The sequence below is a fragment of the Gasterosteus aculeatus genome, chromosome 1 (assembly GCF_964276395.1).
Source record: "Gasterosteus aculeatus chromosome 1, fGasAcu3.hap1.1, whole genome shotgun sequence".
In the NCBI taxonomy this organism is placed as follows: domain Eukaryota; kingdom Metazoa; phylum Chordata; class Actinopteri; order Perciformes; family Gasterosteidae; genus Gasterosteus; species Gasterosteus aculeatus.
Genome location: NC_135688.1, coordinates 7,227,587 through 7,371,765, shown reverse-complemented (window position 1 = coordinate 7,371,765; position 144,179 = coordinate 7,227,587). Strand labels below are relative to the sequence as shown.

The 144,179-nt window shown below is 43.9% G+C and overlaps 6 protein-coding genes, 2 long non-coding RNA genes and 1 pseudogene across 16 annotated transcripts in view; 3 read left to right on the top strand and 6 right to left on the bottom strand.

The window, feature by feature from the left end:
• Positions 1–648, bottom strand: part of LOC120827773 (uncharacterized) — a 2,899-nt gene extending 2,251 nt beyond the window's left edge. Inside the window, exon 1 of the long non-coding RNA XR_005713446.2 lies at positions 374–648. This is a non-coding gene — a long non-coding RNA (uncharacterized LOC120827773). The remainder of the gene's footprint in view (positions 1–373) is intronic.
• A 25,753-nt stretch (positions 649–26,401) lies between these two features.
• Positions 26,402–34,136, top strand: fzd4 (frizzled class receptor 4). The gene is made up of 6 exons (XM_040183805.2): positions 26,402–27,137; positions 29,476–29,613; positions 29,730–30,116; positions 30,334–30,479; positions 31,035–31,282; positions 31,400–34,136. Exons 1-6 carry the CDS (start codon positions 26,874–26,876, stop codon positions 31,816–31,818), a joined length of 1,602 nt encoding a protein of 533 aa, XP_040039739.1. The 5' UTR covers positions 26,402–26,873; the 3' UTR covers positions 31,819–34,136.
• Positions 34,137–50,578: 16,442 nt separating this feature from the next.
• On the bottom strand, positions 50,579–56,355 carry rab38a (RAB38a, member RAS oncogene family). The gene is made up of 3 exons (XM_040170628.2): positions 55,958–56,355; positions 53,516–53,796; positions 50,579–51,770 (listed from the first exon to the last, which is right to left on the bottom strand). The coding sequence occupies exons 1-3, from the start codon at positions 56,157–56,159 to the stop codon at positions 51,615–51,617; spliced, it is 639 nt and encodes a 212-aa protein (XP_040026562.1). The 5' UTR covers positions 56,160–56,355; the 3' UTR covers positions 50,579–51,614.
• Positions 56,356–56,791: 436 nt separating this feature from the next.
• Positions 56,792–67,848, bottom strand: ctsc (cathepsin C). The gene is made up of 8 exons (XM_040170607.2): positions 63,029–67,848; positions 62,646–62,791; positions 61,816–61,970; positions 60,649–60,804; positions 60,346–60,464; positions 59,160–59,291; positions 58,675–58,907; positions 56,792–57,390 (listed from the first exon to the last, which is right to left on the bottom strand). Exons 1-8 carry the CDS (start codon positions 63,189–63,191, stop codon positions 57,124–57,126), a joined length of 1,371 nt encoding a protein of 456 aa, XP_040026541.2. The 5' UTR covers positions 63,192–67,848; the 3' UTR covers positions 56,792–57,123.
• Positions 67,849–71,565: 3,717 nt separating this feature from the next.
• On the bottom strand, positions 71,566–119,835 carry grm5b (glutamate receptor, metabotropic 5b). Its single transcript, XM_040170566.2, has 18 exons — positions 119,558–119,835; positions 115,629–116,015; positions 114,686–115,123; positions 114,383–114,497; positions 109,042–109,116; positions 108,481–108,655; positions 85,009–85,244; positions 84,251–84,372; positions 83,635–83,759; positions 83,345–83,513; positions 83,016–83,142; positions 79,873–79,990; positions 79,470–79,656; positions 79,064–79,222; positions 78,646–78,771; positions 77,918–78,100; positions 76,783–76,949; positions 71,566–74,744 (listed from the first exon to the last, which is right to left on the bottom strand). The coding sequence occupies exons 2-18, from the start codon at positions 115,863–115,865 to the stop codon at positions 73,643–73,645; spliced, it is 3,861 nt and encodes a 1,286-aa protein (XP_040026500.1). The 5' UTR covers positions 115,866–116,015; positions 119,558–119,835; the 3' UTR covers positions 71,566–73,642.
• Positions 119,836–127,036: 7,201 nt separating this feature from the next.
• On the top strand, positions 127,037–131,370 carry tyr (tyrosinase). The gene is made up of 5 exons (XM_040192163.2): positions 127,037–128,436; positions 128,847–129,063; positions 129,381–129,528; positions 129,744–129,925; positions 130,353–131,370. Exons 1-5 carry the CDS (start codon positions 127,609–127,611, stop codon positions 130,598–130,600), a joined length of 1,623 nt encoding a protein of 540 aa, XP_040048097.2. The 5' UTR covers positions 127,037–127,608; the 3' UTR covers positions 130,601–131,370.
• A 701-nt stretch (positions 131,371–132,071) lies between these two features.
• LOC144402785 (uncharacterized) lies at positions 132,072–133,710 on the bottom strand. Its single transcript, XR_013464726.1, has 2 exons — positions 133,434–133,710; positions 132,072–133,314 (listed from the first exon to the last, which is right to left on the bottom strand). It is a non-coding gene; the product is annotated as an uncharacterized LOC144402785 (long non-coding RNA).
• Positions 133,711–138,844: 5,134 nt separating this feature from the next.
• LOC144402769 (tyrosinase-like) lies at positions 138,845–141,337 on the top strand (annotated as a pseudogene). Its single transcript, XR_013464710.1, has 4 exons — positions 138,845–139,656; positions 139,957–140,133; positions 140,410–140,591; positions 141,150–141,337. The product of XR_013464710.1 is annotated as a tyrosinase-like (transcript).
• Positions 141,338–141,810: 473 nt separating this feature from the next.
• nox4 (NADPH oxidase 4) overlaps positions 141,811–144,179 on the bottom strand; it is a 15,881-nt gene continuing 13,512 nt past the window's right edge. For 4 of the 8 annotated variants that reach the window (XM_078098444.1, XM_078098437.1, XM_078098439.1 and 1 more), the window contains exons 16-18: positions 144,152–144,179; positions 143,063–143,163; positions 141,811–142,981 (exon numbers count right to left, since the gene is read on the bottom strand). The exon at positions 144,152–144,179 is cut by the window's right edge and continues 41 nt beyond it. In XM_078098444.1, coding sequence (XP_077954570.1) covers positions 142,741–142,981; positions 143,063–143,163; positions 144,152–144,179 — 370 coding nt within the window. In that variant the 3' untranslated portion in view covers positions 141,811–142,740. The remainder of the gene's footprint in view (positions 142,982–143,062; positions 143,164–144,151) is intronic. The other 4 variants (XM_078098440.1, XM_078098442.1, XM_078098441.1 and 1 more) reach the window with 1 other exon arrangement.

Here is a 144,179-nt window from a genome sequence, read left to right as displayed (position 1 = left end):
TTCCTTTTTTGCAGAATCCAAAACATATTCACCAGAAAGACAACATTGTGCTAAACTTCCCCGTGACACATGCATTTGTGGTGTGCCACAATGTAGGCGGCTAGTACCATGCTCCCCAACTATTAGAAAAAGACACACAAACCCTTCCGCATCTCATTAAATGTCAGGGGACAAGTGCTCTTCTCTGCAATCTACCCCCCTTCTGTTTTCAGCTCGTCCCTCATTCCGCCGATGGCCAGTTCCCCAGGGGACAGGTGTGTCGCCACCCCCCCATACGCACACATCCCCTACCCCCCCATTCCTCTCAATCCACCCCCTCCCAGGCGCCAAGAGACAGGTGCGTTGTGTTGTGGCCTCACAGTGACCTCCTTACCTGAGGGGTAGTCAGGGGGTCTCCTCCTCCCCGCCATTCTTTTCTCCCTGCACCTATCGGGCGGCCCTCCACCACCTGCTCGAACCCCAGCTGCTGGTGCCGAGCGAGTTTGGTTCTGGATCTGGATCTGGAGGCGGTGAACAGTAGGGGGAGTAGGTGAGGGGACAGGGGAGACCAATTCTAGGGACTCGCACATCCCGTAGAGTGAATGTACTGAGTGGACGGCGGAGCAAAGAGTCACAGAGAGTGAGACGGACATGTGATACGACACGGCCCACCAGCTCTCTTTGTTCTCCCCCTTTCAGCAAATGACAGACAGGACAATAGCACCTGGCACTGCTCCTTCTCTCTCTATCACTCCTCCCCTCCTTTTCCTCTCTGCATTCTCCTCATCTCTCGCTCTGCGGCCCTCTTCAACTGCGTTTTCGCTCTATACACACAGCGGAAGTTTTACACTCTGGCCCGAAAAAACCTCATAATCATATGTTTTGGTAATTGGTAATCCCAGTTTTGGTAAACTGGGATGAGTCTCGGCCCAAGTTTCCACTCTTATCTCGGTGCCTGGAGCAAACACGGGGCGAAGCTAAACCATGAGGACAGAAGCAGAGCATGTGGAGCATTGTGACTGCAGAGTGGAGACGGTAGCTAAACATTTCCCAAAAAGCTAACAAGCTAGCCAGGTGCACCATGTAGTCTATACAAATAGGAAAGCTGTGCTGATTCTATCTTGCTAATTGGTGCTCTTCCTTTGTACGGAACTTTGTCTGCTGTGCACCTTCTGAATGAGGTAGAGACTTTTTATATGATGTGTTGTGCTGTTATGTTACTGTTATTGCATTTTTGCAGTTCTAGTTATGGCACCGCCTAATATTATTTAGACAAAGAAAAAACAGGAATCCTCACAATTGCAGATCTGTAAATTGTTGGCTTTAAGTCTTGAAAAAGGAAAATGAATAAAATGCTCTTCATTTTATATATGAGTCTTTACTGTCGCTGTTCCCATAATGATGTTCCTTTTGGTAAAGATGATTTGGCAGAATGTCTGACATGGTTGGACAAAATATTGTCACATTTATTTGCAATATTCCAAAGCTTTTACAAAGTACAGCATTTATTTTATTTTTTCGCTTTCCAATCCCACTTAGCTTTTCTCCTCCTTCTCTTTGTGAACTCTTCACCCCGTGGTTGCACTTCTGACTGTCTCTGCTTCCCCACACAGAGAACACAAAGACTCATTCACACACTCTACACCTGCACTGTATTCCAACACACACCCGCATTTACTAGTGTGTAGTGTGCCTGCTGTTCTGCTGCATTAATTGAAACCAGACTGACCCTAAAATATGTTGTGCATTTGGTGTTATCAAAAAATTAAGTGTGTTAGAAAACTAGATATACAGTGTGGAAGCCTGGAGAGACCCGCTTTAAATAGAATAGTGTAATAGGGAGTGGAAAGCAATGTATGGAAGGGCCCCTCGGGAGACCTGTCCATTGTCCAACCAACATCCTCTTTGTGTGTCAGTTTGTGTGCGTGTGACAGGATGTTCCTGACACCTCTGAAAAGCCACTTCACCTCCCTCCACACCCTGCACACCCATTCCTGTGCATTGTTTCCTCAAGAGAAACAAGACGCAGCGAGAAGGACTTCATGTGTGAGTGTGTGCGGTTGTGTGTTTGAGTGTGTGTGTGTGTAAGCGAGAGACAGAAACAAAGTGAGGTAGTAAAGAAGTGTAGAGTACATGTAAAGGAGACAGAAGGAGTGGACGTGGGGGATGTTATTGTGCAGCCAAATGTGAGAATTTTTCTTAGACAGAGAGTCTGGTGGGCAAGACTCGAAGGGGGAGTCGGCTCGAGATGACAAAGGGACTGAAAGGAGGAGAGGAGAGATGGAGGGATAATGGATGATAATGTGAGAAACAGGAGAGGAGCCAGTGAATGAGATTATCTGATCTGACTGCTCTCCATGCGGCAAAGACACAGTGGACACACGGATACACGCACGGGCCAACAAGAGAACAAACACACAGGCTTTGTGCCCTTTTCTCTCCCTTTGTCCAGCAACACCTCTCTGTACTTTACGTTGTTGCTTAATTACTGCCAAGAAGACGGGGTCAATTCCTTGTCAGCCAATTTCTTAAATATAGGGCTGCTTATGTTTTTTTGAGCCTGCTTTTGGACATCCACAATTTCATGAATTCCACCAGAAACCTTTTTTTTTTAAAACAAAGTGAGGTGAGGAAATAATATAACACAATGAGAGCAACTATAAAATATTCTAAAACAATCCAAATTTGTCCCAATGGTGCCATACTTCAAGAATTCGCTTATCAGCGACAAGGCAGCGCATCTCCTTAAATGAATAGTTATAAATGAAATTATGCCGATTTTCTTTCTTCCCAAGAATTAGATGATCAAGTCCACTACAGTAAATATAAAACTACAGCCAGTCGCCGGTTAGTATATAGCTTCACAAGACAACTAGCATGTCCCGGTCCAAGAGGAAGAAAACACACCTACCAGCTTATAATTGAACATCTCATATGTGGTTTGTTTAAACAACGTACAAACACTGAAGTGTGAAAACTGCATAAGGGGTAATGGTGGATTACATGTCTCTAGTAATTATTTAATGACATTTCCAAACATTCTCAACTACTACAAGGTGCTGTTAAGTCCTAAAAAGTCAAATAAAAAAAATAATTATCCAAAATACACATGATAAAAACATGTTACTTAATAGATTGCTGGATTAATTTCCATAACAAAAAAAACAGTTCCTAAAATGTCAAACTATTCTTTTACAGATCTCAATTGAGATCCGCCAGCAACCTGAACTGACAACCCAACTTCAGATCAAGGTTGGACTCAAAGAAATTGCACTGCAGAAAAACTGATCGACAACAGTGTGGAGGGTGACACGGCGTCTGGTGTGAATGGGGCCTGCTGCAGGAGATCAAGGATCATAGCTTTTGGTGTCTCCTGGGTTGAGAACACCGTTCCTCTCAGGAAACAACCCATTTTAAAGTGTCAAACTCAGAACGATAGAAAATATTCACACAGTGTGCAAGCAGCAACCTTTTCACTGTAGCTTTAGTCTGTCTGCTGCTCTGTGGGATTCTGGCTGCTCACCCAACCGGCCGCACTGTGTTTTGACTGCCTGTATGCATTCTTCAGTTCAGTGTTTTGGGCCAATCACGACTTGGTGAAGGGCATCTCATCGCTTGAGTTGAGATGGTTAACATCTGACACGTAGGCCTGTCCAATTAAAGAGTCGCAAAGAATACTGGCTGTTTGAGAACATTACAAGATTTCAGAAAAAAAAAATGTCTTGTTTGCTTAAATTCTGTGGGCTGTGTGAGTTGACCTGAAAGCTTTTTAGGAAAACATGCCTCTAAGGCACAGGGGGTTAGAGGTTGGCTAAAATAGGGACATTGTAATTTGACCATGAGAAAATGGTCTACTTGACTTTTCAGTTGTTCACAATTTTCTTTGTGTACAAATATGGATGTAGACAAAGTATGTGAGCTGTGAGTGTGTGTGTGTGTGTGTTCGCCTGCATGAGTGAGTGAGTGTCTGTGCCTAATCCACTGACAAAGAGAGACGTGTAGGATAATTATTGAGCTTCAGCCTTGATGACAGAAGCGCTTTTCTATTAAACTACGTAGCCTCTTTCTCTCTCTTTTTTTCTTCCCTTATTTCTCTCTTTCCATCTCCCTTTATCACTTTTCTTTTCCTCTTCCATCTCCCTTCGTCATCCTCCGCTGTCTCTCAGTCATCAATCTCACTTCTCCATCTTTCTTAATTCTCTAGCAACCTTGATCCCTTCACATTACCTCCCTTCAGACTGTACCCATCTAATTTCCCCTCTTTTCCGGCATCTCCCTCTCTGTGTACGTTTTTTAGGCCTTGTACATGTATGTGCTGACAGCCCCAATGAGGTGGTCCTCTGGAAGACATCTGAAAAATGTCCCTGTGCAATTACCCCCATGTAGACGCTGACACACAAAGCAATGGACAGGGAGAAACGAAAAGAAAATTCCACGATGGAGAAACATGTATTTAGAGTTTCAACACTTCACACTTAGATGCTTTCAAATTCAGACCCTGCACAGACAATGTGACGTACACCTTAACCTCTGGAAGGATAGCGCACACATACTTCCAGAAGCAAAGGCCACACATGCACTTGCAGTGGGATGATGATCGACTGATGTGGTAATCGCTCAGGATGATTTGCGTGTTTTAGTCACTGCATATGATCAGTTGTCAACTGGCACATAACAAAGGAAAAAACTGCACCCCAGCGGAAACGTGTGTGCTTTTGTGCATGTTGTGTCACTGTGTGAGAGTGCATGGGAGTGAAACGGAGACTGAGGATATCATAAACAGCCTTTCAGGAAGAGCCATTGTCTGCCAGGAAGGTTTATATTGTCAACCGTGCCAAAATAACAGAATTGGGGACATCCCAACGGATGTGTGTGTGTGTGTGTGTGTGTGTGTGTGTCTGTAGGCAGCTTATTGGGAGAGTAACATCACATGCTTGTGTCTGTGGCATTAGATGGGACGGGTGTGAAGACCCACTGGGCTACATTATCGATGTTGCCATTGTCTGAGTTATTTTATTAGTCGTGGCAGGTGATTTTGTCGACACTGTTCAACTTTAAGGCCAACCAGGACCTCAGACTCTGAAGTTGTCCCCTCGTACGTTTCAGTCTATCATATCATTCAATCTCAGACATGTTACGACTTCAAGAGATCCCTAAACAGTTTGCTGTGAGCTTTAGAGAGAAACTCTTGTTTTCAGCCACAGTGCAAATGAGCCCGATGGAGACACACAGGAGAAAATCGTTGGAGCTTTGAGGTATACAAAAGCCCCCCACCCATGACAATAGGACCAGCAGAGCAGCGAGCCGTTTTAATTGCCTGGAGCACTCCTTCCATGCTCTAAACCTTTAGACAGCCATATCCACCATTTCAAACAGCGCTCTCTCGCAGCCCCCACGTCCACTCGGTGCCTCTCCCTTTCTTAACCCCCCCTCCACCTCCCCTCTTCTTTCTGTCCTTCTGCCTCTCTCTTAACTAGCTCTCCACTTCTTTGCCTTTTAGGCCTTTATTCCATTCAGCCTCTCCTGTGAAACCAGCAAACTAATTCATCTCTAGACAAATTGCCAATCAGCTGAGGACAAAGAGACGGGGAGAAAAGAAACCGGTCCTCAATGGAGCCAATCGCTGTTTTACTAAACGTTCCTTCAGAGGAGGGGAGGGGAGCGAGGGGGGGGAGAGAGCCTTTAAATGTGTGTGTTTGTCTGTCTGTGTGACCGTGGGGTGTGTATAATTTTGGTCTGTGGGGGATTTGTGAGTGTCAGTGGGGGTGTGTGTTCATCAAGACGGTGTGTGTCCTCGTCACCCCTCCTGCCAGGGTTCACCACTTTCTGTATGCGGAGGTTAACGACCTCGCCGTCCAATCACATTCTCCTGTCAGGGCACCGTCGCCAACAGCAACAGGTGGTCCGGCCAATTGGTATCCGACAGAGCGGAAAAATAAAGGGAGAAAGAGACGAGAGGATGAATGTGGGGGAGGAAGTGAATGGAACAGACTGGATCATGGGAGCGTAGTTTCCCCAAAATAATTTACTCTTTCATGTAATGGCTCGTCGTCCAGCTTCTTAAACTGTGACAGTAGACACAGATGGCATTCTTTGTTTGGTGTATTAAGCAGACAGCACTGTCTACCAACCTGCAGCCAACACAGCACTTCACAAGTCACGTCGTGTGTTAAAAAAAAACGGAGTGACGCCAGTTTATTCATTTATTATTCAGTGCCGCAGCAATCCATTGCCCAGCCAGCTGGTGATAAATGACGTGGCCCAATTAGCATGGAGCCCCCTTCGACCAAAGCGACCCGATTTGAAATGCGAATTACTGCGCCCAGAGCAAGAAAAAAAGGCTGCTAACGAGCAATTCGCAACCCAGATTTCTCCAATTCCACATCCTCAAACCCAGATCTGGCAGGCACATACATACGAGCCGAAGCTGGCTCACATTTCATCCTCCACTGCCAGAATCAAGTCAAGTGCCCCAACTCCCAGCCATAATCAGCCTGACTCCGATGGTAACCTGTGGAGCAACTTTAGCCCAATTATAATCACGTTGAGCTGTCAGACTCAGTGACTCCATGGACGGGACCAATTAACTGCTGTACACTGGAAATGGGCCATTAGTATCTCCGGGATTTACAGCATTCTTAAATGACTTGAGCTATAATCAAGTTAGGTGTTATTTAAAAAGATCATTAAATAACACCGATTTTTGAATGAATACGAGTCACTGGGATAATAAAGCTAAAGAGGAGACAAACAGCGCCCTTAAGTAAATATATTTTAGTTGACTGCTTCTCAAACCTTTTTCATAATCCGGCTGGCACGCCTACATTTCTGCAGGAGAAAGCCAATGCGTTGCCTACGTATGTAAACGGCTTATTCAGGTGTCGAACCAGGTTTACACAAGAGTGTGTTTGCTTGACCGACTCTTTAGACAGAGAAAGGTCTTTGAAGAGTGAAAGCCTTCAGTTGGGATCTACGAAAGATCCCTACTTATAGCAGCTGTACTACTGTCGAACATGTTCGACCAAACCCAAGTTTAATCCACAGCTGAAAAGGGAAAAGCCTGCAGTGTCACATATCGCTTGTGTCAGTACACTGCAAACATGCAACGGCTGAGATCAGATTGCCGAGCAGCTGCACGTCAAAAGGAGTTTTTTCAGAAAACCAGATTATGTCTTAACGTGAATTTCCCAATACCCCAATTCTACATGTGTATAGAAGCCCGGCTTAAGTCACAAAGACGCACAGGAAGAGCATGTGAGAAACGACGAACGGCCGGATGGAGAGGGACAGCAAAGGGAAAAGGGGGAGCCGCGACACGTTTAATCGCTCTCGTCTGTCAGTTAATGATCCCTGTGATCTCTCGCTCTCTTTCTCTTTTTCTTGTTCCTCCCTCTCTCAAACTCTGGTTCCCTTTAGCCACTGATTAAGCACCTAACAGGCTCATAAAAAAAAGCAGGGGAAACAAAAGAGGAAGGAGAAAGGCGGCATTAGTCTGGGCCGAGTGCCCCTGTCTCGTTAGATGGAGGGTGAGCGAGACGCTGCTCCAGAGTCCGTTTGATCATTAACTCGGTTAAGCAGTCGTGGCCATAAAACCTGTCAAACCTCCTCCTTTTTTTTTGTGTACACATTCACAATTATTGAGCTTCTTCATGTCCACCGGTGCTTGCCTTCTATTTGTTTTGCGTATGAAGTTGTCTCTGTTCTTATACAGTGACCATAAGGTGTACGATTCGTATCAGCTCTCCAGTATCTGTTCACACACGTAAAACACAAAGGCGCACACATACCATTTACTACCTCTTACTACCTATACAAACACAGGAGGACTATGGGAGTAACCAGGGTGAGGTATCACTGCCAAAAGTACATTGTATTTAGTACAACAGCCTGTCCAAAAGGGAGGAGGTGCATTCACGTGATCGTGTAGTACACACAAATGTGCACGCTTTCTTTTCACAAAATGACACAGAGCAGTTTGTGGAGGGAGACAAGAGGGAAAGTAAAAACTGGACTTACCAGAAAAGCAATTTTCCTGGTAAAGGTGAGGGAAGCCAGTGGTGTAAACTGGCGGGGGGAAAAACACAAAGACAAGAGAACATTTTACATATCCCAAAATATAAAGCGGTGAAAGAGGAAAGTGGGGCACAGAGAGTGAGATAGATTAAGATATCGTGGAAGGAAAAAGAGATTTGGGCCTGTTTCCTAAATGTGATTAAATGTAGGAAACCAGGCAGACTGGATGTAGCCCCCAGAGCTCCTGCTCCACCATTAACCCCCCACCAACATGTTGCGCATGTGTGTGCATGTGTGTGTGTGTGTGTGTGTGTCTGTGGGTCCACAGGAGGCAGAGTACTCACAGGAGCGATGTAGAGAGATTTTTCCTCTTCCCAACACAATCCAAATGAGATAAATACCAACATGCTTTTCCTATATTGTCCTCATTTAGTTGATTCTACAAAGCTGATACAGCTTGAGTGGGAATTGTTTTTTACAGTTAATAAAGCAGCAAAGGACTGATGTCAATAACAATGACAAAGTCACAAGTTGATTTAAAGAATGAACAAAAAAAGTACTTCTAGTTGGTTGTTTTGGCTTAAGGAACTATCCTTCATTTCCCATTGTGCAACTAATAGCATCCGTTTTTGGGACATTCCATACTGTGTCCAACATGAGCATATAGACCTACTAAGCAACAGCGTGTCATGTTGATGTAGCATTCAACTATATTTCACTACAAAGCAAAGTCACGAGTCATAGAATGAGGTGAGTTCAATAGTTTATTGACACGATAATGGAAGCAGACGGAGATATGAGGAATAGGAAGGCAGATGATCAGGATGGAACATTAACAGGAGGGTATTCCGAGTTCCAGGTTACAGAGTGATTGAAGCTGGTGGGATCCTGACAGACCCAAGCGTCGCGCACAAAGATGATATTGGACCTTTTTGCGCGACGGCCTCAACGAATCTACCAAAATATTAACATGTTACTGGGCAAACAACACAACGCTACAATACCACCAATGTTTAACAAGTGCCACTCAGATTATAGTCTCTACACACAGTTATTAAAAGTTATACATTTCAACATTTAAATCATTCTCTTTCTCTCCTTCACACACATATAGAGAAAAAGCGCACAGAAATTCAAGTAGGCTACTGTACTCTTTGTCCCCAAAAGTACAAATCATGTGACCGTCGGTAGTCGGTTTATGAAAAAGTGTGACAACAGTAAATGAGGCTGAGACTTGAGGGGGTTTTCCTGAGACTTTGTCCAATCAGGATGCCGGAAGCCAAACCCTTCCGCTTGAACACACACACACACACACACACACTGTGTACACGCCCAGCAGGGATATAAGCAGTGCTGAGGCAGTGTGATTCTCCTAATCTGTCTTACACCATGTCTTCTGTGCCTTGCTCTGCATGACCCCGTGCCATACACACAGGCTCACAGGCACCAACGCACACAAGCATACACAAACGACATAATACGCAGCGCATTCCTTCACATTCGGTCACACATCTCTGCCGTACGGGGTCACAAACTCCAAGTAAGACAGCTAAAATGGTCATTTGTCATTTTTTCAGTGTATTAAACAGTGTGCTCGTAAAGCTTTGCCTTACCCAACATGTGTTTTGGTGTTCGTGCATGAAAGAGTGTGTGTTTAAGTGTGCACGTGCGTGTTGGGGGAAATGGGCTAATTTGTCTGTGTATCCTGACCATGTTCTTACGTGCTGCTGCCACCGCTTTAATGAGGAACACGTTTGGGCTGATATTACTTCCACATGCCGCTGGGACGGGAGAGGGGCTTTCGGAATACGAACAGGGAATATTAAACATGCGTTTGGACACATAGTAACAGTAACACTGGCCTTTTGGTATCGCACTCAATCTCTAGAATTGTTGTGACAGTTATGGGGTTCATTTGTGACATTCATATAATGAAAGGATGAAATTAAACCCCAATCCGGCCTCTAGAGGCCTTGGTACCAACTGATTTATTACATTGAAATGCATCCCATGCAATAGATACACAGTTGGGAACACTGAAAACATTCTTTTGAATGAGAATGACCCCTTTTAATCAACATGTATCATAAAGCACGTTCACTGCAATCTTCAAACCAGTTTACTTTGCCATACCAGACAAGAAACTTGACGCTCCCCTGCTTAAATTATTGTGCTTAACTAAACTGAATTATGTGGCAAGAAATGTGGTTTCCATGCAGGTATTTTTATTGGCTTCTATGTACATTTTCTTCAGCGGTGGTTTTAAACCTAATTGTACTAGAAGATCACACCAGGGAAAAATAGCCTGTTTATTACAATTCAAGACCCGAAGATTATCAGCCGACCTCATTGACATACAGGAATGTTGATATTCTGCATAACGGCAACTTTTCATATAGCGAGGCCTGGCAACTGTATAGTTCAGGATATGGAAAGACTGCGTCTATGGAAAATAAGCTGCGGTTAAATACTGTTGGGAACCGGCAACTAAAACAAAAGGTTAGGATCACTCTGAGATCAACGCATCACCATCAATCACCCAAACCCTCACGTCAAGAGCCATCACCACCTACGATAGTTAAGCTGTTGCTTAAATACATAACATTTGATGTCTGAACTTTAATCAACCGAAACATTTAGTGGGCCGCCGTTGGACGTCATTTGTGAACTATATTAGAAACAACATCTGATTATAGTGTGAGCCCATAAGAAATTGGAGTAAAATTGAACATTCCAGTTGTTTCCAGTTTTTTGGAGATCATTTGGTCACAAAAAGATTAAGACGTTGCAGTTCGACACATACGTAATGGATGGATCAGATCTGCAGACAAATCATTATTTCGTCAAAGAGGAATGACTCATTAGGCATGGAGAAAGAGAACGAGGGAGAATGGAAAGACAGAGGAAGAGAATGAGAGACAGAGGAAGTCCGAAGGACAGAAGAAAAAAAATCTGTTTTTTCATGTTATCTGAGGGAATGCAGAGAATCGAAGGCCTGGACACGTGAAATAGTGCAGACCGACAACCTGAGCCAGATCACTACTCCTGGAGGAGATGTGGGAACAGGGGGAGGAGAGAAAAACAAGTAGGGAGGAGAAGAGAGTTATGGGTTATGTGGGAGCAAAGATATGTGGATCAACTCCTAGAGGAAGGACTGAGAGTATAATGAGAGATTAATCAAATGGAGAATTTGCGACGAGGAGGATGAGGCTTGGTGGATGTCATGCAGAGAGGGGAGACCACGATGGGGAGGAGGGTGGAAGGGAATCAAGGAGAAGAGGGGAAGGAGGAGGACCGGGTCATTAAAGAGCTCTAATGACCCGCTGATGGACGAGGGGCCCAAACTCTGACCCCAAATTACTGCAGAGCCTGAGAACCCGTCCTCTGTTCTACAAGTGTGTGTGTGTGTGTGTGTGTGTGTGTGTGTGTGTGTGTGTGTGTGTGTGTGTGTGTGTGTGTGTGTGTGTGTGTGTGTGTGTGTGTGTGTGTGTGTGTGGGAGTAAAACAGAAATGAGCACACTGACACTACCTACAAACCGCATGAAATATTTTGACACACACACACACACACACACGCACACCCACAAACAAATTTCAAATGATCTATTTAAATGAAAATGAATTGCATCTAAGCAAACAGGTTTAAATATGTGTCCTCCAATGCTTACTGTGGCACATAGCTCTTTTTTCTTTGGTCAGCCTGCAAATCACAACAGTCAGTTGTGATTTGCAGCCGTTACTGTGAGTTTAAGGCTTGTCCAAAACGCTGATTGCTGTGAGGTGGACATACCAATGGTGTTCCAAGCTTATTCAACCTCCACTAGAACATGGGCCGATAAATCAGACCGGAGGTTTGGAGCGGGCGTTTTAGCTACCGGGCTGGCCATGTGCCACACGTAAATCGACATAATTAACACCCGTTCGTAGCTCAGACACAGTGATATTCGTCTTTTCACGGCTTCGCGGGGCAGAATGGTGCAGGATCAGGGGAGTTAAGCGTGATAAAAGAGAGAGGAGCACCTTCATCCAGTCCACAGTGACCCAGAGGGCAGGATAACCACGAGGAGATGGAGAAAAGAAAGCGTGTATGCACATGTGTATATACTGTATATACAGAAGCACCCAAACATTTATAGCCAAATGAAGACCAGATGAAGAAGCAATGAGATACTGAACCATGTTCATTCACTCTCTCTCATACTTACACAAGCACACACAAACAAGTCACACAGCAGGATAAGCAGCACTACTCGTTCATTACTGGGCAGTAAAATGCATAAATCTGTTTGGGCTTGGTGAACATGCAATAAAACGGGGGTTTCCAGACCACTCGCCTCTCTTTATGAGTAAACAAACCAAGTTTCTCCTGTTGACGGGTACAAGTTTTTCACACTCCTTAATAAATGCCACACACAATACCAGAATGAGGATGAAAGGTAAACAGGCTCAATGGTTTTGGCTAGAAAAATGTGGTGATTTATCATTGTTTCGTTTGAAGTACAATTATTTTACAACAATTTGTGTTTTACTTTGCGGAGTTTCGGTGCAGTTATAGAAGCTCTGCTCTGTCTTCACTATCCATCTATCTATTAACATTCAGTAGACTGGAGCCGGAATGCATGCAATAAAATCAAAAATGCTTAAAAACTTAAACATTTTCTGTCAAAATCCCAAAACAATAAACTTTGGAGATGAAACAGATAGCCAGTGGGGTGAGAGCGAGGGTGCGGGAGAAAAGACAGACTGTGAGTGTGTGTATGTGTGTAATTGATCGGAGGTTTTGGCCCGAAGCATAGGATGACCTCATTGCTTGCCTGATTTCTCAGCGTTCACAGTTATACACAAGCTTAGGATCAAGTTAACATGGAAGGCTAGCAGGCAAAGACACACACACACACACACACACACACACACACACACACCCTTCATCAGTCCACGATGTCTTTCAGCTGCTTAGGAAGGTTCTTTTCCAAAGTAAAAAAGAAAAACACAGACTAATTGGGGATCTGCAGTCCTGCAGCTGGTGACACAAACACACACACACACACACACACATCCACAGCAGTAAAAACAGACTATACTACAGAAACGGACGGGCCTCAGTGCACCCAGATAGCATCGTTCGACAAATATTAGTTGAGGTCTAGTGTGTATTTGCCTATCATGGCAAAATATATAGATGTAGGTAATCCATTCAAGAAGGCCTCCAAAAGACACAAACTTCATAATACCACCAAATAAACTCAATGAAATTCACCATCCTGAGGCTTGATAAGAAGAAAACTAGTGAGAAAGAAAGTGAAAAGTAAGAAACAGAAAAAAGAAAGAAAAAAGCCAGTCACACACACACACACACACATCAACATCCAAATAAGTCTGGAGCCAATCAGAGTGATAAGTAGAGCTGTAGGCACGTAGCCAAAGACCTGCAGGGTTTGATAGGCTCCGTAATGCTCCCTTTGGCTCCTAAGGTGAGAACAAGAAACCCACATGAACTTGACACAACTACACACATACGCACAGTCCGTAGGAGCAGATGGCGGGGAGGCGGTTGGGCTGGCAGTCACGCTTACTCGCTGTTTGTTTAGAGCCTTTTCCACTTAAGACAACGTTGGACATAACTGCTCTCTTTGGGTAAGCAGGTGTAGCGTCGGAGTCAGAAGGGTTTTCATGCAAATTTTGTTTACACCTTGTATTACTAAAAAACATTTAGATATGTGTTCATCCGTTCGTCTGGGTGGGAAAAAAGACAAAGATAAAGAGAGACAGAGAAGCAGGTCTCTTCGGCTCATTATGGAACAAATAACCCATTTCATCGAGAGAAGAAGGGCGAGCCAGCTGGACCGCTTCCCAGCACGTAGACTTATGGCAACGTACTGAGGTGAGACCGAGAAGGGAAAGTCAGTACAACTCAGCGGGAGCAAAACAAACATAAACTAACACGTTGTTGAAACATGATTGAAGCTGTGTCTTCCTCTTTCACTTGTTGGACAGATTTTACAACCTGGTCACCATGTACGCCAATTATGTCCTTTATTACATTTATTAGGGGAAAATGCATAAACATGGACCTGCTCTGAGTCTCTTGAACAAGATACATTTTAGATCCTAAGCAGAAAACAACACAAATGTAAAGATTAAAAGAAACAAGACACTGAAAGCCCAAAATAGAGAGAGAAAGAGTCTTTTCTAGTTTTTGGCCACAGCACAGCTGGTAGTACAGCACATTTTCTCTCTGTGGGCAAAGAAAAGGTAGGAGGCCTCCTTCCCTCTCCACTAATCACACTTAATGATTCAAATTGGCCAAAGAAATACCGTTGAAATCAAATCCACTTATGATAACACGTATGCGAACACATGTGCACACACACGCGCACACACAGACACACAAACCTTCCTTTCAGAGAAGCATTAAACTTTTATCCAAGCTTACACGTTCACACACATTCTGGCAGCACAGCGAGTGACTGGGATAGAAAGGAAAATGTATCTGAAGACGTGTGCTTGTTTGGATGTTTCCAATCCATCAGCAGGCCCCTAACAAGCTTTGCTAAGCCCCAGCTAATTGCTTGTAATTACGTCATAGGTACACTCTCTCGCGCGCGCACACACACACACACACACACACACACTTACAAGTGGCATATGTAAAGGAAAAAGAACTTGAGCCGACTGGTGCCCATAAATACTGTGTGTAAAGTGTGTGTATGTGTGTGCATACTATAATAAGTAAACCCCTACAGCTACATCAGACCCCTGTAGCGGCATTTCCTGAAACCTCTATGCAGCATTAGATATCCTCTTTCACCCCCAAACCCAAACACACACACACACACAGCAACTGTGGGCTTATCCCTTGCACACTTCAAAGTAATTTGCCGTAGGATAAAATAAAGCTTTACTTTCCATTCTTCTAAGAAATACCTAGTGAAGGAAGTGTATTGTTGTGCTCTAAAAGGGTTTCAATACACAGACAAAGGCAGTGTTTGTTTCTCAAAGTATTTTGCAGCAAAGTGAAGTAAAACAAATGAATAGAAAGAGGTCCAAATATAAGAGCACACCCATTATACTGCTACCATTTTAACACATAAGGAACCGTCTGGACAATTTGAGAACCGCTCTGTCTCCTCTGAGTCCGAAACGCAATCAGGGAGAAACATAAATACACAAAGACATACGGCTTGAAAATGTGCACATTGAAACCAACATATATTGAGTGAAGTAAATTCATTTTTTTGCACACATGCTGCACAGAAGCTCACGCACCAGCCAGAGAGCTGTGATGGGATTCCCATGAGCCACAACGACATAAAGTTACTAATCAGTTACACAAAAGACCAAATGCTATTGATTAAAAGTAAGTGCATGTGCCTTTTTATACGCCAAGAAAGAAACATTTTACTCCTCCTTAAGCACCTCCTGGCCACCCAAACGCACACCGGAGCCTGCATGTGCACTCATTGAGAACAGCACTGCTGCTTCTGGGTGGCTTTCCCGCTGTGCACTGGCACCTACGGCCTTCTTCCTCCCTCCCACTAATCACTCCATCCTGGATTTTTCATGGTTACCGATAGTAGTAGACACGCAGAGCGTTGTTTGTTCAGAACAGGCCTTGAAGTATTTTCACTCTTGGTGCAACTGGCATTCACATTTTACCATTTCGGATAAATTGATTCTTTTAATCACACAACAATAACCTATGAGTGTATCATATTTTATATATAGGCCTACTGTGTATTATAATTGAAAAAATAAAAGTGACCTTGTAAAACATCTGCTTGATACTAACCAGAACTTCTGCTTTAAAGACTCTCATGGCGGCAACAATAATGCCATGTTGGGGGATTTCCTTGTTTCTGTCACTGAATGATTTGCACCCTCCTAAACCCCTCCACACCGTGTGATTGTGTTGGATACTGTCGCCATGGCGACAAAGGTCCCGCAGCTTTCCCAAAGTTTGTTTCCCTGACCTTAACCACGAGGCTTTCTCTAACCCAAACACTGAGCTGTCTCTAACTTTAACTAAGTCAACTAAACAAATGGTATGAAATAACTGATAGAAACCAAGTATTGTATTTGAAAAGCAGGCAGATTTGGAATTTGAAGTACAGTAGCAGTTTTGAAGAGAGACATGGGACTCAACCGACACACACACAGTATAAATTAACACATGGCAAATTTGATACTATTAACAATACTTTGTTCCATTTAACACGCCTTGTTTTTAGGGTGTGGAGTTAATTTGGAAGCTCTGCCTGTAGCTGGTAGGAACCCGCCTAATGGAACACACACACACACACACGTCTCCTTGTGTTGAGTTGAGAATCGCAGGTCGTCTGCCAAGTCGCAGTCAGACAAAATGGCTACAGCCTCGCTAAACACACTGTGGTCTGTGGTAGCGGGAGCACTCAGTAAGACAAACAAACACACCAGCCCACAACTACCGCCATCCTCAAAGACTGTGTGTGTGTGTGTGTACGCATATTGAACATTGCACCCCTGCATGTTATTAATGTATCTTAGTATTTGTACAGCATTAATGCGTGTGCATGTGTTGAGGTTTCTGTGTGTGTGCAGAAGTGCGAGTGTGTTCAGTTGTGACTAACGGAGCCAAAACTATATTCTGCTGCCAGGATGGAAAGAAAAAGGGAAAGAAGAGAGGGAAAATAATCGCTCTTCACAGTTTAAAAAAACAAACCTTTCCAATAAATTTACCCCCCAAATCCCCATCCGCCGCTCCTTTTTTCTTGTTCCGAGCCGCTTTTATGGTAGAAATTAATCGTCCCCAACCCTCTGACAGCACAATAAAAAACTAAGCCAGGTACATACACTTAAACTAGGCCTTAGAGAACAGAGCGTGGAGATGAAAGACAGAAAACGGAGATGGAGGTAGAGAGCCATAGGGAGGCAACGAGACAAAGAAAATGCTGAGCCGAAGAATAGAAATAGAAAGAGAAAAGCGAGAAATTGATGAATGTGTGGGGGTATTAATGGAAATGTGAGTGGTGAAAATGTAAAATATACAAAGAAAAGAGTAAAATGGGGAGGAAAAAGAAGGAGTAAGGAAAGAGGCAATGAGTTGTGCAGTGAGAAACAGCACAGGAATTACTTTTACATCTGTGGCCAAAAATCCCCTCTGGACGTGTTCACACAAAGCAACACACACAAACACACACAGATTCATCCTCGGATGTCTACAGAGAGTTTTTAAACCGAAAACTTTACATCCTGAAATGCACATAGTTGAACTTTCTTTCCTCTTGGAAGGAAAAGGGATGTGGAAAAACAACATAAATTCAAGGGGGTTTTGACAGCAGCCAGGAAAACAAGAATTGTCACAAATGACCTCATTGGGGGTCAGACGCCCTGAGAAATATAAAAAGAGAAAGAAAAGGGAGAAAGACGGAGAGAGGCCAATGGGAGGACAATTATTCTTGACCGGTCCTTGTTTGGGAAAAAATTGTATTCACATATCATAACTCTTCCATTGGGAAAGAGAGAGAAGCTTGTGGAAATAATAATCATCAGCAACATAATCAATTGGCAGACATCTTGACATTTGCATCATCGTGAAAACAGATAAATAGAAAGCAAGTTAATATGTCCTCATCATACTTTGGCATATTTCACATGCGGCTACCTTAAATGGAAAAAGTATTTTGAAGACGAAAGGTTCGAAGATAAATTACTGAACTAATGTTCTACATTGAGGCAACTTCCAAATCCGTCATGAATTATTGGACACGTTTTGTCTGGATACTTCATTCCACTTGAAAAAGTTTTGTAAATGACTTTTGTACATTGTGTATGTCCACCCATAACTCATTTGCATCTGCGTTAAGCTCCTGTAAAAAGATAAGATGTTTTAAATCAGTTTTTGAGACGGCACTATTGACCATATCTGGGAAAAATGTTGCCCAACACATTTCAGAGCCTCTGCTATGTGTCATGCACGAGGGGAAAAAAAGGAAAATAACAAAGATTCAATCCGCCAGAGGTTTCATTTTAACTTCGGTATAAAGCACTGAATCCTGCATTAAGTAAGGGAGGGAAAATACATCTGTTAAATAGATCCAGCAACAGAAGCTGCAAGCCAAACATGCAAAAGCAGATTCTCACTTAGTTACAAATACTGTCACAAAACCTCCTCGTGGTTTACAGTTAAAACATGCAATGACAATGAGTAGGGTGCAAATACAAACAGTGTCAATCCCCCCCCCTCTCGCCTCACGGATCAGTGCACAGTGAATACAGTGAGTGCTCTATCTCTGCTGCAGTCAAACAGACAGGGACAAGTGTAATTGTGGCTTGCGGTTTGGCTGAGCGTTCAAACGGAAAAGCAGCTTGTCCACATCTCTGTCTCTGTGTGAGCGAGGAACATTTGTCTTCTGGTAGAGAGGGGGGGGGGACTGATTCTGTCAGTATGCATGCTGATCATGTCCGTCAGCCGCTGTCCGTGGTAAATCTAGTAGTCGTGAGACAAAGATGGGACACGCGGACACACACACACAAGTCAAACCACGCTGAGCTGAGCAGACGTGGTATGGTGAGAATGCTACGGCAGGCGCCGACTGCTGCAACGGACGTGTATGGGCCATTTGTATAAAGCATTCTCACACACTAACGCACAGTGACACACACGCACACGCACACACACACTGGATGACGTACAACTGTAAACCCACAAAAGCTTACACTGTACACACAGACGTGAGGCGTGCAGGCAGGCCCCGTTAAGCATAAACAAACAGCACCACTCGACCAATTCAACTTTTATTCCACTTTGTTTAAATCAAGATTATGACGGAAACGATGGGATCACGAGATCTTTTCAGGTGTGTGTGTGTGTGTGTGTGTGTGTGTGTGTGTGTGTGTGCGATGCATGTGTATTGTTTCAAGGCTATTCTTGTCCAGACTGTGAATGAGCGGCAAGCAAACAGGAATCTGATTGTTGAATGAAAAGTGTTTGTACGCGATAGCGGTAAACTGAGGCCGGGGACTGAGTCCACCAGAAGGACCGCACATCAAACAGTGTGCGTCTGTGTTGTGACCTTCTGCCTTTTGGGAAAGTGTTCGTACTGAGTGAAACAGAAATATTTGAGACGTTTAGCATTAAAATTGGAATGTCATCGACAAAATGCTGAATCAGCCCTTAGACCTTAGGGGGGGGCTCATTGTCTCCAACCTGCAACACAGTGTGAATGCTAAACCGGTTAAGAACCAAACCGTGTCTTCTGTGTGCCGTTACACCCCTAGTTGTGTGTGTGTGTGTGTGTGTGTGTGTGTGTGTGTGTGTGTGTGTGTGTGTGTGTGTGTGTGTGTGTTTGTGTGTGGTTTGAGTCCTGTTCTCCTGACACTCCTTGTGTACACTTCGTTTCAAGTTTTATGAAACCGTACACAGTGTGCAGATCAAAGACACACACACACATCCACCGACATATTCGAGGGATTTGACATTTACAATAGTAAGCACAGAGGTTATCTAGTTAACTTAAAGAAGCACCCTGATGGAAAACCTGACTTTAAACACCCACTTTAAATATTTGGAGTGGTCCCTCTGGGGGCTTTATGTTTCTACATTACAATCTTTCTCTCTACCAGACACACACACACTGCGTGAGTGCTTTCAGTGATGAAGTCAGAGGACACCGTGCAGGATGCTGGTTTGTTATGTTATCATGTCATTTTACCGTTCATGTTTTAAGACTTTTGCAGAGAACATAACCTAATAGACTTTTTAAACTTGGGAATGAGGTGCAAAATGATTTATTGCCTACAGCTTATAGGTGCAAACTTGGACTCAATTTGCTTTATGAGCTTATTTTTCTTAGTTTTAAGGTGTGACCCAGACTCAATGGAAATACCGCTAAAGTCCCAGTACATCAAGTCATTTGACAAATAGAAAATTGCAAAAGCAACTGACTGGATGAACTGAAGGTGTAGAGGCCAAATTAAGTCTTTTAAGAGCTTCTTGTACTTTATTACATGGGGCATGGCTGTATTTTGTTCTGATTTAATCAGAAAATGGAATTATGAGGTGGGAGCTCTCAAAGAGTTGCAGCGAACAGCTTATTATCAGTGGTTGTAAAGGTTTGATGTGCAGAACGTTAGCTACTGATCAGTCACAGACTTGCTCTCTATGTGATCAGAAATAAAAACTGTGAATGTATTACTAGAGATAACAGTGTGTGTGTGTGTGTGTGTGTGTGTGTGTGTGTGTGTGTGTGTGTGTGTGTGTGTGTGTGTGTGTGTGTGTGTGTGTGTGTGCGTGTGTTGGTCTCTAATCCCACGGCCAGTGTTTACTTTTCCTCTGGAGACGAGTTCTATTTCAGGGAGCGGAGCAACAAGACGGGAAAGAGACAGGTGCCAAGGAAGTCAGCACAGTTCTATGAATAACAATCTGAAGGAGAAACGGATGGCAGCTTGCTTGCATTAAAAAGCAGCTCGCTATATCGGAGAACACAACAAGAAAATCAATAATTCACTTTGGACTTTCTGAAGGTTACGGTTACTTTTTCTGTCAAATCGCATAAAGAAGATTTGATAATCGTCTGCTTTTCCTTCTCCTTTCACGTCTCCGGGAGCAAACAGTTCTCTTTCTCTTTCCAACTTTACATCTCCAGAGTGTCCGCGCTCTCTTTCCTCTCTACATACCTCTGACTGTGAAAAACAATGCGCCCACCTCCCTTCTCTGTGTGCAGTAAATCATTTGCTTTTCCGATCCCTCCTAAAGCACACAGCTGCATGTGGGATGTCACATTTTAAACAAGGCAGTCGATAGAGCATTTCCCCCTTGTTGACAGAAAACGCACACACGTGCACAGTCCAGGTTCCCATTGCTTCCTCCGTACATTCGGCCGGGCCTAAAAAAAACTAGAGCTAAGCGCTGCACATGCATGCATGTATGTATACACATTCGATTTCTACGTTCTCATTCGTCGGTGTTGCAGTGATCCTGCAGAGTCCGTGGCTGAATTATGGTCTGAGGACACACAGTCAAACACACACACACATAGTCACGGCTAGAGTGTCAGAAGTTTGTCTAGTGACAATCCCACAAGTCCATTATAAATACTTCTTATGAAAAGTTGTAGCGTCTTGCAATGCACACCAAAAACATGGCTCATGGCAACACAAAATTAAACAATCCTACTGGACTCACTTTAAACTTGGCAGAAAACCAGGAGAATGATCACATTATATCCAGACTGGTTAAATGGTAGCGATAGCAAATAGTTGTTGGCATCACAATCACTCAAAGAACAGGTTCTAGATGCAGATTGGGTGTCTCCAAATGTTGTGTCGACTCGTCGCCTTGTCGGACTAATGCATGTTTGTTATGATGCATGTTACTAATCCTTCCATGGCAACACTGAGGGCTCTCCAATGATTTACTGCAGAAAGAAATCCGGTGTACACAAAAGGCCTGTATCGCTATATGAAATACATACAATACCTACATACAATAAATGCATGCACTTTGCCCCCACCCTCACGCAAACGCTGCAAGCGGGGGGACGAATCAGTCTGTGAGCAGAGCTACAGAGATCCATATTATCTGGTTACTTAGTTTCAGCACGTTAATAAAACTCAGTCACCAGAGAGAGCAGAGGAGAAACAGCTGTGGCTGCAGAAGGTCAGGAGGAGGAGGAGGAGGAGGAGGAGGATAACTACTCCCTAATGCTCTGTGGGTATGAATGCGTGTGCATGTATGTGAAGGTTATCGTCATGTAATTGAGCTTTTACATGATACATTTCCTTTCTGGTTCATTCTGAAGGAGGACTGCAACAGGACGCGGTCCCCACACAAAGAACACATTCAACATTTTGCCCGGTCTCCTTGGTTGATGATGAAGATCTGCTAAAATTTGCTGTCGTGACAGATTTCCATAATCACAGGAAGCTGCCTCCAGCTGGCGGTGCAGATGTTCGATGGATGGGAGGCGGCTTTTATGTCGCTATTTTTCTTATGGGAGCCGTATTCTCACCCACGCAGTACGTCGTATATCATGCAGCATATATTAACTTTTCCAGTCCGTCCGCTTCCCAACAATCGGACCACTAGCACCTGCTCATCACATTTGTGGGAAAAGTTAATCGGCTGCCGTAGGCTGTGTGACGGGAGACTGCCGTTATAGAAAAGCAGGGTTGCAGGGGTTAAATCTCCAACAAGAGGCCGATTTATAGCCACGGACTGGATCCATCTCTCAGCAATCTGTTGCCTGTCACCCAACAGGCGAGAGTGGGCCGCCTTGGGCCAAAGTATTCGGTCAGAACAGTGCCTGTGAGAATCAAAAATGAGTAGATGAGGCACGTTCTCGTGCATTGTAGTATCATGAAGTTATGATGAAGATAGCAATCAAGATGCGGGATAATATTCATGAAAACAAGTAGCCCAGATTATTTGTATTATCTACTTATTTGGTATTTAGTGCACATGAGGAACTGCTATCCACTCTTCATGCTTGAGACAAAATAAATAAAAAACTCAAGCCAGGCCTAAACTTAACAGGGTGGCTTTTTTTTTTTTTCTTTTAAATATCATACATAGGGCCTACTGCTGTATGAGGGTTACCTGCGCAACCAGAGTGTCTTACAAGCGTAACAGGCAGATACACTTTGGTGGAGTAAGACGTCCATTTCTAGCAGTTCTATCAAACCTTGTTGGTTATTTCAAAAGGGCCGTCGAGGGGAAACCTCGCTCCCAGTTTGCAATTTGGACTGTGCGAGCTGCACAACAACAGATGGAGACAGAAAAGGAGCAGCTGACCGACAAGCTCTGAAAAGGGCAGTGAGAGAGGTGAGGGACGACTGATGTTAAAGAAGGAGTGTGTGCAGCTCTGTGTGCGGTTGTGTGCGATACTCTCCAGCGGGGTAACGTGAGCCTCGTGTTCCCACAGGGGACGGATCACCTGAAGAAACCCCCCCAGTCTCTTCTATCAAATTCCCTCAACCCCCATTGTGGGATAAGCACCTTGTCCCACAACTCTGCCCCCCCCCCCCAAAAAAACACCTGCATTTTCATACCTAGATGCTTAAAATACCAAATTCCTAAAAGTAAACCCCCACAGTTTCAGACACACAAACTCCAGCATGCAGAATTTTAGCAGTTATCCACACTGACGCCATTCCAAGGAGTTGGCAGTCCTATTAATACCGCACTTCAAGGACTGAGGGATTGGGAATCGAGCTGTAAGATCTAGTGGCCGATACACACTTGTGTCTCTCTTTCTGTCCTTGGGGTACTGCCTTTCATTCTGCTTGCCAAGCTGAAAGGTTAGACTGGTTGCATTCCCACAGTAAGCCACCACGTAGGCCTTAACGGGCCCGTGGTCCACCCAACGTGTTCATGGGTTCATTCAAAGAGACGAAGCCACGCGTGAGAGAAAACCACTGAGCTGCACTTTGAATTCAGCAACCCCTCTGAACCTTGTTCTTCAGCTGCAAACTGATTCCCAAAAAGTCTCATGTGATACAAATCGGTAGCTTTGTGTTCTTCAACACCACCTACTTTAATATGAAATAGTCATGGCAATGCCAAAAATGGAGGGAAATCTTTTGAACAGCTGGTGTTGAATCATTAATGGCCATTCTAGTATCACTGAGCATTACAGATGTTTTAGTAATATTCATGAATCGATTTTGCAACATTCCAACGCGTTTCAATTTCATCCTAAAACAAAACATGAATATTAGTCCCCTAATTCACTTATTGACTTGCACAACCAGTCCACCCATGTGGTGACCATAATTGCACTTGCATGTATGTTATTTTGAGAGTAACTGGTGGCAGTGATGGAGAGCATGGATTAGGGAAGCTACGACCGTGTGGAGGCTTGATCCCACACCAGCCTTGGCACAATGTCGTCTCAAGCGTCAAACCTTCGAAATGTTAGCACGTGGCTTATTTCGGAAAGGAAAATCACACCTTTGACTTATTTTTGTTGGCATCAACAGATTCAAATCATCACGTGGCTGTTGTGTTGGAAGAAACTGTGTGGTGTAGATCATTAGAATGACTATTTGTCTGCTTTACCAGACCGGAAAGAGAAATGTTGAATTTCTCACGGAGACGTCATGTTGCAGGTCCGTGGGTAAAATCCTACAACGTTGTTTAATAAAACCAGAGCGTCAGTCCTCTATGTTCTAGATTCCTTTAAACGCGTAAAACTGTATTGGAATACTGAATTCATCATGCTATCCAAAACTGCCTGATTTCCTCCCGCAGCTGATTGCTGGTTTGGTCACAGAGGATGTTGTGCTTGGAGTAAGGACAGTCACAAAATATACTTGTTGATTGATGTGAACCAGCACCAGGCTACTAAAATAGGTTATTAGAAACCGCCTGTTTCAGCTTAATTCATATAGATCTGGACCTACAAATGGATTAAAAACCTGCAGTTATCTTTTCTTTGCTTGCCCGCCAAATGCCCATTTTAATGGCGAAGCCTATAGTCAACTGTTAACTCAGTGGTTTTATGGCTTAAAGGGTAACTGTGGTCATTATCCACTCAGCGTGATGGTCATTAGTCTGTCAATTCCAACACGTTGTCTGCTCACCACTGCTATTCACACTCGACTGGGAGAGTAAACAAGAGGGCAGGACGGAGTGTGCTGGAGGCGCTGCAGGGCCTCACCCCCCCCACACACACCCCCGACCCCCCTTTACCGCTCCGCCTGCCTGGCTCATCTCCTCCTCTGTGTCTGCTGTTAAAATGAATGCCGTTAATCATCAGGACTTGATAAAAAATGTGTAACTGTGGATAAAGTACAACAGAAAATAGCTTTGATTTGGTTCTCTATTTTGTGTTTCCCATTCATTCATCTCTTTATTTTGGGCGCACACACGGCTCGCCCCTGATAACCATCAGCTCAGAGGCACACTCTATTGTTTCAGCTCAGTGCTAATTACTCCAGGTCTTGACCCCAGTTTCAGCCAAAGAGCAGGAGAGGGGGGATGGCGAGTATTCGCATGTGTGTGTGTGTGTGTGTGAGAGGGTTGGGGGTGGGGAGTTCATTGCTGCCGCCAATCAATTGTCACACCGGATTCGCCTAAACATCGCAGTATAATCCGAGAGCAAAAACAAACCAGACTGCTGCTGATGTTTTAAGCATTGCAGTTGGTTTGTTAAATAACTCCACAGAGGTACATCGGCACGAACACATTAAATCAAGAGCTTTTGGGAAATAAAATAATCTATTAATCTGCAACACTGCTTATTTGTCTTGGCCGCACCAAATTCCCTCTGTATTGGTTCTTTGTTGTTCTCTGGCCAGAATACAATTAGGTTTTTACCTCATATTTTGGATCCAGCCTCACTTCCTTGTTGTGGTAGTTTGCCAAGCATGTGTTTGTGAATCACGTACAAATTAGTATGCCTAAAGTCGTTTCAGACACTCAAAACTTCAGTTACTTAAGCTGTCAAGCAACTGGACTGGACATGTGGAAATTGTTGTATCGTAATGAAAGTGTTTTATTTCATTACGCTTGCCCTTTCTGTGGAAGCATGAAATTTGAGTTAAGTGTAGTTCTGAATTGAATCTTCCATTTAAACTCTGGGCAAATGAACATTAGAATACACTATTCGTGGAATTTGAAAAGTTCTGCGGAGCTCTTAAGTTGAGTTTGATTAAACCTGGCAGCCTCAGGATTGGAAATCATGTGAAGAAAACACAAATCAAGTAGCCTACTTAAGCTTTCCTCCTCTCAAAATAGTTGCAACAAATCCAAGCACTCCAATCACCCAAGTTCACTTTTACAGCAAAGAAAAGCCAAAACAACACTCTTCACTGCACGTTTCATGCTGTAAAAGAGAAGTCTTCCAACAGGGAGCTACATGCAAACAAAACCTGTCCGCTATGTGCATTCATTGCAATGCAAAACAGATTCTCAATGCTTCAGCATCCCTGAAGGCCCTACTTTCAATTACAATGTCACGAGCACTTAGAGATGACGGGCCTTTAGAGGGGGAGAGTGGAACCTGCGGTGGCGTCCCAGACGGGCTTAAAAGACCATTAGGGACTTTAAATTTAAAATGAAAACACGCTTGCACTGAAAAATCAACCTTTCAGATGCTTATTTTCTAAAGACAAAGCCAATAAAAATATGTGAAAGCCACGTCTGCCAGTATAAATACAGGTTCTGGATATTGTCAGAATTATTTGTGGAACCCTCCCTTGAATTTCTTTGCTGGAAGGCTGGAGAGGAGGGATGACGGCAGAACAAGAGGACAGGAGAGAAGCAGAGCCGAAAGAAAGTAAAGAAGTGAAGGCAAACGGGACGACACGAGGCTGGCCCTTGTGTTTTCCTCTCGGATCCCGCCCTCCTGGTCAGGGGTTGGACAGGGAAACCCAACTCCCGCTCACCGATTGGTCGGCTCCCCTCTGGACGGGCGAAGCAGCCTCTCCTTCACAGACACAATAAAGTTTAGAGCCGGACGCCTGCAGGCAGTGGGCGCAAAAAGCCACAGCGACGTGTGTCTGCGCTGCGCGTATCCCCGCGGACTTATCAACGGGAAAACCACGCAACGAGGACTGCGGGATTTTATCCGATTTGGGGATTTCTTCTATTACTTCTTCTTCTTTTTTTTCTTTTTTTAAACTGCAGATGCGAACGTTATTTTTGAAGTTTCGGGATATTTGCATCTACTGAAATGCTCGTGGTTGGATACGATAAGCTCCAAAAACGCACGGACTACACGCGCTCCGGTCCGGCTGGACCGTAGCCCCCGAGCACGCGCCGCGGTTTGCAGGGTGACCAAACTGAACTTTGGCTTCAGGGTGGGGGTGGTGGTATTAATAACGTTGCAGAGGGCATCCTGCTCGGCTTTGCGGGGGAGGAGAGGAGAGAGTGGGGGGGTGGCGGGGAGTGAGGGGAGACCATGCCCGGGATTTTGCGGTCGTTCGGCGGGGCGGCGCTGCTCGTCCTGTCCGCGCTCCTCGGCGCGCTCCGCGAGGTCGAGGCGTTCGGCGACGAGGTGGAGGAGATGACCTGCGACCCGATCCGGATCAGCATGTGCCAAGGTCTCGGCTACAACGTCACCAAAATGCCCAATCTGGTCGGCAACGTGCTGCAGTCAGACGCCGAGCTGCAGCTGACCACGTTCACCCCGCTCATCCAGTACGGCTGCTCCAGCCAACTCAAGGTACCGGGATGATGCGTGCAGATGCATGCAGATGTTAGACCAGGATGAACGCTGATGGTGCAGGAGGATAATATATGTTGGAGGCCAGCTTGTTAAAATGAAAAATAAGTGTTGGGGGTCGCTGTCTTGCTTCCATCTCGCCCTCATGTTTGTGTGTGCTGGGCTGTCATGCTAATTTAAATGAAAATGCCCCCCTCTGTGTGTTGACATTCGGAGTTCATGCCCCCCGCAGCAACAGCTGAGTCTGCAGTGCTATGGGCCTATACTGTACTGGGTTGTTGATAACAATGGTGCCCTCAGTGTCCTAAGACAAATGCTGCTTGTTTGCCTGATGCACCATGCGGGGGGGGGCGGGGGGGGGCGTTATCTCTAACATTTGAGACTATAAGTGGAAAGACAAGACACACGCAGAGATCAAATGGTGGATAAATGGGAGCCCACGTTTGTGGAAATGACATCCTTTTACATTCTCTTTATTCAGAGATGCCTCACACATATGATAGTACCTAGACAGATTTATATATATATATATATAAATATCATTTCATTTTATTTTATTTTAAGGTAAGACAGAGAGGATCAACTGCAGCATGAACCCTGATCTGTCCTCCAACTAAACATTTTGGAGTAAGATTAGCTCTCCCTCCTCTCCCTCCCCGTCCCCCCACCTCTCAACTCACAGACCGAAGGGGGAAGAAAGGGGATACAGTTTCCCTTTCCCCTAACATTTGCTCTAATGGGAGGCTTCCTGACAGGTCACCGGAGCAGCTAATAGCAGCGAAGTGACAACACTCGGGTTACCGACGGCCGGGGGAAACACCCGGAATGTGTTACAATGCTGTCGCTGGTGTAATTCACTGTGGGAAATAAATGCTGCGGTATTAATATCGACTGCTTTTATGACCTCTTTGTGAATTGTTGTGAAACCTGGGGCTCCAATATGCGTGGTTCGGTTCTGGGAACAAAGAATCTCTTATTTGCGTTGAGAAACTTAATATGGTCTTCAGGTCGGCCCGTCTGCTCTACTTGCTGAGGGAAAGCTGCTGCGACCCAGATACTGATCAGAGAACAGTGTAACAAATTAAGTTTGGAGGAAGTCCCGCTGCGTCAGATAAGAGTTCCTCACATACTTCCCTGCAGTACGTTACAGAGTGAGAGTTGTTGTTGACTCCTAATCAAAAGCATTGGAAGAAGAATTAGCTTGCAGGTGTCAAAAAAGAAGCTAAGTATCTTTAATTTATTTAGCAAATACATTCTCTCAGAAAACGAGTTGTAAAAGGTTGCAGTGTATATTTATTTATCAACCTTGACACCATTCTTGGATTCATGTTTCATTCATGCTCTGTTCAAGGGCTCACTTCAAGCTGGGATTTCTCCATCACTGGATCGAGACCGCAAACCCAAAACATTTTGTTAGAATTACAGCATAGTGAAAAAGATTGGTATTTAAGAAAGAAAGGTAGCAAACCATAACTATTTTAAATCAGCCCGTCTAAGATCCTGCAGCACATGTTTGTTTACTTCACCTGAAGGTAGCCAAGTAAGAAGTGCTTTTTGACTTCTCTGTCCTTTCATATCACGACGAGCTCGGCACAATTTCACACCTCGTCTTCAAACCAAATGTAAGTGTGACGGCACGAAATCAAATCAAAGCGTCACATGTGACTGAAGACTGCTCACTATCTCTACAACTCTGACTTGGATATCTATTTCAAAAACACTGCCACAGGACAGAGAAAAGTGAGCCTTGGATTAGGGGGGGATTATGGAGCATTACATGGCACATGCCCGTAGTGTAACAAGTCCACGGATTGTTATGAAGACGTCGAGTTGTGTGTGTGCGTGAGAAACCCTGGAGCAGGTTCAATTTTGGTCGTGGGGGTCTCGAAAGTAGAAACCCATCGTAAGAGGTGATGCAATGTATTGAAAGCAAAAGGCAGAGCGAGTGCTGTATGTAAGAGGACGGAGGATCCACATGTGGCAGCAGGAGGTGTAGCCATCTACCGGCTGTAGTAAATGGGAAGGGCGGCCCACATGGCACCGGCACCACTGTTTTCACTTCTTTCACAACTGACTTGATTTTGCTTCTGCTTCGCAGTTTGTTTTAATGTACAAAGATGTTGACTACTTCTTTTATTTTACCTCGTGCATCGCTCCTCAATATGTTTTTTCCTCTTTTTCACTCCTTAAAATAGTTCTGTACTGTACGCACACACAATATTTGCAGCGTCATCGGTCTAAGCTTTACTGCAGTCGCTGTATGTTCCTGTGAACTGTCAGTGAAACATGTCGCAGCAGAACGTTTAACCTCTGGTCTTTTGTCTTTGCTTTGCTCCAGTTCTTCCTCTGCTCAGTCTACGTGCCAATGTGCACCGACAAGGTTCCCATCCCCATCGGTCCGTGTGGGAGCATGTGCCTGTCTGTCAAGAGGAAATGCCTCCCGGTGCTCCATGAGTTTGGCTTCATTTGGCCTGAGGTGAGTCAAGAACATGATTTCAAGAACATGCATTTGATGTTTAAAACCAACATCTTTTTTTCTATAAAATGAGCACAGAATGTATAAAAAACAAGGCATTTCTCATTGTGCTCCAGGTGCTCAACTGCAGCCTCTTCCCGCCTCAAAATGACCACAACCACATGTGCATGGAGGGCCCCGGGGACGAGGACCCGCCCTACCAGCCCGTCCGCCACCCCCCCCAACAGGAGGACTGTCAGGCCCTGGGTTCTGCACCCGACCAGTACACCTGGTTGAAACAGAGCGAAAGCTGTGCTCTCCAGTGTGGCTACGACAGCGGGCTCTACCGCCGGGGGGCCAAAGTCTTCACAGACGCCTGGATGGCCGTGTGGGCCGTGCTGTGCTTCCTGTCCACCACGCTGACGGTGCTGACCTTCCTGCTGGATTCACAGCGCTTCTCCTACCCGGAAAGGCCCATCATCTTCCTGTCCATGTGCTGTAACCTGTACAGCGTGGCCTACTTGGTAAGTGGGAGGATGGGTGTTGCATTTCCCCGTAGAGTTTATTTGAATGAAGACTGAAATGAGTGCAGTACATCAAATGCGTCTAGAGGATTGTACAAAGTCAAGTAGCCACTATTTGTCATGATGAACTCTAAATAAAAGTCAGATTGACTAATAAAAAGAGCACAACCAAATGAGAATTTGTTGTTGTTTTCCGCCGTGATTTTCCATCGCGCAGGTGCGATTGACACTGGGGAGGGAACGTGTTTCCTGTGACCTGGATGCCACCGCTGTACCGATCCTCGTACAAGAAGGGTTAAAGAGCACCGGCTGTGCCATAGTCTTCCTCCTGCTCTACTTCTTTGGCATGGCTTCCTCCCTCTGGTTAGTACAACACACACACACACACACACACACACCTCTCATCATATGGGTCTTTCAAGTCTTTGTCCCATTGTCAGTTGTTGTGATTGGAACAATTTGAACATGAGACTTGCATCCTGTTTTCTTTAAAGGCCAGCTATCCTGTCTCATAACCTCTGCACTAGGTGGATTCGGGGAGACAAAAAAAAGGCACTTTTTAAGTGTGCTGCAGTACATTTGCTGTCACAGCTCTTTTTTTTCCCTTTTCCCTTTGCCCTGGTTTTCCTTCACTTTTTTCCTTGTGGAGGAGCAGCAGACCACAAGAAGCAAAGAGTACAATGTCTCCTCAAACACAATCACAACCTGCTGTAATGCGACTACTGATGATGATCTAATTCAACCCTGGAAGTACTGTGGAAAAAGCCATGAAGCTGGTTGAGTTTCTGAGCATCTCAGTAAACTGTCATTTTGCCTTTGCATCTGGTGTACAGCAAACGTGTGTGTTCAGAAAGACAAACCCAACTGCACATGTAAGCAGTGTTTGTGGCTCTTCGCTCATCTTCGCTCTTCTTCCAGGTGGGTGATCCTGACCCTCACTTGGTTCTTGGCTGCTGGACTGAAGTGGGGTCATGAGGCTATAGAGATGCACAGCTCCTACTTCCACATCGCCGCCTGGGCCATCCCGGCCGTTAAGACCATCGTCATCCTCATAATGCGACTGGTGGATGCAGACGACCTAACTGGACTCTGCTATGTGGGCAACCAGCAGCAGGAGGCGCTCACAGGCTTTGTGGTGGCCCCACTGGCCACGTACCTTCTAATAGGTAAATACAACAGCACCGAGTTAAGAGATTTGAGCTATTAGTAATAGCTTAGCTGCCATTGTGTTTTCTCTCTCTGTTGGTCCTTACGAGACCGTTGTTTCCCCCTCTGATTTTCAGGCACTCTGTTCATCTGTGCCGGCCTAGTGGCCCTCTTCAAGATCCGCTCCAATCTGCAGAAGGACGGCGCCAAAACCGACAAGCTGGAGCGTTTAATGGTGAAGATCGGGGTGTTTTCGGTTCTCTACACGGTCCCGGCGTCCACTGTCATCGGCTGCTACCTCTACCAGCTGTCCCACTGGGGGGAGTTCAGAGCCAGCACGCAGGACTCGTATGTGGCGTCGGAGATGCTTCGGATCTTCATGTCGCTGCTCGTGGGCATCACGTCAGGCATGTGGATCTGGTCGGCGAAAACCCTCCACACCTGGCAGCGCTGCACCGCCCGTCTGCTCAGGGACAGCAGGGCGAGCCGGGGGGGCAAGAGGGCACCGGGGGAGGGCTGGATAAAACCGGGGAAGGGCAACGAGACGGTGGTGTGAGGAGGAGGAGGAAGAGAGAGAGGGAGAGAGAGAGCACGGACAGGAATGGACCTCTACCGGCTTCACCGTCACTTAAAGAAACGCAATGGCAACACGAAAGCTCGCAGAGAGTCTGGAAAGCACGCCTCACCCGCCCCCTCCAACCGGCTCCAACGAAGGAGGACAGAAGTGGAGGGTTGGGTTCTTTGCCCGGTAGAGGTGGAGAAAGCGAATGGTGATCAAAAAAGGGCAGAACAGAAACTAATATGCAGACCAGACGCAGCGATGAGCTGTGTAGCACCGCGTCTACCTCTCTGCCTCTCTTTTCTCCAGGGACTGAACCTGCTGGAGACAGAAACCTTCATACCATTGTGTCTTTTTAGGGTCTCTTGAACATTTCAGAATTTTACACTGGAGGGTCGTGGAGCAGACGTTACACAGGTGCCGGCTGACGTTTCCCAAACGCGTCTGACAACTCGAGGTCCTGTGGGGCCTTTTTCACATCCTAATGGGGGGAATCACAAGGAAATACCCGACCAAAAGTAATCCGAACCAGATGACAACCCATTAAATATGGCCTTAAATCTGTGATGTGTTTACATTTGAAGAAACCAATATCATACATTTTTGTAAATTATCACTTTTTGTACAATTTATAAAAGAGCAAGTGGTTTCATTGCTCAGAAATTTTTTGGAAAACCAGCTCTAAGCTGCGATAATGCACTACAGTTGTATACAATTTGTGAAGCGTCACATTAGGGACGGCAGCGGCGAGAGCCTTTAAAATAAACTCTAATGCGGTTAAATTCACAAGTCACGCCGCAATGAATCCTGGGCGAAAAACCCAGCTGGGCCTTTTTATTGACCCATAAACGGAGAAGCGGTAAGATGTCTGGGAAATGTAGGCCTTTGTGTTTTACCTCAGCAGTCCACGAAAAGATCAGCTCACTTCCAATGATCTGTGCCGCGTCGGTGGGAACCCCGTACTGCATATGCTCCTGAGTCACCGTGAAATCCTGGAAATTAAATCCATTGCCTCTGGCCTCCTCTCCAAACATCGGGCCGAAGGGCACGTTGAAGAATTAGAGGTTATTAGACGACCACTTGCCAAGAGACACACAGGCGCGCAGAGCAGGTAGTTCCCACGAATCTCTTCCACGAGCAGCTATCACTGCTGAAATACCACCAATACTGAGCCCGCCTATATACAAAGTTGTAACTCCTTGCCGTCTTTTTATTCCGCTTCAGTTCAATAAAGGAATCACAGGAGTCTGTCGGTTGCGCTCGTCGGTTCCGCATCAACCTCGTCGACCTCATCGTGGCTCGTTCGCAGACAATCAAGTCGTCCATGAATGAAAAGATTACATTTCAGAATTTCTTTTTCCTCCCAACGTTTGAATCCTGCAGTTCTCTTCTGTAACTTCTTATGAACTGTTCTATGAGCTTTAATTAGAATAAGTTATTCCGGGTCTCACAGCTGCACTTAATTCTACAAATGCTCCCGTGAACCTTCTATTTGCCTGACAATCTATCTAGCAAAGCTCTATTATTTCAGTGAGTATTTGAATGTATCCTATGCGGGCGTGTGTCACGTTACACCATCCCCCCCTTTAAGCAGGCTGTTTAAATGTATAAGAGCTTGAGTAATTTGGAACTTTGCCCCCCTGTGCGTCATTTTAACCACATAGTGCCTCGTACAGGTCATTTTAACCGAATGCTTAAAACCCGGGACAGAAATTAACTTGTTGCATTTTTCCCCAAAACTAAATGTAACAGCACCCATGTTCCATTGAAAAGATACTTGTGGGGTAAACCTAGAACCGTGAAACACCAGTGTTTCTCAAACAAACATCCATGGCACGCTTATTAAATCTCCAAAGTCAAACAAACATCACATTGAGTTAAAGTGAATTAAATTAACCTCTGACCACTTCGCTCTGAACGAATGCAGTTTCCCACTGGAACCGAATGAATGTTTTTGGCTTTCTCCTGTGGTTTGCTCGCACGGGGCTTCAGGTGACATTGCCGAGCATTCTACACGCGTGCCGAGTGTGTGTGTGTGTGTGTGTGTGTGCCGCAGCCTGATGAAGATTGAGAACCACTGGTAGTGCAGGTTTGTAAATGCTTTTCGGGATCAGTTCACCATCCCTGACCGTAGCCTTTGAAGGTCTAGACTGTTCCTTTGTGTAGAAAACTCATGGTCTTGATGATGTCAATGTATTTGCTAATTTATCATTGTAAAAAAAAAAAAAAAAAAGAAAGTGACAAAAAATGTAAAACTTGTTATTTAAAAAGACTTTTGTATCAGAAGATGATGAATAAAACGTTTTGGTTTCCAATATTTGTCAGATGCCATTTTTGTGTGTGCACTTCAAATAAGCATTTGTTTGACTAGATTTTCTTTTGTCAAATGTTGTTTATGAACGAACAATGCTGCCACCTTTTGTCTGATGAGATGTGTCGGGATGTGACGCCGCTCCACACGTCCATACAGCAGCCACTACTTTTTGATTCCTCTTGTGTTTGTGTATTTTGGTTTTTAGGATAAGAAATGCTCCATAACCGCTAAATTAGTTTTGAAGCTTCTCTGGAAACGGTGATTATACCGTGTAAACATCACAGTGCCATCAATCACATTACATGAAATATGAACTTACAACAACCCCAACACACACACACACACAGAAAACACACACCTCCTCTCACTTCAAAACGACTTGTAATTGTTTTACAATTACACATAATGACTGCAAGACTGTATTTTGCCAGCGCATGGGATAAAATTGCATCTGGAGAAACGGATGACTTCTGGGCGTGCATGTGTGCCAGAGACGGGAAGAGAAAGTCCAAATAGCTCAGTCTGCAGCTCAGGTTGCCTTCCTGTAATTTACTGTGGGTGAATTGAGTGTTTGTTTAAGGACACACTGAAAAGCGTGAGGGAAAGGGAAAGTGACAGCACCTACTGCTCTATTGTTTCCAGATGTGGCTCTAACTAACACATGTACACACAAACCGACACACACACACACACACATGCTGTACATGCGAGCGAGTTCACAAACTCACACATTTACACAAATACAGAGAGGAGGAGCTAAGGGGATTCAGTGCACTGAAGTTCATACCCTAAATGGTAGTTTCTGCGTGTGCGTCAAAGCACAAAAGTAAATGCCGCAGGTCATTTTATCTCCGGGCGTCTCTCTCTAAGCAGCAGTTTCCATGTTCCTGTGGTTATTTCGAGAGTCAGGAACTTGTGACACTTAAGCGCTGATGAAAGATAACACTGAACTACAGTTCTCACTTTGATTCTAATGTCAGATTTCACAGTAAAACCTCTGGATTTCCACTCCTGAGGGGGTGACACTTGGACACAGCTCATACTCGAGAAGCACACACACTTTGTTCCACTCTGGTAACAAACTGCAGTAAACGTGTTTTTGTAAGAAGCTGAAATGTGAACCCTATTTGAATTGTAATATTCCTGGGAATGTATTTTCAGAGTTGTGTTCCCCTGTGTTTAATCATGCTTGTATTTCAGAGTGAGTGTGTTTGTGAGGGAGATTATAAGAGTATAGAAGTAAGAGATAAGGACTGGGAGACATGCTGAGGAAACCCACACAACAAAAAAGTGAAAGGGAAAAAACATTTGGAGACAAACGAAAAGCGTGTGAGAGGGACTGTGTGTGAGGAAGAGGGACGGGGAAGTCTGTCACCCTCAAACTGCAGAGGGCTGCAGCTGTTTCCTCTCAGCAGTGTTGAAATCGTTTCCCCATTCGGCTCTACATCTACATGAATAGTTCTCAGTGTCGGCCTCCACCAGGGATTCTGGGTGACGTAGTCTTCTTGGCCCTGATGGCCAACTTGGTCCAAGAAGAATTTGTAAATTCCGAACAAGAGTTGAGACTTGAAGCCCAGAGAGGGATTGGGGAATTATTCACAATTAAGCGGAGACAGAGAGTTCTTTGTACACGGCGGCGGGTGTAGAGGATTGGATTTTTTTTCTTTGGAGGCACATGTACTGCATGTTCAAGGTGCAGATTATTGTCATGTCAAATAATAATAATATGTAATTGTTACTGCTTCTACTGCACATTAAGTGTTTTTTTAGTGTGTTGTAATAGGGCAAAACAATATTAGACAACTATTTGGACCAGCTAGGGAGATGTCTGGCTTTACAAAGGGATCGGTAGTGAAAAGCAACAAAATGTGCCTTTTGTTTCATGCATTCCTCACACAATCATAAGATCTCATAAACTTTTAGTCCCGACAACATTGGACTAAGCCTCATTAAACCTGCACAGAACACGTGATGAAGTGAGTTGACGTTATCACAGTTACCAAAATATAACAGTGCCCTTGTTTCACCACTGGATGTCAGTCACGGTCCAGACCACACCGCCGTGTTTCCATAAATCTCAGTTTCATGCTCTTTACTGAAGTGAATTGGACAAAAATGTATCACATACATAACACTTATTTTGGCAGCGTATTTTATTGCGATCTCTATTAGTTGGACAGAAGAGAAAAATTTGCTTTTTAGCAGTAAATCTTTGTTCACACAAAACCTCATTCTTTGCGTAGGAACCTCTGTCATCCGAGCAGTGTTTCAGAGATCAAAACCATCCCACCATTAAGTATTCATTACAAATAAATGAAATATTTAGCATTTTGGAATCTGGTATACTCACTCTAGCTCTGGACTCCAAGGCCCAGTGAGATTTAGTGGCATCTACTGGTGTGTTGGAGATTGTAAGCAATTAAAAAGGTCATTTTCCGTGAGATTTAAGGCGGCCTTCTGGACAGTTTTATTCACTTAATTTAGTACAACACAAGATTCTTCTCTACGTGACTAAATGATTGCTTTTAAAAACATTACAGCAAAACAAGTCACCAGAAAGTTACTAACATCTCACGAGAAACAAACGTAAAACGTTGATAAATGTTAATAAAAAATTCCTGAGTGAAGTTTGTAAAGAAGGAAGAGTGAGATCCAGAATCCGCCATTCCTCCTTTTTTTAAAACTACTTTTTAATGTACTGCTTATCAGCTGCTTCTTTCCACTCATATTACATGTTCTTCACTGCAAAGAAAGCAGCTGAAAAAGATGTTTTTTTGTGTTCTTAATTGCTGTGACTGCTCAGACCTCTATTCGGGTGTCAGATGGATGTCAGATGGGAGTCATGCTGGCTATCGTGTTCAATAACGCCGCCATAATTCACGGACTAATAAGATGATACGAGTTTAAATTGTCCTGCCCAACTACGACACCTCCGACAGAAGGGGGAAGAGGGGAAAATCATTTACGGTTTGCACATCCCCAAATAGCCCTGAGAAGAGGTTTCATTTAGGAACACACTGGGTGTGTTCTGTGAAGGCCCGTCTTTTTTTATACACACAATATATGACGGCTACTATGAAATATGTTTTCCTCTATCTCATAAGATACTTAAAGTGCACCCGGGGGGGGCAATTTAAAGGCTCTACTGTTGAAGTGGAAGCCAACGTGTTGCAATGAATAAATGTTGTACTTTGTGGGAGGAAGGCTGAGTTATTCTATGTTATTTCAGCAGGACATTTGTCAACTTTGGAAATGTCAACCGGTCAATACAGCCACTTTATCTTTCTCTGCCTCGCTCTCACAGACAAACAGAGAGCATGGGAGAGGAGATTGCAGCGTGGGGCGGTGGTGGGGGAGAGGGGTGAAGCGTTGGTGGAGGAAAGTCGGAGAAGAAGATGGAGGACAAAGTCTAACAAGCGGAACATGAATGATTCCATTGTTTTCCTCAATCAGAGAGACAGTTTGGCAAGCCGAATGGCTGGAAATGACTCATGCAAACAGCGTCCTATCTCCAAGAGCCCGTCTGGGTTTGTTTGCTATTAGTTTTCTCTCCTCCGTGTCTGTGCTTAGAGTGCAGAAATAGAAGGAACAGAAAGACCTGCCGCTGGTTGATCAGTTTGTTAGTGACATTTTTGGGGGTTAGATGTTTAACAATAACACGTCAGTTATTATCAATGATACATGACACTTGACAGCTTTACTACCTTGTTTTTCTATAAATAAAATGTTCAATTAAAAGCAACTGGATTTCTTATTCTGCTTTTTTTGTCGGCCCCTTGCTTTATCACTCCTCAGATGACGTCAGCACGTAACCACCCAAGAAGAAGCCGACATGCCTTGGACTCTGTTGCAGTCAGGGTAAATGAAGATGGGACTAATGGGAATACAGGAATGCATGGTGGCATTAACATGGTGCTGATACTTGAAAATGAACTCATCACCAAAGTTATTAAAATTCCTCCCAAGTGCAATCTGGAGCTGGACACACACCAGATTCATCCCATAGCTGCATAAGACACAAATGTCAACCTGCTGGTGGCGCTACCGGGCAAGTGATCGGATCCCCAACCTCAAAGTGGTGACAAGGAATGTTATTGTCTCTTACTATCAGTGTCTCTAACAGTTTTAAACGGTTAACCAAGAAACTCAAGTGCAAACATACAAGTTTGAATGGCTTGTGTTTCTGTATGTTGGCGCCTTAATTGCCATTTCATGTTTGACAGTATTTGTGAGAGTGTGTTTGTCCCTTACAGGTCAGAGAGTGGGTACTGCATGTTTTAAGCCTCAGACGCCTGAATAGCAATGGGACAATTAGCTAAAGCCGATGATCCAGGGCCCTGCTTGTTAGAACTGATCCAACACACTACAGCTGCGCCCCTGTCACACCAAAGTTAAGTGGCAGGAACACACACACACACACACGCGCAGTAACACACCCAAAGTCATCAGATAAGAAACAGAAACCAAGGCCAAATAGGAGGAAAGACACAGAGAGCAGGGGAGGAATAGAAGCCTGGAGGGCCAATGATAGTATCTATTTTTCTTTGATGATCAGCCACATGACTAATAAACATATAACCCGTTTACAACAGGTCGCGCTATATGTAAAATAACCAGAATTATTAGCCTCCCAATTCAAGTTATAAGCGACATGAGCAGCGTCATGAGGAAGACAACCATACAAAACACTCTGTGTAGTGATGCACTGCAATGAACCCGTCAGCAGTGGTCCCGTAGGGGTTTTACTGCAGCATCACATCATCTATTTGTAGTCTTATTGTTGTCATTGGTGAAAGGTTGAACTGGACAGTTTACATCCAACAGTCTGGAGGAAATCAACAAAATAATCTATTTGTCTTTCTAAAACTGAACAATTTCTCACCAAATTTGTAAAGGGGATGATAAAGAATTCATTCATAATTACAAACCCCATGTGACACAGTCAACCTCAACGCACAAAGAGCGAGTGATAGGTTTAGAATTGGAGACATTTAGTAGACTTATTTTTAACCTGTGGCACATATCCAAAAGGATAAGTATGTCACCAAAGCTGCCTTGGGAAAAGCGGAGAAAGTATTAGTGGCAGCTACTAAACTAGATTAAATGAATTAAATGAAATGTTTTCTTATATAAATAAATAAATAAAGTGTAACTTCTATGCACTCAGACACACGCTTATTTTCAGTTCTTTAAGTATTCATTCAGCCTTTGCCCTGAGGCACATAATGAGGAGTTGCTTTTTTAAAACGATGATGACTTTTCTTACCAGCAGGCCAGAAGAAATACCCCAAATATGCTACATCAAGCCAGAACCCCGCTGGGCCATTGTGGCAAGGTGATGGACAATGCCTTCTTTTACCCCCAGCGGCGACAATGCTGTGAGATATTGGCAATTCACCCTGAAATGGAAGGAGAATGGGTTTCATTTGAGCATAACATAAAGGAAGGAAGGAAAAGTGTCAATTTGCAGACCTACAACGGTAAAAGATGAGGACTTCAGAGTAGCTGTGCACAAACTGGACCCTAATTATATTATCCCCCCCAGAAGGCATGTGCACGGAGAGTTCTATGTAGGTAAAATAACATTACACAAAACCATCAATCAGCTAACAATCAATAATCAGCTTGTAATCTTTTACAAGCTCTTATGAAGGGCATCCAATACTGATCCACTGTGAATATGGGGGGACCGGAACAACGGGTACGCCCCAAAGAACCACGCTGTTAGATAAGAGCATCTCCCATGGAGCCCTGGGCCGGCAGGAGAAGAGACACCAGCAAAGCGACAGATCCTGCTGCAAATGTGAATCTCAGGTATATTAATTAGATAATAACCGATATGCGGTCTCACAGCGACCTGTCCGATCGACAACGTCCAATGACTGCAGAGGAACATCACAATACAGGTGAGAGCTTCAGTCCTGTGGACAATGATCATTCAACCCCAAGCCTCTGGATGCGTCACCTCCTCAGGTGATCTAATGCAATATATACTGTGTATAAAGCTAACCATGCGTCATATTGATATTATGGAAATCTTTTGTTGGTTTGGTCCGTGGTTTGACTGCCAAACCCTCACAATGCCAACTGATGCAATTGGGGTAGTTGGCTTCGGAATGGAAGACGAGGAAACGTCCGATAGCTAACGCAGTGAAGTCATGAGTCATGTGCGCTAGTCTGTGCTCCGTCTCCCAATCGTCCTCTCAGCCGGCTAGTGCCGCCATGGCCCAGCGATGATGTGAAAACACCTAAATAAAACGCCCTTTAAGCTAACGGCTCTCACTTCCGTATGGAAGCAAAAGTACAGAGTCATTCGTTAAAGCGTACGTTCACATTGAACCCACTGTACACAATATAAAGTATGATGATGAGGCCCAAGTGGCCTCCCGCGTTGTGTGTGTACGGGTGGTTTGTGAAACATTTTGATTTTCAGTTCCTTTTTTGGTTTTGTTGGATGTCGGTGATATTTTCCCTACTTCTGATAAGCCAGGTTTATGAAGAAACTTCACCTCTGCTGGGTCTGCATTCAAAAATGCACGATGGGTCACTAAAACGCTGGTCGCATCTCGAGCCACGGTTGGGCGGCCACCCCGCTGTCCATACTGAACAGACCCACCAACAAATGGCAATCAGTACGCAGCGCTGCACTTTCTCACCCAAACGATTCACGTGGACTTCCAAACCACATGCCTTCAGGTCTCGTTTGACAACCAACGAGGAGTTCTGGCACTAATTGCACTTATAGAATATGTGTTCTGGAAGGTCCAGGAGTGGCACATGGAGACTGGCTGGTGTAAACTGGTGATTAGTGTCCCATTTCATCTCTGGCTCGTTTCTTCCTCTAGAGAAATGATCCACCAAATTCCTTAAGCCAAGTAAAGTTCAACATTACGTTAAGCTTTATCTAGGATGTTCCACCCCGTTCCCTCGGCCGTCATCCTTCACGCAAAGGTCGCGCAAAGGTCGAGTCAACATTATCTTTCCCCCGGTGGCAGGATCAGATCTCCAACGATTGAAATGCCACACAATGCTTCAATGTTAGCAGAACTCACGCTTCCCTTTCATTTCACTTCTCGTCCATCTTTTTATGTCTTGACCTCTGCATCATAGCGAGGTCAAAGACATTACTACAGTTAACAATTATTGTCGTTATCAATTATTCTGACAAATATTTTCTCAATTTATAGTTGTGTCTGTAAAAATGTTAGACACTAGAAATAAATGACTTTATAATTCCCTTAAAAGATGAAGTTATCCAGATTGCATGGATGTAAAGCAGCACGTCCTCACATTTCAGAAGCTGAAATGTTCAGCATGTTCAGCATGAAAAGTTGATGTTCATCAGTTTTTCAGCCAGGGGCTTCCTTTTCTTTGTCTTCCCGCTCCCCGTATACTCTGCCCTCCTCAGCTTGAGTCCTCTTCTTATTACTGCACCATTTCCCATCTCCTCCAACAAGCCAATCTCTTCACCTTACAATTCCCACAACCGTTTGTTCCACATTTGTAATCCCCACGTGTCCTCATCTTGTCTCCTTCCACCTCGGCCTCAATCCTGGTCATCTCCTCCATCCCTCTACTCCCTTTGAGTACCGCTTAAGGCCATAATCAGTCTTCCAGTGCTCACCACTGATTGGGTGCACAGGGAAATGGCAGCGAGAGACGGGTGGAGCGAGAGGGCTGAGACTGAGAACCAGTCCCGTGTGAGTGAAAGACAAGAGAAAGAAGAGCATATGAACTCAGGAAAAGATCCCCGGCTCGCATTTAATTCAAACTTTTCTCTTTTTATGACGCTCCATGTTTCTGTCTCTCAACCATGCAGGCGGGTTTATGCATTATGCATGAATGTGGAGGCTCGGGGGAAACACAGACTGGTGAACTGTGTGTCCATGACTGTGTGCTGGGCAGTGCAGTGTGACCCATCGGTTGTAGACTCCCAGTCTGAATCCCCTTTTAGACAGGAACATGGCTTGGATTGACTCCAGAGATATATGAGGTGTGTGTGCACAAGCACAATGTGGTGCACACATGTACATAATACACCTTTGTGTGTGTGTGTGTGTGTGTGTGTGTGTGTGTGTGTGTGTGTGTGTGTGTGTGTGTGTGTCTGTTGGTCTCAGCCCTGGATTTTTGTAGAGCAATTTATTCCAACAACCTTTACAGCAGCAGAGATCTTGTAAGTCCCACGCGTCCAAGTGTTTTAAGTATATAAACAAACTTGCTTACCAACAAAATTCCACAAACCATAAAACTTGAACTGCGGGGTTACATCATGCCCTTCTCTCTTGACAGAAAGTTTAATTTATTTCCTGAAGAAGCGTGATGTCAGCACTGAGGTGAGAGCAGCAGCCAGCAGTTTACCATCGTCGCCTTCCTGCCGGATTGTTAGTCTCGTTTTGTACGTGAGACTGTCAGCCCTGATCGGTTATTGCGATTATAGTTCAAGTGCTGTACTGGTCCTTACCGATATTCTGTTTTCGTCGAGGCACCTTGAGGTTTGTGTTTCTGCACAAAAAGGTGCACTCACCTGGACACCAAGACACCTTTCTCTCTCACTCCTGGATCCTAAGCACTTGCACCTTACCTGGGATTCCGGACGGCCATCACCAGCCTGTTATTCTTGCCGTTATTTTCCCCAAGAAATAATTCCTTTGTTAATTCACGCAACTCTGTCTATTCCAGCGGGTAATACATGACACATTTGTATAACAGAGCATCCCGGCAGACACCTCGTAGGTGTGTGTAAGCAATATAAGTCACAGCGGCTGCAGCCCACAAACAGAAATGAGGCTGCACTGTTGTTGGTCCACAGACGAATGAAGCTGGGTGGTTGACGACCTTTTTTGGCGAGTTTGTTTATCTGTACTCACCTGTTGGAACGCCACGAGCTGAGTGCATCGCCGAGTCCGTTTGTCCTGCACATGGTTGACGACAGTGTTGCAGGGACGCCAAGTTTCAGGGCCATCACAGTGAAAACAAATAGAAGGGATTCAGTCACTGGTAGATATTTGGTTTCTAATTAGAAGGTTGGGTGCCTTTCGCTGTTAAAAAGAGAGTATGTACAAGCTATGGTGTTATTTTTGTGTGATTTTAAAGATGCCCGAGATCTTTAGTTCCAAAGGACTGTGAGAATGTACGTCGATGTCTGATTTTGATGAAAAGGGTTGTGCTGTCGAGCTCTTTTTTTTCTGTGGGCTGTTTAAATGGATTTGTCATCTACATTTAGGGAGTCCACCACAGGAATGACCGCAGGAACCAATAATAAAAGCCCAGTGAGCCCTGTAATTCATAGCAAATGGTTTTCACAACCGACTGTCGTAACGTGGATTTCTCATTGTACTGAAGACGTAGTGGCCTACAGCACACTGCCCAAGGCCCAGTTGGCTTGTGAAGGACAGTATCAGAAGGACAGTCGCAGCAGGAGTGTCTGCCAGCCCCTGGCACCCCATCAAAGACAGCAAGACGGGTACAGAGAGGGAAAGAGACATTCAAAGTGAGCCAGGGGGAGGACGAAGGGAGCGGGCTTGTGTTACGAGGCATATGGCCTGTGTGGGGAGACAGATGTTTCTGTGTGGATGAGAGAGGTGAGCGCACACTCGCCCTGTTGAGTCTGATATCCCCCCAAAGGAGATGAACAGGCAGATGTGTGGAGAGGCCAAACTGCCATGCTGCAACTCTCAGCTCAACAGTCCTCTCTCATGATGTTCTTTCATGGCCTCTTCATCTCCTCATCACGCCTCCCTCTCCCGGCTCCTCCTGAGTTGCTCAAACTCATCTTATCTCTCGGACTTCTCTTTTCACGTCTTCCTTTGCAGTTGCTCACCTTTCTGATGTTGATGAACCCAAACACTTCCTCATTTGCAGGTTTTCATCCACGTCTTCTCCAATAATCCTATTTGCCCAATACTGCAAATATCATAAAAACAGCATGCGCTACCCCCGGGTATCTATTCCATTATATGGATCCAGTATTACCTTTCATTATCTTAGAGAACTCGTTCAACATCACATCAAACATCATTATGGTTCTTTTGACAAATTTCTCATTCCTCTCTTTTTTGTATTTTGTATTTTCTCTCCTTTAAATCTACAGTTCCAGGTCTCAGGTGGTTTCATCTGTTTTTGTATTATTTGCTCTCCCAGGAATAAAGGTTGTCCCTAATACCACCATAAATCACATTCAACATTGTTTGTGTGTGCACGTTTGTTTTTGAGAAAGAGAGAGAGATGATTAAGAAGCGTGGAGTAAAGCGAAGGCCGAGGCACAGAGAAATGTTAAAGGTGAGAAAACCAGAAAATTGTTTTGCTTCCATGCTATTTGCGAATGTAATCTTTGGCTGCATCTTGAATCGGTTCAGACATTTGGAGAGGATGACTGGTTATCCTGATTTCCCACTTTCGTAAATCAGTTCAGTTTTAATTCCGACAACAGGAAAGAACTGTTGTGCACGGAGAATTATTAGCATTATATTATCAATATGATATAGCTCAGGAATTGGGAATTAGGAGTCAGGAACATTTTTTGCCACAGTATGTTAGACAGACAAGCTGCACTTTTTATCACTGATATTATCCACTAACTTTCACTGCTGAGCGATCTGCATAAGCGTGTCAGCTGACTGGCTGGATTTCAACATGGCGGCAGACAGAAGGAGGTCATTTTCCTTGACCTCGCATGGGACTCTAAGCATTAATAAAATAAAGCTCTGATCTATATTCAGTGCTGCTGGTAACAAGGAGAACTGTGTCAGGGTTGCACACTGGTTTTAGACTGAGCCTAGAACCACGTCACATGCATCCACAAACAACCAGTTGAACCAGTTACCAGCTGATATTTTACCATCTGCACCATGAAATCAACCGTCACATGACATCACAAAACCATATCTATATATCTATCGTCCCTTGGTGCATACATAAACATTACTCCAGTATTTTGTTACTTTAGCTGTAACTCTAATCTCTCACAATGCTGTTAAACATCATCTGTATTTCTATAGCATCTGTACTTTCTATTGCTAAAGCAGCATGCGAATGGGCTGTGTGTAACGTGTAAGGCAGAGACAGGCTGGGGAGGTTTGGTGAATTACAGCTCCCTATATGTAGGGATATCCCGCCAGTTATTAGCCCAAAAATCCAAGCACGCACAAAAATATACACCCTTGCAGTCTCACTGCAATTTATTACTTCTATTTATATCTGTTACAGCCACGGAGGAGAGGAGGAGTGAGATAGGAAGAAGAGGGGGATTGGAAAATGCAGGGAAGAGGAGCAAGAGATAGAGTCAGTGGGAACTGGAGTATGTCAGGGGAGAAAAGGGGGGCAATACGAGAGGAGGAGGGAGGCAGTAAGAGGAGTGAGTGTTTGGGGTACGAGGACAAAGCAGGCCGTGCGAACAGGAGAAACTGGCAGACGAGGAGAGAGAAAGGTCTGTAGGATTCTGGGACAGCCGAGATCTTACGGAGCAAAACGACATCCTCTGTTGCCATGACAACTGCCTCACTGTGAGCAATCACTCGGTCCCATGCTCGCTCGCCCACATAGAGAGGAGGCACACGTACACACAAACAGGTGCACATCCGCTTGTAGACACAACTCTTGAACATGCCCTCAAACTCCCATGCTGCCTGGCAACTTGCGTCTCATCCGCCCGCCTCCATCTCTTCATCCATCCATCATCTATTCTACCTACGGACACGTCAACCTCCATGCTTCCTTAGACTCCGTCTCCACCCTTATGTCTCCACAATGATGGATCCTGGATGATGCAGGAGTATTTCTGTCGTTTTGCACTACTAGCTTCATGAGAGAACTGCACCCAAAGTGACTCAAGAGCACAACTCCACACACATATTTTTAATGTGTGGCAAAAAACAAAAAGCACACACTCATTGACACACAGGACACGTCACTCTCAGCACAAGGTCACATTAACATATGTACACACGGTGCTCTGTACACATCCACTAGAGGAGAGACAGTTGGCGCAGAGAGGAAGGCCATTGCTGACCAATATCCCACCTAGCCTTTTCCCTGCCAAGGCAAAGAGAGCCAACAAACATGCTGCCGCCGCCACACAGCCACACACACATGCAGTGGACCAACATAATCTCAAGGACAAACACGACGCAGAAGCAAACAAACTTCATGAGCAAAGAGACACTTGTAATGAAGTGAAAACCATTAAATCCATACAGACATAAATTACGGTGACATCTCTTATTTCCTTTTGCCACCGCGGAAGGGTCATTTTGTAGCGAATTGGACATGTTGTGTGTAATTGTATGCTAATGTGACACAAATAAGGCCCTATTATTTATGCGGAGGACGTGTGGCATCATGGTGCAAAATAATCAGCGCATGAAAAACAGCAATTAAAAAGGGACAATAAGGTAAACACAAGAAAAGTCCACAGGCCCCTTTGTCTGCATCCTGCACAGTCGTGTGTGTCGCACTCGCTGTCCAAGGTTCTGATCCCGTCACAGGCAGAGCTGCAGTAAAATGTGCTAAACCAAGCAGACGCACAACATGACCCTCAGAGGAGACATGAAGACATAATGCACTTATTTATCACATCACTATTGCCTCTTCAAATGTTCTCAGCATGTGAGCTGTATTCTAGAATAAATCATTCTATTACTTAACATTTCTGAAATTAATTGAGAATTGTTATTACCCCACGAAATACAACATATTGCACACATGTCACCCCTGCGCTAGATGCACCTTTGAATGAAAACAAATGGCCTTGCATATATTGTTTTATTTTTCCTCACATCTTCTGTATGAAGCACAAGAGAAACACCCTAAAAGAGGTCGCTTATACTCAAGACTGTAAGCACTCGAAGGTCCCATTCTTCCTAACATGCATGGAAGACTATGAAAACTACATAGTCGTAGAGTACAGTCAGTTTTCCGCACTGCGTGTTGTGTGTTGATAGAACTAATCACACGGCCGCTGTGTTGGCTCATACACAGAGAGCGTCTGCAAACAAAAGCAGCCTCCGTCAGTCACTGGTGGTCAGTGTGAGGGCTTCAATAACACACCGGGTTTGCAACTTGGGGGACAAGAAAAGCTTTCCGACCAGACAGTGATTGAGGTTCGTACTCAGCGGTCTGCGAGGAGTCGGTAAATCAGTATTTGTTGTTTGTATATATTTCAGCATGCAACAACCTGCTGTTTTGGGAATCAATAAACGTCCCAAAAATTGGAACATTTTAATTCAAATTGTATCTGAACACAATTCGAACTTTACAATGGCTTGAAAGGGAAACTGTTAACAGTCCACTAAGATCTTCAGGGGTGTTTTAGTCTTTATAACGATCAATGATGGCATTCATCTCGCTCGGCTTTGATAATGTGTCCCAACCACGTAGAGGTAGATCTCGCCCCGTGGGACGGCCATTGAGATGTAAGAGCTGGATTTTCTCTAAATGGTTCAGAAATGTGCTCAGAGGATGTTTTCTTTGGTCTGACAGTAATTTGAATCAGGTGAAAGTTCAAGTACACAACATCTCATCTGCAATAAATACAGTGTTGCAAAAAACAACTAAATGAAAGCTTAATCCCGGTGTGGCTGCAACAATGTAGTCAACTACACAACAACAACGTCAACATGTGTACAAGGAAGACATTTCAGCACGCCGCCGGTGTTGTTCTCAATCTACACCTTTGTGCAGTAGCATCTCACAAGATTGAGATGTTACTCCACAAAGAGAAATGTGTTCTTTGGCTCTTTTAGTGCCGAGCACATCTACAGGGAGCTTAGACGGAGACTTGTGTTCTTTAGAAGTCTCTCAGCAGTGATTGTTGGGCAGAGATTTGCTGTCAAAACAACCTTCCCACGCTGTCAGAGTTGTGCTTTTTCTCCCAGCTCCTAGTACTTTTAGTTATACGTCTAATCTTATGGTTGAAAAGACACAAGATAAAAAACGATAAACCTGAAATAATGTCCGTGAGACAAAAAGAGCAACCTCCAAGATGATGATCGGAGCCATACAAGGGATTGAGTTGACTGACGGGTGAGCTTATTAAATTGCTTCAAACATCAAATCAAATGCCGGGTTAGAGTTTACAAACTATAACTTTCTAAAATGGGAAGGATTACTAGTTTACATTGAGTGTGTGTGTGTGTGTGTGTGTGTGTGTGTGTGTGTGTGTGTGTGTGTGTGTGTGTGTGTGTGTGTGTGTGTGTGTGTGTGTGTGTGTGTGTGTGTGTGTGTGTGTGTGAATTGGATTCTCTCTCCGGCCGATCTTGCTGTGAATGATGAGTCATCCAAAGCAGGCCTCTGATATTCCCCATGGCCCTCCATTTAAAAACTATAGCCGAGACTGAGACGTGGTCACGCACACACACACACACACACACACACACAGACGAATCCTCACACTTATCGATCAAAGTTGGAGGTGCCGCCGCTATTTTTCATTCATCCGGAGTCTCCTCTGGCTCCTGCCATCGATTCCATTTTACCGGGTGTTTAATTCACAGCCAGAGCATCCCTGCCACAGCCTCCGCTTCCAACTCCACTCTCCCTGTTTATCGACCATGTAGCGGCAGCGCAAGTGCACTCAGTGCCCGCATTTTCACGGGGTGGCGCTTTTATTGCCACGCTCATGACCTTTCATTATTCATGTTTATTTTTCAATGGCGCAAAGACAATGCCCTTCATGTTCATTGTCTCAATGAGAAATTACAGCGGATGTCAAATGTTCTTCTTTCAATGCTTGTTCATCTAAAGAAATCTTTGCAAACCCCCATTACACACATGATACAATTTACAGCAACAAGAACGGCAACAGCACTCACAGGTAAGGCTGTTTGTATGGTGGTTTAAAATATGTGTGTGAGTGTGAGAGAAGGACAGGGAAAGCCTTGTAAGTCCTTCTGAAATCACGTGCAGCTTATTTTCTCTTTATCCTGTGTGACTGAGAAGTCTTGTGATTGTAGTGCCTTGCCATGGTTCCTTTACCTCTCTCCTTGTTGCCTTTACCCCTTTGCTACATTGGAAAAGAACAACAAGGACAAGGCCAGTAAGTGGAGAAAGAAAAAGGGCAGTATCACTCTCTCGGCAGCTTGTTGCCTTAGAGACCAGAGAGCGAGCGATAAATCTGTGAAATCTTCTGATCATTTGTGTGTGTGTGTGTGTGTGTGTGTGTGTGTGTGTGTGTGTGTGTGTGTGTGTGTCTGTGGGAGTACAGAGAAGGGGGTGGGCTTCTGACACACAACAGAGGAAAATTCCCTCATAACTGCTCTGCCTGCTCTCTCTGCCCTGTGTTTTCTCAAAACAAATTGTTACATCATTGCTGAGAATCAGATCCAATTATTACTAATTAGAGAGCAGCACTGTCTCTTTCTCCAGCGGCTGCCCTCAGTTCAGAACCGACATCCGACAGACACTCTGGTAAACAGTAGATTGTGTCTTTGTCTCACTGGGATAAAAAGAACCCGCAGTGTTAAACGAGGCACAAAATGTTATCTATAAAGGACGTTAATTAGAGATTAGGGTCTGTCAGCAGAGTTTAGAAGGTTTAGAAACGGGACAATAACGTTTTGGCAAAACATGTGTATCGATCGAATTTGACTGGGTTAAAAAAAAGTAGATCAAAATAGATTGGCCTCAAAATGGGTTCGTCCGTTCATGTAATTACCTTTTATTAACATTGGAAATCACTGGAATTAGCTAACAATTGGAAAACAGTGGGAAAGGTTTACCTATTTTTTTATAGGTGGAGTCCATCAAAACTCAGCCCTTTAAAGTGTGTTTTCAGATACAGAATGAAGACGGTGCTCCGTCACATAACAAGTCAGAGGACAGTCACCAAGGCGACGTTTTAGCATTAGATCTGTAAAAAGGTATGTTTTATGTTCGTCCAACCACCTTTAAACATAATGCACACCATTTATCATGCAAATCCAGCAATGATTGCACATTACCTGACTGAAAGAGTAAAGGGTTTTGGGGGGATGGTGTGTCAGTGAAGTACAAGTTCAAAGGTCATCTGAGCTGAGTGAAAGCGGAGCACCTGATGGCAAAACTTTGAAATAATCTTGAAACAAAAAAAACATTTTGTGGCATGTTTATTCTTTGTAACAGCTCAAGCAAAAAATTAACAAAGGGGGATAATCAATTGTGGTCCGGTCACAACTCCAAGACACACTGACTGCCCAGAGATGTGAGGTTTTTCATTGCTCCAAAAAAGGAAAGTGGAGGGAGCTTTCTTTAAAACAATGTAAATACTTTTGTGTGTGTGTATGTTTGTTAAGTCACCCAACTTCATTAAAAGGACACTGATGCTAAAATGTCTCCCTTCTGATTGGAGCTCTCATCGGGACGCGTCGGGGCCGGACTGCTCACACACTTTACCATAGTGGGTCTAATCAGCCCCCCCGTGATTGAAAACACCTTAGGGTGCAGTTACTAACATAAAATCACATTCAGATATAGGATAGTAAAGCTATGGTTTATTGATGTTGACGACTGGATGCTGGTTATATTTTTATATAATATGTACATGTTTGTATACATTCATATAGAAATGCATTTAATCCATTATTACAAATGTTACAAATATTCAGAATTCAGATTTAATATACAACCATTTAATGGAACAATACACGTTAGTGTTGCATTGGGGAGTAATTCCTTGAAACATAAATGGTTTGTCATGGTATTTTAAATGCGTTACCATGGAAATGAGTAGAAGCCTACTTTTGGGATGAAAAGTAAGGTCATTCTAAAAACCTTCAAGTGCACTTATAAATACAATATGTGGTGAATACATCTATTGAGGACAGTAAATAAAATGGTTTAGAAAAGGCACTTTAATTATCAATATAATCTGTTGGCCATTATTGAGCTGGCAGACGAGGTAAGACGAGGAAGGACATTACCATGAAAAAATCTGACAAAACAATAGCGAATAATAGTAGCTGTAGTGTTATCGGGACTGAGATTGAATTGCTTTCAGTACATGTGCTCTCCACCTGTTTGTTCAACCCGAATGACTGAAAATGAATGAAAAACTAAGAACAAACGCTGTCAGAGAGGGATGAGAAGAAAGAAACAGGACAAACTCTGACAGAATGGGAAGAGAAAAGCAGGGAGAGATGTCAAATAGGCATGTTGTACCCTTGTAAAGATACACCGTGATTTTCTTTTTGTGCATGTGTTCATTAATTTAGTCTCCATGGTAACCGAAGTGGCAATGGTCCAGAGGGCAACCTTGCCTTTGACAAGCGCACGCAGCTGCATTCATCTCTAATTCTCTCTTTCTGCCTTTCTTGAGCCAGCTGCCTGTCAGTCATCCTCTAAGCCCCCCCATCCCTCCTCCCCACAACCCCGAATACTGGCTACCTGACAGGGGAAGAGTTTGCACCAGTAAATGCTTCCTAAAAAAAAAAAACGCCAAAGTGGTTCTCTCTCAGTCTCCTGCACACAGACAAACTGATATAAAAGGACATCCGGCTGACGAGGGCCGTTACTGGGACCTGAAGCAGGAGGAGCATGTCCCGCCTTTGTCCTTCTCCAGCTGGGGGGTGATGGTGTCCGGCACTTCTGATTGGAGCATGTCGTTCTCACTGGCAATGATGTGCTTCACCAAGCAGTTAGCCGCTTCATCGATGTTGATGTTTTCCTGAACGAGAGGAAAAGGTAGGAGGAACATATAGAAGGAGGGATGGGAGTAGGAAAGTAAGTGTCGATGGAAAGAGAGGAGGAGGCTTTTTTTTAATCAAAGGATTAAAACAAGTGCCACAAATGGAGAATGAACCATGACTGACGGATGATGCAGAGGACGTTGTGGGTGTTGTGGGGAGGTACTTCTACATAAATATCTTCCCAGCTGCAGACACTGGTCTCTGTAGTTCAGACAGTGATGGATTACAATACAACGTCCTCCCTCATTACAAGCACAGTGAGTTGAATCTCAGCAACAATAGCTTTGACAAAAAATGAATGACATTAAGGAACCATAAATAGTTAGTATTTCTGATGTGTGCCTACGCAGAGCATCTTTGTGCCTTCAGGTGGTGAAGAATGTGAAGGAGTAGGTTTAACATCAAACGTTAACTCGACAAAGTGAAAGTTTGAACTGCTCCATATTTTAAATTTGAATTTGTTGCAACTTTACACACTGCAATTTTTTGCACTGCCTTTTTATGTGTGTTAATTTTCACTATGCCACTATGAATTTTGCCTAATTGGATACAGACAGAAAGCAGTGTGTATCTAGAAAAGGGGGCCATTCTATGGTGTGCTTAATACAATATGACTACCAGGATGCTTGTTTATGATTAAAGAAAAAAACAATGCAAAATGTTCGTTCTCGACAGCTCCCACAATAGCGCTTTTTTGGGCTGAGATGTTGCCCTGGGTGTTACGGTTAGGTTACACACACACACACACACACACACACACACACACACACACACACAAACTGTCTTAATGAATGATCAGTAGCATGTGACCTCCTCCAGTCTGCAGCCGCTCCCTGTGTCATACTTACTGTTAGATCCGCTACAAAAGATTCTTCCAAAACAAAATATAACACAATAAAAACACCTTCTCTGCCAACTTTGCCTTTCTACAAGGTTTTGTATGCAGAACATGTGCTGCGTTGGCGAAGTTAACCGTTATAAATAATTATTATTCTGGCAGGCGATCAGATACCAGTCGCATGTATTACACATTCCAGCCTAAGTCAGCTTAAAAGGGGAAATTGTAAACTTTCTCAGGGAAATTACACACGAGGCATCAAGATGCATGTCGCTAAATATTCCGATCTACTGCTATTTATATTTATGGTTAACTTTGAGTGCAGGAGGACATTGAAGAAATTGCCTGGAGGACGTATGGAGGTACAACCTGAATGGATTTACATTTAGAGCACCTCTCTAAATACTTTCTATTTTCAGTTAGTTGCACTTATGTACACTAGTTGCTATCGGAGCTTGTGTTTCGGTCTCGGTGGCTTATTGTGTGAATCCTCAACTCCTCCTACAATCAGTACTCACTCATCACATGCATTCATTCATTCCTCTCCGCATTAATAAGTGCTAAATAATACTGTACTTAAATGTATTCAAGTTCAAACTGATTTTCTTTTTAACCTTTACGCTTCCTGTTTCCCCCCATTTGCAGTCTTTGCTCCCCATCCTGAGTGCGCCTCTCCACCGGCTGATCAGCTGCTGTCTGACGCACTCCAGCTGGTTGGGAGTCAGATGCTTCTCGAGGACATTTGAACAGGAAGGACGCGCCTGCTTGAGCCTAAGCGCTTCTGTTTAGAGCCCCTCCATCCATCCATCCATCCATCCATCCATCCACAGCACCACGGATCCATCACTGCACTTTGGATTTACGCGTGTGCCCCTCCTTCCTCACCTTAGCGGACGTCTCGTACCATCCCACGAAGCCGTTCTCCTGGCAGAACTGGTCCATCTTTATTCCGTTATTGGTCAGCACGTCCCGGCCCTGGTCGCATTTATTGGCCAAAAGCACAGTGGCTACATGTTTCCCGTTGGCAAGTGTCAGTTTGGAATCCAAGTCCTCCTTCCATTTGGTGATGGCCTCAAAGGAGGCGGGCCTTGTGACGTCAAACACAATGAAGGCGCCCATGGCCTCGCGGTAGTACACGCGCGTCATGTTGCCAAACCTCTCCTGACCTAAAGGACACACACACACGCGTATAAACAAAGAAAATAAGTATCGTTTTGGTACCGGTTTCACCTTTTTACTTTGCACCCCTTTAGAGGAAGACGCGTCACATGCTGGCTTACAAGAAAGTAAGTGATGTAAGTGATGCTGTGTGACAACGGCAGCAGACAGAGACACGAATCATCCGATTAACTAATTTCATCACACTTCTGTCTCATTCCCGTAACACAAACCCACACGCAAGCTTTTAAAAGTGCTCCGGAAAGAGAGCGATGAGATGGAGACACGGGTAGAGGCACGATGGGGAGGAAGAGTCTTTGGTGTCAATGTGTGTGTGCGAGCGCTTGCCTGTGAACTGTAGAAATTCCTACGGGTCAAATTAATTCGATAAGCTCTGTAGGAATGTTGTATCCACACAGATTGTTCCCATCCATGACGATTGTTAGAGTACGAGATATTTTCACACTGTGGACTGAACCTACAAGCGCAGCAGATCCTTCTCGAAGCCGTTTGCATCGTCGTGAAGAAGAGAGGGGTTGAAATTCATTTCCACGCTACTGGGACATCGGAAATATCAGAAGGGCAGAACCTTGTATTGGATGAAAAGGGATTTCCGGTTTTCTGTGTAAGCCAATTCAGGTGTGCTGGGTGAAAACATTATTTCTCTGTACCATTAAAATGAAGGGGTAGCTCTTCAAGGCCTTCAAGGTGAGCTGAGTGTCGATGTCTTCATGCCTTCTGCAGCCATGGACTCCTATACCTCAACATGTACATCGATGGGAATTTTAAAAATGGTGTAAAGTATGTAAAGCCCCATAACGGCATCCCATCTTCAATGCTACCCGTGCAACTTGCCACGCCACCCTGTGAGCCGTGGACATAGAAAGAGGGCAGTCAAAATAATACAAGAGTTGATGCTATGATTGTGTTGGGAAATGCAGAATATTCATTGCATCTAAAAAACGTCTGTGTATTATCAAACCCCCAAACAAACCAGTGGATCTAGGTCATTCAAACAATGCAGAACTAAGGTGAACAATTCAGGCCTTCCGGCCTCACGGCTTCTATCACTTTGGGGTGAGTGTAGGAGCACCCACACATACATCTACAGTACCGAACCGCAGCCGTTTGCACGGAGGGAGACGCTCCTCCCTCGGTTCACAATACAAGCTTTCTGTATACGAGAGCTCGGGCCTCAAATCTCCCTCACATGAGTTTGAGACACATGACTGCTTGCGCTTACTGGAGAGGGCGCACAGGAGGGGAGGGAGCAGCAGGTCAGAGGATTCCTCTAAACCTCAGCCGACACTCATGTGAGATGAAACCAGCGCAGCCTTTAGCTTTGTTAATCGTTGGGTCTGGGTTCTATTCTGTACTTTATTGTAAAGTACTGCTCTGCTCTCCCGGCCCGAGTGGATCAGTTACATCTAAGCCCCAAAATATGTGTGAAAGGTATAAAAAATATATACAAATACAAATATTTACACAACATATAGAATAAAACAGCTTTACCTTTTTATTCATTGAAGATCTCAAATATTGTAATACCATATGATACACATACAAGGTGTCGTAGTTGGATTTGTAGGTGTGTGTGTGTGTGTGTGTGTGTGTGTGCGTGTAAATGCAGAAATATAAATGCCTGGTGATTTCGAGTGAGTAATACCTACTGGTCAGCTGGTACACATGAGGAATATTATCCCTGATAACGCTGCCATCCAAGTCTCACGCTCGTTCCCTGGTTGTATTAGAATCACTAACCTCTAATCTGATTGTATATCTAAAAAAAACACATTTTCTTTCAAAGATAGATGTATAGTTTCCAAACCCTCCAAGCTGAAAGCAACTTGTTGAATTCCAGCTGACCTCTGATTTGGAAAATGTTGTCTTTTACCTAAATAGGCATTGATCATGTAAACGGTGACTTTCATCATAACCACCACTTTATGTAATTGCTAAGCATATTCATTAAAGGTTATTACAAGGAATTTCTAAATGTAACCGTGTGCTAATTTACCCTAATATACAATTTAACCCCGCACGGGGGGCGGATATTAAACTGCCAATATAATATCCCAAAGTGCATTCAATTTTCATCCATATCACAAACACAGCCCAAAGTGAAAGCACATCACCCAACAATAAAGGCTCATTGAGCGGTGACCGTACCTGCGATGTCCCACAGCTGAAGGCGCACCGTCTCCTGGTCCCAGTTGAGGACTTTCAGGGCGAAGTCCACCCCGATGGTGGCTCGGTAGTTGGGGCTGAAGTTGTGGTGGACATACCGCTTGATGATGCTGGTCTTACCGACCCCGAGGTCCCCGATCACGAGGATCTTGTAGAGATGCTCCTTGCTGTGGTTGTTCTGCATGGCGACCGAGGAAGGCGAGAGCGGAGCATGAATCCAGCGCAGTGGAGAGGTCCGGGGGGGGGCACAGGACAGCGCAGACGGGACAGAAGAGAGTTGGGAGGGGGGCGGGGAGGGGGAGGGGGGGGGGGGGGGGTGTACGCCCTGGTCCGGAGAGGGAAGCGGAGCGGAGACGTCTGGACCTTGTGACGCACGCGGGTGATCTGCGGTGGATTGAAACATCCAAGCCGGAAGGGATGTGGACTCTTTGTGTTAAGTAAGCAACTTTTTTTTCACGACTTAAGTAAAATAGCAGCATGAAATGGAAACACTCAAGTGGGCTTCAAAGATGTGAAGTTATTTTCACTAAACGTACTTATTTCATAATACTGCGATTTAGAACATTAAATGAAGAGAGTTGAACCGGTGACTTAAAGCAGCGAAGAGCAGTTTTCCTTTACTTTCCTTTTTCTTTCTGTTTGTTGCCTAAACAGAGATTTATTACTGAGCCACAAAGGCAAATTTATGCTGCTGTTGTTGTTTGAGTAGAGTGAAAAAAATAAGTAATACTCAGCTCCAAGAGAAAAATGTATTTAGACTCATGTTCCATCTTCACACATTGCAACAATAATCGCTCACAATAAGAAGGCGCTACAAATAGTTATGTCCCTTTATTTATTTAAGTAAGAATTCCCTTTAAAAGCTCCCCGGGGAGCTCATACAAAGTGCCTTTACAGAAAAACATGGCAGTCACGGTTTCACTTTGCAGGGAGAGAACATTTTACAACTCTTCCCTGTTGCTTCCCTGAGACAAAGAATCACAGCGCAGCACCCGGATCCCCTTAAAGTGATGACATGGCACATCGTGCACAGACGCACTTGGATTTTAAAACTTGATTCGGCAGCTTCAGCTCAGATTCAAAAATCATTCATAGTCAGCTATTGGTTGATCGATGAGGTTGGAAACAAAGCGACGCCGCAGGGGTCCCTACAGTCGGGGGATCGGGTTGGCGGCGACCGCGATGCTCTCGATGGAACACTCGTCGCTGCCCCTGCGGATGCGGAAGTAGCCGCCCTCGCCCCAGCCCGTGCCCCAGCTGTTCTTGACGGTCCAGTACTTCTGCCCGGTCTTGTGGCAGCGGCCGTAGCCCACCAACAGCACGGCGTGGTTGGTCAGCTCGAAGGGGTTGAAGGGGTCTCTGAGGCCCGTGTGGTGGTAGATGCCCTCCTTGTAGTGCATGAAGTCGGGGTAGACCTGGCGAAGGACAGGGATGATTTTATTTCAATTTTTCTGTGTCAAATCCAAGCTGTACCCGTGAAGCAGGAGGGGGCAGAGTTGGAGAAGGAAAATTTCAAAATGCATTTCAGGAGGGAGAAAAAAAAATGTTACATTTACAAACAAATAGAAATTAAGGGGACATAATGGTCCGTTAGGGCGGCACGGTGGCGTGGTGGTTAGCACAGTCGCCTCACAGCAAGAAGGTCCTGGGTTCCACTCCGTCCAGAGGCCTTTCTGTGTGGAGTCTCCATGTTCTCCCCGTGTCTGCGTGGGTTCTCTCTGGGTTCTCCGGCTTCCTCCCACAGTCCAAAGACATGCTCTGGGGATCAGGTTGATTGGGGACTCGTAGGTGTATGAATGTGAGTGTGAATGGTTGTGTGTCTCTGTGTAGCCCTGCAATTGGCTGGCGACCAATCCAGGATATACCCTGTCTATCGCCCCAAGTTGGCTGGGATGGACTCCAGCCCCCCCGCGACCCTGTGTGCAGGATAAGCGGTTTGACAATAGATGGATGGATAACGGTCCATTAGCATTTTGCTAGCTTAGCCGTGCTTTAGGGTTAACAGGACAAATGAATCCTATACTTCTAGAAAAAAACATCTTATGTTGAGTTGTTGACATTATTATTATTATTACCACCATTAGTGAAATGAATAAGATTAATGAAACTACAGAATGTGCGCAAAGTTTTGATGAATGAATTAACCATTATTTTATAGCCAAAATGACCCCCGGACCAGCAGACCGCTTATACCCGGGGTGTCAAACTCATTTTAGGTTTGGGCCAGATACTGACCACTTTTTTCTCAAGTGGGTTAGATCCTAAAAATCATAGGGGGGGTGCCACGGATGGTCCGGTCGACGGGGGGGGTACGTTTGGCGCGTGGGGGCCTGGCGTGATTTCCTCCCCCTCCACCCCAATGGCAGGCGATCTACCGGCTCTGCGTTGGGGAACGACCTGGTCCTCCTGGTCAAACGCGTGCGCTCACTCACAGAGTGCGACCCCCTGTGGACTTTTAAGGAATAGCAGCTGCTTTTACTGAAATGCAATTTATGTCATTCTGTAATTCTAACAATAGCAAAGTCATCCAGCGGGATTCGGCCCTTGAGTTTGACACCTATGGCTTAAGATACTTGAAACATGAAAGCATGCTCTTCCAGTTACAATCTCTCCCAAAATTCAAAACAGAATCGAGAGAGCAAAAACCAAACAGAACAGAATAGAAATCCCAAGTAGGAAACAGTGAGCAGCAGTTTTACCTCAAAAGCCACTCCAACGGGTCCATTGTTGACCAGCTCCAACATCATGGCCATCTCACTGCAGCCGCCGTAGAATCCACCGACGTAGTAGTAGTCCCCGGCGTAAATGCGGCGGCAGTTTTGAGGAACGCCGCACGGAGAGTCCTTCGCCGTGTACGGAAAGCACGACTCATCCACAATGCCAAAATCCTGAATATACTTCCCTATCAGGTACGGGAACCCACCATCGCAACCTTAGGAGGGAGAGAGCCGAAGGTTAAATCCGATTCATCAAGACGGTCAGATAGAAAGAAAAAAAATCAATTCTTTAACGCTCTTCAAAATTAAGAGTGAAAATGCAGTAATCAGGGCAGTTGATACACTTTCCACAACAGAAAAAAAACACTTAAGCTACTTGTTTCGATCACAATATGAATAAAACCTTTTCAATGCTTTATGAATTGATACGGTCTGGACACGAGACTTCAGCTGGAGACTTGGTTCACCTTGCGAGTACTCGGAACAGGAGACCACTTGTTGCGGGCTGAGGACGGGAGTCTGGCTGTTGTTGGTGAGGATTCGAAGCCGAGCTTCCAACATTCCCATCGCGGCAAAGGAGTAGCAGCTCCCACACGACGCTGAAAGACACATCGGAGTTCAGTCACAGTGCAACGCAGCCGGACTTCAGGAAAATGGTTTCATTCCTCCATTAGAGCATAATGTCCCCATGTGTATGTAAATAAAGAGCACAAAGTATTGGATGCAATGCCGCAACTCCACTATAGAATAACCAACAACTCATAAAGCAAAGCCATCTTCAGATATGTGTGATCGGCTTCTACACCCCGGATACAAAACACGGACACATCTTTTACGGCCATTTGTTCAATAAATGTTTATTTAATGTGAAGTGGATAAGTAGATTTGCTGCCCCAGTATACTTATTTGCATTATTTGTAATACATAATAATGCAGCATGGCACAGGGACAATAACTCAGGTTGTGAATAAAATGCCGCAGGATCAAATTAGGACAGAGAACAGCGGCTGAGGGGATTTGCACGGTGGTTTAATAGTCCTGGTTCAAGTCGGGGGGACAAAACCGTTTACATTTGGGTCCAAAACTTAACGTCTCCCAAGAATAATATGGTAATATGAAATTAAAAGATCTGTGCCAGCAGATGGTTAAGAAGTTAACCCTTCATGAGATGTTAAGAAGCAGGTATACAAATCTATCTTTTATCACACCCATTTTTTGGGAGCCAAAATAAAAAAAAAAGCTAAATAAAAGCAAAATCGCCCTCACTGGGAACACTGAAGCCGAAATAAGCTCTGCAGCACAGCACAGAGGCTTAGGGGGCTTCTATTGAAAAACTCTCCGGCCCTCTCCAGATCGTTAAACCCGGCCCTGCAGAGGCCCTCTCAGACACTCCAACCACTCGGTGCGCTTAATCTCTCCACTCACACGCCAGAAACACAGGCGGGGAGCGGAAAAGGAGACCGGAGGCCCGCCGAGAGGGAAGCATCTGGGCTGCCCGTACAGACAGTCCTCCTCCTGCGGGGCCTCGCAATCACATTCTTTATGTTCACAATATCAGGTGTGCGAGAGGTTCTGTGTGGTTGCCTCTGGAAATAACTCAACATTGACATTAAAGTGAAAACAGTATTCCGCAGGACGGCAGGCAAATGTCACCTTGGTTGCGCACGGGGCTGACGAAGTTGACTCCGCCGACGTCTCTCCAATCCCAGCGCTCGGGCAGCGCCGCCGCCATCTTTGCTTCGGCAGCGTCCGCAGGCGCGGGGCGAAGGCGCCTAAAGAACGGACAAATCGATGAAATTGAGAAGCATGGGCCTAAAAGGGTGATTGGGTGGGGTACTGAACCCCAATGTTCTTAATGTATTTCATTGATTTGGACATGTTAAAATACACCATGATACGCGTTGTGCCAATAAAGCCGCTTGAATTGAAAAGTATGGGGAATAAGTAAATACTCACGCGGGGCTACGGGAGCCGGGGCCCCCGGCTCGATGGTGCAGCTCCTTCAGAGTGTACATCTCATGCTCCGGGTAGGCCGCGGCCGTCCACGACTTCTGGACAGAGTTGATGGCCTCAAGAAAGTCCATGTTGTTTTTGTACGGCTTCTGGAGGAGCCTGGAGAGTGAACGAGGACACACACACACACACACACACACACACACACACACACACACACACACACACACACACACACACACACACACACACACACACACACACACACACACACACACACACACACACACACACAAACATACACACACACACACACACACACACACCAAGAGAAATGAGACGCTTGTAATGGATCCCCCCAATTAGTTGTAAGATGTGTTGAAAAAAAGGGCTCTTTTTCCATGAAGACTTCAAACATAAACATGCACTATTAGCTTGCACGGCCTCGGTCACGTAATAGAAACAATGAGGAATGACTTTCAAAGCGTCGCCGTCAGAGACAAAGACAAAGCTCAAGTTTGCCCGATCCGTAAACGGTAATGTCAACGTTCCGGATTAGTCCCATCATCTGTGCTCGTCTCTTTTTAAAACACTTTGACTGTGATGATGCACAATTATTTCTATGATGCAGTTGTGTTTGGGAAATATCAAACAAAAATCGTGAATAAATCTATAATAGAAATGTTTAGTTTAGTTTCAGTGGATACAGCAATTAATAAAAAATCACTTATCAATAAAATTATATCAGTTGAGGTGTTGAGAATAAACACGGGTTGTTTAAATATATCTTTCGGTTTAGAATTACAATAAACTTGAATACCGTTACACTGTATCTTTGTGAATCACTCGATCAAATCAATTATTATCGTGACATTCGTTTGCCTACAACATTTTGCTTCTACGTCCGACATGTCAGATATCAGGACATTTGCCAACATTACCGAGAGGATATGAGGCCAACGCGGTGCATATCAGATGAGGTCGTGGGAGGAAATTAGTGTAGATTAGATAAATGTCAAAACTCCACAGAACAGACAAAGCAGTGATCATCCACACCGCCGGCACTAAGAGTCTGCAAACCCCCTCCAGCGTACCGCTGATGTCTCACTTGTTTGCGTTTTTTCCACTTTACATTTCGAGCAGTGTACCGAACCGCCGCTCTGTACGTACCCGCTGCTGAAGAGGGGTTTGTAATGTATTTTGGGTGGTACCGATGTCACTTTCTTCCCCACAAAACAGGCCCAGTTGTGTCCCAGAACATCATGGGCCCAACCGGGCAAGGTCTGGTCACAGAGGCTGGTCACCTTATGGCCATCATCGGTGTACTGAAAGTGTGGAGGCAAAAAGCAGATTAGAACTTGTGATCCAATACAATTTAGTCATGTATGCACATACAAACTGTCAGGATCAATCAAAGCAATTGAATTAAGATAAAGTGTTCAGTGTTGGGGTTCAGACATTTACGGTTTTTACAATTACAGGAAGTTCAAAATCTGAAGGAAAAAAAAAATCTCTCCCTACATCTCTTATCGCAAAATGAAGTTGATTCAGCTGAGGAAGTTGAAGTAGACGTGGACATATTCTAACATCACGGGGTTGAAGACACTTCCCTTATCTCGGTGTCCCGTGAGTCAAAGGACGCGTGACTGAAAGACTAACCTTAAAATCAAGCTGCGTGCAAATAGTGCATTTCACACAAATGTTAGTCTGATCTATCGGACCTGAAGACATGCATGTTTTCCAGATAGCATCAGCAGACGAGCGGAGAGGAAATGAAGTGATGATCTTTTTAATATCTGAGAGTGTTGAACGGCAGGTCGAACATGACGTTTGTGAGCAGATGTTTAAAAGACAAAGATTAACAACGCTCATATAAATCACGTTCAAACAAAAGAACAGGATATTAATCCTTTCGCCCACCCAAGACATTTCACGTATCGTGTGTGTGTGTGTGTGTGTGTGTGTGTGTGTGTGTGTGTGTGTGTGTGTGTGTGTCATACTTTGAAGAAGGCGAACCATTTGTACCCGTTGATGACCACTTCGAAGCCCTGGTTGTAGATGAGGGTGAAGAAGCCGCTGTGCCCGAGCTCATCTTTGGCCACAGAAAGCTTCTCCAGGGTCACCACGACTGTACTCTCACCTGTAGCTGAGGAGGACAATCACAACAGGAATGTCTAAATAGATGCAGTTTTTTGATTCATACATGTGAGAAAGCATTGTTTCGGAAGAGAAAGTTGACTTAATACTGATTTTCAACACGGGACAAAAACAGGAAGTGATGATTGAAACGGCTTGGTTTAGTTTCTGTCCGAGCTGCGACCTTAAATTAAACACGTCACATGATCGCTAAATTACGAAACTGACGTTGTTGCGGTCGCTTTACCTTCTGCGGAGCAGTTGACGGTGCCGTCTTGTCCTCCTTTGGACACCTGAAACACCCAAGTCCCCAGTACGTCCTCGTAGGTGCAGTTGGCCGGAGTGTCCCCCATGCACCCTTCACCCCAAAGCAGGAGCGCGCACACTAGCACACCGCTAATCCGCCTCATCGTCACACACACACACAGACGAACAGCCCCCAAAATAAGGAAATTAAAAAAAGCTGCTGTTAGTTCGTCGTCTAGTTAAAGTTTGACCGAGCCCACCTCTCAGCACGTTAACTTCTCCTTTGTCCCCCCCAAGTCGTCTGCTCGGTACCGGTTTGTAAACTGGAACTTTTTTTTCAAAGATGCAGAGTTCAACTTTTTTGGTCAAGATAAAGACGTTACGTACCTGCGCACAACGTTTCTGCGCACACGCAGCTAGCGGTACAGCCGCTCGTTCAAATCAAAAGCACGCCTTACGTAGCCTCCTTTGGATATTATCAAGAGTATTTCCAACACATATGTTTATGTGTACTATGTATACACGCGTGTGCTCGTATACATGTACTTTATTGGGACTTCATCACTTGTTTGGTCCGCCATACAAAGATACATATATTTAAAACCAACAAGGAACCAAGAGTCGGTGCACCTCTTGTTGTTTGTCTGTTCTTTCTTCGCTTTATGGTTTCGCTTTTCGTGTCACATGACAACCTAGCACTAGCGTTGCACGCGCAATAGACGGAAAAAACAGATTGCGTTTGGCGCCAGAAGGAGCCAACAAAAAAATACGATGACACATAGAAAAATATGTGAAATAAAAAATAGGGGATGCTTCTGTGACCTCGTCCCACGTAATTAATCCGAATATGGTTTTAAAATAGGCCGTTTTTATATTGCTTTTTTTTTTGTTAAAAAGAATATTCAGCAAAAACTGAACATGAATGAAAGTAACACCATACATGTATTTGTTAAAAAACATATTAAACACATATTCTTTACTATATGTATCTTTTTATCCCCCTATTGTAACACTAATGTGTGTTCTTATATGCTTGAGAGTACCGTCTGGGAATGACTGGCATCTGTGGTAAAATGGTCCTATGCAGACATGTTTCCCAGCATAATGTCTTTTAACTTGTCTGTTTAGCTCGTGTGTAATGTGCCTCTAAATAATCTTGTTTATAATGTTGTGGCATTTTAATAATCCCTGTTGAGGAATTTCTCCTTTCATTTGTTACCTGAGGGAGATTACAGTCAATTTGACTGTTTGCATGTGTGTGTGTGTGTGTGTGTGTGGGTGGGTGGGTGACTGCATCCTGATAGGTCTATAGTTAAAGAGCTTTATTTATTTTCTCCAGCGGGCATTTAAGGAAAGTGCTGGAGGCTTTGATCACCATGGTAACTGTGACATGGGCTGACTCATCTTCTTGACAGACCATAATAAGCACTCATTTGAAGAAGGGACTGAAGAGGTATTAGTCATGCAGTCTCATTAGTGCCATTACACTGTATTTGTGTGGAAATGTGTGTGTGTGTGTGTGTGTGTGTGCATCGTTGTGTGCACATGTGCACGTTGTGTTGATGTGTCTGCGTGTGTCTGTGTGCAGTAACGCAGGATAGAGGAGCAGGGAGACGGAGGGGTGGTGTTATGAATGTTAACAGGCTGAACCCACTGAGCTGCCTCTAAGAGTGACTCATTGAAACTCGCGTTTCAATCTTGATATTGTTCTCGCTTCCACTGGGAGGAAATTAAAACTCAAGTGACTTTCAGTTCTGCTACATTGGCACCCACATTATTTGTCCCCTGCTCGCTTGGCTTCCCGACTCTCGCTCTGCACCACGCGTCCTCCTCTTGTTCTCTCCCTACTTCCGACTTGTGCTTTATAATTACATATTCCACAACACACACACGGTCCGAATCTGCATCATATACTGAGACATTATGTGACAGAGTCTGCAAAGAGTCTGTTTGACTCGTGCCTTTATGAATATAAAATTTAAAAAGCCCACTGTGACGTCTTTTAATATATATATATATATATTTTCCTTGTTTGTATTCTCCGCACAGTTCCTCCCTCTCTAGCAAATACAAGACGCCCTCCCTGGGAACGGCAGCAGCCAATTGGAGCCCTTTAGACATGAAATAAAAGTAATTTATGAAACCGCTTTCTCATCATCTCGTCATGCATGTAGCTGTTAAACACCTGTTGAACATCTGTGACTAAATAGTCTTTAGTTGATATATAAACAGGCTGTTTGACTCCTCCCACGGCTTCCTACAGGACTGCAGCTTTTCAATCATCAGTTCCACATAACGGGAGACAACCTGTCTTGCTATTTCTGCCCCCCGTTGATCGGTGGGAAATACAATGCTAAAGCAGCGTTTCATTACGTCGGAGGCGTGGGTGGAGCCACTCCATCACAGAGTGGGGACGGCCACACAGACCTCGTAGTGTTAATGTTACAATCCTCCACATTTAAATGGTCCTCTCTGGTCACTTACCTGAGCGTCACGCAGACACCTACACACAACACAAGCGTGCAGTGCAGAGAGAAATCTTTTCCTCCGGCTTGTGTCCTGAACATGCCCACGCGCGCATGCTAGGTGTGCACACACGCAGCAGATACATATGGTCTCCCTGTTAACCACATGCAGCCATGACACCCCTTTCTCACCAACCTTTTATATGCAGGGGACACACCATTTACATAGGAACAAATAACACTAACAGAAACTGTTCGCCGCGGGACACTGTGTGGGTGCAGAGAAGAACATTAGGGGATGTTGTAGGGGGTCTGGTATAAAATATCAAAATATTGATCGTTCTCAAAATAAACCCTACAATGCCCGGGTAGAGCTGTAGAATGTGTTTGTGAACATATTACATGTGCTGCCCAAACTGTCTCCATTCTAATCACAAAGCAGTTTTCACCTGTTCTCTTTTTATTGTGGTCCTGTCGTTTCATTTTTTCCATTTATTTGAAAAGCTCCTCATTTGCAATAATTTTGTGATTTCATCTGGGAGAGAGCATTTTCTGCCCTGAGAGGTGGAGAAGAAGAAAAGAATGGTGACGGGAGGAAATAAAGGTGGGTAAAGTCGGGGGACCATGACATAATTGGGAAAGAGAATGAAAGATAGCGGGGTCATTTCATCCTCTTTGACCCACCGCATGTCTTTTTGAGGCTAAATCCTAGCCGAGCCGCCACGGTAACGCTGCAGACAATGGTGGAGGAAGCCTTCAGCAGATGTCTAGGTGTGGTCCACCACCTCCACTGACTGGGTCCAACAAGGGCCAGAGACTCACACACTGTGGAGTTCACAAAGTGTGGGCGATAAAAATGTGACTTTGTCCAAATACTGGATGAAATAACCAATGATATGGAAGATGTTCAACTCATGACGCTGTGAGAAAAGACGACATGTATCCCTGACTGGACCAGTGTTGCAGGATGTCTGCGAACATCTTTTCCCCATTTACGACGCCTTTTTTCTATAATAGCTTATTTTACTGTATTATTTCATTCATGTGAAGTTTAAAACACAAGAGAGAACAGAGTTGTGAATTTTGGGGAAATTCCATGTAGGTTTAGTGCTTATTTGAACCATAACACATGTTGAACAGCAGTATTAATGTAGCAGTTAGCTGATTAATATTCTACAACCATATTTCATACAAGTATTTATATACAGATTGGTTTAGTTTCTATACAAGCTTCTTAACTAACGAGACGATTCTAACCCAAGATTTGTGATGAGACTCGTGCTGGGTGCATGTTCTCTATTGCATCTTAGCAGACAAGGTTTGTATTGTAGTATTTGTGACTTAAAAACAAAAATCATATATATATATGTTCAATTAAAATGATGACTAAAATCGATAGCAAAGACTCAGTTATTGTTTTTAATAATGATTTCCATAACGATTCAAAAGGTACTTTGTAGTACATTTACACAAAGATTTAACGGCAATAACATGATTAAAAAAGCAAAAACACTTCTTAGTTTCCCCCCCAACACGGCGGCCACACTGACCGTCACCTTCCATCCCCGCAGGGAAAAACCCATTAAGAGACCCGTGACATCACGGAGAGCGAGTGAGTTTAGAGCTGATGATTGGCCCCCGCGGCCTCCTTCGTTCCGCTAGAAGGCGACTCCTCGCGCTCTTCTCTGGCGCTCAGCGTGTGGGCGTTCGACTGAGTCAAACCACGGGGACATTTAAGAAAACAAAAGAAAACCACCCGTTAACACCAAAGTGCTGTGGTGGTAGCAGAGTGTTCTTCTTTCACATCAGCGAGCGGCTCGCGGGGATGAGCGGCGAGCTGCAGCCGTCTGCTCGTCTAACTGCTGCCGCTCGCCGCTTCTTCTCCTTCTGCACACCTGGTGGTTCAAATCCCATCAATGCTTCTACAATGGCCGCTTTGTAATGTCCACATGTTGAATAGACATATGTTTAACGGATAGGTCGTACCGACTATTGTGCCATTTTACAGTTTTATGGAACCTAATCTGGCTGTCCCTTTAACCGCACAATGTTACATGTGCTGTCTTATTGCTTGAGGACAACTAAGGACATAAGATACATCACACCCGCAGGGGACGCGCACATGCAAATCCTCGTTGCGGGGCCCTTTTAAAAAACCTCCCTACTCCTCATTTCTAGTGTCCTCGGATAAACAAAAGCAGCGCGGCGTTAAAAACACAGCGAGGGTCTCGTTAACGCGGCCCGCTTCCTGGTTCCCGGTGGGCCACAGATCAGCCCGCAGAGGGGCCGTCACGGGGCACAGCTGAGGGCCACTCTGGAGCCGGGAGATTCATTCATTAATTGGAAGATGAGAAGAACTCTTAGTTTGGCCAGAGCTGCTTGTTGTTCTCTGTGCCGGGTCTGTTGGGAGCCCGCGGGGGAAAAAAGGCCTGTGAACGAGGCCCACGTGTCAGCGACAAGACGGCGTGGAATCCATGTTGGATCTAAATCACCAAACCGCTGGCGTAGAATAGCGTATCTGATGAGATCTGAGTCTAAAGCTTATTAAAAACAGATAGAACATAAAATCCGAACGACTTAGTTGTCTATAACCCCCCCCTCTAAAAAGCCACTTTGAAACCCTCTGCAGTATGTTGTCACATTTCACAGGCCTGAGTGAAAATATCCAAATATAAAACCACCTTCCAATATGACACAAATACACAGCATCAGAATACATTCTACCTTTCTGAGAGAGAAAGCAAAACCAAAAAAATAACAAAGCGATAAAAAACAGTAATGCTAATTAACAGTTACTCATAATGCCGGCGGGGGAGCAGAAACACAGCGAGGCGTCCTTAAAAAGATGATGAATTAACGCTCTTTGTTACATTTACAAGACGTTGGCGTTATTCAACAGCTTCAGAAAGACATTTTGAATTGATTTCCAACAGAGGTCTTGTTTGTGTGTCCAAATTATTTAAATTACTCGTGTTCATCCCCCCCCCACCAAAAAAAAAGCACTTGATACGGAGATGAGAGGAAGTTGGCACTGAGTGGAGATACTGATGTTATACTACTGCGGATTTCAAGCCCGACTACAAGGACATTTTAAAATAAATAACTAGTAAACACGTGTCATCGTTTTCCTCTCAGTAGCAGTCATTTTCAAATTCTAATTTAGAAATAATAGATTCTACACACTCACTAAGCCAATTCCACTTCCTTTTAACTGGGCTTAAGGTATTGATGAACCTGGGTTGTAATAAGATTGAAGTACAACGCAGCGTTATAATTCATTGTTTTTTCGAGGTCTGCTCCAGAAACACACAAGTGAGTAGTAGCATGTAAATATTACTATTATATAACATTCATCTCCTTATTGATATCTCTGACAATTGTAATCTCATCAGCATTTAAAGCAAGAGGGCATAATTGGGGGATTTTATGTTTCTAACGCAAGATGATCCATAAAAAATATAAAAAAGCAGAAAACAATGTTCCTTGACTGTTTCTTTGCTTACCCATAATGCCCTGCAAGGATACCTCTGTGATACATGGTGTGATAATCACAGCTCAGGTCAGTTTAATTCTCTCTTCAAAAGAAACACTAGTTTCACTGAATGTATTTCACAATTAAATCAAACAAGTTATTCCACTTGATACAGAAGCCAAATAAATACACAAACTCCTCTTTTACTTCTTCTAATCAATAAAATACTGACCTAATACGAACCTAATTTCTTATCTGCTTCTTCTCCTTCCCCCATCTATGATCTACACTTCTATTGGCAAAGGAAACAACCGCGTATTAAAACACTCTTCAGTCAGTTATAAAAAGCAACACTCAAATCAGCAACGTTTGGACCAACTTACAAAAACACCGTTGATGATTTCTAAAGACGTGTAGCTGTGAGCCCGGAGGACCTTCATCAAACCAGCGGCAGTGTTGTCCATCAAAAAATATTTTTCATCTCTTTTTTTTCATGAATCATTTACCCGTAGGGATGCGTATGGTTGGGATTCTACCCATACTGCTCATCGATTTCTCTTCATCTGTGCGCACAAAGTTTCTGCTGGGCTGGCTCATCTCAGCCTCAGAGTATACAAGCATTTATATACCGAGCCCCCCCACTGTGCATCGGGCCAACACTGTTGTGATTTACTCATTTCATTAACGCTGCTCAAAGGGGAAGAAACCATTTGTGAAGGCGTTCATCACAGGGCCTTATTTAGAACAATGATGCGGGAGCCTCTTGACAGCGACTGACTGAAAAAACAAACTCCTTCCAGCCGGCCCTGTAAACCTGTCCAACCATATGTTTTTGTGGTGTTTACACAGTAAACATGGACCATATCAGACAAATTGCTGGGCAGGGCAGTAAGAGAGGCTGCTTGCACACAGCTCCGCCACATTGGTCTGTCTCATCAGTGCCCGCGGATTTCAGATTCCTGCCATCCCAAAATGAATTAGAACGCACCTCGAAGCCAAGTGCTGCTGAAAAGGAGGCTTAGCAGGGGAGCGAAACGTGATTTTGTATATCGGGCTCCAAACCAGCACTGGTTTTTATATTTTTATTCACAAAGTATAAAATAAATGACCTTGTGTCTTTTTCCAGCATGATGAGCATGTCTGGATTAAAAGTATTTTTGAGGGCAGGGATTAACAATCCAATTCTTTAGAGTGCATTTATAAAAAATAAAAGCATTTTGGGTAGAAATCATCAAGAGATCATCTTCCTGGCGAGCACAAGAATTTACTCATCCACATCGTCATGATGTTTTGGCAAAAATATATTAGGAAAAAAAATAGTAATTTTGCTGAGATCTGCTCAGAAAAATACGGGGTCAAATGTGGAGCAGCGTTATTAAATGTTCAGGTGTAAAAATCCCCAGACAGCTAAAAGAGATTGGATTCAAATGATAGAGGAGATGAAATTGTACTTTGCCGAAATGCTACACGACAGATAAATATTTCTGAGTTTGTGTGGATCGTGCAAATACAAATACCTGCTTTATTTCTTTACGTGCGACCAAGATTTACATCCGCTTTAACGACAGCGTGACTATAAAAGGAGCCGATGATGTCACAGAAATGAGGCCTTAAAGACAACAGGATGTCTTTTTCTGCAGAGGTAGTAGCACACGACCGCGGAGCCTCACCCGGGGGGCTGAGAAAGCGCCGCTCAAGTGCTGACGCGAGCGTTTGTAACACAAGAACTGCTCCCCGACAACATCTCAGCAATAACACAGCTTTCGTTTTCTGAAGACAGGTCAGCGCCTCCGTTGTTAAATCAAGATGAGTAGAAGTAGAGGTAATGATGCACAGACGGGTCAACAACAATGACGGACGGCTCTCGCCGCAAGCTTTTTCACCAGGTTAGTGTCTTAATCGGCAGGGCGCACATCTTAATAAACGCCAAAACCAAAAGTATCAGATAATCAATTGCACAAACAGCTCTTCAACGATCTCACAAAGCAGTTATATCAGAAGTAGATTGGACTCTGATTGAAAGTTAAGACCGGGAATATGTTGCAGAAGAAGGGGGGGGGGGGGAGAAGTGGAACTACAAGCCCAAAATGAGAAAATAACAGCGCAGAAATATGGAATTGCACCTTCTTTGTTACTGGAAAGGATTAAATGTGTCCCTCTTTACATAAAGAAAAATGTCAACTTATCCTCCTGCAATTTTCCTTGATGAATCGTCCACCAGAAATTACAGCAGGCTGAGAAAGAAAATACAATCTAAAACATTGTTTCAGATGTGCACCGTGTGTACGTATGGGTAATATTGCTTTAACACTGGAAAATATGGAATATTTATATAGAAAATATCCAAAACAATAGAAACAGATTTACATTTTTTTTAACTTTTTCATGAAACCACGTATTTACCCACAAGATATAAGCTAGACACCCCCCCTCCCCTTTGGCACAGTAATCATATTAATACTAATTATCATTATATTGTAGAATTACAAGACATTTGAATAGGAATGGTCACTCCCACATTCAGAGTAGTAACACAGTTTCTGTAGTCGTAACACATATTGGTAGTGTATAATGTTATAACATAGTTCAAAAACATCTCTATTTTTCTTTTTTTTTCACCTTTGATATGTAAATAAATCGACTTTCATCTGAAACACAACAGAACTGTCTTTGCATGCCCTTGTTATTTACAGAATCCCTTTGTCTGTGTTTGTTCTTGCTGGCTACTGTGGAGCAGAGATACTCACGAGGAGAAATCGGACCGCGGATTTGCGTCTGCATCAGTCGGCAGAGGACGCGGAGACCACGATGGACTAAAACACACAAAACTTAATGGAGCTGATTTTTGTTGCAATACCAACGGTCCGATTATCTCAAATGAAAACTAAGCCACGTCTATGCTGCAGACAACATTCCTTGTACAAAACGTCAAAAAGTGTTTGTGTTGTGTGTCGCCAGCTTTCGACTCTTGTTTGTTGTTTTCTAAGCTGAGGGGCAGAGGGACCGGGCCCCCGTTTCTTAAAAGCATCTCAGCGAAGGCATTTCCCTTTGATTTTTTTGGCACATGCGATTACAATGTATTCAATTTAAAAGGCATCTTAAATAGTCAAATTAGAATTCTTTTGCAAGTTATGTTTTGTTTTTCTACTACAATTGTTAAATATCGTTTTGACAAAGTGATGTGGAATGACATCCCGTTCCATCTACTGATTGCGGAGACTGAGACGATCGATAACACTCTCATGGTCCGTGGGTTCAGAAGGAACTTCTCTTTTTGCTCTGGCCATCTGTGTCTGAAAAGAGTGGAGACGTTGAAAAGGGTCTTTTCAAATGTGCAACAGGGTCCACTGACATGAGGGATGATTGTAATGCGGATTAGTCCCATTCAAAGCAATGGGTCTTTGATGGCAGAAACACATTGCAGAGAGAAGATGGCATGATTGGGGTCCAGCTGAGCCTTACATTGGGCGTTGTCAGATATTGCACACTAACAATACGCTTTAAGGTTGGATTTGCGCCAATAATCCATCTGAACCAGATTGAATGACTAAGATGTTTATGGAAAAACATGGTCGGGTCTGGTTAGTCCCCAGTCTCCCTCCTTCTCGAGTCACGGACAGAGAGGTACAAAAGGTTTTGGTCCCCACTCCATCAGGAATCGTGTAGAAAATATACATTCAAACATCTGAAGAAAACTAAATGGAAGAGTAGAAAACACTGAAATACTCGCAGGATAAAATAAAGTAACGACAGAAAGTGGACTGACAGAAAAAAGAAAGCGACGTAGAGGGAAAAGATTGTAGAGCTGAATAAATTCAGACGGATGTCTTTGTCAGAAAGTTCTTCAGAGTAAAATACAGTCTGGTATGTTAACACAATGCACTTAGTCAGAAGAATGTCGGAATCTTTCACCAAAGAAAAATCCATAATCTCTTATATTTACAGTGTTTTCCCTTACATTATATTTGTCTGTGTGTGCACCTGTCACTCCAATGCTTCTGTTTGTGTGTGTGTTTATCAGCAAATATATATATATATATATATATATATATATATATATATATATATATATATATATATATATATATATATTATATATATGTATATGTGTGCCCTTGAAAGCCTCTTGAATACTCTTCAATGTCATGTTACAAGACATCTCATTAACTAAAACTAAGCAAAAACCTACTCAGACACACATGCACTCACCACACGTACACACACACACACACACACACACACACACACACACACACACACACAATCTCTAATTAGTTGATAGCCATGTTACCTTAAGGCCACTACCCATACCTAAATTATACGTAGCTCTAGACCTTTAAGAATGACTTGCGACTTTACAGACACCAAAACATCGCAACGTCTTAGTGGCCCCTTTGGCAGTTCTTCACGCCCCAAACTGCACGAGGATAATACAACGTGGGCAAGTTTCTTACACTTGTATCTCACTGCAAACATGTAAACACAAACACAGCAGACTGTCACAGCTCGATGTCTTCACCGACCAGCCCTCAACGACTCCTTTTCTCCAGCTTTTTACTCCGCGTCGGGACGAATGGATTTGGCCGTCCCATCGTCCCAAACTCTTCCCTCATATTGATCGCCTTGATTCTGAGCGCTCGCCTCCACATCCGCATCTTCTCTGCGCGTCATCTCCGCCTCACAGTGAGGATGAACTCTGGCTGTAGTTTCCGAGTGTCAGTCTGCTGTACCTCGGCGACGGGGGAGAGGGAGGAGGATGGGAGGGGACCGGGGGGAGACACAGATCTGTCTCCGAGATAGGTGAGCCGCTGCTTGATGCCAGGGAGTCGCGGAAAGGCGACGGCGGAGTCAAAGCAAAGAGCTCCTCCTCCAGCTCTCCCCTCCTCAGAGGGGAGTTGTCGAGGCAGGCCATCAGCCCGCCCCGCATGGGGGAGAAGGACGGGGAGGCGTGGCCGTGAGGAGGCGGCAGGGGGTAAGGCGAATGAGGGACGGGGTGGACGAGACAGCCGCTCCGGCCCCCAATGCCGGACTCGACGGGTGGGAGGGGCTGGACGTCGGCATAGGTCGTCAGGGTCGGGGCCATCGGGATTTCGCGGGGCAACAGGTACGGGTCGGCGGGGTGCGGAGAGGGAGGCGTGTGCTTGTGAGTCGGAGAGGACGACAGCATCATGCTGTTGAGCTCGCTGATGTTGGCGGTGAAGCGGTTCACCACGCAGCTGATCTGGTCCATCAGCGAACTCGGCGCCGGTCCCGGGCGGTCGTCCGCGGCGACCAGGCGGCCGTCACTCCCCACGACGAGGGAGCCGCTGCTGGCGGGGCCGCAGCTGCTGGCGGGGCCGCAGCTGATGCCGCTGCCGCTGCCACTGCCGCCGCTGCAGACGCTGCCCGGGTAGTTCGGGATGCCGTGCGTCGGGGACTCCTCCCCCCCGAGACCCGCCCCCAGCCGCTGGCTGACCGTGCTGATTGGCGAGGGCGTCTGCGGCTGGTACGTGATGGAGTAGCGCTCCTCCGCCTCGGAGAGATCGTACAGGGTCTTGTCCGGGCCAGCGTCGGGGTGAAGGGACAGCGAGGACATGGAGGGCAGGGAGGGCAGAGGCAGATGTGGCGGCAGGTTGCCCCCTCCACAGTAACGCTCCTCCAAAGTTTTGGAGAAGGGCTTGATCACCGCCGTCTGATTGTTCTCCTTCTTCTTGATGTGGAAGGACAGCCGCTGCCACAGGTGGTTACCACGCGAGCCGCTGCGCTCAGTCTGCGCCCACGACACCGATTTACCGTTGGAGCTGGAGAGCAGGGAGGAGGTGGGAGGAGAAAAGAGGGGGTTTAGTTTATAAAGCATGGAGGTGGATTCAACAACTTCAGTTAATTAGCACTTGATTTTCGTTTAGTTTTTTTTTTGGAACAACTGGCAACAATAATTAGGTTTTAAACATTTCTGACAACTTATTTTGTCAGCTGAATGTGGGTAGGCGTATTTAACAGTATTTATACATTTTATATAAAATAGTGCTATTTAAGTCAGAGGACTCATTTTTGTATGAATTCCTAAACGTAGGTCTGACATTTCTTACATCAGTAATGGAGTTTTTCAGGTTTACCTTAATAGAAAATCTAAGAGCACCTTTTAATCAATTAGAGTCAAAACACTGTTGTGGTAAATGTGGATAGAGAAAAACAAAATTTCAATATATTAAAATAAATCATGTTAAAAGCACTGCATTAGCTATTCTGCTAATGCTGCTCTATTGTGTTCTCTATTTATCATCCTGCATGAGCAATGACAGATAATAAATACCAACATATTTAAAAGGGTGCCGTGACTCAACCACAGAACAGTTGCACTTCATAAGGACTTTATTGTAATTTCATTATAGTTCATTTCTCATTTTAGTTGTTCCAGACAGTGTGTTCTTCATTTGTCTTTGTCAGGTCCTCTCATCCTCTCTCTGTTTCTCTCTCTTTCGTCCAGTTTTCTTCACTTTCCTCTGCTTCACATCAGTCACAGCGCTGCCCCCCTCCCCCCCCCCCCCCCCCCACCCCCTTTTCTTCCTCTCATCCTTTTGTCAGGTTAATTAGTGTGATTAATCTACAGTGGAACTTCTGATTAAGCCACACGCAACCGTGGCCGGGGGGGAAAAGAACTCAAATCAACCCGAGGACACACACACACACACACACACACACACACACACACACACAAACATACATATACATATGCTGCACACAACCTTCAGCTACACAGTACACAGTGCTGTAATCTCCTCATTTGATCCCATAAATAAAGTCTCTGATCGAAGGCTTTGAAGCGTGAACACATGTTGCACCTACTTAAGGAGTGCTTAACTGATCCTATCATACGTACCTCACATCCAGTTTTGAAGCTGATTTTAAAGTCTGGTGAAGGTAAAAAGTAAATTCTTCCTTCCTTCGCTCAAACATCGGGTTCAAACATCAAACGTCAAATACTTTTCACTATTCTTTTTTTTTTACATTTCTCCTTTCCCCCTTCTGGTTTCATGTCTGTCTGCGTCTGTTCAGACTAAACAATGACAGCTTCTCAAAGGCAACAGCTCCCAGCCCTGCACCGAGGAGATAGACGGCCCTGCCAATTACCAACACCCACAGGGGAAGACAGGACCAAAAGAGATGGAGAGGGAACGAGGGGGATATAAAAGGAACCAAGATGGAAGCACTCCTGACATTTCTCTTAAGAGCGTGATTGAAATCTTGCTTGCCAAGCGGGGTGAGCTGGAGTAACGTGCTGACAAACGAAAATGTGTTCTTGTCCTTTTCCTCCCTTTTCATTTGGGGGCGAGTGGCCGTGCGTCACTCCTTTTGTGTCCTCTGATCGGTTCCCTGTCACGGTAGATGGCTCTTGGATGGCCCGAAGCTGGCTGTGAAAGCTATATAGTCTCTCCTTGCTGCACTGTTCTTTTGACCTTTTCATCTGTCTTTTACAAGCACCTCTGCTTTTCATCTCTGTGTCCATTCCCTCCATCCTCTTACTGTTTTCAGATTTCCCCTTCTTACTGTTTTCCTTAGCGCGCCCCCCCCCCATCAGTTCACTCCTCTTCTTCTTCTTTGCCATGTCTCCATTAGGCAATTGTCTGCAGTTCATGTTAGGGTCAGAGGAAAAGTCAAGCAGACCCAGGGGAGCTCAGAGAATCAATCTCTCGGAGAGCTCCAACACACAGACGCCATAAACAGTCTCAGGGTGGGGCCATTACAGAAATGGTGCCATGGACTGTAACTGAAAAGTAACCTGGCCAATGAGCCTCTTAGTTTACACAAAGAGACACACACACTCACGGAGCCACGTACCTGAGTGTCTCTCCGGTAGAGCCTCTGCGCTTCCACAGGTTAACCAGACTGGAGGAGCGGCTGGCGGCGGAGGACGATTTGCCGTCGCCCACGTGCATGCGCACCACTGTGCTCGTGGTGAAGGCACTGCGCACATTACGCTCTGGTTTGGCGAGAATGATGTACACCTGTTACGAAATGAGACACCATATGTGTTGGATAATATTGCGACAACAGCAAAATGCAACAACCACTACAATTCCGTTTAAGTACCAACACTCTCCTTAACGCTCTAGTCTATTCTATCCTGTTCTATATTCCACTGTATTATAAAGTGGCCTGTTCACTTCAATGAGGACAGTTGGTAAAAATGTCATCATCATCATTTTCAATAACATGGTGTCCTCTAGGTATCCTGACCTGACATTACCAGTCTGATTAAAGGGTCACTGTCAGTGTTGATCACAAACATCATCAAATGTATTCACACAGAAACTAAAAAGTACACAAATAAGTGCAAAAAGTTGAATGTATACAGTTTTTCTAAAAGACACAAACATTCATATACACGGACCACACTGCTGTTTTCAAAATGATTCAAACTGACTTGAAAGTTTGTGGGAAAAACAGCAATAATGTGGTGTCATCGTCAGTAGTGCTGTGAGACAACAGAAAGTCTGTCCTCCCTGTTGCATCGACACGAGTGTGCGTCAGGTCAGCTGACAGCCAAGATGTTTGTGCGTCAACGTCCAGATCATCTCGTGGTGACTCATGGGATAAGATGTATGTCCTGAGGTGTAGCACATGATGACCTACACCCCCCCCCCCATTTTAGCACGTTTACCTCCAGCTATATAATCCAGCACCAGAGAAGAAGACCGTTGGGAAGCCTTGATGCATAACCTGCGTGTAATACATCTCCTACTTCCCAGTATTATTTAATAAGTGTCCAGTTTAATGATTTTACACTTGTGTCGAGTAAGATTTTTCTAACAAAGTTGCCATGAGGAACGGGTGAAGGAGAGCCACTGAACTGCACCAAAACGAAATCCTGTGTAACAGGGTGTTCTTACATAAGAAAACAGCAGTAAAATATATATAAATATCAAACGCTTGAATGATTAATAAAAGATTGCGGTTTTGGCTTCATCCTTACCTTGGGTACGAACATGCAGCACAGCGCCACCGTGGCGCTGAGGCTTACACTGAAGCACATGGTGATAATTTTGTAGTTGGAGCCAAAGTAGATGGGTACAAACGCCAGCCAGATGATACAGGTGGTGTACATGGTAAAAGCAATGTACTTAGCCTCGTTGAAATTAGCTGGGACATTGCGAGTCTTTAAAGGAGAGAGAGAGAGAGAGAGAGAGAGAGAGAGAGAGAGAGAGAGAGAGAGAGAAAGAGAGAGAAATGATTAGAAAATATTCCTCTCTTTATCGTTTTAATATCTTTTCCATTACAGTCACAAATATAATGCCGACCTCACCATTACGGGCAGGTGAATTGTATTGTTTTTCTGTGCTGCTGTGTTTATCAGCACCGCTTTGGTCCCCATTTAGAATTCTACTCTCACTCGCTTCAGAAAATGGATGGCTGCAGGCCACCGATAATCAAACACTGACTTTATAATGTGTTTGGCTCAATAGAATTTGATTAACTGCTGCTCAAAGTGGTAAATCACCAAACACAAACAATCCTGTTTACATTACGCACTATTGCTTGAAGTAAGACATGCATGGATGCATTGCACTTATGTATATAGTGCATATTTTCCCACAACGACTACGTGAATCCATGAAATAATTCTGTATCAAAGAAAAAAAAAAATGCATTTAGATTTTAAGGTGAGTAATGTACAATAGTGACAAACATTTCAGCTTGTACCTTAAAGGCATAGAAGGTGCAGCTGAGAATGAGCAGGCCATTGTATCCCAATGGAGCAACCACACCCAGGTTAGTGGTGTTGCAAATGAGGTTGACCTGGCGGATGCTGGGGTAGTCATGAATCACCTGTCGAGACAGAAGGTGAAGCAGCCAATGATGAAAAGCCCCAAAAAAACGATCGCTACAGGCACCAAATATTTAAGTGCATAATGTTCACAAAATTAGAATAAAGACAACAGTCCAAATTCTAACAGAATCAAGAAGTATGCAAAAGAGTAAAGGAGAGCATCAGTCCACAATGGAACGAGGTATAATACACTTTTTAACTCACGCACAGCAGGTTATCTATGTTAACTTGTTCTTCAGTCACAGGCCACTCTCCCACTCGCAATGCAACACAAACACACACACAGCTTACCGCAGGCGCCTCCATGAGGAAGAGTGCCACGATGATGCCCAGCTGCAGCAGTATGAGGAGGAAGGCAATGACAAGCTGAGCGCAGGCAGACATGAAGCGAGGTTTCTTCGTACAGATCTTCTTCTTGCTGCCTGCCAGGATCCGGGCGATGCGGTTTGTCTGATGGTCACATGGCAAAACACTGTCAGGCCAACAGGAGTATTACTGTATCTGTATTCTGATACTGTTTCCACCTGATTAGACCCGAAGTTCTGTTGCCACGCACTGATGGGACTATTGCCTACACACACACACACACACACACACACACACATCTACAACAGTAGCAGGTCACCATAGATCTGATGACAGGGGCATGCCAAGGCTTTGGCCAGAACTATGCACCCTTTCCTAATGCAATCCTTACCTTGGTGACAAGCGCAGAGTAGCTCATGGCGGGCGACAGGCCGATTCCCAGTCGTTGGAGGTAGCAGTGGACGACGTGGGGTTTGGTTATGAGGCTGAAGGTACACAGGTACCCCAGGCAGATCCCCGCCAGTATTATGTAACAGAGCTCTCTGCTGGAAGATTTCACAACGGGGGTATCGCGGAACCTGAAGACAATCAAGCACAACAAGCACGAAACTTGTAAGGGAAGACCTGCCAACGTAGTGAAATGAAGGACTTTTGGAGAAGTTTAAACACACTGAGGAGACACACACTGAGTAAGCAATGAAATAAAAATTGAATCGATTGCAAAATGAAGTATGTGTGGTGTGCACCCCGACTTGCCATTTTTTCAAGTTGAAGAAAAAGGAGAGATTCATTACCTGATGAAGACTGCAGTGACGAAGAATGTGAACATCAGACCGAGGCAGGCAAAGACCACAGCAGCAATGGGTTCAGGGTCTCCCCACCGCAGGTATTCCACTGGGATTGGGTCACAGCCTGAGGATAGAAGTATTTTATGAGACGAAATAAAATCAAAGACACATTTCATGTGTGTGAAGCCCGGTGACCAGACACCGTAGAGTGAGACTGCCTGTCCATCCTTTACCGGCTCTGTCTTTCCTTTTCCTTACATGACTCCCATAACCTTTGACCCGCATTTGAAGCGGGTTGAGCATCACTGAGCACCGCTTGTTACGGACACCAACAGCCTGAACGGGTCAGGGAGCAAGGCGCGCTCACGCACTAGTGTCCAGGTTGGAACGTCTCAACAATTAACTGATTGAGCAGCAGTAAGAGCCAGTGTCTTGCTAAACTCACTAGTAATTAGTGACTATATGTGTGTGTGTGTGTGTGTAGATTTGACTAAACTGAGTGAGCATTTTGTAATCGTCACTCCGTAATCCGTCCATTAACATAATGGATGGATTTCACTTTTTGTCTTTCTTCAGTGCCGTTGCTTACGGCAGCCTGCATGGCTTTTGACCTTTCAAGGCTTAATTCTCTTGTCTTTCTTCTACCTCCATTTGTGTCTATTACTCACGTGTCTCTCCACTACCCTCATCATTCAATACTCCTCCTCATTTCTCCCACATTCTCTCTCTCATTCCATCAGTCTTCTTTCGAGGCAGGGGCATGAAAGTTTGTTAATTAAAGGGACAGTTCTAATTATGAACCATCTTGACACTTGACGTTGCTTGGTCTCGACATATTGTAACATCAGGGACGACTCTTTCTAAAACTTTCTGTCCCTATACACATTTATTTTTACTTTCTCTCTGCTCCATTTCTTTCCCTCTGTCACAGCTAGACATCAGTTTTTGTTTGTACAGTACTGCCAATGGCAGAGGAAAAGTCATTTAAAAAGTCCTAAGTGGTCTAGTGACTAAGTCTTTACCACGGTCAATAAAGTTGATGAAATCGCTGAAATTGTTCGGTCTAGGGGCATAAACAGCAGCCTAATGGCTGAGGAGCCACAGGGACAGAAACAATGCAGACGAGCACTCTGCAGACGATCTAGCTAACCAGCAGGCTCATATAACTTCAAAGTAATTTCAGTAAAACTGGATACAAATTGGACACAACACGCTCAGATCACAAATAAACCTGCAATACTGCATTCCGGATCCTTGATGTAGATGTTAAGAAGTTGGGATGCGTCAGTTGTGCTGCTTTGCTCGTCTAAATGACCAGAATACACGCAGCCCAAACTAGGAAAGTTAAATTGAAGTGCATTTGTAGTTAAAGCTTGATAAAGTCTACCTAAATCATCTTTTAAAAAGTTTTGAACATCATGCAGTAAGTGTAAAAAAAAAAAGACAGAACATCAACCAGGTATCGATACATTGGAAGTTTGCAACAAAATCAGTTAAGCTTTTCTCACATTAAAATTTGCATGTCAATTAAATATCCTAGAGGGAGTGTTTTTTTTACTACTTAAGCACAGCCCCTCCTTAAGAGACAAGGGCTGGAGGTACTGCCCCCTCCCTAACAAAGAGGGGGTAAAGACCACCCACCCTTAAAAAACAGGCAGGGAGGAAACTAAGACCCTTGCTAAGAAATTAACTTTAATTAATCCTGTCCACATACATCTAGATGACCTGTGTCCTAATGAGTTTTCCTATAGCAGTTGAAAAACATTGGATACGTCTGATTTTTAATACGTAATCAGTTCATGGAACCTGCAGGAAAGCCAGCTGTGTTCGACCCAACGGCAAACTTGTGCATTTAAGGGAGAGGAACCGTTTGGAGGGTTCAGTCAATATAAAGTTTAGAGGCAAACTCCTTCAAACACTTAGACTCAAACGGTGGAACTTTACCCTTCAGCGGAGAGGCTCAAATCCCAAAGCTAATCCTCCCCTTTTCTGCTCCTCTCACTCTTACTGACCGCTGCCATTCATTCAATTCAATCTGCATCTCTCTCTCTTTCTGACTCACTCATTCCTTCTCTTTATGACTAATGACGTTTCTCTCTTTCTAGCCTCTGCTCAAAACTTTCTTACTGCAGCTTTCTATGGTTTTCACACCCACTGTACCTCTGTCCCTGCCAGATGAGACCCTTTTCTATCTCCTCTATTCCTTCTCGGTCTTTATCTCTCGCTTTGTTTATCTTTCTCCCTCTCTCTATTGCCCTGAGGGAGAGAGATCAAAATGTCTGCCGGAGGAACAGGGCGAGCAGTTTGTTTACACCTCATTATTACTGTTCCATATAACCCCACGAGGGAGCACGCAGCATTTATTGTTGATTAGATGAGTCGCACACGTGGACACGCACAGGAAAGCCAACACAAAGTAATACAGCGGCAACCGCAGTCATTCTTTCAATTTTTTTGTCTCTCTCTTTCTTTCACTTGCAACTTCATCTTTGTCTTTTTTTTCCAACCCGTCCGCTGGCGGTTTCAGTTTAAGGATGCTTCTCTCTGCCGCTCTGTCAGTGAAGCCCAATCTGAATTTTCAGCAGGGCTCAATTCATGTTTTAATCATTCAGCTTGGTGAGGAGCTAGAAAGCAGTATAATGAGCAGCTGAAAGCATAACAAGGTAATATTCCACCGCTTCGGACGCAATGGAGGGGAAATACATTTTCATTGAAAATGAAGTGCATTTGCATTGAAAGGTTCATGCAGAATAATTAGGACATCGGTGACCATGTTGGTAACAAATTAAAGGGACGGGAGAGAGGGAGGGAATGGGAGGGGAGGGAAGGGAAAGAGGAGGCGAGGGTAAAGATTGTCTCAGTTAATCTGTAACTGGTGCAGGACTTAATGTATAATATCATGCTGTAATGTTACGCCTTCTCAGGGCAAACACTATCTCATTCTACCAAACATCCATTATCCTGTGACCCCACACACAAAAATGCACAAGCATTTTGTTCATTGCTTCAAATAGTATCACTTGCATCAATATTCCAGGATTCTCATCAAGGTAGAGGTACAAGGTACATTCAAATATTTTCACAATTTCTCTAAACATGTACTTGTTACCCATAAACATGCCAACACATATATTCAAACATTCACAGACCTGTGAGGTCAAAAGTAGGCCAGGAGCCCAGTTCACAGGCTCGGCAGGTGTATTCGTCGAACACAAACTCATTTTCTTTGCAGGGAGTGCACGTCCAGCAGCAGCTTACCTCGCCTTTACGGATCACCTGGATGGGACGGAATGCAAGAGGTGGGTCTTTCTGTAGCACAGAACACAGCACACCTGGAGCATTTTATTTCATTAACAATGAGAATTACAATGCCTCATACACTCACATCATTAAACTTACAGTCTATCCCACAAGTGGAAATGTTGGCTAAATAAGCCTTCCTGTGTGAGCAGATATGCATCTGTATGCATCATCTTACCTTAATCTGTCCTTTATCACAGGGTTCGCTGCAGACTGACTTGATTATGCCGTCTCTGTTAGGCCAGATTTCGTCATCGTCTATCTTCAAGCCTCTGTTGTCCCAGCTGCCAACGTTTATGTAGTCGTAATAGTCCTTCCCCATCTTTTTAAAGTTCATTATTTCGTACCTGTGGATAAAAGGTACACAGTGTACATCCACGACCTTAACAGCCACCTACTTCTCTCATACGACCATTTGACCCAATAGAAAGTCACTCCCGGCAGCTTCTGTTGAGTCACAGTGCTCACCTGCCAGGTGAGTCTCCGTTAGCGTCGAATAAGATTCCCTCTCCGGAAACGCCTGTGAAGTTTGTTTTCATCAAGAAGTCCAGCAGTGTAGCACCATCTATGGGTCGCATGGCATCACACAGGCCCTTAAAATACATGAACAATCCTTTCATATCTAACAGAAATGTCCTGACCAACAGCATAACAAACAACGTTTCACGTAAGTTACTTTAGAAATGATAGTTCAGAGCCCTCTGCTCAAATTCTAAGAACTGAAGAACTGATGATGATGAGTTTCAACTCATTCAAGTCATGATTATCAGAATGAGTTGGACTAAAATAAAAAAAAATTAATGCAATCAAAACAGCAGCAGGGATGCTCCAGGTTTTATGAAAAATGAGCCGTACAGTACAACAGGAACTCCTTTCTATCCCTGACTATCCATATATATGTATATACCATGTTTACATCTTGCACTTTCCTGGTTAGGTGTATGTAGTGCAAAAGTCCCAAAAGTGTAATATGGCATCGCCAGAAGCTAAGGTCTTTTCGTCCCATTATTGCCCCTTTCCACCCATTTGTGCCAGTGCGTTGTGCTAGCATGTCTCTCCATCCATCCATAAGAGCGCTACCTACCTGATAGCCTGGGCACAGCGCCCGTTGCATGTTATGCAAGCCATATGCCATCGAGTAGATGGCATTAATGACAAAGCCCATCTTCGTGTCCTGTGCGTACTGCTGCCGAAGCGACTCTCGCTCTGCAGAAGTGGTTGGTTGGTGTCGGGAAGGGGAAGGGGGAGCGGAAAGAGAAAGGCGCGTATATCAGAGTAATTTCCACTCGTTTTATAAAAAAACAGGGCGCTTCTTCCCCGTGACATCAAAGACCTCGCTCCCCCCCCATTTCTTCTCGCCGACCAATTGCCACCTCTACATCTCATTTCTCTCTGCATCCCGCTCATTTGTATTTCACGACCCATTTCATTAGAATACATGAGACATGACTCCCTTTGATGCAGAACCCACACACAGCTTTGCCTATGAATGGAGGGATTGAAACAGAGAGGGAAAGACGGGCGGTACGGGGAGGGGTGACGAACACAAAGAAATAAAGGGAGGGTGCACTCACAGAGACAAGGGATATCTCCACATGAACCGTGGTCAGTGTGTGTGTTCAGACACACTGTTTGTATATTATTTGCATTAATATTGGCCATTATGACAGTCAGCCAACTAAAATGCAGATTGTTACTGTAGCTTGTTGTGTTGAACCAAAACAATGCAGCCCACAGATGGTCTCGGTGCAGTACAGCTGCGTTGTCTTCGTCCGTACTCATGACTACAGGTGCTCAAGAGGAACATCCCATTGGTGTGTGCGGATTTGTGAGAGTACTCACTACTACAGGTGCGGTTGTATTTGAAGCTCTCTTGCGGGTGACCTTTGAGTCGACAATGGAAGCGATGCTGCCAGAACTCTGGAAACCAGGGGTTCCTCTGGTTGTTTTCAGGACGAAGTTTCAGGTAGTACTCGTCAAACCACTTCACATCAGCCGACTGGAGCTTGATGGTGATACCACCCGCCGCTTCTCTAACGTAGCCATCTGTTACATCGTACCGGTCCGCCCAGCCGTCACTGCACACACAGAAAAACAGGGACGCATAAAGAAAGGTGGAGCAAACCATCAGTTTTGGAACAAAGTCCCCACAACCTAAATCGTTGAATTTTAAGGTGAAGACTCGGCTCAATGGTTAGGGTATGGGGGTTAGGTTTAGGATGAGGCTGGTAGCCAAGTCTCCAGGAAATTAATGTAAGTCAATGTAGTGCAGTCAGAATTAAAACATAAAAATGTTTATTAAATCATTTTATTTAATGAACTTGTATATATATTTTTACTGTTTATTCTTAGAATTATATATGCAATATGTGTGTTATTACAATTGTCTAGAGGTTACAATGACAAATGTAGCTGTTGCGTATAATCAAATACGAAGAAATGGTAGAATAAGCAGTGCTTTTACTGTCCGTTCCTTGCGGACGACAAGCAAAACACCCATGTTGCACTTCGATCCTGTATTCTTCAACATGTAGGGCAAAAAGCACAACTCTGCTGTGTCTATGTAAATATGCGAATAGGTTATGCAAGTAATCATCTACGTTACGTATCAAACATGGACCAATTAAAATCGAGATATTACTGGACATTTGCGCAGCTGATGTCACTGCACCAGCTACGTTGTAAGCGTAATCCCCCCACCTAGTCAAAATGATGACAGCGGTGTTCGCCGATATCACTATATCACAAGCTGTGTTTGACGTCTTCACGAGAAAAGAGCGGCGGATGGATTTCATGTTTCATGTCCATTGGGTGAGATTACATTTTTGGGTTGAGAGGTGAAGCCCGCCATTTTACTCACACAGGCACAGATGAAGACATTGACTTGGTACGATCTGCTTCCTTTGACAGACACTCGTAGGACAAGCGAGAGACGACAAGCAGGAAATAGCAAATCAGGGAGGAAAACAACAGAAAAAAAGGAAAAGGAGGTACAAACAGAATGATTAGCAGAGAGGACATGTGGGAGGGAGCTCTTACATCATTATGGGCAGTGTCAGAAACTCATCATATTGCTGACAAATAGGCCTAAATATTACTCACACACACGCACACACACCAGCCGGGTGCTGAGATGAACTAGGTCAAACTGAATATTTTGGCAGCAGCTCAGCAGCCGTGCCCCGCCAGACAGCAGCAAGGCCGATAGAACCTCCTCACCATACACACAGACAGACACATTGCCTTTCTTTGAGGGGTCGGGGTTTACGGCTCCTCAAGAGAGCACAGATGGCCCAATGAGCGTGTGTGTGTGTGTGTGTGAGGGAGTGATAAAGAGAAGAAGGTTAAGACAGGTGTTGGTGTGAATGACAAATCTCCTCTCCCTCTTTCAAAACTCCTGCCAACATGACCTCAAGCAGGACAAGGTCCTCCCTCTTCCCCTCGTGCCTATACAGAGCAAAACTCATTTTCTCCTACAACAGGCCTTCCAGCCCCAGACCAAAATGTTTGTGTGTGTCCGTGTGTGAGTGTATGTGTAGGTTCGTGTGTAAACTTCCCTCTCCGTCTGCATTCTGTCTGGGTTTTTTTCCGCCTTTTTCCTGACGTTCTTCTTGCCACATCCGAATCGATGCGTGCAAGTATGCACGGTGTGTGCTGCGTGTGTGGGTGTGTGGTGTCATATTTCTCTGGTGGGGAAGGGTTGAGGGGGGTTGAGCAGCGGTTGCCAATGCTTGTGTGGATCTCGTTGTAGATGGAATAAGCAATTTACTTTAGTTGACACAGACACTTTCTTTTGGTTATGAAGCACTTGAAATGTGTACGTTTCAACGTTTTTCGTCTCGCTGTTCCACGCAGAGCCACACAGTGCTGTCATTGCACTAAATGTCCTCACACTGGATCAATCCGTAGCTCAATGAGGAGCATGTGGAGCATCCACCTGGGTATTTCTTCCTAGTCGTTCTTTAACACTTTGTTGTATCGACATTTTGAGAAAGATCAGGTGTAAGAGAGAGAGAGAGAGAGAGAAACAAAGGCTTGGAGAAAAGAGACTAAAGAAAGAAAATCGAAGGGATGGACAGTGGCAGAGAAAACAGATTCAAAAGTAGACAATCTGTAATGGCTGAATCATTCCTTTTCCACCCTGTCAATGGATTTCTCCTTTTGTCTTTCACCCTCTTTCGTTAACACCATAGGCTTTCACCTTGAGCCCTGTCGTTTTTCCAGCATCCTTTCTTTTCCAAGCTCTCCCACTTTATCCCATTCCAATGCATCCGTCTGCCAATATGTCCTCTGTTTGATTACTGGGCTTTTTCACAACGCACACACAAAAAGGCCTTTCCAACATACCAAACAGGAGTGCAGGCTAGTGGCCATTTAGTTCTCACTGGTTGACAGATTACAACACAACTGTTGGATTTAAGGCTGGAATAGGAATAGAAAAAACACTTCTGATAAGTGGGCAACATCATTGAAGACGAAAAAGCTAGTGGCTGTCTTTTAAATTGGCAATGTTTACTGTTTTGATTTCATATTTTAGATAACACATCAAAAAATAGTTACAAATATCTGTAATTGAGTTTGAATAGTCAATGGTAAATGTTGAAATGTGTCATTTACTAAATTAACTTACAGATATCTGCGAATTATGTTTTTAACTATGAATTGTCGATATCTAACATTTGATTAGTGAGAAATAATTTGCAGTTGTAAAATTGTAACTATTCAGAATCACATGATGAATACGTTTGATTGGCACTTGCTAAACTAAGCAAATGCAATAAGTTAGTATTTATTATTAATTTGCCAGCTAAAATAGTGTTGCAAATAGCTGGATGAAATTAATCATCCCTCATAGAGGACGGCTTTCTCTGATAGCGGCCTTAAAAAGCTTACATGCACTTATTCTAACACTGTGAGGTCAGTCTTCCACTGCGCCTGTTGTAAAATCTTTCAGAGTGGGTAGTGAGCCACAGCAGGGTTTCAATGCAACCGCCTTTCAAACTGAAAACAACAATCTTGGGTGTCAAAGCTGGATGCAAAGCTCAAAATAGCTCTTTTGTATAATTGCACCACAAAAGACCTTTACAGGAACAGCGCATGTGGTTTTACAGTGTTTCATACAAAATCCTACCATGGATGGAGAAACATGGTCAGCGATAGGGGTGGGGGAAACAATCAATTCTTCGATTTCTCTCGATTCTCTCTAGAACGATTCGGTCTTGATTCAGAACAGTTAATAATCGGAATTAAAAAAAAAAAAGTCTGTCTCGCGCGAGCAAAAGTTAAGATAATTGCTCCCTCGCAGAGCGTGAACTTCCTCGCTCGCGAGGTCAGTCTCTGCTCGCGCTCGAACGTGTTTTCTACGCGCTCGCTGTTTTTCTTTTTGACAGTAAGAGGGCGGAGCCAGTGACCATGGTCTCTACACCTTATTGGTTACAAACCCCGTCTTTGGATTGGCTGGAGTGATGCATTAACACAACTATAGAAGCCCATTTCCGCACTAATGTAAGGGGATAAAAAGTCGAAATTATGAGATAAAACGTTGTAAAAAAACAAACGTCCCCCTTCGGTAATCGTAGTGGACCGTAGATGAGAACCGTAGATGAGAACCAGCTACAACCATCATTTACCATCATTACAATCATTTACCATCATTACCGGCACATTAAGAGCAATGCACCCAGCTCGCAGACCGGTCCGTCAGTCTGAATCTGAATATCTAATAACTTTACTGAACTATGGAGGAGCCTGCGCATATCTTACCTCATTATTTCCATTTTCCAAAAAGTCGATCCGTATTGAAAGTTGGCAAGATATTCACAGATTTGGACTTTTTTCTGGTATTTTACAAATACGGAGCGGTCTGAGACTAAGAGCAGCCTTTTCTTCATTTAAAAGAAAAATGAATCTGTTTGATATTTTTTTTACATAGGCTACTTCCATATTTTGTTGAAATGCAAGCTGCGTTGGTTCTTGCATTGTTGATAGAAAATCATATTTGTGACAAAGATTTTTTTTTCCTCTTATAAAAAATTTGAGAAGGTAATTCATCTGTTGATTTTCTTTAATTATCAAATAAAGTAGGAAGTGATTAACAACCTCTGAGTAGCAAACTCAGATTTGAGAAAATTTAGAAAATCGAGATACATCGATAATCGGTTTAGAATCGAATCGTTGACCTCTGAATCGGAATCGAATCGAATCGTGAGGTGCCAAGAGATTCCCACCCCTTGTCAGCGGCTCAGTAAATTTCAGCTACTTTCAAGGCAACACATCACCTTCATAATAACGGTACACAGCAAGATGTCATTGACTATGATGGACACTGGCCCTGGAACCCGCCACTGATAATATATGAGCACTGCTGCTTCTGAAAGCCGTCTGTGGCAAACCCAAGTTTACACTTACACATTTTGTTCAGTAAGATAACCTTCATAAATGAACACCACTTTTAGGATTTCTGAAGCATCAGTGCGATTGCCCAAAGCATAATGGATACCTATTAAGATATAAACAGAGAAAGTCATAGGTCGACCAATCTCTAACCTCATATGTGATCAATAAAACTGTTCTTAATGTCATCCTGGTTCTCTCTCCCTCTTCCTCTTTCCCTCTTCACATGTCGAAGAGCTCAAGGCCGTTGCCATGGTTTCCAGCCCACGCTCAACCTGCTGTCTGTACTTTGTGTCTCATTATAGCACAATATGCATTTAAGTGTATGCATATGCATACACTTAAAATACACACATGCACCATCTTCTCCTCACACACACACGTTTCTATTCACTATTCAATTAAGATTCCAATACTGAAAATGCAATTTGCATAAAAGTACAGTATGCCAGTGTTGTAGGCCAACGCACTACCTTAAGCAGAACTTTAAAAAACCAATTGTACACTCTGGCTTGGGGCAATCGCCTTTCCATTCTGTTCATTCAAATTATAAATAGAAACTGGAACTCATTTGCGAGGGATTATTAACCTTCACTTGGTTCTTTCTTGGTTGTGAAATTCATCTCAAGCCACACGTGTTCCAGTAAAGATTGGCCGCTGGGATTTGGTTACAGGATTACTAAGACTACGAAGGTAGATTTGTGTATTTATTGTGCAAACAAAAAAAACAACTGTTGAGAGCAAATTTCTTGCATTGCATACACACATCAGGTAAGTAAAAACCACCTTGGGTGTGATGGTGGTTGAATAGCCACGATTTTTCGCAAAGGCATCATTACCAGTGCAATAACCGTTCCGGTTCCCTCCTCATTTGAACATGATCTTTAACTACTTCAAAACCACCTAACATATCGACTTTCCCCCTCTTAAAAAAAGGACACACACTTGACCTGGTCTGCATTACCATCAGCAATCCAAGCAGCATCGACCTCCCCATCTCTGACCACCTGGCTATCCCCTTGGACATAGATATAGACAACATGTCGAGCAGAATCGCACCATAACATTTCAGAACATCAATTCCATCAACCTCCCATTGCTCTCCTCCATCGTAGCCGCCTCTGCCCGGATTCCAACTGCGCCCCCCCCGCTGTGCTAGTTAATTACTACAATGACGCACTCTCCTCCGGTCTTGACGTCATCGGCCCCTGCCTTTGTTCTGTCTGTGTTTGCCTTTTCTAAAGCGTCTTTGGGTATTTAGAAAAGCGCTATATCAAATTAAAGTATTATTATTGCTATTATTAAAGGTACATGAAACAAAAGGGTAAAGAGTGAAAGAGGTCACTGTTAAATGTATTGGGACAAAGCTTTGTATTGAAAATCAAATCAAATCAAATCGAAGGCTGACTGTTTGTATGACATCACATTGACCGCAGATAAACAAGGCCACCCCAAATTAAATTGAGATGATAATATTTGATCAGTGTATGAACTACAGTGTTTGGGTCTCCACAGATTAAAGTAACTGCTCATTTGTGTTATTGTTTCACTGTGACCTGAGCTGTGCGGTCATCGGTCACAATACACATTTGATGAGAGAGTAGGCAGCCGGGGGCGATCATTGAAATTTCAGCTTGTTATATCAGAGTACAGGTTGTTGTCTAATTCCTGGACTGAGATTGGCTTTGTTGTGGAAAATGTGATGTTGTACTGGCAAAATATTTGGAGCAGATCGAAAGCTGTGGCGCCAATAGGTCACTTCATAAATGAATGTCGAAGTTCAATTATATCATGCCACCTGACCCCAAAGCACCCACTCTCTAGCTGCCATGGCAACCTGGCAGAGATACTAGATGAGCATCTGCGGCTTACAACTATACATGCGGCACACACACACACACGCGAGCACACACACACCGGCAGTCCACTTACCAAACCTGACCACGTTAATTAGCTGGACAGAGAACACAAACAGACTGTTACAATCTGAAAGAAAAAAGGGTTAAAAAGTGAGCTGCTCTGCACGTCTGTGACACGCACTTTGGTGTCAGCAGCTCAACAGCTGCACGTTTAGGACCGCAAGCTCTGCTGTCAAAACTCAAACCCAGAAAACAGACAAACAGATGCTGCCCAAAGGACTTTTGTGAATTTCATTGTGTGCTGCGTTCAGAATAAGCCCACATTTAAGTCTGGGAGGCGCCACAGCACAGCGACGGTCGGTTTGTGTCAGCACAAAAACTGATCCGCAGTAGATTACTTCAATAAAAGGATATAAAGACGCATTCAAAACGCTGGTTGGGTGCGTTTCTTGCTTTTCCTGTGGAGAGAAACGTGTGGAGAGAGCTCACTAGCTGGGTAATACTGCAGTGGTGCGTGTTGTAATTTTCGCGGCTCAATGATTAATGACTTTTGGACTTGGAAAGGAGACGCACCCCCATGGTGTGATGAACAGGCCCATCTACTGGGATTCGCACACTACTTGGCACAACCCTCGTTAACGACACGCTTTACATTTTCCTTTGTGTGTTTAGCACGTAGAAAAGTCTCATGACTTATGACACAAACGCATGGCCGTTTTGGAGTGAGGCAAAAATGAATAGCAGGCGCTCTGGCAGTTCTTTGACAAACTGTATCAACCAGTCCTCCTCAGCCACAGCACCTCATCTTTAGACAGCCACAGCCAAACGGAGGTCAAAGTTCACCATGACCACAGCAAAATCTAATTAAACCCAATGTCAGAACTGTCTCCGACTCAGTGGCGCTAAACTCTAAATGTGTGTGTGTGTCACACACACAGAGACGGATGCGAGGCCTGTGTCCACGTTTCCAGCCAACTGTGTAATTATGTGAGCGATCGGACCACTTTGCACACCCGTCATTCAATGACACGCACACACACATCAGCCTTCTTACCTTGGCAGCAGGTTGACTTCACCTCATCCACTGATGCCACACTTCATTACCCTCCTTTCTGACGGCCTCTCACCTTTCATCTTTTTTCCTCACATCTGGCTCCTTTTTTATCTCCTCTTTTCCCTTTTCTTCCACTTCATACTGCTCTCCTTACCGGTTTCTCTCATGCTATACTTCCTCACTCTTTTCATGTTCTCTGACTGCTCTTTGGTCTTGTTGCTGTGCATTCTCTATGCAGCTATCCATCCTTCATTATGGATGAAGGATGGATATTCATTATTTGAATATTTCTCTGATGTTATTCATGTACTTTACAGCATTTTATACTCTGTATTTTTTTGCGGGTCGATCTACTTGCTTTTGGAACGATTGGGAATACGGAGAGCAATACTTTTTGATACTTGTGTGTTGGTCACATTTGGCAGCAGCAGAGGTGGCTGCTTGACTTTCACATTAAAAAATTTCATGGATGTCGAATGTTTCCGCAAAATAAGCCTCTTATCTATAATCTTAAAAAATACAAATCCGTTTAATGGGAAACAAGCATTCGATTTCCAATGAGTAAAGTATTCCGGGCATACAATGTCAATCTGGATTCCAATCTTAACACTTAGTCAACTGTCTTAGTCCACAAAGCACATTCACCCTCCTCTCTCTCACACTTATTCACACACGCACACACACAAAAACTGTGTCCAGGCTAGTTTAGGCATTGTGTATTTCAGACTTTTGGAAACTTTACTGATTTCCCCTGAGCATCAAACAGACACTGATTTGATACGTGACGCGGGCACAGAAACAAAACTGTCCAGGCAGACACAGACACTAGAATGTTACAAATGGAGTAGACCATTCACAGCTGAACCTGGAGCAAAACCTCCGGTGCTTGTTCAAACTCACTCCATCACGGTTTGCCTTCTTGAAAAATATGCCAGAAGCGATGAGGAAGAATCGTTCTACACAAGAAAAGGGTTGCAAGACCATGACAACACTGGGGTGTAAGCCTTCTATGGTAAGTCCACAAGGACATACGATCCAGTGCAGTAATTAGAAAATATCCAATTCAATAGGTTTCCATTGACGAACCAATTTACTTTTGATACATGAAAGTGTGGAGTGGATAGAGAGGAAGGGGTCAGGAGGTCAGATGGACGTAGTAATTAGGGCTGGTTTAGACAAAGACGCAGTATAAAGAGGAAAGAGGAAAACCGACAATAAATTCCACTTCCTTCGTAGAGCACATCACATTTTATTGAGGACCATGTGTACATCTTTTGATTGGTGGGTCACTGGAGTAAACCGAAGCATAAAACCTCCTATGCTGGATACCTACTAATGCATATCATTAAACTTCCATTCAAACACAAAGTTTGCACTTTGCAGACTTTGATCTTGGAGGTGTAAACCGGAATCCAAAGGAAAGCTCCCATTTAAAAAACAAAACAAGGTTGAGTGATCACACAAAATTTGTCATGTCATAACACCAGTCTGACAAAAAACTAATGTACAACATCAAAAGACGGTTGTGTAGTAGAGTACATGAACACTTTCACTGAGGCGGACAATGAATTTCCATTTTTATACTGGCAGACGGTACTCTAACCTACTGGGTCGACATGCAGCTTGAATTTTTCTGAACTTTAAATCATGACTGACTTTTGTGCTTGTTGAAAGAGAAACAAGCGTCCATGTTGATTTGCCTTTGACCTACAGCAGAATCACCACTCTTCACTCAAACAAACCGAGCCTCTGAAGAAATGTGAATGAAAGAGAGCAAGCAGGGAACATTAGGAAGCGTAAAGGAGGAGACGACGAGCGAAAATAACTGGAGATGGTAGGGTAGAGAATGAGGAAAGATGGATGCGAGCAGATGACAGGACATTATTCCCCTCCAGCTGGGGCTTTTGTCCCGCAGCGTGCTGTGGGAGGAAAGAAAAACACCGAGAGGATACAGATACTCATAGTGTGAATCTGTGTGTGAGTCTGTAAGTGCAAAAAAAAAAAAACAGACTTTCTACATTTTGATATTTTGGACAAAATCAGGTCACAAAAAAAAGCAACTCTTAGCAGTGCACGACGAGCAACATACGACAAAACCCGGGAGAGAAACCCCAGAAGCAGTGGAGAGATTAAAGACAACTACAGATGCGAGGCGGGAGTGAGAGGCACAGAGGATGAAGTGACACAGATATGATCTATCGGGAGCAGAGATAACGTGACTGGCAGAGGGAGAGAGGTCAGGATCAGAAAGGCGCCGGCAGTGTTTTGTAACTGTGTTTCTTGGCGAGGCGAGCAGCGATGTTTCAATACCCGCCGTTCCCTTCCCGATAACAATTCTGATTAACCGGTATCGGCCGACACGGAGTGCTGGATCTCCTCCTGCCGATTTCAACATGGAGTTATTAGAAAACCAATGCCAAATGTTAGTGCTGCATCAGGTATTTCCCCGACTGCAGTGGGGGAGAAAAAAAAGGAAGGGGAGATGGAGGAATGATGTAAGGGGGCAAAGAGCGGGACAGACACAGAGGTCGTATATTTCTCCTGGTCTGGCTTCATCACTTTTTATCGCTCTACACATAAAAGCACAGAGGACATTGTAACATCACCTGCTGAGGTAATACTCCGGCGATATAACGTTTACTCTGGCTCCATGATCATCCACCATTCCCTTCCTTCTCGCTCCCTCTCTCTCTTCAACATCGTCTCGTCTTCTCAGCACAGAAACTGCAGCAGTTTCTACAATCTGAGACCAGCGTGCAGCATCCGGGTGGTTTAACTGCCTCTCAAAGGCGACCAGGGAGCAAAACTTCAGGAGAGTTTCAAGTTCATCGGTGGCCACATTTGGCAAAGCCGTTTCCATTTTAAACCCAGACAAATAATATCAATCTTAATTCAACCTGCCACTCGACATATGCTCCAGCGAGTCTATTCCCTCCAAACCGGACGGTATGAACACACCGTAGACACGTTTACTTTTTTGGAAACATTTCAAAAGTTCACTTAAAGATAGCTCGGTTGCTGAAAGGAAACATGGCTGCCGACGGATTGGTTTGTCACTGGAAAAGGAAGCGAGGATTGAGTACAGCGAACACGGACTCATCCAAACCTTTATCCGACAACCTTTAAAGGTTGAGCGGATGACCTTTAAATACCACAAATAACGGAAAATTGATTTACGTTGCAATTTATTATATACACTAATATTCAACGACAAAATAGTCATAAAGATTGATATATATACACACACACACACACACATATTTAAACATGAACGCATGCACTCTTCTCTACACATACACAGCGAATAATGGACAATCTTGGGTAACCTAACGATGGGCCGGTGGCTTAGAAAACGGCAGTCAGAGCTATTTCCTGCTTTACACAATGGCAACACTTATACACACACACACAGCGCGTCTGTTTGATAGCAGAGATTAGCGAGGAGAGGTGCGGTTAATGCCCAGTAACGAGGCATCCAGCTTATCGCCCACAGATTTGCCTATGTGTGTGTGTGTGTCAGAAAAAGAGAGTATTATTCAGATCTACAGTAAATTAGCTGCATGTTCTTCTTTGATGACAACGGCACCACATGTCTTAAACAAGAATCCCCTCTGAGGGCATATGTGGCTGTTAGTCATCTCACACCTCATAGAAACCAGATGACAAAACTGATTAACCTGATAATAGATCATAAATAACAGTAATGAGCCAAATGGAAATCACACATAGCTGGAAGCGCGTGTGCACGTGTTTATATTCCGAGCGGGAGAGCAAAGAACGCTGCCTGTCCTCTGTGTGTCCTAATTGACCGTGTTGGCACACCCCGGTCTCTGGGTAACCGTGCTTTCGCCGTGGCAGCCGGTCTCTACGCTCAGGCTGCGTCTGAGTTGGCAGATGAGGATTTGCTTAAATGAGCGTCAGCGATGGATTTGGGATTTCCCACATAAAAGCTTTATGCTGCATTGAGTTTATTTCCCTTTGGTACCAGAATCTGGAGGCTGTCTTTCGTACTTGCAGTGGCAGTACATACTTCTTTTGTTTGCATTTATTGATCTCCTGGCCTTGCACCAATTTCTGAGTAAGACCAGGTATTTGCAGCACTCCTTAGAGCGTTGAGACCACAGGGGCGTTTCAACGGTCCACAGTGAGCCAATGTACAACAGATGATTCATTAATACACAGCAAGCGTTGATTCATATGTGCCACACACTACGTTCCCATCTTGTCTAACCTCAGCTGTGGTTAAAAGACATCTATTACTAGTTTTAATGCACAATTGCCTTGATGATCTGACGGACTTTCCCCGGAAACTAGTTTGACGTAATTGTAAGAACAGATCATAGTACAAAAATTACTTTTGCAATGATTTATTTATTATTATTTATTATTTATATACTTATTTTGGCAGAAGCTCTCCTTAAATATGTGGAGAAGAAAGCTGCATGTTATTCACATGTTTTCATGTGTCTAATAATGTGGCCTGCAGTACATACCCAGACATTACCACTTTAATGATTTGTCGTTTAACCGCATACCTTTCCCCCTGAGCAATCACCTGCGTCGCAGATGTGTTAAGATCTGAATGGAAATAATCTATTCCATCTTTTTAATCAAAGTCAAATTGACCCAATGGAAGCGTCCAGACACTGCTGTCATTGTAATAAGGGGACACAGATGGAGGCATGTGAATAGTACTAGTAAACATCCTAATCTCCCTCTCTCGCAAACTTTCTCTCCGTCACACACTCTTTCGCTCCATCTCCGTCTTTCTATAATTTTCTTGCCCTTCGTCTCCTGTGTTGCTATGGTAACACGCTGTGCGGGGGCTGGGATGCGGCACAAATCACACCCGTCTCACTGAGCTCACCGGAAGAGAGGGAAAGTGAGCGAGACAGAGCCAAATTGGCGACGGCGTTTGGTCTATTTGTTTGAGTCCGGGACGATGTTCTCGAGTTCCAACTTTAGGTTCACCCTGTTGAAAAAATGGGGTCAAAAACAACATGTTGACGTCAAAAAGCCTCCTTAAAAAATACAGATTACAGATTCTAAGTGAATTTCTCTGACGCTAAACCTGGCCACCACCTGCAGATTGCAGTCTGTCAAACACCAGATCATGATACAAATAATTACATATCGAAACCAATAATATTGTCTAACAGTTATCAAGTCACCTAACACAGGCCTAGTTATTGCGTACAGAGTTCTACATGGTAAGTATCTGATTATGATATTGTATAATACCAGTAAATATAATGAGATGGGCTATAAACCAAAGCTATCAACATGGTCATTTAAAGCAACAAATAGAGCACGAAGAGCATAAACTTTTGAGTGGATCACTCTGCAACATTAAAACGCCCACTGGAGGAGATTCTATGGCTCATCAGACCCCCACGAAGAGGACGTAGACCCCACCCCTCTGTGGATGACCCCCTAAGAAGACACCAGACACTCATTTAACGTATGCAACAGCAGTCAGCTAAGTTTCTAGGGGGCAAAATCCAACTGCCAATCCACAGAAATCGTCCCTGACAGCTTATGCATTGAGTTGCTCAGCAGCTTTCCTCAAGAGATATGAATTGGCAGCCAGGTATCTCTGTTTCACTTCCCTGTCTTGTTTCTATTCTCTATACTTTCATCTCACAGTTCTCTGGGCTGAGCTCCTCTTCAACAGCGAGCTACAGATCACATAACTAGAAAATGCTACCATCTACTTCATCACAATACTGTTTGTATTTGTGTGGGCAGAGACTATTATGATTAAACTCCCTGAATATCTCGAGCTGGTTTTTCTGACAAAACTAAACAGAACAAAACACCTTTTTTCGTTCATTTGAAACTGAAGAATAACTAGTTAAGCGGGAGTAAGTGGGTCCATTTCCTAGCAAAGGCACCCCATTTTCAGATAACATAATTTAATTTGATGACCCATTTCATGCTGTGACCCATTAACACATTAGGCAATACAAATCGCCTGATGTGATGAATGGATAGAAGCATCTGTTTTACTTCGTCAAGAGTATCTGACTTTCTAAAAACCTGGATAATAGACAAAGGAGAACAGTTAATGAAATACTGAGGGATTAGTTGCATTATTTTGCTCAGCCGGTGTCATAATAAACCCATTTGTTCAATTGCTCCTTTTTTTTCCTTTGCTGTGCATACAAAGGCAGAAAAACTATTTCAAAAAAATAGTATTCACATCTTTTGTTTCACTGTGGGTCCACAGAGTCCCAGAGGCTTCACAGTTCATATTTCTCTTAATTACCTTTGCCTATTTTAGAGAAAGAGCTAAATTAAGGACCAATTCATTTCCTGTCCGCTTTGGAAGATGGAAGAGCAATTCTTTACTCGAAGCCTTTCAAATGTGTGATGGACGACAAGCCGGTGGGTTTCAAAGAGGAAAAGAGGCTGAGAAAAGGCTGAAATGGTTCCACAGATTACAGAAATAAAGAAGGGAGAGGCAGAAAGTCAAGTGTGGAGTGACGAAAGACTACTTAAGAGGTACAAAAGAGGTTATTTGCGTCCTGATGACATAATTTATTCATGTCAACCTGATAACAGGGGAAGGAAAAGTACAGTTTAATGAATGTGCAGATTAGCATATCTCAAAAATGAAACAAAGGGGGAACCCTTTAGATTCCTGTGTGGTTTACTACAACATTGACTATAAAAAGGATTATTTTGGTGTGTGTTTGTGTGCAAGTATGCTGAGCTACAAAGCTGACGTCACTGTCGCTTTAATCTCACAGTGTAAATCTCCCATATTTAGCAGCAAAGTCACAAACTGACAGACTCGCCACCCAGCCCACACAATATCAAAAAAACTGATTCATAAACATGCAACCTGCAAAATAAGGACACACATGTATATATTGGATGTGGTTTACCTCATTTCTGCCTCACGTTCCTACCATCACTGTCTCTTTCTCTTAAGTCTACCTCCTCCACCTCTTATCCTATTTAATTCCCGGCCCTTTTTCCATTGGAGTGCTGAGAGGATAAAGGCTATTCCCTGGGAGAGCAATAAGAGGATGAATGTGTGCTTGTAGGCGGGTTTGTGTGTCAGCCCATGCCTACGGTTGTCTGTATAAGCACACATGCATTTTAGGATGTTGCACATATGTGACAGTCAACTTAATACAGGTGTGTCCAATTGTGTGTGTGTGTGTGTGTGTGTGTGTGTGTGTAATGACCGCAGGTCTGCCCTACATACAGAAAACATCAGAATTCCCAGTCAAGAGACTCAGAGTTGGAAATATCCATTAGAAATTCCGACGTATTCTGCTTTTGTTCTTAAATTCTGTCTGCAAAGCGATCAGTCGCAGTCATTAATCAGCTGCTCTCTTTCAGCGCGAAAAGAGAGGAAGAAAAATAAGGGGGAGGGGATGTGAAGCAGCAGAACTGCTTAAGGACAGGATTTTTCAGGGTAAAAAACTGCCACTCGCATGTTTATGCCCTCAAAAGAGTGACTGCTATGGGACCAGAAAGGATTCCTTCAATATCCTGTTCAACAAGAAATGCTGCAGGTTGAGCTGTGAAAGCAACTCTTTGAAAGGTTATCGTGTGACTTAGATGTCCTTTAATCTGTTGCTTTACCGAATCAAAGTAAATGTTGTATGCATGTCGAATGTTGTATTTTAAATGCGTTGTGATCGGTTATCTGAATCACCCATAAGAGTTCACATAAGCCCCATTTTAGCCTAACTGTATCAGCTCCCAGGTCATTTTTTAATAATAAAACCAGGGAAGGCATGGGCTGGATATTGCCTGCATCCTACTCAGTTCTAAGTTATGACATAAAAGATTAATTTTTTTCCAGTTAAAGAAGAGAAGCGGGAAGATAAAACAGTAAAGTGTCAAAGAAAAAACGAAAACCGGTAGGGGAAAGAGAAATAGGAGCCAAAGAAAGAGCAAGAAGCAGAGGGAAACAATGTGAGTTGAAAAAAACGTCTTTCACATTGAATAGTTTCAGCTCGGCAGCCTTTTGATCAGCTGCCTTAGAGGACTTCACTCAAAGTGACAGCTGAAAGTGAAAGAAACGGTAGAGCTGCGTTATGGTTTAAAATGTGAAGACAAAAACCTGTTGGTTCTTTGATGTGTGGAGGACACCTGACACAGAGTAAGAAAAAGAAATTTCACAGAAAAAGGTCTTGATGTTATACAACAAAAGAACTTTGATAACAATGGAAAAAAAAAACATCCAAGTCAATGGCCCCTTTTTGTGAAATAGCTACAGAGTTGGAGAGGAGCAAACAGCCGGGTGGTCGTAAAGTGACCCTTCAACATCTAAACCAGACGGGCAATCTCCATGTCTGAAAAGTGAAGCCAATGGGGAAGTGCCATAAACTTGCATTCTTCCCGACGACCGCCAGCCGGTGTCACTTTTTTTGTCTCTCTTTCTCGTTAGGAAAGAAGTATGATTGTATGGAGGTCTATAATAAAACAACCCTTTTTTCCCCTTGATTTGTTCAGTAAATGTTCTAAAGACAACTGTATAGTTTCAAATGGCTGGTTTCACATCCTCTTTAATGGAGCACGATGTTCATGTAGTAAATATTTGGTATTAAGCTGTATTTAGCTAGCCTTTTGTGTTGCCTCTGGTTGCAGAAAGGACAGATGGCTACAGGCAAATCAAGTCAAGGAGAATCCTAAATGCATAATATAATCCAACCTTCCATCAATATAAAAAGATTAGGATGGTATTCATAAAATGTCACTTTGTCACATCCTGGTTCAACAGAACAAAGAAGTCCCTTTCTGGGTCGCGACTAGTTCGGACATGTCTGATGAATGTTTTTGTCGAGAAATTTACTTACAATTGTTAACAGTTAATTTAATAGACAGATCTTTAAAACTGAGTAAACCAAAAATGGAATCACGCCCCATCAGGATCTTCAGTCTCGTGTTTACCAGAAATGTGCTCAGCTCCTTGGAAATGGGTCATTTAGAATAAAAAATGGAAACCACTAATAGATTAATAGACTAAAACCAAAACCTTTTAAAAGCACAGATTTAAAAGCTAAAGATAATTAACTAAACTATAAGAATAGACTTCTGAAAGAACCTGTGCTGTAGTCATTTCAGACCTAAGATCAGGACTGTCGTCCACTGAAGATAAACCACGAGTATTTATTACAAAATCAGAACAGTTTAATGTGAAAATTCACAGAAGACATCACATCTGAAAGACAGATGGACATCGGCTCATTTAATTCTTTGATGAATACAAATCGTTTGTTTTGTTTTGATTAATGATCAGTATTTTAAAAGAAATTCCCAGAAAGGAGAGATGCTAGATTTCTCACAACCAGGTTTGAGTCATTTGCACACATTTCCAAAGGCAATGTTTTTTATCCCAGTTCAAACACATTTCCAGTGTTTACGTGCACGTCAGAAACAGTCAGGAACACGTAGTTGTGTGTGTGTGTGTGTGTGTGTGTGAAAATGTCTCCCACAGTGGACCTCATCAGAGAACCCACAGACCATTTGATCGCACAAATCACACCGTAGGATGCGCACTTGCTAACCGACACACATTTTCAAACACACACCCACATGCACAGTGTTTCACATCTGTATATAAAACACGCCCAAACTCATAAACATTGACTTTGTATAATCACACACAAATAGAAATAAAATTTCAAAACTAATTTCCTCTCCATCCATCATCATTTCTTTCATTGTATTTCCCTGCGTTTAATTACCATCTTTTAATGCAAGGCTGGAAGGAAAAAAGCGCAGAATACATTTGCATCGTTACACCAATTATATGACACTAAATCATTCCGGTTTTAATCAAGTGTGAATTAACATGATACTAGAATGCAGGGTGGAATAGACCGTGTTAGCGTGTGCATGTACGGTGTGTGTGAGCGTGTGTATCAGCACCTCTGTGTGTTAATGTGTGTTGGCGAGGGGCAGACACCTCCCAAAGACGGCAGCGATGCGTGAATTACCCTCCTACTGTCGGCTATCTGCGTGTCATGTCGAACTCAAAAATCTTTTATTAGGATGATATTGGAGTGCCATACAAACACACGTGGACACGCGCAAACACACACACACACACACACATGCTTGATACCGGCCTTCTTCGCTCTGCCCTCAAGTGCTAATCTCTCGTCACTTCAACCCACTTCTCCCCTTTTTCCATTTCCTCGCCTATCTGCATCTTTCCTTCCCCCTCCTCGCTCGGTTTGCCTGCTCTTTCCTCGTCCTGCCTTTAATCTTCTCTCACCACACATGGAGGTGTACGAAAATCAATTTTGATTTAGAGGAGCGGCTTTGAGACGTCTCAGAGACGCAAGATTCCGCCGAACTTCTCTTGTACAAATTCTCATTTTAAGGCGAGCCTGGAAGAAGTGCAGCTGTGGTGTGAAGTGGGTCACTGCGGGGGTCCGACCTGTGTTAAACGATCAGCTCAGGGTCCCAGTTTGCATGCATCACGCTTGAACTCTCTGACAAAACGCCAGCAGCTGGAATGAGAGAGGGGCGGGCGTGAGAGCCGAGATGAAGTCACAACTCAGAGGAAAGACATGGAATCAAGTGAATAGAAAACATGTTATAAATAATGAGAAAGAGTGACACAAAGAGGAAAGGGTTACAGTGGGGAGAACAAGTATTTGATACACTGCTGATTTTCCACTTACAAAGCATGTAGGAGTCTGTCATTTTTTATCATAGGTACTCTTCAACTGTGAGTGACGGAAACAAAAACCCAGAAAATCACAAAAAAACAAATTATTTGGCAATTTTGCATGACATACATATTTGATCAGCTACCAACCAGTAAGAATCCCGGCTTTCACAGACCTGTTAGTTTGTCTTTACTTGTATAAAAGAGACCTGTCCACTACTTTCATATTCTGTCACTCAGTTGAAGACTACCTATGATAAAAATTACTCCTACATGCTTTGTAAGTGGGAAAACCTGCAACGTTTGCAGTGTATCAAATACTCCCCACTGTATGAGAGATGAGAGGACCGTTGGTCGTAGAAGGTCGGCACAGAAGTCTTAATTTCACTGAAATTGCTATTAGCGTTATCAATGAGCCTTTAATCCAAGATATGTCCTTCTCTGTATGACACACACACACACACACACACACACGTTTATGCACCCACACATGTACATAGCCATTCACAGAAACACATGCGCATGCGCCACATAGCACCCCAGCTGCTATGCGGGATTCATCCAAATATGGTAGGGGATATTTCCATGGCAACAGGAGGCAGAAGGGGTGCACACTTGTGCTGGATGATCTCCACAGAGAGTCTGATTTTTGACTTTTGATTCAAACTATTCTCTTTCAGTTCATGCAACACGGTGTTCCTTTTGTTTGAATATATCCGCCTCATACAAACAGAGGTAGTAACCATTTTGGCTGCCATGGAAATGGAACGACACTACACAAAATTACATTAATTGTTGTTTTTTCCCATCCATTAAATTGTTATATAATTTGCATTTTCACTTCATTACTTATACAATTTTGGCTGATTTTATTTAAACCTAGTTAAGGACACCCACAACACAGCAAATGTTTCCCTCAAATCAGTTGCTGCAAAAAAAAATCAGAAAATTACGGCATTTATAAATGGTGAGGTGGGCACATGGTATCATCTACAAGGAACAGTGCTAGTGATAATAACATATTTCAAAATGAAATGACTGACCATGAACTGCATGTAGGGCTGCACGGAATACCGGTATAAGATTTCCGTACGATATGAATTTCCCACGTACCGTTCATACCGGTGTGACGCCATAACAACTGCTCTTTGGCATTTATGAAATTTATTTATACACGTCATCGTGGAGGGCGCAGCGGTCGGAGCTACTTGACACGTGTTGAGATTGAGTCATGGTTATAACTTTATGACAATGAATAACCCACAATAAACACTCTTTAACAGGGCAAAACACGACGACAAAACGGCTTGTGACACATAAACAATTTGTAACACTAATAATTGTACATTTATAAAAATGACCCTACAACAAGAAGTAATTCTGTTGCTACATGAAAATCTGAATGAATCTAAAGAATCTTTCTAAATACTGTGAAATGGATTTTGGCCATACGGAGCAGGCCTAACTGCATGGATATTATTGGTGAGGAGTGAAACCATAAGATGTCATAATCAGACTGCCCCACATGGTCTGGATAGACATTTATTCCAAGGAGGGACAATACATTTTGTCTGCACATGTGCGTGTGTTTGTGTAAAGGATGGTAAATACCGTCTTAAGCTTCTGAAGCCTGAACCATTGGGCCATACATCTATGCAATCTCTTCACAGACTAACACATACTGTGATGCAATACAGTGTATAAAACCACAAACACACACAATCTGTGATCTTTCTGAACTACGTCATTATACAGGATTAACGGTTTGTGATTATTTTGTAGGCCAACAGGTCAGATAGCATTTGTCCGTCGCTACAGGGCTCTGGCAAGGAGACATCACCACAGCAGGCTGTTTGACTAATCAAATGTGCATTTTGAGTGGCGGATGTCATGTATGGCGGCAAAATATGTAATGAGAACGTGCAATTTTACAACCGAGGGCTGAAACAGATTAATTTAAGTAGCATTGATAAAACATCATTTGAATTTGAGAAAGGAGAAGACGTTCTGCCTGAAGACAGACAAAAGAGGTTATTTAGCTGATTAATGGGAAATATATTGACATGAGCCCATCTGAATTACTGCCCGTGTGTGTGTGTGTGTGTGTGTGTAAATGTATCAATGCGTAAGTGATGGTGTATGTGGTGGTGGTGGATCTCATGTGGCCAGATATTTATCTCATCCAAGCTATTCATAATAGCTCTCTAGCCTGATGGCACAGAGAGGAATTATAGGACGGAAGCAATCAATACACTCAGGCTCCAAATCCAGACTGTGTGTCTCACAGCAGATGTAGTATTTAGCCGCAGGAAGTGATTTAGATTATTTCTAGATTTCAATACAATTTTAAAAAGAAACAGTGAAAATGAGCGTTTGCTGAAGCCTTTTAAAGTGACCACGTGCAAACTTTTATATAAATAATCCTGAATTTATATAAGTTGCTAATGTTTATGGAATATTATGTCAATGTCATTATCAACCCTTTTGTTGTAAAGGCACGCGAGAAGTGACACGGTACATGACTTGCCTGAGACAGGATTTTTACTTCTCTTTACTTCAATATGTCCTTTCCTTGTTTCGCAGAATGGCCGGTTTCCACAAGTCTTTAATATTCATAGCCTGCTTCCTCCGGCGGCCACAACAGCTTTGGTGCGCATTGCAAATACAACAGAGTGAAGCTTCTATTCCAGGCGACCCCTCAACCCGGGTCGAGCTCTCTTGGGGCTTTTCGCTCGTCAGCGAGTGGATATCACAGTTATACAGTTTGAACTTGGCCTCTCTAATAAATGACTGAATTGAACTATGCCTGTAGAAGTACACCGAGCAGACACACACTAATGTATCTGTTTATTAAAAGTGAAATGTCACTGCAATGTTTATTTGGGAGTTTTCAAAAATGGAAAATAGCGAACATTTAAAAGGTGAGTCTACATCACACTGATAGTAGAAGGGGGTTATGTCTGTTAAAGGGGGTTTTATTAAAGTGTTTCTCAAAATAAGTTCCCTTGGAGCGGTTTGAAAATAAAGATTTAAAAAACTGAGGATTCATCTGGTAGAAACGGGCCATCTCAACAGTCAAACTGCGGTCTGTAGATCTTGTGGTAGTCTATTAATGAACATGCTTATCTGGCCTGTGTAACTGAATAATCTCCCGAGCGCTCTTGTGGTAATGTAATTATCCGGGTGTCCGCCCAGCTGGACTAATCACGAGTTCCTTTCACAGCCCTGCAGTTAGAGGTGAGGCACCCACCCGCAACCATCTCCAATTTACAACTACAGTCCGTTTACGATACTGACGCTAACGAAAGGCAGATATTCAATTAACCTACCTAATCAAGACAGACTGGCCAGAGATGGAGGAATACATGTTACACTGTACAGCGATGTTCTTCACACAAGCAGAAAGCAAAAAGGTGTGAGAGGTTGAATTTATAGAGCATAGATTATGTTGCATCATTTAAGGTAACTTCACATTCATTTAGCAAGTTATGTTAATTTGGCAACCGCTAACGTCAGCTAAAATTCTCTAAGAAATACAGATTTAATATCAAATAACACTATCCCACTCGCTTCCATGCAAGTGCTCTGATTAACCACCACAAGAAACGAGGACAAACCAGCAACAAAGAAGACAACCCTCAACGCCAAAACCCCAAAACAGGGTTTATTGGAAGAGTCCTTCTCATGCTGTGTTCACACTATAAGCGACACAGCAGCACAGCGGCCCGCTTGTTCAAGCACTCGGCGAAGTGGTTATGTCAACAAAAAAAGCACTGCGGACTAGCTAAAGGCATTCTCTGCATGCATGGGAATATGGTGAAACCAAAACAGATGAGTGGTTGATACACCGAAGCCTCATTGGAGCGCTGAAAATAATGTGAAAACTAGTTAAAGTTCTAATTGTAGCACCATTGGAATTCAATCTATCGCTGCTGAGAAAATAAGCCCCTGTTTCTGCGGCGCTTAAATTTTGACTGAGAACAAGGTGGAGTGTGCTCACTCGTGTGTGCAAGCGCGCATCTGTGGGTGCCCACACCGTAGAACGGTGGAAGGGAAACACTGGTATGGTGGTTCGGTACTTTACCTGACTCTCGGCAGGGTGACAACGCCGATGGTGATGATGTAGATGATGATGACGATGAGTAAGATGAGGGGGATGAAAATGAGCATCGTGGTGGCGATGACAACAAAAAGGGGGCTACGATTTAGTTACGCAGCGCAGGTCGCTGCGGGAAGAGCAGAATAGAATTACATTTGTGGCATCACAGTAAAAACACGATTATGGGTCCAGTCTTCTGAGTCTATTTTCTTCTGCATATTGGCTGGCATAAGTGTGAAAATCATCATCCATTGTATAGTCATTACACAGTTGGAATAAAAAAAAAAATACACACACACATTTAGAAATACACATGCACCGATGTAGATTAAAAACAACCCATTAGGTTATTTTTGCAACTGATATGTAGGAGGACCTACACATCTGAGCGAGCGCAAGGCTTAACGTGAAAACCACCACAGAAAAAACAGCGTGTCGGTCCATGTGTGTTATTGTGAATGTATGAAGGGCAACGACATCTCCTGCTGTACGGTTTGGCAGCACAGTCTATTTGATTATTTGCCACAATTCAAAAGGCTCCCTGTCCTTGTGATACAAAGACGACCGCTCCAATGTGGACATTGTTCCACGAACAAGCCACAGAGGTTCCGTGGCTCAGAATGAACTGGGCACATCCATGTCTGTGAAAGCCTGTGAAAGCTTCTACAAAGCAGACTCAAACTAGAGTTTGGCTTACTAGTCATAACATAACACCTTACTGGTTGTCCACTGGTGGTGTTTAAGAGCTGGATAAAACCGCATATAGTACACCGTATTGAGAACACTTCTGTAGCAGAAGTGAATTAATAACCTCAACTGCTATATATTAATGCATATTTCAAAAAGTAAATACAACTAGACAACTAAACTGAGAAGAAATGTCAGAACTCTGTTCGGCTCATTTCAGTGACTGATGTATTTGGGGTCATCAGACTGGTTATCCTTAGGACTGTATATTTACACTCAATGCAGAGTGTATATTTACAATTTAACGTTAAAGGCTCTGTTTACACTCATAAATAGATCTCCTAAAAGGGTTATATCAGAGAAGAGCGCACGGTTTTTCCTCTCCATCTGCCCTCAAAAACATCCAGTGGCGGAAATTCCCAAGTGGATCACACAGGTTCAATGCAGCCGTCTGGTTTTAAAAACTGAACCAGGCCCAAAGCGTACGCAGAGGAAATCAAGCACCGATTGTTGCATCTCTGTCATATTAATCATCCCCGTAACATTCGACATGCACGGCACGGTGTCGCTTTCCACTGACCTGCCGATGAGTAGGAACTCTCCGACCAGTCCCTGGCGTCTCATGGCCATGAGGATGTTACGGACGGTCATGCCTTCACAGAAACAGGCCACCACTCTGGCTTTGGGCAAGTGGCCTCTCAGCCTCTCCAGCAGCCGGTCGAAGCTCTGCTCTCCAGCATTGCTCCAGATTTTACCTGAGACATAAAAAAAAAAACAACAATGCGTCAAGACAAAACACGCTCTTGTAGCGGATGTTTGAATCTCTGCGGCCTCATAAGGTTGTGTGAGCATCTTTTGGGGTTTCTCTGTCACAGTGTGTCTACTTTACTGTGCTTCTTGTTTAGTGGATGCCTGTAAGCTGTGATGGCAGGTACATTTGTTCTATCTGCCGGCCACCATGGTCCACTTGTTAAAAATTTAATTAGATAGAAAGCGCTGCTCAATTGTGGAAAAATACTAATACTAAACATTTATACAAACTGTACACGCACAAAAATTCAATGCAGTTTCTAACTTGACAACAATGTTTAGTATTAATAATAGTTAGTTAACAGTGGTTGTCTTGAACTGAGTATCTTACCAGAGTGGGCGATGCAGATGCCCTCCTTGGCTGCCATATCCTTGAATGCTTCCATCCCACTTTCACCATAATTGCCTGGAAAACCATAAAACGTAGGGAAAATATACAATAGATTTAATATAGGTTTTTGCAACCTAAGGTACACATGCACTATGAAAAATGTATGACAATATTATCCTGACAGACAATATATTTTAGTGCAAAAGATGACACCTGATCCCGTCTGATTTTCAAAAACATGCCCAGTGCAGAGACTTGCCCCCCCACCAGTCTACACATGAAAGCTTAAATTCATGTTGGAGAATGCATCTCCCCACTGTGGCACCCGTTTCTTCGCCAGAGAAAGTGGGTGACCTGGAATTTATGCTAATGAATGGTTGTACACACTGGCAAAGAACATGATAGGATTCCCCCTTTAATTTCTCTGCTTCTCCCTTTTACATCTTCCCCTGGTCTGTGTTGGCGGTAGAAAACATCTAAATTGTCTTTTTCTGTTTTCTCACCCGATGAGGTGGTCACATGTTCTAACGTACAGTATTGTATAAGATATTATGATACGGTAGAACGCAGTCTTGCTAAGTATTATTGATCTCTGCTTAAGGAGGCTTAAAGAAGAGCTCAGAGGCGAAAAAAAGATACAGTAGAAACAAACAGTAGTTGTGGAAAAATAGATATAAAAGCAATGAAGGAAAGCACACAGAGAGAAAATGGCGAAAGAGAGGAAGAAGACACAGAAAGTAGAAAGACATCCCACAATCACTGACCGCTACTACATCTCAGTGTGTGCGTGTATGTATGTGTGGGTGTGACAATGTGTGGTGGAGCGAAGTGTAAAGTTCTGTAATTAGTGTCTCAGTGAGAGGACTGGGAGACAGATGGTACAGACCGTCCTTCCCCTGCACATATTAACACACACACACACACACGCACACATTCATACTGTTCATCAAAATCGATAAAGCTTGTAACCTACTTCACTCTGGTCTCAAAGGGGATTTATGTGCAAGACAGCTCTCTCGCCCTCCTTCTCTCTCACTCACACACACACACACACACACACATTCTCTCTCACACACTCCGTAAGCCTGTCATGCAACTCTTTGTCACTCTGCCTCTCGATTCCTCAAACACACATGTGTTCCACGCTACTTTATATTACTAGCGCTCGCTGGCACAGAATGCTTACCCCCCCGGCCCGACCAGAAGAAAAAACACACCCGCACAATCGTCAGTTTGTCATCACGGTGGATCAAAGCGTCTGTACGCTCTTACTCTACCCGGCCCTAAATAAGGCGACTTTTCACAGGCTTGAAATTCCATTTAAAAAGGCAGCCAGACTTATTGTGGCTCAATCTTAGAATGTTGACGCGTGTCACAATGTCATCTCGACTTCTACGCATGCAAAGCAGAGTGCCAATGAACACGGAATCTTCCACTCCAGCTCAAGATCTCTAAGTTCGGAGCAGATAATACATTGAAACCCGTGCTTACTTCCATTCACCTTGAACACGTTGTCTGTGTAGCTCTAAATGTATTCATTAACAGCGTGGCCCCCTGTGTGAAACCATCGCACAACGCACGTAGTGACCTCCGTCTGACGGACTCAATCTGTTTTCATTATACCCCTTTACCGCCCTGGGCTTTAGTCCCTCTTACATCGCGCTGATTTCCTCAACAAAGCTGTGTGCATATAATCCCCACATCTAAATCTATCGTTTCAGTGATAAACAAAGAAAAAAAAAAGAAAAACAGCTTAAAGTATTTTCTTCTCCTGTCGGAAAAACATGCCGGATTAATAAAAATAAACGGAAATCCTTTTTCACTGTGCGCTGCACACATGCCCTCGACCCTCTTCTGTCTTTGACTGTCCTTGTTATTCATCTGACACTTTGCAGAAAATTACATTGCAATCAAATGCAAAGCTGAAGAGTGGAGCTCCTCTTCCTGCTTCCTCCAACCCCCACTCTCACGTAGCAGTAAATCAGGAAGGACATTTTAAGAGACGGAGACAGGTGCCTCTGCGTCTCTCCCCCAATGTTTCCTTCTCACCCTTCCGCCATCCTTTACAACTACCACCCTCAACCACCTGCCACTCTTATCAGGTCTATTACATGCAATTACACGTCCCCTCCCCTCCCCCCCTCTGCCTTCCTTGTCCGGTTCTTCTTTCCAACACTCGTTCACTCTGGTCACAGTTTCGCCCAAAGGAAAAACAACACGCACTAGAAGTGTTGTTATCGTTATTGACTGAAAGGAATCCTCCCGACGGTCACTCTCTCCTCTCCGCCGTCTCCTCCATCCTCACCAATGCACTCGCCACCGCATGTCACATCTGGAGGTGCTGCAACAACGTGCAGCCGAACGTCACAAACGAAGTAATTCCCCCGGGGGGCAGATGCTCGCTGACAGTCGCACTCAAACACGGAGTTAAACAAGATTACAGAATCACACAGCTAATAGAGCGCGCGCACACATGACCACAAACACAGCATACTGTATCAGACTCCAGCTCTGTACAATGTAGTTGTGTTTATATCGGTATCAGTCTATGTATTGAGGAAGTGCTACGTAAATGTGAAGTTAATGAGAGACATAACACCCGATTTCGAGCTGCAGCTGGCAGTTATGTCCTTTATTGATTCATCCGTCAGTAGTTTTCTTGATTAGTCAGTAAATCCCTTAGTCTATGAAAATGAAAAGCCAATTACAATTTGTTGAAGCCCAAATGATTGTCCTCTAATGACTTCTTTATTTCACTCCTGTCTATTGCTCAAAAATAAAACACAGTAGAGTAGCAGAAAAAATCTTTCTCATAAAAAAAAAAAACTGTGGATTTATACTTTTTCATTAATTTCAGACGAAATACGAATGTCTCAGAAAACCTTCTTGTGAATATAGAGGAAAGAACACGTGAACATGCATGCCCAATCGGTGCACATCATCTGCACTGATTGAATATCTGTGTGCTCCTACACATGGACAGGTGAAGGTAATTACATATAGTTTAGAAACTATTTCCCAGCATGCTCGGCTAAATGCTTTAAACAGGGTTTAAAATGGCAACAGCTCAGAAGTTTTTCTCTTTTAATGACCTCGCTAACATCTGTGCCAAAAGGAAATCTCTATTTAATGCTCCCTCGGGACTGGCACACCCTCCATCTATCTTTACAGAAGCCTTTAAATGGATTCCCAGAACGTGCGTTCTGCTATAGCAGCCCGAGTCACTTTGAATCTATGTGCTTCGGTGTTTCCCTTAGGTTTCCAACTTTAGGGGGCGTGGGAGCAGTCGGGCGAATGGCAGACGGGGCGGCTTAGTCGAATGTCCGCTGGTGCGAGCTCCACGTGCGCGCATCCATGAAAAAACAAATACTTTACTATATTATTTTTTTATTACAGACTTTTTCAAGAGGGAGCGTGGGGGGGGCAAATTCTATAATCTGCCCACCACAACGCATCCCACTGTCAGCAGAGAGAGAGAGAAGAGGAATGACGGAAAAATAAAGCAAACGTGAAAAAGGGGAGCGAGAGCGATGAGGTGGGGGGAGATGGTTGGCCTCTTGATTTATTGTGGGACTGATCAATTTCTGTTGCAGCGCGCTTGGGTGACGCGTGTCAAATTCCGTGTCAATAAAACCCCTTGAGCTGAATTGAATTAAACTGAACGGAGTGATGGAGGGCGCGGAGATGGAGGCGGAAAAAGAGCCATCAGGAGTCTCGTCAGGGAAATACTAAATGGAGACCGAAACCCAAATGCAACCATGCATGCGTTTAATCCTTAGTTTGTTTTACGATCCAGATCGTGATCAATTACGGGACAGCATGTGCATACACAGTCTGTACAGCTACAGTAGAGTGCATGTCCTGTAATGGAAGTGGATGGTGGTGGACTTACAAAAGGACAACGTACAACACCTCCATCTCCTTGACAGCGGCCATTGAAGCAGCTGAGCACCTTCGGCGACAGGCTGGTCACCCAGAGGTGCTCGACATGTTGGACTTTATTCCAGAAACGGTTAGACTCTACAGCTTCTCCTCGGTCTGCTAAAGTCCCACACACCTCAGCCCAATGGAAAACAGTAAACGTAGTATTTGTTGCTATAACTAGCAAAGCCACTTTTCTCAATCTTTTATCCATCTCAAGTACTTGGTCCTCTGTGGTTTTCTGGCGCTATTATATTCTCTCCTCATCCCTTGTCCCTTATCCCCCCGTTTGTCTTCTTCCTCTTTTCCTCGATAAACCCTATGTTTCTTCTCACCCCCTCCGCTCTCTATCCCTCTTGAAAAGGCAGTAGTCAACCTTCAGGGCCAGTCCCAAGGTCAAACCTGTGTGTCTGAGGAAACAAAGACACAAAACTCACACACACACACAGCGTCTCGCGCTCTCTCACACACAAATGCCTTCACACATAAGATGCTTCCTGTGTTGCCGCTAAGATCACTGGACACTAGCAGGCGCACACACACACAGACACACACACACACACGCACACACTCATACAGAGATCTCATGGAAATCTTGTCTTATTTCTGACACCAAATTGTGTCAGATATGCAGGGTGATTGTTAGTCACCCATCATGTAATATAATGACAGAAAGCAAAAGCCTTTAAATATCTGCATGGAAATGCTTCTGCATTTTCAATTTGAAGGATTAAGAGTTAGTTGTTACTAGGGTTTATATTATTGATCAAATATACTCCATGTACATATACACTGTGTGTATAGCACCATCGTTTACAAATACTGGAATTAATTTGAGAATAGTGCTTACTTAATCATCTTATACTGAAAACAACTCCTACGCACAGATCTATTGATTAATAAATCATATTAATTATAATAGAACATTTCTAATAGAGTTACTGAGTCACTGCAACGTCTTTTGCTCATTTATGAACACCTCCCCCACTGCATTACCAACACAAACAGACAAACGTTTCTCTCTTTCTAACACACATGCACAAATGCGCAAACTGGTATCCACACGTAGCATACACTTACATACATGTACACAGCGAACACACACTTACCCTTCAGAGTTTTATTACATCTACATTATAAAGAAATAAACTAAATTGAAATAAGATGAACAAATTCCCTCTATGTGCTGAAACTACTTCTGTTTTGTTTGAAAACCTTTCTGCTCTACCCTTGGACTGCTATTCCGTCTATTTTCACTCCGGATGAGTTCCAGGTAAATACATTTAATGAGGACTCAAGAATGCTGTTTAACAAGGCAGAGAGAGAACAAGCGAACAAGGAAAGGGAAAAGACCAACGGGTCTGTGTGTGTGTCTCTGAGCTTAGCAGAGGAGCTTAAAAGAGTGAGTGGGTGGTGGTACCTTCGGTGTGTATGGCAGAGACGTAGCTCCAGTTGTATCTCTTGACGATGTCCACCATAGCTCTTGCCTGCTGGGCATCCGAAGGCACCACCCGCATGAAGTACTTGTAAAGGCTCTGGAATCATCGAGACAAAATCAATGAGAGGCAGAGTTACACGGGAGCATCTGGAACATTCAATTCAGCAAACATTTGAGTCAGACATAAATGAATCAAAGTCACATTAAAGGAGCAGCACTGCATTCTCTCCACAGCTGCACCACACTCCACGGGCTACATGCTGGTCGACAGGTGCGCGGCCTCACCTTGTCACTGAGGTCCATGCTGGTGGCAGAGTAGGCAATCTGTGGTATGTTGAACAGCTGTAGAAGGTTCTGGACCTGGATGGCCACCGAGCTCGACCCCGGTCCAATCAAACCCACGATGGGCTTCTTCCCCCGCATCGGAGTGGCGGAGGGGTCGGCGCACTTCACCGACGTCCCTCCTCCGCCTCCCCCTCCCATGGGACCTCCTCCCCCCCACTCCTCGGCCTCGTCAGAGGAGACGAGCGAGTCCCGTATGAACTCGATGCTCTGTTCCAGAGCCACGGCGGAGTGCCAGCAGGAGTCCCGGATCTCGCAGCCCAGGGAGATGTTGGGGAGGATGTTGGGGTCGGTGTTGATGCGGTCCAGCGTGTACATCATGGCCTCGACCCTCTGGATGCCGTACTGCTCTCGCACCGCACCGCACTTGCGCTCGTGCACCTGTGTTGACAGGGCGGAAGACGAGATCGAGGGAATTTGAACTGGCATTTAGATAAGAATGCTTGTCACTACGAATTAATTATTTGGACTCATTGTTTTAGCGGCCGGGAAGAACAGTTAGCGTATTTTTTTAAATGCGGCTTTAACAAATGCCTGCTTTACTGCTGGGCTAATATCGGTTTTATATTTACATGGCCACAGTCAAAGAGAGATTTTTTCCTATTTAAAATTTGACATTTCAATCGTTACTGGGGAAGAAATTGTAGGTTGAAGGTTCTTGGACATCTCTACAAATAAAATTTGGTTTTACTAAGCAGAGCAGCGTTATAACTCTGCAAAATGGATTGCAAATTTGCCCCAAAATGCTTTCCCATAGTTCTTCTGAACATAATTGTATCCATTTTCTGTTTGAACTTCCAGAGGGTGACCACACATTATCTTCGGTCTCAAAATGGACAAAAACTATGACAAACAAACCACCCTGCAGACAAAAACACAAGTGTACCTTGTCAGCAGGAGGCTGATGATGGACGGAGAACAAAGCTCCGATGATGATGTCACCGGGTATGTGTGTTACAACCCGTCGTTCGGACTGGGCCGATTCAGCTTGATAAGATCCAACCCAAATGGAGAGAACTAGCAGCAGCCAAAGCATCATCTTGGCCTGTTGAGGCAACATAGGGGAAGCGGATCTCATATTTTGCGCTGTGCCGTCACAGGAAACTACTTGTCCGAGAAACATTTTTCATGGCCATGGCAGAAGCTTGTGGCACAGAGGAGTTTTTATGAGTGGATGAAAATGTATTCCTTTCTTTTGACTTGTCGTTCTTGCGCCTCGGATTTCAGAGTGGTACCATCACTGCAAGGGCTGAGATAGGTGCAGCAGTGCAACCTGGGGAATCAAAAAGAAAATCTGGGCTTAGTCTCATTGGCTGAAAAAACTTCAGGCTCCCCCAATTAAAATGTAGAGTTGGTCTCCTCACTAACAGGTGACAGGGAACAGACAGACCTTTTCACATAAACCGTACACTTTTACTTTATCATAAGATGTAGGTTTCATGTGGATCAATACACGTGTTGTGCATGTATTGAGAAGAGTCAAGTTCATCATAAAGTAAGCAGCATTGGAATACAGTAACAACTATAATGAACCGCAAGGTTGGTGGTTCGAGTCCCGGCTGCTCCATGTCTCAAGTTGAAGTGTCCCTGAGCAAGACACCTAACCCCTAATTGCTCCCCGGGCAAAATGTGAAAAGCCATGGGTTTAAAGTGTAATGTAAGTTGCTTTGGATAAAAGCGTCAGCTAAATATAATGTAATGTAATAATGTGGGATGGTAATGTGTATAACTCATTGAACATCAGATGAACAGCATATCAGTCTTGTGTCTTTTGAGCTACATCTACTGTGCTCGTATTTTTCCCTTTACCTTATGGAGGTTGATCTTTTAATTGACATGGGTACGCAAACTGTGCAAATAAAATGTACATAATGTCCATTGCAATGGCCATTACAGTGACCACCATAATGAGCTGCTGCTCATGGTTCTTAATGAAGATTAATATGACATCTAGAGAATCGGCCGTAGACCAGTGGTCTTTATTTATGTATCAGGGCCGTTTACAGACTCTGGCCCAGCTTCATGGCTTTGCCCTTTTATCACCGGTGCGGAGCCCTAAATCATTGGGACATGAGCCGAGGCACCACGGTCACCAGTGTCAGCGGAATATCAATAACACAAACGATACGTTGTATCACACTTCACAGCTGCTGGGAGGAATACTTAGGTGTCCTACAAAGTTTTACACAGCAACTGTGACACCGACAAAGTCCCATAAAACGATTGGTTGTCACATATATTTCTTCAATATATTATGCTCATGGTCCCTGAGGAGTGAAAAGCCGTGATGAGCATCCAAAAGAACTCCATGTTGTTCTTCAAGTGTCTGAACCATTTTGCTTTGATTCTGAGTGAACTTTAAAGTAGCCACCTTAATATCAGTTCTACACAAATACCTAACAGCCATAGAGAAAAGCAGTTTGCAAAACCAGATCTAGGTTATGACAAGGAGCTGCGTAGGGAAAGGGTGCAGGGAGAAAAGGGGGAAGAAAGAGATAAGAAGGTGGAGTGAATTATAGAAATATATAGAGAGGATGAGAGGGACACGAAGGAATGGAAGGAAAAACAGAGTGCATTAGAAAACAGAACGAGGGTAGCTGGGGAGTGAAGAGAAAAGAGGTAGAGGACGAGAGACAGAGCCAGAGAGGGAGAGTGGACGGGAAAGAGAAGAGACTGATAAAAAGAGGCATCAAGGGACAGAAAGTCTCACTGAATGTAATTAACGTGAAAGTGCCAAGAAGGCAACAGGCTAACTGCTGCGCTATTAATGAACATGTCAAACTAAAGTCTGCGCACTCCCTCTCACACACACACACACACACACACACACACACACACACACACACACACACACACACACACACTGTGTCTCCACCAATGACGCAATGTCTCTGTCCCCCATCCTTGAAGTCTACTGGGCCGTTATTGTCATATGGTGATCTTTTAACCCTCCCTCTCATCAGCACCATTCCACCAGCCGGTTCCCTCTCACTGAGACGAGACTTGCAATCCTCCCGTATGACTCTCTCTCTCTCTCTCTCTCCCTCTTACACTCTCTGTGGCGCTCTCCCTCTGTGTGTCTCTCTCTCTCTCTCTCTCTCTCTCTCTCTCTTGCGCAGGCCTAACTGTAGCTCCGGGGGAAAGAAAAGAAAATCCTCATCCCCCAAACAAACATCTTGCACACGCCATTAGGCATTTATATCCATTGGCCTATTCAAACTACGCAGGAGGGCATTATAAGAACCTTCCAAATCACCGCACAGACACACACTGAGTGCACATAGGCAGAGACAAACTGCCCACCCTCTCTGTCTTGCTTTAATTCGCCAAGTTTCATTAGTGCTGATACACTGTTTTATGTGTTGTGAAAGCCTTTAATTTACTATTCATTAGTCAGGACCATAAAAATTCGAATTCATCTAAACGAATCCACGGGCACATTTATTTTCTCTTCTGAATGACGCACAGACATTTGTGTTTGTAATAGATGATGGGCAGCATCTGGAGTTTTAAAAATCGATTGTTGTTGCTCTCTTGACCGTAAAAGCTTTGTCGCAGCATATTTTGACCGGTTAAATTTTGCTATGGAAATCCTTCTAGAGAAACCTCAATGAACACAAAGTAAATGTGCCCCATCACCTGACACCTGATTCTCCGGCAACCCAAATTGGTCATACACCTTTTCTGATGTACACAAGTCAAGGGAGTCACAATTTTTTTTGGGGAGCTTTAGTTATTTCCTGGAAAAACAAGGTGCTTTCATCACCAACGGCTGCCTTGTGATCAGAATCCTCAAAGTGCCACTGGGAGCTTTTCCTGTTTCCCCGGACCACATCGCTCGGGCTAAGAGACAATCACGTTTGTGTCTCTAGTGTATTTTGCCAGACTGCTTCAGCAAATTTGTATTCCCTCTCAAGTCCCACTAAATAAATAAGACTGACACTCAATGACCTTATATGACAATAAAGGCATGGGACAATGTCAAACACCATCAGAATCTCTGGAAACACATTTCATGCATGCGATAAAGACAAATACCTACACCGAGCCAAGGTGAGCCACCGCAAACTACTTGTATATTATTAATAATACATGAGTGTGTGTTGTCGGAGAGGGACGACGCACTCACGGGTTTACCTGCTGCCCTGCGCCGACCAGGTGTGACACAGCTTTGCTCTTCCACAGCAGCTCGGACCTTGACATCACTTCTTCCTGCCAATGTTTTCTCACAGACTCCCCCCCCCCCCATACTGACACGATCAAAATCAGATCCGAGACCACAATAACAGCAACAACAATAATAACGACGACGAGGACTGGCGCAGCGCCGCGCATCCGATCCCCCCGCAACGGGAGAGATATCAAGAGTCCGTCATTTGCACCAAATCGAACAAACACGTATTTGGTCTTTTTTTTTAACAAGCGACTGGTGCAAAGGCATGACAGAGACACGGTCTGAAATGAGCACGGCCACAGAATGCGCGGGTGTAAACAGCGTTTCTGATCCCTCTCCGTCTTATTCGCGTGAATTGATTTCCTACCGCTGGTGTCGGTGCAACCGGCTGCTCTCTCTCTCTCTCTCTCTCTCTCTTTTTAACCGGGTAACGTCTCTACTAGGTGTGACCTTTACGATTCAAGGATGAATTGTCCAGAAGTCACTTGGAAGGCGAATCCCTTTTAAATAAACACCGCAAGAACAATAGGTGATAGCAAAGTGCGACAAAATCACTCTGAGCAGAATATTGAGCGGGGAAGGGAGGAAGTCTGAAGAAATGCATTTGTCTTTCATGGATTCGGTTAAATTGTAAACCTCACCGTATGTGAATCTGTGTCCCCTCCCGGCGTCACTTGCACGGTGCCGCTCGATAATTAGGTTTCCAAGTTGCTGCCGCAGAGGAAAGATGCTGCCGATATAATGTGCAGCCCGACGTTTACTGTCACACACGCTCACACACAGACACACACTCACCCAGCAGCCTGTGAGCAGCTCGAGACGTTTTCCAGTCACGCACACCTGAGCCTGTCTCCAAACACCTCTCTTCTTCATCACAACCCTTTCGTCCTCCTCCTCCTCCTCCTCTCTCCTCACGCCCTCCGCTCTTCTCCCCCCCAACTCATCCGCCCAAATGTTACCGTTCTAATTTGACCCAAATCCCAACATTTAAATTTAAGTTAGCCTCTTGGCCTTTTGGTCTCACGTGTTTTTTCACACATTTTATTGAGCATTTATTTCCTGCTATCCTTTATCACACCTCTTCCTAAACGTTACCACTCAAGCTAGCAGATGGTCCGCAGACTAAACGTTACGTTTGTGTGTCAAACGTTTACACGTGCACGAGTTAACAGTTGCATGTTACCAGTTCAAATCTTTTCAGGGAACTTTAAGCTAGTGCTGCGCTACTTTATGGCTAACGGCTAGCTAACGTTAGCGGAATTATCCCGCGGACGTTAGCCTAGCTTAAAGGCTGCTCCACTAGCGTTTACGTCGCTAACACTGTCTCCTCGTCAATATGTGATCCCACTATTCCCACAAATCCACTTTTATCATATTTAACATTAAAAAGTCATCAACTTTACCGTTACAACAACGCAGCGAAGGAGACTATTCGGGGTGCAGAATTCGACATGACACCTGTAACCGGGCTCGAGAGGGATTCAGCCAATCAGAGCCGAGTTCCGGTTCCACGTCACGGTTTCTCATTTATGTTTCGTTCCACTCTTAACAAAGTAAGATGCGAGTTAAAGGCTTCAACACGCATCATTCACGCAGCTTCTTGGCCAGCACGTGTGTTTTACAGGGTTCCCGAGTCGGGCGGGATGTGTAAAGTCGCGCCAGCAGAGGGGGACAAAGGACAGATGAGACACAGCGGGACACCGGGCCGTGTGTGGTCAAACCCGGCGCAGTGAATTGATTTGTTTGATATCGTGACTTTTTCTTCGTTCGTTATGTTATATTTTTGCATTTCCCTGCATTCCACTCTGCGTCTGTCTGGTGCTCTGATTCCTAATTTGCAGTATGAAGACGGACCGTCAGTCCGATCGCAGACATCCGAGGTGACACCGGTTCTCGGATAACGACGCAGTGGATGCGATCGATTCAACGTTTCAAGTTCCACAGCCGTCCCGGGAGTAGCACGCAATTAACCTAATGCCGCGGGCTTACAGTTTCGCCCTGGCATCCACTTAAAAGACCCACGGAGATCAAATCATTAACGACATAGGAAAACAAAAATCAATACAAATCTAATGGAGACGTCCTGCTTCGCTGCGGACGTCTCCGGTCATATCTGCCGCTGGCTGGCAAAAGTCGGACTTATTGTGTACTCTGTTTTTAATGGCATGACAGCGATTGGTTCTGGGATTTTCTTATTAAGAAATCAATCTCTCGGGGGCAAATGGGCAAAAAAATATTCCATTTCAAAATAAAATAAAACGACTTTTATTTCCTGAACCTGCCCTGTCGCTGACGTTACATCAAGCTTTGCAAAGGATGGAATTTTACGAGATTAGAACACATTAGTTGTCCTTATCAGCGCCAAGTGAATAGCCTGCACCTCTTCTCTCTGGAATGTTATAGAAGTGATCGTTTGTTACTGGTTGTATGCGGCACTTTGAGGTGCATCTGAACTTGATTGCTTTAGGTGAAATAAATGCACAAGAAATGGTCTCTACTCGGTCAGAGACTGGAAAATAAGAGAAGTTACGTACCTTTGGTTGCAGGACAGGTGAATGTCCCTGGCGAAACACAGCATCCCTCACGCGTCCATCAGCGCATCATGCTGTTGGTGCGTAATCTACTTTTTCACTATGGCAACAAATGAACCCCACCGTCCTCTCCCTCTCCGCCTCCAATGAGGATGCTGCGATGGCGTCACAGGTCGTACTCTCTCTCTCTCTCTCTCTCTCTCTCTCTCTCTCTCTCTCTCTCTCTCTCTCTCTCTCTCTCTCTCTCTCTCTCTCTCTCTCTCTCTCTCTCTCTTCCCTCTTTCCCTCTGGCCCTCGATATCACACCTACCTCCAAGATACCATCTGGAGATACGGGCCTACTGATTGGGAGTAGCCCGACAGAGAGAGAGGGAGAGAGAGAGTGAATGAGAGATCGAAGGAGAGACAGCGAGAGAGGGAGATAGAAAGGGCTTTAGAGAGCTCACACATGCACGCACAACACAACTACATCAATTCCCTCACTGTTTTTTTCACACAAACAGGCTGGACGCGGCTTTAGCTGATGCAGTGATAGCCTTACTAACCCTGACCTCTCTCGCTCTCTCTTTCTGTGTGTGTGTGTGTGTGTGTGTGAGAGCAGGATCCTCTGAAGGACACATGGAGACCTGCCGGCCAGCATGTACCTGGCCTTCCTCCTCAGACTATATAATATCACAGAGACTAAAGCTGGTGATGCAGTCCAGGTCATGAAGTCAGATATTCTATCAAACAGCCAACAAAGTGGTGCCTATCTATGAGAGCTGCAGGATGAATTTAATCTAACCCGGCTTCTAACACTGTAATATATTTTCATCTTAGATCAAAGGTTATGAGTTGTTATAGATCTCTTACATACACATATGTTACTACTATTGTCTATCAGAGTATCTCCATGCACATGTAAATAGTTTGTTGATCACTTGCATAGACATCAACAATGCATGAAGACTCCGACCCAGTTTCTGTCAGCTGTCGCTTTACAACATGCCTTTGATTTTCTGAATAGAGAGATTTAAAATAAATGAAATACCCGAATAATCTGTCATCTCATTTCCATGGCAACCGTTCACTGCTGTAGTACAATAGGCAGCCAATCAAGTCAATCGCTCGCTCGCTCTCCCCCGCTCTCTCACACACAGAAACACACACACATACACACACACACACACACGCGCGCACACACATATTCCACTCTTTGATGCTACAGAAGGAAACTTGAAACGTGATTGATGCAAATTTGCGTCAAAATGTAATTCAATATTGAAACATGAGCTTGATTGAAGAATTGGATTGGACGGTCCGATAAATCATCCAGTTAGTGTCACAGTCGGTAAATCAATTATTCAATGGCATTTCTAAATAACAGTGGATACCTATGGTTGCCATGGACACGTAGATGAATTACAGGGTTGTCAGTTGTCGGTGATACTCCTACACTAAGTAGGACAAATAGAGAACAAATAATGCCAACACAGAAATGAGGACATCCGTTATGAAACATTCTCTCCCGTGTAATGTGATTCCTGCGTCAGTGAACATGTAAATACTGGGATATTGTCATTTGTTTGTTTTAATTGAACTAAACATCTCGATTGTGACATGTGGTAAACATCTAAGCTCCGCCATTCATTGCTAATAACCTTCATCATCTTGTCTGTGTTTCACTTGTCATCATCAGGTATTGACACTTACTAAACGGAGTTCATGATTTACATTTTAGCTACATTTTAACAATGTCATGATGGCAAAGGCAGGTTTGTCCACCTACTTCAACAGTTTTGCCACTCTACTCCACTAGTTAAAACTAGATAAAACACAATGTAATCACGTGGAAAAAAAAGTCTTGATTTATACCTATTTATAAAACTAGTTATGAATCATCCTCAAAAGAGAACCTCACCGGGGTTTAGCATGAAGTATAGCATGATGATAACATGTAACCCCGTAACGATTGTGTATTTAGAACATTTTGAGAGAAAGAATATGTTTTCAAAGCGCTTTAATAAAGGGCACGTGTCCTCAGATCCACTGGCAGGCTGATCCAGAGTCTGATCCAGAGTCTGGGTGGATACAAACTAAAAGCAGCCTCGTTCTCGATTGTTAACTGTCAGCACAGGTTGACAAGCTGTCATGTTGTCGAGGAAACCTGAAAATAGAGATAGCACACAAACTGGGAAATGCACCTTGCAGAGATGATATGAGAAACGTCCCAAATAAAAGGGAGCCACTCTTATTAATACAGAAAGATCCATCATTGGGCTGTAACTGACAACTATTATTCATTGATTGATTAAGGTTACCTTAATTTATTAAGAATGAATGCTAATGCACAACCCACGGTGATGGCTGTTGAGTTGTCTGATTAGTTTACTGTAAAGGAAAATAAACAAAAGAAGAATAAACATTCACGTTTGAGAAACTGGAATGAGTAAAATTCAGCCCATAAGAAATGTGTTCAATATTCAACAGACGAATAAAAAAAGCTGCAGTACAGATTCTCGGTTGCTTGACGAATAATCATTTTACATCTCACTGCCTTCCTCACTTTCTGTCACAGATCAGATTCACAGGTCATTAGCTCATACAAACTGACCATCTTTTGATTGACTGAGCCACAAACACATTGATTTATTTCCTCCACTAAACACACACACACACAAACTGCCATTCAACTGATAAATATATTGATAATAAATCATGTTTTCTTCAAAAAACATCTCCAGACTGTTGTAAGCGTGGATTGAAAATCAGATTTGATCAGACAATAAAACTATCTTCTGGGGGAGCGAGGTGTGATCTGGGTCTCCCCTTGAAGTTGTCCTTTGCAGGTCTTTTCATATGAATAATCTTTGTGAACTGAAAAAAGCCACATGACCTTCCAGTGTAATTACTTAATTGGTGAGGAGGATCCTAAAATCCAGACTGTTCCTCGGTTTTAATGGCAACAAACGGCTCATGCTGCCCTCTTGTGTCTGGTTGGGACAAAATAATATGATCATTATGAGAAAGCTTTACTTCATGTCACGTGGTTGTTAAATATTCTGTAGTTGGTGGTATGAACTTCTGTAACCTGAGAGCTTTAAAGAACGGGCAATTCTCAGTAAATTCAAAGAAAAGGACGCTCTCTCTCTCACACACACACACACACACACTGTTGGCTCACTTGTCAGCGAACCCCTACAGACAGGTTTATCCTGTGATGGTCATTCATGTGCGTACTACTGCGTTCCTGCAGCTGGATAAGCTGCTCCCCGTGCCTGGCAACAGCAGCATGTGACCGGCTTGTGATCCCGAGGTTTGGGGCGGGTGACTTGCTGCCCCGGGCCCGGCGCTAGACCACGATAGTCTGAGGAATCAGAGGAGCCAGTGCACACTGAGGGAGAAGAAAGTCCCACAGTCTGTCTTGCTCTTAGTTTCCACGTATTAAAGATCGGGTCTTGGGTCGTGCTCGTCACGCTATGAGAACACAACTCACGTACACTGTAACAAATTTCTGTAAATTTACGGTGAATTTCTAATGGTATCTTACAGTATGTCATAATAACTATAACGTACAGTTAAATTTCCATCCCTTGCTTGTAAATTAACGGCCGATGTCATGAATAAACAGTTAAAGCTGTCAATTTACAATAGCAGACTACCGTAATTCAACTGCATGTTGCATATATTTTATGAAGTGGTGGAACTACACATACAGGTGCAGTGAATCACAATCCATCTACATCTGTTGTAGGTAATGTATGGAAGCCCATGTCAGTCACTGAAAAACAGGTCCTGTAAGTCATCATAATGAGAAAGTATCTCATGAGATGCGATGATGACTTTCACTTACAGGACATTACTATACATGCAGCTGTCACTTTTATCCAAAACGCCCATGGTTTGACATCATTTTATGTGGAGTAATTGGGGGTTAGGTGTCTTGCTCAGGGACACTTCAACTTGGCACAGGGAGCAGCCAGGATTCAAACCGCCAACGTTGTGCTGCACAGCACGCGTGCAGCTGCTGCGCCGCCTTCGCTGTCGTTTCAGTGGCCGGAATGTAAAGATTATAAATATTTGTATTATTCAAAGTGTTCATTGCCTAAAAGTCATTTGAGTGTTAATCGTGACCGACTGCTCCTGAACGTGACGTCAGACGCGTAATCTCAGTTCATCCAGAACACCTGTGCAGTTCAACATCGGAGGAGTTTCTCATTGCCTCGTCTGTCCAAGTAACGTTGGTAAGTGTTATTTGCCTAGCATGATTAACATTCTCCTTCCTTACATCTTGTTGTCTTCCTCAACTTTGTTATTTTAATATTTTACCAATGACAGTGTTTCTAAATATTTAATTTTGGTTTGTTTTACAGAGGCACTGGATTAAGGATCAATTGAAAGTGTTCCATATTGTTGCAGTTAGTTTACCTTGTTCCTAATGATTTTATGATTCATTTTTTATTACTGTATACATGCGGCATATTTTATGCTTTGATATTGGTTACAAATGCCGAACACTTTTGTCTTAAAGGCATCTATTAAACTCCAACCACTATGACCGAAATGAGTTTGGTTGTCTTTCTTTAATTTGTGAGGAATTAAATGCAAAAGTATACGGTTATAAGTAAACGGTAACATTCTGGCATTTATAACACAAAAAAAGTAATCGTATGGTAAGAAACTGTAATCCAATATACAACAACATACCGTCAATTACGGTAGGGCACTGTAAACAAAACCGTAAGTTACTAGCGTCGACTGCCAGTAAATTGCAGTTAATTCACAGTAAAATTCGTTCAAGTTTACGGTAACATAGAGTAATCCATTTTACAGTAACATAGTGTAAAAACCATTTACGGTATTATATCGTAAAATAATAGTAAATTCCTGGTGTCCTTGCTGCCAATAAAATACCGTAAATTTACGGTGACATTTTTTAGAGTGTAGCCCATATTTAAAAGGCTCTTGAAATCAAAGCATGCATAGACCTATTAACTCATGAATACAGTCAATACTGTAACTTTAAGCTTTACATGTAAGCTACTTCCATGTTTTATTGCATTCAAATATTCTCTGTAGTGTTGCATTCTTTGTACATTTTGCTCGTTTTACAGCTGTGCTTAGATCTACAGTACATTACTGTTATTATTATTTTTATTATTATTATTTGCAGATGTTCATCTACATCGTTGTTATTCACACAGATATACCTTACAAGTTATATTGAGAATTATAGAGTGCTGTAAATACTTGATAATCTGGCTCACTTTTAAGACAACTGACAAACAAACTGAAGGTCAATGTTGGATTTTCTACAATAACAAACTGCTTCTCTTCTATTCTGTTCTCACAGCGATGTACATAAACTGTCGGATTAAAAGATATTCTTTAGAATAGAAATCCATGCTCCTCCAAATGGAATGAGCTCCAAAAACGTTTGACCTTGATATGTTTCACGTGGCCTCACACAACTTAATACAATAAGAAATATGTATCTCTTTATTTGAAAAATAATAATCAACCAAAGGAGAAACTAACGTGGAGTTTAGCTTGACTGAAAACCTGCAGAAGGTCACTTCTGAGACCACATTGCTAGATTCTCATTCATACATTTTCTCTTTCTTTTCCAGATCTCAGTTTCACATATCAAACACAAACTCCGGCCCAGTCTTTGCCGAGGGTGGAGGGTCGTGCGCACACACACAAACACCACACGAGGTTCTGCCTGAGGTATAGTGGATCAGGGGCCGGCTGGTCTTAAGACAAAATGTAAGCGGAATCATGAATATTATCCTTAGCATGTGATAGTGTGAGTGCACATTCTTGAGTCTAAGTGTGTGTGTGTGTGTGCAGGGGTTTATGTGTGTCTAGCCCCCGCCAGAGTGCCTGAGATCACAATGAGAACACACACTTTGCCAGAGGACGGCCCCCTAAAACAGCTCAATGAGTGGCAAGAGAACTGGACTCCTGGTGTAGGAGCGAGGAGGACGGAGCTTTGGCTGAGGGTTGGTTTGTAGCATAGAGGGGCACCACGTTTCAAAAACCTGCAAACTGCAAGCGAGCACGGTAGTAATTGGTCTATTGTATAAATACAGGTACCCGAAGATTTTTTTCTGCAGCTGCAGCCTGTGAGGTGCATCGGATACGGTCGTGTCCGCCTTTTACACTGTCTGACTTTCACCATGTGGAGCTCGTACGCCTCTGTGGTTCTGCTGCAGCTCATTGGGACCTCTTTATGCCAGTTCCCTCGACCGTGTGCCAACTCAGTCGGACTCCGGACCAAGGAGTGTTGCCCGGTGTGGGACGGTGACGGCTCAGCCTGCGGGGCCCTGTCGGGCCGGGGTTTTTGCGCTGAGGTGGAGGTCTCAGAGGAGCCCCACGGGCCCCAGTACCCGCACAGCGGGATAGATGACAGAGAGCGCTGGCCTTTAGCTTTCTTCAACCGGACATGTCGTTGTGCTGGAAACTACGGAGGTTTTAACTGTGGCGAATGCCGGTTTGGTTACTGGGGCTCAAACTGTGCTGAGTACAGGGAGTCGGTGCGCAGGAACATCCTGAGCATGCTGCCCGCTGAGCAACAGAAGTTTGTCTCCTATTTGAACCTGGCCAAGAACACCGTCAGCCGTGACTATGTGATCGCCACGGCAACAAGAGCAGAGATGGGTGAGAATGGCGAGAACCCCATGTTCTCCGACATCAACACCTATGACCTGTTTGTCTGGATGCACTACTACGTGTCCCGGGACGCCTTCCTGGGAGGGCCAGGGAACGTATGGACAAACATCGACTTTGCACACGAATCCGGTGCATTTCTGCCGTGGCACCGGGTCTACCTGCTTCACTGGGAGAATGAGATAAGGAAGCTGACGGGAGATTTTAACTTCACCATCCCATACTGGGACTGGAGGGATGCAGAGTCTTGTGAGGTGTGCACCGATGCTCTGATGGGCGGACGCAGCCCCCTCAATCCCAACCTCATCAGCCCTGCTTCAGTCTTCTCCTCATGGAAGGTAAAGACATTTCTCTCTCTGGCTCTCAGTGAGTGTGTCTGTGAGCAAAAACAAAATGTTTTTTACTAATGTTAATTACTAATAAAAGACTCAAAATTCCTTTTCCCTCGAAACAAAGAAAGGATTTTTACATTTACATTTAATTCCGCATATCTGTTGTTCCAAAGCTGGTTTAATCCAAAGAAATGGATGGATTGTTTTGAAACACAGAAGTCTTGGTCCAGTCAGCAAAAAGGATCAGTGTGAAAATCCTGCCTGAGAGGCTTTTTATTTACACAGACTTTATTCAGAGAAATCTGTAAACTCGGCACTATAGTTCTTGCTCTTCAATGATGTGTGGAGCTCTTTAACGGCAGTATCTCAAAAAAGTATTTGTTTCTGTGTGTGTGTGCGCGCGGGCGTGCGTGTAGGTGATCTGCACCCAGCCAGACGAGTACAACAGCCGAGAGGCGTTGTGTAACGCCACCGGGGAGGGTCCACTGTTGCGTAACCCCGGCAACCATGATACCAACCGCACGCCGAGACTCCCCACAACAGCAGATGTGGACTTCACTGTGGGCCTCCCCCAGTACGAGACGGGACCCATGGACCGATTTGCCAATATGAGCTTTAGAAACGTCATAGAGGGTACGGGGGGTTGAAACACACACACACACACACACCATTTACCATTTTATTAACCATTGAACCGAAACTGAATCAACTGTCTAATCTGGCTAATGTGTTTTGTCCCACATTGTCTACACTGTAAGACATACACTCATATGTGTGTATTCACAAGACAAGCAACAAACATTCTTCCTACTAAAACTGAGTAAATCAATTTTCTGTCCATTTTTCCGTCCGTTTGTTTGACAGTTTGTCCGTCTTAGTCGTATCAAGACTGACACAAAGTGCGAATGACCACTCGAAACACAAGTGGGCACTTTTCTCTCCTCCTGCAGGTTTCGCCAGTCCGACCTCAGGTATGGCAGTGCAGGGCCAGAGCACCATGCACAACGCCTTGCATGTCTTCATGAACGGCTCCATGTCCTCCGTGCAGGGTTCAGCCAACGACCCCATATTCCTGCTGCACCACGCCTTCATTGACAGGTACGACCAAGCGAACCGACTGGTCGACCAATGACACGAGAGCACACGTCGTGTTTATTTGTAACAATGATGAAATATTCATGTGTTAGAAATGAGAGGGAGGGAGGAGGTACGAGAAGAAAATACATTAAGAGAAAAGTCATCTTTATCCCCCCTGCACCTCCACCTCTATTTCCTCCTGTTGATCTCCACTGTTCCTTCTTTCTCTTCTTCAGCATCTTTGAGCGCTGGCTCAGAGCACACCAGCCTGTCCGGACCAACTACCCACAAACCAATGCTCCCATTGGCCACAATGATGGTCACTACATGGTGCCCTTCCTGCCTCTCTACAGGAACGGAGACTACTTCCTGACCGACAAGGCTCTAGGATTCGAGTATGCCTACCTGCTGGACCCTGGTCAGTACACAATGACGAACAAGCCCAGCAAAAGATTGTTTCTACAAGTGTTTCTTCTACATATACACACGTTTTGGAATATAACATTAATATTGCATTTCCTACTTTTAAGTTCCACATGTGGTGAAGTAGTAATTACAATATTGAGTCATGACTGTTGTGGCTGTTGAAATAATGTTAAAGAAATTACTAAATTATAAATGTTTTTATAAATTAATATATTTCACCACTAGATGGCAATTGAAAGCACAAAATATTAGATGGTTATGCACACCTTGTTAATACGTTTTCTCAGCATTTTAGTGACAAAGTTACAAAGTCACTCACTTATAGAAAATAGCCACTTTTCAAAATATTCTCAACGAATCTGAATTATTTTATAAGTCACCATTTATAAAATATGATTAACATCCTATCACCACTACAGGCCAGAGGTTTGTCCAGGAGTTCCTGACACCTTACCTCCAGCAGGCCCAGCAGATCTGGAAATGGCTCCTGGGAGCCGGGATCCTCGGGGTGTTGATTGCCGCAATCTTCGCCGCTGTGGTTATTTCCGCAAGAAGGAAGTGGAAGCGTAACCAGAGGAAGAAGAGGGTGCCGAGCTACGGAGAGAGACAGCCGTTACTGAACAGCAGCTCAGAGGAAGGCTCGTCTTCATACCAGACTACTCTTTAACGCGTAGATACACTGCATGTACCCCCGAATGAACTGTTAGGGACACTCAGTATTTTCATGTGGCCAATGCATGAGCTGAAACCTGGTGCAAGTTAAAACGTTTCATGGATTTACCAAAATAAATCTATTTAATTTATAAAGATATATCACACAGTACATGTTAATACAATGCAACACACGTCAGTGTGCAAATGGAAATGTCACGAGGTATAGGCTGCCCTGCAGTTGTCTTGTGATTATTTGTACTGTGACTTTGAGTATGTTTAATGTCTACTAAAAAACACTACTCAGGAGTCAATGACAGCAACAGCAGTGTGGATATTCTCTCCTTAGCAACTTTGCTCAATGACATGAAAACACAGACCATCCTGAAACATCGTTCTAATCGTTCTGCGTACTAGACCCACACCATAGGGAAGTGCTATAACTTACCTGTGGGCAGAGTCGTAGCTCAAAGAAAATTAAGTAGGAAAGGAATCATTTCAGATGTTCAGGTCTCCAGTACTGTAGCGCTAATGACATGCTCGGCCTCGAAAAGTCTCAATATTTTCCTCTATTCAGTGACGCTGAGATTTCCTGCCACTGTTACACTCTATAATGAGGTAAATGGTTGAAGAGTAAGTGTCTATAAGGCTCTGTGGTGTGTTAGCAGTGGTGCCAAAGGACCACAGTGTGCCAAGAGGACTGTGATCTCTCACAGGCAAAGACAACGTAGGTGGCATCATGGAAGCAACGTTTTTACATGCTGCATTAAAATCAGACCAATAAGATCCCGTTTTACTGTGATTTGTCGTCATGTTTGGTAGCAGTTTGGATATTGAGTGCCACCAACTGGTGGCTTCTTCACATTAACATGGATATAATTACTTTTAGTTGTCATTTTGATTACAAATCTTATTGGGAATTTGAAGAAAACCAGTTGACAGTCAGACATCCGTTTCAAAATAGTGCATGTACCGTAGATTATAGTGGTTAATTCCACTAAGCAGTCAAACATTGTTTCTTAAGTATATGCTTCTGACTGAATTATATATTTGTGAAAACAACGTAACATTGGCCAGGATTAGACTAAAAACAGTTTTTTTCCACCTCGTGCAAATTATCAATATGTAAAAGCTTTATTTAGCAGAATGCTGTCATTTCAGTCACATAAACATTAATATCAAGATTTTGATTCGTTAAAGAAACCTGGGGTTTCCAGTTTTTCATGTTATTTACCACTCTTTTCTTTTTAGAGTAACTTCTTAACTTTCTGGAGATATGCAAAAATAAAAGACAAGGCACTTATTTGTAGAGAAATTGCTAAAGGCCCACAGGTTTCTTTGGTTTCAAATAAAACTTTTCACAATATAAATTAATTTTAAAAACAACTACCTAACAATACTGGCCTGATGCGTGCTTTGAATAAAGACAGGCCTTTGATGCACATACATGAACGGATGAACAACAAAACTATAATAAAGAACAAGTTGGGGTAAGCAGGCTTTTATTTAAGCGCAGTTAACAGGGGAAATGAGGAGGGCTGGCGGTACCAAAGCAAAGAAAAGAACAAAATGCCTCCCACCCACTTACCTGTCCTATCTCCCAACGAAAAACCACTAACTGGCACACTAACAAGGCGCCCTACCCAAATTTATAGTAGGTGGCCCAGCCAGGTGTAGCTAGTGTTGTTAGACAGGAGAGTGACCCTACGTGCAGGTATGTAAACTCCAGAGCAGGGCTAAACTACTCCTCATCCCCCTGTAAGAAAAAGAACAAAAGAAAAAACAATTAATTGAATACACAGTACAGAAAATCACCAGAACTAATAACTACCCCACCATACACCAGCACTCACATACACACAACCAGTGACACCCCCCCGGGTGAAACAAACACAGGGGTACATATACTGACAGAAGGGCACGATGGGATTGGAGATGAGTGGAAACAGCTGAACCGGGTAACGAGAGTGGGTGGAGCCAAGATGAACGGAGATCATGGATGATCAGTACCACCTGTACGAACACACACACGAAACAGAACACATACCTATACACAGAACAGGGGACGTAACACTGGCTATTTAGGCAAACTGTTTCCTAAATATGTAAAAAAAAAACTGTTGGTTCCATTGTGATGTTCCAGCCCTGGTGCACCTTAAGACGAATACCATCTTCTTTATATTGTTATCTTGTGTTGGTGGTCGTGGATGTGGCAGACATTTTTCTTACATTTTTCTTATACACCAGCATGAGAAAAACAATTTACTCCAGGGGTGCGTCGGGGAAGGGAAGAGAGAATCCAACAGCAGCTTCAGAAAACACAGAGCATCCTGATAAGAGAATCCCAGCAGGGGGCTCTTCACTTCAGCTTTTCTAAGATGTTGAAGTTGAGAGGTTGAGAATGAGTGTGGGGTCAGACTGGTAAATGTAGAGAGGAACAGGCCTGAAGCTGCATGTTAAGGTCTTGTCCTGCTGGGCCTTTTGTAGCCACGGGCGGTGATGCGTGTGAAATAATAATACAGTTTATCTATATACATTCTTCTGAGGGGTTTCGTACTCTGTAAAACGGCAGAGCTGCTGCTCTTCTTCGGTGAGGAGCAGCTGTTCGATCAGCCGAAGGACTCCTTGTTGAATTCAAAGGTTGTTCCAGAGGATCGGGCCGAGTTGCACAGTTTGTGGAGCGTCTTGGAGATTCCCTTTGGTCCACAGCAGAAAACCCCGACTCGCTTACTGAAACCAGAGAGAGAGAGAGAGACAGAGAGATCCAGCTGATGGATGTTCATCCAATACAAGTATCTGTGTAACAAACCATGTAGCAGGTCAGGTTGGGAGATTCACGCTCTACTCACTGCTTGTTGGTCTTCCCGATCTCATCAAACAGTAACTTCCACCTGGGTCGACCGACCAGGAGCCTTGAGGTGAGTGGACGGTACTTCTCCTCAGACATGCTCTGGAATATAAGGTAGGTGACAAAAACATCCATTTTGATTGATTTGTTCTGGTCACTTTGTCAACACAACGCTGATAGATTTAACTTTTTAAGTCAATGATATTTTTAAGCAAAATGTAAATCCAGCAGTAACGTAGATGAAGCGATAGCATTTGCTTATAGTGTCTTGTACACACTGTATAGACTGTTTGCCCTCCTCCCATCTGGGAGGCGCTACAGGGTGCTCCGTTACCGGACCAGCAGGTTCAGGGACAGCTTCATCCCTGCGGCTGTCATTCTACTGAACTCTGCCCCCCACCCACACACACATCTCCCCCAGTGACTGTACTTCCCCCCTCCACCCTGGCTTGACTGCCACACCCTCCTCCAGCCACTGAACATTTGCACCAGAATGTTTTTTTTCTACCACTTAATTCTGTATTAATCGTACTTGTACCTACAATACTTCTTACTGTTCATATTGCATAACTATTTCTCACTGTACATATCTATTTATTCACTTATTACACTTTACATATGCACATACTGTGCACTTTTTGCTATTTTGCACTTCTGGTTGGATGCTAAACTGCATTTCGTTGCCTCAGTACTTGTACTCTGTGCAATAACAATAAAGTTGAATCTAATCTATAGTTACCATTAACAATACATTTCATATCTTCTTTACGACGTCTGACCGATGAAACGTCAATCTGCATTGTTGACATCTGAAGGTTTAAAGATCCACGTGTGCCATGACAACCGGTTCTGCATCTTCCTCCGGCTCCAGTTCCTCTCCTACATTTTCCTGCTGAACAACAAACTGTAGCTACAAACCGTCTTTGGAGAAAGCCATGACCCTGAGGCCCATTCTACCTTATTGCAGCTCTGGTTGTCAGCAAAACAAAGCAAATTCAGGGACTGACAGAAAAAAATGTACTCAACAAACTGTGTCCAATAACACAGAACCTTGTCAGAATTTTCAGATTACAGATACAGGTTAACTAAAAAATAATGAGCTGCAGGGGTTGCTTGTGTATCAGCCAAGTACGCTACTGATGTATTGAACCTTGTCACAGTTAAATATAGAGCTGTACATTTATGTTCTGATTGGGATTATATGTTTTACGTTTGAATGCAGCTGTTTTCCCTGAGTGGATGGACTTCCCGGTTTGTATTTGATTTAGTATTATTTTTTTGCAGCGGGGGTACCCAGCTGGTCGGGTATTGTGCTTTGTTCGGAGGATAAATTTAAAAATATGACAGGGAATAACATGGGTTATTTGTCTGTCTGGCGCCCAATGTATCTTTCAGATTAAAGAGGCACCCCTACGCTACAATGCTCATATTTAAAGCAGAATTTACTGTACACTATTCATCTAAAAGAAGGCCGACACTTTCAGTTTGCGTGAGAGAGACTGAGAGAAACCCAGTGAACTCACTGTATCTCAAACAATGTTGTATAAGACACGGGTCAGGCAAAGTATAAAGTCCCTTTCTCTTTGTCGTTGACCAGTTTTTCCCTGTTGTCAATACTTTTTCACAGAGCAGCTCTGATACGGGTCAGGATCTTTCTGTACAAGTGTAAGGCAACACCCAATAATGTTTTCTAATATCCAGCCTGTAAGGTTTCATGATCTAACAAAAAAAGGAAATTAATTTTGAATGGATCCTGAAGAGTTTGTTTTGAGCTCATTGACAGATATTATTCATTCAGGAATCATTATTCAAATTCAGGAATTTATTGATAAAATGGGTTTGCAGTTGATGAAGAAAGTTTACAGATCAGGAGAACAGTGTTTTAGGATCACCGTTACGTCGTTGCACCAGCTGTTGTTGAAGTAGAAGCAGATTCCTCCACCCTTTGTCTTGCCGGAGAGCTCCGTGTCGCGGTTCGCTCGGAGCAGCTGGAAGCCCGCGTGCGATCCACCTGCATGGTCCAGAATCCACAGACGCCGAAAAAGGTGCTGGTTGGGTGACCGGGGTGACCATCTAGAATCTGTGTGATCCCCGGGAGCCATCATGCGTCGGCGTTCCTCGTCCATCCTTGTGTCGATTCTGATAGCAAGGTTGATCAAAGCATCGCAGGTGTGGGGTAGATTGTGGGCAATCAGCTCATCCTTGATTTCCTCCGACTGACCGTTCAAGAAGGTATCAAAGAGTGCAATGTTTTAAACCCCAGGGACCATAAGGGTCAAAATACATACTGTAGCCTACACTTTAATCACACAGCTGGTATGATCACACCTCAGTAATTAGTCCGCTGTTACATTTTCTACTTTAATCATTAGCCTAAGTCATGCTCATTTGATCGGGTTAATATAAATAAACATCATTGCGTGTAGGAGAATTTTGATGCTCAATCTACAAATTTCCAATAAAATGAAAACCCAGCTCCCTGTACGAGCTGGAGATTTCCGGTTTAATGAAAGTTTCCTCTCGCCAGATACGAAGCGTGTTGAGGACGCGGGGGAGCTGTGCTCTGCGCCGTCCCCACATTCCTGAGTGGAGAGAGCCTCCACCCGGCTTCACGCTCCAGCCGACAAGCTGTCGAGTGTCACGCCGAGATGCCTAGCAGTGAAAGTGGGTGTTAACACGAGTTGCCAAAGTTAACCGTCAAGTCCTGGGTCAGAGAATCTTTTCCGAGAGATCCGTGACGCCATCTGAATGTTCGAGTGAGGGAAGGAGAGAATTAGTTGGGTGTCATCGGCATAGCTGTGGTAGGAGAAGCCATGCGAGCGAATGACAGCGCCGAGAGAGTTGGTGTAGACCGAGAAGAGGAGGGGACCCAGGACGGAACCCTGAGGAACTCCAGTAGTCAGAGGACATGGTTCCGACACAGATCTTCGCCGAGGACGAGAGAAGGGAGAGAACAGAGCCTGTGACACTAAGGGAGGAAATAAGGATCTGGTGGTTGACTGTGTCAAATGCAGCAGAGAGGTCCAGAAGGCTGAGGACAGCTAAGAGAGAGGCGTCTCTAGCAGTGTGGAGTTGCTCTGAGACAGCAAGGAGAGTTGTGGAATGGCCTGCCTTGAAGCCTGACTGATGGGGGTCAAGGAGGTTGTTACAGTGGCAATAGGAGGAGAGTTGGTTAAAGATTGCACGTTCAAGAGATTTGGACAAAAAGGGAAGAAGAGAGGCCGGTCTGTAGTTGTTTTCTTCAGAAGGGTTGAGGGTAGATTTCTTCAGGAGAGGGTTAACTCTTGCCTCCATCAGAGAATTGGAAAAACAGCCAGATAACAGAGCATTGTTGATGAGACAGGTGAGGAAAGGAAGAAGGTCAGGGGCGATAGATTGTAGAAGATGTGATGGAATGAGGTCAAGGGGGCAGGTGGTCGGACGGGTAGAGGTTTCTAGGGTAAGAATTTGGTTAAGAGACAGGGGGGTGAAAGAGGAGAGTGAGCGCGATAGAGGTGAAGTCAGTGGGACGCAAGAAGTAGGAGGTGGGTTTGAGAAAGAGGAGCATATGTCAGCTATTTTTTTGGTAAAGTAGTTGACAAAGTCTCCCGGAAGAAGGGTGGCGGGGGGAGGAGGACTAGGGGATTCGAGGTTGGAGAAGATCGAAAAGAGTTTTTTGGGGTTAGAAGAGGAGAGAAAGGATTGAAACGCAAGCAGGCCATCAGGTCGTTTATATTTACGACATCTCCTTTCCGATGCTTGCATGGTGGCTCTCATGGCACGCACCGGTTCAGACAGCCGGAGGGGATTTGCCAGTCCGTCGTGTCGTAAGAGGGCAGAGAAGAGGAAAGAGTTGAGAGGAGAGTCTCTGCGGCAGCGTTCGGATGCAAGAGTGAGAAGGAGTCAGTTGAAGAGAGAGCTGATAGAACAGAGGAGGCCAGAGAGGAGGGAGAGAGGGAGCAAATATTGCAACGAACAGGTACAGAGTCAGTGAATGGGGCAGGGTTGTTAGTTATAGAGAGTGGGAGAGAGTAAGAGATGAAGAAGTGGTCAGACACATGAAGTGGAGTTACAGAGAGGTTAGTGGAAGAGCAGTTTCTAGTGAAGATGTAGTCATGGTGATTGCCGGCTTTGTGATCTTTGTTTTCCCAACCTTATTTTAGTGCCTGTAAAAAAATGGCAACTTCTACAGATTGTTCAAGTGTTGTTTAGAGGTGAAGCAGCCTGCAGCAGCATGGCTGCGTTTCTCATGTGTCTCATGTGTGATCTCCACCTGCACAACTGAGAAGTAGTTGTGCAGTTGTTGTTCATGTGTGTGTGGGCAAAATCACGTGGTACCGTCCCGTTTCATTACCACCCCCCGCTGATAACAAGTTCAAAGGAATTGTGATTTTGCTCCCGACACCACACACAAACAACAACGCCTGTTCAGTCCAAACCCTCTGACTATATCTCAGTCATGTAGGTGGAGATCACAATGAGATACACAGACTGCTTCACCTCTAGACACCACCACAGTACAGCTCATTCAAGTCCAAGGTCCTGTTACAGTCTTGCGGAGAGATAAACCTCTCCTCCGTGCATCCTATGAGTGTAGATAATGATACGGCACAGAAGCAAACAAGAGAAGACAGACCCGGGTACACAGCTATGACGTTATATGGTATCAGTGGTTTCCTGATTTTAACTAAAGTTATGTTATTTTCTTACCAGACTACTCCGTTATTTGCCTTTACCCACTTAGTCATTACATTTACTGATGATTATCTAAATAAAAACACCATTGGTCAATCCTACATCCTTGCGAAATCAAGCTTTCATTTGACAAGATGGAAGATGCCTCTACTTTAAACTGCCGTGCAAATCTAAAATACATCTGCCTGATTTCCAAAGATTGGTAATGGATACTTTAGATTGATAATGGATACTTTACAAATTGCAAAGCATTTGATAAAGAGAATAAAGGGCCATGTCGTCTTTCTTTCACAGGTTTTCAACACATCCTTAGCAGAGCCAGTCCCAGAAGGTTATGAAGATGTTGCTGACATTGTACCTCCATACAGTGCCTTCTCTGCAAAAGGACATCCTGAGGTACACACACACATACACACACAGACACACACACACACACAAACCACATCTCATACTGAGAGGGGTATTTAAACACTAGTGGTAGTAAAAGTGTAGTTAACAAGGATTTAAACATTACCCAAGTCCAAGGTGCTTTTACAGTCTTGCAGCGAGATAAACCTCTCTCCGTGGACTTGGTGTAGGAGAGAGGAGGAAGGACCTTTGGTGGAGGGTTAGTTTGTAGCATAGAGGCGTGGCACGTTTCAAAACCTGCAAACTGCATGTGAGCACGGTAGTAATTGGTCGCTTGTATGAATACAGGTACTTAAAGAGTGTTTTTTTTCCGGTAACAGCAGTACTGACTTTCACCATGTGGAGTTCGTACGCCTCTGTGGTTCTGCTGCAGCTCATTGGGACCTCTTTATGCCAGTTCCCTCGACCGTGTGCCAACTCAGTCGGACTCCGGACCAAAGAGTGTTGCCCGGTGTGGGACGGTGACGGCTCAGCCTGCGGGGCCCTGTCAGGCCGGGGTTTTTGCGCTGAGGTGGAGGTCTCAGAGGAGCCCCACAGGCCCCAGTACACGCACAGCGGGATAGATGACAGAGAGCGCTGGCCTTTAGCTTTCTTCAACCGGACATGTCGTTGTGCTGGAAACTATGGAGGTTTTAACTGTGGCGAATGCCGGTTTGGTTACTGGGGCTCAAACTGTGCTGAGTACAGGGAGTCGTGCGCAGGAACATCCTGAGCATGCTGCCCGCTGAGCAACAGAAGTATATCTCCTATTTGAACCTGGCCAAGGACACCGTCAGCTGTGACTATGTGATCGCCACGGCAACAAGAGCAGAGATGGGTGAGAATGGCGAGAACCACATGTTCTCCGACATCAACACCTATGACCTGTTTGTCTGGATGCACTACTACGCGTCCCGGGACACCTTATTGGGAGGGCCAGGGAACGTATGGACAAACATCGACTTCTGCCGTGGCACCGGGTCTACCTTCTTCACTGGGAGAATGAGATAAGGAAGCTGACGGGAGATTTTAACTTCACCATCCCATACTGGGACTGGAGGGATACAGAGTCCTGCGAGGTGTGCACCGATGGTCTGATGGGCGGACGCAGCCCCCTCAATCCCAACCTCATCAGCCCTGCTTCAGTCTTCTCCTCATGGAAGGTAAAGACATTTCTCTCTCTGGCTCTCAGTGAGTGTGTCTGTGAGCAAAAACAGAATGTTTTGAAACACATGGTCCAGTCAGCATAAAGGATCAGAGTGAAAATCCTACATCAGAGGCTTTTTATACACACACCAAAGAAAGTATCTCAGACTTTATTCTGAGTTATTCAGAAATCTGATAGAAACTTGGCAGTAGCTCTTCAAATTGATTTTTAACTTTTTAATGGCTGTATCTCAAAAGTGTTTGTTTGTGTGTGTGTGTGCGTGTGTGTGTGTGTGTGTGTGTGTGTGTGCGTGTAGGTGATCTGCACCCAGCCAGACGAGTACAACAACCGAGGGATGTTGTGTAACGCCACCGAGGAGGGTCCAGAGCACCATGCACAACGCCTTGCATGTCTTCATGAACGGCTCCATGTCCTCCGTGCAGGGTTCAGCCAACGACCCCATATTCCTGCTGCACCACGCCTTCATCGACAGGTACGACCAAGCGAACCGACTGGTCGACCAATGACACAAGAGCACACGGCGTGTTCACACAAACTTACCTTTTCAGTTGGTTTTAATTAATGCAGCGGATAACCAAATTCCTTTGTAACATTCATGTGTTCCTTTGTAAGATTCATGTGTTAGAAATGAGAGGGAAGGAGGAGGTACGAGAGGAAAATACATTAAGAGAAAAGTAATCTTTATCCCCCCTGTCCCACCACTATTTCCTCCTGTTGATCTCCACTGTTCCTTCTTTCTCTTCTTCAGCATCTTTGAGCGCTGGCTCAGAGCACACCAGCCTGTCCGGACCAACTACCCACAAACCAATGCTCCCATTAGCCACAATGATGGTTACTACATGGTGCCCTTCCTGCCTCTCTACAGGAACGGAGACTACTTCCTGACCGACAAGGCTCTAGGATTCGAGTATGCCTACCTGCTGGACCCTGGTCAGTACACAATGACGAACAAGCCCAGCAAAAGATTGTTTCTACAAGTGTTTCTTCTACATATAAACAGGACTTTTAATGTAACATTAATATTTAATCAGTTTTACTATACTGTAGAATATTCAATTTTTCATTATATATTATAGTATAATATATCATTTGTGTTTAAAAATCAGTGGTAGTAGTGGAAGCTTTAAGTTCCACATGTGGTGAAGTAGTAATTACAATGTTGAGCCCTGGTTGTTGGCAGTTCAGTTCAGTCTTGTTTTGTTTTACCTAGGAAACCTATGCGCAAACCTATGTTAAAGGACTATTGTTAGGGAATTACTAAATGATCAATTATTTTATATATATATATATATATATAAAATGATTGATCTTTCACCTCTAAACGGCAATTGAGCGACAAAATATTAATTTCATTGTTTTCTCAGCATTTTGGTCACGAAGATCCTAATTCACTCACTTAAAAAAATTACTACTACTTCTGTAATTTTCCGTAATTATTTCATAAGACACCATTTATAAAATATGATTAACATCCTATCACCTCTACAGGCCAGAGGTTTGTCCAGCTCCAGCAGATCTGGAAATGGCTCCTGGGAGCCGGGATCGTCAGGCTGTTGATCGCCACAATCTACGCCGCGGTGGTTATTTCCGCAAGAAGGAAGCGCCATGGAGAGAGACAGCCGCTACTGAACAGCAGCTCAGAGGAAGGCTCGTCGTCATAGCAGACTACTCTTTAACGCGCAGATACACTGTATTTACCACCGAATGAACTGTTAGGGACACCTCAGTATTTTCATGTGGCCAATGCATGAGCTGAACCTGGTGCAAGTTCAAATGCTCTATGGATTTACCTAAATAAATCTAAAGATACAAAATACAATGCACCACACATGTCGGTGTGCAAATGAAAAGACAATGTAGGTGGCATCATGAAAGCAAAGTTTTTACATGCTGCATTAAAATCGGACCAATAAGATCCCGTTTTACTGTGTGATTTGTTGTCATCTGTTGGTTATGCATCTCTTTGGTAGCAGTTTGGATATTGATTTAACTGGTGGCTTCTTCACATTAATATGGATATGATTGCTTTTACTTGTCATGTCAACTACATTTCTTAATGGGAATTTGAAGAAAACTGTTTCACAATAGTGTATGTACGGTAGTAAGCAGATTACAGTGGTTAATGCCAGTCAAACATTGTTTCATATGCTTGTGACAATGAATTATTTATTTGTGAAAACAACGTTTCCCACCGTGTGCAAGTTAACAATATATAGGCATAAAGGGTTATTAAGCACAATTTCCCAGAATACTGTCGTTTCAGTCCCAGAAACATTAATATCAAGATGCTTTGTAGAAACCTGGTGTTTCTAGTTTTCAGTTTTTAAATAATGCTGTTGTTTACAACTCCTCCTCTTTTCTTTTTACAGATGTGTAAAAAATAAGGACAAGACAATTATTTGTAGAGAAATTGCTAAAGCCCCACAGATTCTTTCCTTTTCAAATAACATACAAAACTTTTCACAATATAAATACATTTTAAAAACAACTACCTAACAATACTGCCTTTAGGTGTGCTTTCAATACAGACAGGCCAGGCCTACAGAGATCCTGATTCTATGAGTTGGACATTCAGATGCTTTTGGTTGGTACAGCTCATTTGGTGTCACGTAAAGGTGAAATTATGTTTGGCTTCACCAGGTTAACTGTTTCCTAAATATATAAGAAAAAAAACTGTTTGTTCCTGTGATGTTCCAGCCCTGGTGCACCTTAAGATGAATACCATCTTCTGTATATCGTTATCGTGTGCTTGTGGTTTTTGGATGTGCAGGTTGTGACAGACATTTTTCTCACTTTACACACCAGCATGAGAAAAACCATTTACCCCACGGAGGGGTGCGTCAGGGAAAATCCAACAGCAGCTTCAGAAAACACAGAGCATCCTGATAGGAGAATCCCAGCAGGGGGCTCTTCACTTCAGCTTTTCTCAGATGTTGAAGTTGAGAGGTTGAGAATGAGTGTGGGGTCAGACTGGTAAATGTAGAGAGGAACAGGCCTGAAGCTGCATGTTAAGGTCTTGTCCTGCTGGGCCTTTTGTAGCCACGGGCGGTGATGCGTGTGAAATAATAATACAGTTTATCTATATACATTCTTCTGAGGGGTTTCGTACTCTGTAAAACGGCAGAGCTGCTGCTCTTCTTCGGTGAGGAGCAGCTGTTCGATCAGCCGAAGGACTCCTTGTTGAATTCAAAGGTTGTTCCAGAGGATCGGGCCGAGTTGCACAGTTTGTGGAGCGTCTTGGAGATTCCCTTTGGTCCACAGCAGAAAACCCCGACTCGCTTACTGAAACCAGAGAGAGAGAGAGAGACAGAGAGATCCAGCTGATGGATGTTCATCAAATACAAGTATCTGTGTAACAAACCTTGTAGCAGGTCAGGTTGGGAGATTCACGCTCTACTCACTGCTTGTTGGTCTTCCCGATCTCATCAAACAGTAACTTCCACCTGGGTCGACCGACCAGGAGCCTTGAGGTGAGTGGACGGTACTTCTCCTCAGACATGCTCTGGAATATAAGGTAGGTGACAAAAACATCCATTTTGACTGAGTTGTTCTGGTCACTTGGTCAACACAATACTGATGGATTATGTCAATGATATTTTTAAGCAAGATGTAAATCCAGCAGTAACGTAGATGAAGCGATAGCATTTGCTTATAGTGAGTATCTTGTACACACTGTACCGTTACCATTAACAATATATTTCATATCTTCTTTACGACATCTGACCGATGAAACGTCTGTTTCACTCAACAAACTCTGTCCAATAACACAAAATCATAGTAGAATTTTTCCAACATACCATTAACAATACATTTTATATCTTCTTTACGACATCTGACCGATGAAACGTCTGTTTCACTCAACAAACTCTGTCTAATAACACAAAACCATAGTAGAATTTTTCCAACATATTAAGTAAAAAATAATTAAGATTAAGATTACTTTGCTCTTCATTATTAGGTGACTTTTCTTACATTGCTGTGTGCAATACATTACTATGCAGTTTACGTGAGAGAGACTGACAACCCACGGTTTGGTCACATGACGAAACATTAAAAAAGGAAAATATGAAACCACATTTTGAATGGATCCTGAAGAGTTTGTTTTGAGTTCATTGACAGATATTATTTATTAAACAATGGAGGAGATAGTATTAGCTATTTATAGTAAAATAAGAAATCTTGACAAATAATTGACAAAAAATTATATTCTGTTTTATGTTTTTACGTCTTTTTTTGAGACAAGAAAGGTAACAGGTCTCAGATTCCTGGATTCATGGTCTCTAATAGCTGTTTGACACAGCAAGGAAAAAGGGGAAAAAATGCTAAAACAATCACGCTCAAGAGAGAAAACGGACAAACGGCTGTAGTTTTCTCTCTGTAATATACTGCCCTCTAGTGGGTTACATTACTAACTGACTGACCAACAATGCATGAATGAAATAAAAAAAAAATGAACACAAAACGTGTGTGTGTGGGGGGGTCACACCTACCTGCAGATTGTCTTTCTGACTGACGTAA

Bases quoted from the DNA above. Each gene is read 5' to 3' on its own strand.
- fzd4 (XM_040183805.2), top strand. From the start codon at position 26,874: ATGCCCGGGATTTTGCGGTCGTTCGGCGGGGCGGCGCTGCTCGTCCTG. The intron at 27,138-29,475 runs GTACCGGGATGA...GCTTTGCTCCAG, and splicing joins GCTGCTCCAGCCAACTCAAG to TTCTTCCTCTGCTCAGTCTA. The intron at 31,283-31,399 runs GTAAATACAACA...TCTGATTTTCAG, and splicing joins GGCCACGTACCTTCTAATAG to GCACTCTGTTCATCTGTGCC.
- rab38a (XM_040170628.2), bottom strand. From the start codon at position 56,159: ATGCAGAACAACCACAGCAAGGAGCATCTCTACAAGATCCTCGTGATC. The intron at 53,797-55,957 runs GTACGGTCACCG...TGTGTCCTTTAG, and splicing joins TCAGCTGTGGGACATCGCAG to GTCAGGAGAGGTTTGGCAAC. The intron at 51,771-53,515 runs GTGAGGAAGGAG...CCTCTCGTTCAG, and splicing joins GGTACGAGACGTCCGCTAAG to GAAAACATCAACATCGATGA.
- ctsc (XM_040170607.2), bottom strand. From the start codon at position 63,191: ATGAGGCGGATTAGCGGTGTGCTAGTGTGCGCGCTCCTGCTTTGGGGT. The intron at 59,292-60,345 runs GTGACATTTGCC...TGTGTCTTTCAG, and splicing joins CAGCCCCGTGCGCAACCAAG to CGTCGTGTGGGAGCTGCTAC. The intron at 58,908-59,159 runs GTGAACCAAGTC...CTCCCTCCTAAG, and splicing joins CTGTTCCGAGTACTCGCAAG to GTTGCGATGGTGGGTTCCCG.
- grm5b (XM_040170566.2), bottom strand. From the start codon at position 115,865: ATGTTTCTCGGACAAGTAGTTTCCTGTGACGGCACAGCGCAAAATATG. The intron at 79,657-79,872 runs GTAATGAATCTC...GATTGTCTTCAG, and splicing joins GTCACTGCAGTCTTCATCAG to GTTCCGCGATACCCCCGTTG. The intron at 78,772-79,063 runs GTAAGCTGTGTG...CTGTCTCGACAG, and splicing joins TCCTCATGGAGGCGCCTGCG to GTGATTCATGACTACCCCAG.
- tyr (XM_040192163.2), top strand. From the start codon at position 127,609: ATGTGGAGCTCGTACGCCTCTGTGGTTCTGCTGCAGCTCATTGGGACC. The intron at 129,064-129,380 runs GTACGGGGGGTT...CTCCTCCTGCAG, and splicing joins CTTTAGAAACGTCATAGAGG to GTTTCGCCAGTCCGACCTCA. The intron at 129,529-129,743 runs GTACGACCAAGC...TCTCTTCTTCAG, and splicing joins CACCACGCCTTCATTGACAG to CATCTTTGAGCGCTGGCTCA.